Source organism: Zootoca vivipara, chromosome 10, assembly GCF_965207765.1.
Source record: "Zootoca vivipara chromosome 10, rZooViv2.hap1.1, whole genome shotgun sequence".
NCBI lineage: Eukaryota > Metazoa > Chordata > Lepidosauria > Squamata > Lacertidae > Zootoca > Zootoca vivipara.
The window spans coordinates 8,479,962-8,623,545 of NC_142593.1; the positions used below are offsets into that span (position 1 = coordinate 8,479,962).

The following is a 143,584-nucleotide window of genomic DNA, read 5'->3' on the forward strand; positions in this document are numbered from 1 at the left end:
ACACTGGTGAATTATAACATTAAAATGTATTATAAAAATGTGACACCGGAGAGTGCTGTAGAGCAGCGATCTGTGGCCAATGGGAAATTGCACTGGAAGCTATATTTTTAAATAGCGTTTTCCAGATCAGTGTAGATCCGGCTGTAGTCTCCCTTCCATATATTATAACAGAGACCTTACTTACCATTAGCTGACTGCAACTGAACCTAGGAATTGTTTCTTATTTCACCTTCACCACATAGCCAATGTCAATGTCAAGCATTGGTATATACCAGGTTTTACAGCAAACTAGAGTCTATGAAATACTGAGTATACCTCAGGGACCAAGCCTTGGAGGAATCCCTAGTCTGTTGCAGCAAAAGCAAGTCTTGTGGCATATAAAGATTAACAAATTTATTGTGGTATCTGTTTTTTCAGATCAGAGAATCAGATGACTGAAGGTTTTTCTTAGTAGGCAGATAAATAGGCATAGTGGGGAGAAACTGTAAGCCAGGGGTCCCCAGACTTACCGTGCGGCGGGCCGGAGGGTAGGGGAGTGCGCGCGCAGCGGGCCGGAGGGCGGGGGAGTGCGTGCCCGTGCGCATGCGCACACGCACACGGGCGGGGGGAAAATCGCCGAAAATCGCTTGTGCGCATGCGTATGGGCCTCCCCCGACCCGGAAGTGCACCAGAAATGACCTCTTCCGGGTCGGGAGAGGCCCATACGCATGCGCACAAAGGATTTTCGGTGATTTTTTGCCGATTCTTTAGATCGTCGCTGCGCGAGCGGGCGGCGGGGGTCGTCGCGGGCCGGATTGGAAGGCCGATTGGGCCGCATCCGGCCCGGGGGCCGTAGTTTGGGGACCCTGCTGTAAGCCATGAAGCCCTATGTCTATGAAATGCAAGAGCTACAGTTTGTGATATTCAATGTAAAAGTGTATATAAGTTAACACAGTGTCTATTTACAATGGCGTTCATTTATGATATAATTTTTCATAGCTTTTTAATGTTAATTTAACAGCTGAAATGGATGGGAAGCAATTATCATGAGCCAGGGCTAAACAAATATAATTGAAAGTTACTGATAAACTCTAGTCCAGCAATTTTTCATTAGAGACTTCCTTTGAGGTGGTTATACCAAGTGTTTATACTAACTTAAATAGTATAGAAGTGCTAGGATTGGGAACTCCCATGTTCAAAGCCCCACTCAGGCATGAGGGGCTGAGCCGTAGCTCAACAGCAGAGCACAAGTTTTGTGTGTGAAAGGTTCCAGGTACAATCCCTGTCATTTACAAGTAGGCTTGAGGAAAGACTCCAGCATGACACCACAGAGAGCTGCTGTCAGGAGTGTAGAGTACAACACCAAGATAAATGAATGGTATTTATAGTATTTTCCTATTCACAATGGTCTTCAGTCTTCAGGGAAATCAACTACAGTAATCAACTTAGTTATAATTTGCTACACTAGCACTTTAAATCCAAGCTGTCTCCTACGGTTGTACTGAAAAATATTGTATAGACCACATGGAGGATTTCTGATAGATTTTTATCCATCAACTCTAGTGGAGCCATTCTAGTTCATTTGCTCATGTACAGAAATTAACAGTTACTGAAACATCCCCCGGTGTAGTCCTATCGATGACATTAAAAAAACAACCCGGCCCTCACTGCTTTTGCTTCAAAGCCGGGCACGTGACGCCACAGACGCTCTCCGTCATAAGCCAGCGGCGTGGGAAATTGTGCGAGCGGAGGGAGGGATTCCGCCTTTTCATTGGTCTGCTGGGGAGGGCACGAGCTCCCTGATTGGCCGGTGGCTCTGAATGTCGTCGAGGTGCATTATTGGGTAGGACCATGAGGCACGGAGGGCGCGGATTGGTCGGCGGCCAGCGCCTCAGGGGCCGACGCCGGCGCGCCGATTGGGCAGTACAGTCGGACTGGGCGGGCGAGCGGCCATGGCGTGGTTACTTGGGCCGCGCTGAGCCCGGCTCGCTTCTTTCTGTCGCATTCGGGGAAGGGGCGGCCGTCGGTGCCGCCGCCGCTACGGCAATGATGAAGGGCGCGCTGGCCAGCCCCGTGGCCCACGCCACAGCCATGCAGGAGACTTTCGGCTGCGCCGTCGCCAACCGCTTCCATCAGCTGCTCGACGACGAGTCCGACCCTTTCGACATCCTCCGCGAGGCGGAGCGGCGCAAACAGCAGAGCAAGAAGCGCGAAGAGGCGGCCGCCGCCCCCCCGGCCGGCAGGAAGCCCGGCCCGGGAGGAGCCGCCGCTGCCGCCGCCGCCGCCGCCAAAAGGGAATCCCAGAAGGAGCGCAAAGGCGCCTCTTTCCTGCAGCCGGAGAGCCCCCCAGCAGTGCCCGGTAGGGAAGGGACCAGGAGCGGGGACGGGGAGGGCGCCGCGTGCGCGCCTCCCTAGCGAGGGGTGGGGAAGCCTTGGGGAACGAGCCTCTTCCACCTCCCCCCGAGGAAGCGCGCCTAGGCTCGGGCTTTGGGTCGGCTGTCCTGCCCGCGACGCCCTTTAAACGAGGGAGCCCTTTGGGTTGAATGGGCCGGGGCGGGATAAGGAGAATCCGGATTCGCGACTGCAAATGACATTGGGACGGGATGGGGGGGCGTTGGAGCAGAGCAGGTGCGGTTCGAATTAATGGAGGCGCAGCAGCTGCCGCCCCGGCGATCGCCGCTTGGACCGACGCGGCACACCTGCCCTCCTCTCGCCCGAGGCGAGCGCGAGCGGCGCTCCCTTCCGCACAGGAGGGCTGCGCCGGCGCTCACCTCGTGGTCGGCTTCCGACTCCTCCCTGCGCGGGCCGTGGGCGACTCTGCCGGCTGCGGAAGGGCAGGGCCGCCGCCTGCGTACAAGGCGGGCGATTGTGGCGTCGGGCGGCGCTTGGGATGAGGGCGAAAAGTTGCGGCCGCGTCTGGGCTCCGCCTTCCCGTTCTCGTTCCGCGGGCTGGCCGGCGCCAAGAGCCTGCGAGTCTCCCCGCCCGGCATTGTCCCCAATTAATTCCGTCGGGGGGAAGTCGCTTGACGCCGAGCTGTCAAAAAGGGCTCGCTCGGCTGCCTTCAGGGCTCCTTAATTCCTTGGGGCTGAAGCCGATCTCCAAAGCCCTGAGCTCAGCAGTACCCGAAACGAGGGGTGCTCCTGCTAGAGAGCTTTCTTTGCTGCTCTTGAGCTGAAGGTTTGGAAACCGGCTTTGAAAACGCAGGTCCAATCAAGTTTTTGTCCCCTTGCTCTTTGCATGCCAAACTGCACTTGTGGCAGGAGTGCCAACTTGAATGAAAAATGGTGGGGGAGGGGGCAGATAATCGATCACACACACAATTTGAATGGTAATGCCCATCCAACTTGGGATGATGATCCCCCTCCAATATTGTATTGGAGGGGCCGAAGGGACCTCTGCCCCTAGGAGTTTGCTTCTGTGACTTGTGAACAACTCGGTTTGTGCAAGAGCCAGGATACAAATGTATGAGGCAGTAGGGGCAGTTGTATCCAACCCATGTGCCACTAGGAAGCCTGGATTGTGCTGAGAACCTAAGCTAAAACATTGGACACCTGACGATTCCCAGAGCAGGGCTGCCCCATGAAACATTGATGTGTTTTCCACCCTCACTTGCCAATTTATGAATACAGTAATGGCATTATTCGAAGGGAAGGATGCAAAGGAGTTCCCCAGGCAGGGTGCCACCTCAGATAACATGCTATCGTGTGTTGCCACAAAGGCTGTAGCCATTGGTGGAGCCATGCAGAGGGCCTTTCCCATAGATTTCAAGACCCAGGCAAGCAAATGTAGGTGCTCCCTCCCTCAAGTACTGCTGATGAACAAATACATGTATTTCTGTGAATCTGTCTCCAATTTTAATCCAGAACAAAAATGTGTGCCTTGTTAATCACTTGAAAAACATTGCAGCTTGGGATAACTAGTGTAGTAAAACCTAATACGCATATGCACTGCACACAGCTTAATATAAAATTTCATGATGTAAAGATTTAAGTAAAAAAAATGCACTGCAGAATGGTTTAGCAGGTCACTGAAATGTAAAAACTGGGTGTTAGACATTCATTCATACTTCAGAATATGTCTTGTACATATTGGATCAAATTATGTACACAATATGTATTTTTGCTGGGTGTCCCCAGTCTCTCACTTTCTATATCTTGACTCTTAACCAGTTTGTACTTGGGACTGGAGGAGCTGCCCAAAATCTTCATATGTCCTGTTTCTCCCTACAGACACACATATGCAGAGAGATGGGATATCCATGGACTACGGCAATTGTTTCATCACAGCAGCACAGTTTATCTGTCACACAATAACATGAGTTGGTGCAGCTGCCTGTGGTCGTGTGTTGATTGTAAATGGTCACACATCACATTCTCTGTGGAAATCTGAACCCGGCAGATCAGATGGAGAACATTTTATCATGTCTGTAGTGTCCTTGCTTCCTTCTCCATTAAATTTACTGTTCCACAGAAGAACAAAGGGGAAAGTATACAGACTCCTCTTTAGAGATGTGAATGCCTAAACTGTCTAGGGTGTAAACTAGAGGCGTGGAACACTTTATTTGGCCTAAGGATCACTTGGGGGGGGTGTCCTGGAGGCTGGTAGTGAGCAGCTGATGCCACTCTTAATATTTGTTCAGTGAGTTACAACCCCCCAACCCACAAGTGAAGGGCTTCCAGCCAAGCAATAGGTATTATCAGACGGCAAGGACACATTTTAGCCACGCAAAAAACTGCATAAGTTGCTTATGAGGTAATGTGGCTCTGTGGAGTTTTCAAAGGGCTAGAGAGAGATGCCTGGAGGGCCACATTCAGCCGCTGAGCCTGAGGCTTCTCACCCTTGGCCTAACCGGTAACATTGTCCAAAATCTGCAGGATTATGATCTGTTCTTCCCCTTTCCACAATGTATGACCCTATTGCTAATTGTGTCATATACATGCTAATGTTGGCTATGGAGCTGCCTAGCACAGTTGACTCTGATCGGCAGCTGCTGTTGAGAATCCCTGGCAGAGCTTGTTTCTGAGACTTGCTACACAAGACTGTTGAACTGAATATTTATTTATTTGTTGCACTTATAGCACACCCCGCCCCGCCCCGCCCCGCCCCCCACTGAGCGCCCAAGGTGACATACCCTTCCTCATTTTATCCCCACAACAGCCTGGTGAGGTGGGTTAGGCCAAGAGGCCCAAGTTCACACAGTGAGTTTCTCAACCCAAGTGGGAATTAAAACCGTGGTCTCCTAGGTCCTAGTTGGACACTCAGTAACCATGACACCACAGCAGAATGAACCTTGGAAGCAGATCTCCATGCAAATCACATTCCACTAAGCTTTGCTTTAGGTTAGGTTGATATCTCTTGAAGTCACACTATGTTCATTTTTGCCCCTCTCGAAATGGTGAAAAGGGGCTTTGAATAGTTATTAACTAAAAAGCAGTAGGGATTTAGTCATTTTAGAACTTTGTCCATTCTCCGTCAGTGCTGCTTTATTAATAAGTTTCCTTATATCTTCTCCCATCATATCAACAGGATGAGTGTTAGTCTTTGGTAGCTGTTAGCTTGTTTTCACATTTAATTTGTTAACTTTTTGTATGTTTCTCTGGGTCATTTTTCTCCCTGGGAATTGGCAGCTCTGTGCTCTTTTGATCCTTTCAGATGATAGCGTCTAAGCCAGGGGGCCCCAAACTTACCTCGCCGAGGGCTGGTGCCGCCAGTGCTGATTGCACTGTGGGCCGGAGCGCGCAGGAGCACGTGCCCATACGCGTGTGCACATGCCATTTCCGGCACACTTCCCGGTCGCTGGAACACGGGAAATAGCTTGTGCGCATGGGCCTTCTCCAGCCTGGAAGTGTGCTGGAAATGACACTTGCGCATGCGCACAAGCTATTTCTGATGCTCCAGCGACCCGGAAGTGGGCAGCCGTGCTGCGCCGGTAAGAATAGGCGGCGGTGGCGGGGGTCGCATAAATGAGCCCCGCGGGCCATAGTTTGGGGAAGTCTGATCTAAGCTATCCATTTCTGCTATCAATACATTTACATACAGGCTTGAAGAATCAAGCAACTCATAGTGTAACAAGACTTTTATACTGGTTTACTGGGATAGAATCCTCTTCTTAGAAATGACTGGTTCTGTTGTAAGAACAGATGAGCCCCCAACATTCTTGGGATTCAAATGTCTGGTCAAGGCATTTGAATGTCTTGCATTTAATGTCTTGCTGTGGTGTACTGCTGCTATAGTTTTCAGATTTCATGATTTAAACTTGAGTGGCATTGGTTTTTTTTAAAGTTGATGTTGGGGTTTTGTTTTGTGAACTACCGTGTAATCTATTGGGTGAAGAAGAATTGTCTAAAAACTCAACAGATAAATGATAAGTTTGGGCCCTAGCCCGAACAGTGGTCTGAAAGAGATTTGGGAGAACTTTGCTTCAATGAAATCTCTGAACATAATGGAAAATTCATGGGGGTCTTTTCTTTGGGAATGCCATTTACCTGGTCACATGCAACTTTAATCCAGGCATCATTGCTGATTTCTCCTCCCCCCCCCCCCCTTGTTCTTGCTACTTTGCGTGCTCCGTGTGGAGGGTGGTAAACGTTTGAAATCTAGGACTGCTTAGGTTTCTTTTTTTGCCAGTACAGTAGTTGAGATGCAAACTTAAATTAATGATAAAAACTGCAATCCTTTTTCAGGGTTGTAGAATTCGTTATACATTCAATTTCAGCTGTGTAGTCATAAGCACAGGCTTATTTTACTTGTAAAAATTACAGCCTTTAAAACGTATCTCTGTAATTATCTTAGGGTGTGTGTACACAAGCATTTTAATATGTATGAGATTCAGCTAACTCAAATAGGAAACCATATAATTATAAAAGTAAACCTCTTGGGTTGTAGAATAGCCCTTTGCTCGCTAAAGAGCTCTTAGTTCATTAAAACTTTTATCCTTTATGGCTTAAAATGCAGCTTCCTACATGATTATATAATGTAATATTATAGTGGGTATAATACATACTGAAGACGTCGAATGAATTGTTTGCCAGGGCATATTTATATAGTAAACATATGCATGCTATGTCCTTAATTTCTTAGACAATTTGTAGGTCTTAGCAGGGCTAGCCCAAGGCATTTTGGCACCTCAGGTGGACCCCAAAATGCCCCTCTCCTTGCTAGGGCAGGAACAGGAACAAGGGGGAAGAAAAACCGCTTGGCTCTGCTTGGTCATCAGTTGTTGATTCTGTGAAATGGCACTTTAGATGTCTTCATTCCAGAAAATTGCTGGGATACAGAAAATGCTAGCCCTGTGGAACAAGCCTTTATACATGCTGCTGCTTGGATTGTGGTCATTGGTAGCATGACAACACGGGCAGGATTCCTTTATGAAACATCTCTGGAAAAACAAGTTTTTCTTCCTCACATTGAAGGCTTGTAGGTAGTCACAGAAGATGAGAGATGAGATCTAACAAATTATGCAGAGAGGCCAAGGTGATGTAATGTCTCCCAACAGCCATTCCCCTTATTTTTCCCATATATTGAAAGCTCCAAGTTCACTGGGAACAGATCTCTTTCAGCGTGGTATCTCACTATGTCCTTCCAGTTGTTTTATGACTCTAACTATCTAGCAAATAAATAAGGAGGGTGTGATACTTAGCTGGTTGAGTGGTGGTGCCGTAACTTCTGATGCATGATCAATAAAAAATAAATCATAGCTGTTGCTGTTGTTTTCTTTATACCCTTCCCATCTGGCTGGGTTTCATCAGCCACTCTGGGCAGCTTCCAGAACATAAAAACATAACGAAACATCAGACATTAAGAAGTTTCTGATACGGGGCTCCCTTCAGATGTCTTCTAAAAGTTGTGTAGTTCTTTATGGGAGGGCGTTCCACAGGGCGGGTGCCCCTGCCGAGAAGACCCTCTGCCTGGTTCCCTGTAACCTCACTTCTCACAATGAGGGAACCGCCAGAAGGCTCTAGCCAAGGCCATTTAGGGCTTTAAAGGTCAGCACCGATGTTGAATTGTGCTCTGAAACATACTGGGAGCTAGTGAAGACCCTTTAGCGCCTGTTTAACCATTCTTGGCTTGCCCATTAAAAATTATGCAGATTTATTTCCTGCATCTAGCACATCTTCCTTGCAATCTGCAAACTCTCCTCATCTTCTTGCATAGATTTTTGCTGTGCACCAATACTTGTATTTTCTAAAAGGTGTTTAATATATAAATTGCACAAGAACTGCCCACTTGGATAGCTGAGCTTTCTTGCTGAGTTGCTTGTATTGAATTTGTAAAGCCCAATCAACAATAGTGAATGTTTGTTTGCTGTCAGTGGTATCTTTGAGCCAGATTTGGGCTTGAACATATTTTTTCTTTTTCTTTTTTGATTATCAGTTGCATACTGTCAAGCTTTATGCTGTACACTGAAAGTTGTAACACTTAACAATGGGCTGTGAAATTAAGCTGAACAATCACTTTTTAATCTACTTTGCTTAGATTTGGTGCACATAACATTTTGAAGTTTTGTTTAACTTACCGGTAGTTTATAGTTTGTACTTTGCATTTTGACCGAAGGTTTTCAAGGTGGCTTACAAAATAAAAATAGAAGTCATACTCAAGAGTGGACCCATTTACAACAGCGGACTTAAGTTACTTATGAGTAACTTCACCAATTTCAGTGGGCTTACTCTGTGCAGGACTAAATTGGAACCACTCATACCGTAGAATACATCTAGAGAAATACACTTCTAAACAAATAAAAAGTACATCAAGAAATTCAAGTGAGCAGCATAAATAGAAAGAAAGATAAAAATAGCTGGGCACTTATTTATTTTGTACAACTTGATAGTTTAAAAATAAACCCACCTCAATGTGGTTTACAAAAAGAATGAAACAAAATTATTGGTAATAGCAATATAAAATGGTTATTTAAAATAATTAAAAATTATTTATTTAAATTAGCACTAAACTAAAAATGCATTAAAACAAATCAATATTCTACATAACTTATTTATTTCCCTTCGTAAAGTATTAAGTATTAGATGTTAACATACGGTAGAAAAACAAACTGGCAGACACAGTTCAAACTACTGTACATTAGTTTGAACGACATCCTTCACTAACCTGATGCCTTCCCATTGTGTTGGAGTCCAGCCTCCATGCTGACTGGAGCTGATAGGGTTTGTGATCCAGGATATTGGAGGGCACTAGGATGATGAAGTGGGATGCAGGTGGCGCTGTGGGTTAAACCACAGAGCCTAGGGCTTGCTGATCAGAAGGTCGGCGGTTCGAATCCCCGCGACGGGGTGAGCTCCCGTTGCTCGGTCCCTGCTCCTGCCAACCTAGTGTTTCTGTGCGCTGCTCTGGTTCACCAGAAGCGGCTATGTCATGCTGTACGCCGGCTCCCTCTGCCAATAACGCAAGATGAGCGCCGCAACCCCAGAGTCGGTCATGACTGGACCCTTTACCTTTACCTTTAGGATGATGAAGACTGCTTTCAATCTGATTGGAATCTAGGTGTCTCAGTTAACAGCCGATAGCATTGTGTGATTCTCATAGTTCATCTGCCTAATAAAATCATGTTTGTTCTATACCCCACAGGCCAGAAGCGAGCTCCAAAAAGGGGAGAACAGCAGGGATGGAATGAAAACCGAGGCACAGAGGTAAAGCAAGATAAAGCTGAATGGAGACCTTCTTTCAGGGAGTACCGTCCTCATGAAATGGAGAGACAAGCGGAGTTAACACTAGAAAGGTATGCGCTGTTGAAGGAGGTATCAAATGGTACCCGAAAGAACTTTCAGAGCTCATTTTTCAAGCTACCAGTTGGCTAGATCTGTGACTGCTGGTTCCTAGAGATGTTCAACCACAAAACCAAGTCTTTATTTTCATTCTTTTCTTGGTTGGGTTATCCCCATGTGCCTGAGTCTTAGAATTCTAGACTGCATTACTCCTATTCGAGCTTCAAACTTGCTTTGAGCTAAATTGATTGCTTACATGACCTGGACTCGCATCGTATTGTAAATGTGACTCTGGTTTACAGTACGTATCTGGAGCAGATCGTTCTCTTCAAAAGACAATTCAGGCGGTTGTTTTATCACAGCAGTATGTAAAAAATAAAGAGAAAGCTCTTGAATTTCTGAATTGTTCTATCATACTTTGTGGTGTTGGGACTGCACCTAGATTTGTGGGTTGGTATAGTCATGGATTTTTATTTCTGTTTAAAGCACACCTTACAGTGTGTTGAACTCTAGTGGGAGGGGAGTGAAATGTTTTGCAACCTCTATCAAACTTTGGCTGCTCATTAGAAAAGAATTCAAACAGCAGCTCAGAAGCAGAGATGTCTTGTGTGAGGACTTCTACTTTTGTGCAGCAGCATACATGAAGTCCTCCCAATTTACATACCCCTGCAGGCCTCCATGCCCACATCGCATTCTGTTCCAGAGGGTTCCTTAACCTTTGAGAGCAGACAACAGGGGGTTTGTTGTTGTTGTTTAGTCATGTCCGACTCTTCGTCACCCCATGGACCATAGCACGCCAGGCACTCCTGTCTTCCACTGCCTCCCGCAGTTTGGTTAAACTCATGTTCGTAGCTTTGAGAACACTGTCCAACCATCTCGTCCTCTGTCGTCCCCTTCTCCTTGTGCCCTCCATCTTTCCTAACATCAGGGTCTTTTCTAGGGAGTCTTCTCTTCTCATGAGGTGGCCAAAGTATTGGAGCCTCAGCTTCACGATCTGTCCTTCCAGTGAGCACTCAGGGCTGATTTCTTTAAGAATGGATAGAATCATAGAGTTGGAAGAGACTACAAGGGCCATCCAGTCCAACCCCCTGCCAAGTAGGAAACACCATCAAAGCATTCCTGACATATGGCTGTCAAGCCTCTGCTTAAAGACCTCCAAAGAAGGAGACTCCACCACACTCCTTGGCAGGAAATTCCACTGCCGAACAGCTCTTACTGTCAGGAAGTTCTTCCTAATGTTTAGGTGGAATCTTCTTTCTTGTAGTTTGAACCCATTGCTCCGTGTCCACTTCTCTGGAGCAGCAGAAAACAACCTTTCTCCCTCTTCTATATGACATCTTTTTACATATTTGAACATGGCTATCATATCGCCCCTTAACCTTCTCTTCTCCAGGCTAAACATACCCAGCTCCCTAAGCTGTTCCTCATAAGGCATCGTTTCCAGGCCTTTGACTATTTTGGTTGCCCTCCTCTAGACACGTTCCAGCTTGCCAGTATCCTTCTTGAACTGTGGTGCCCAGAACTGGACACAGTACTCCAGGTGAGGTCGATAGGTTTGATCTTCTTGCAGTCCATGGGACTCTCAAGAGTCTCCTCCAGCACCATAATTCAAAAGCATCAATTCTTCGGTGATCAGCCTTCTTTATGGTCCAGCTCTCACTTCCATACATCACTACTGGGGAAACCCGCCGCTGCCAAGCCAAAGTTCCTCTGCTTCTCTCGCCACCTGGCACAAAGCCGGCTTCGCTTCCCTCAGTAGCCGGCGCCTGGCTTCAGGCGGCGGCTGCCGAGGGAAGCAGCTGTGTGCCAGGCTGCGGCGGGAGAAGCAGAGGAACCGCTTCTGCCACCGCCCGGCACTAAGCTGGCTTCCCTCTGTGCTGGGCGGCGGCGGGAGAAGCGGTTCCTCTGCTTCTCCCGCTGCCGCCTGGCACAAAGCCGACATCGGACGGGGCTTCAGAGAGGCCCAGCGCTTCTCCGAAGCCCCATCTTATGCTCCCGGGTGTCCGTGGCGTGGCGGGGGGGGGAGAAGTGGGGGAACGGATCCATTACTCCACTTCCCTCCCCTCTTCCCGCGCTACAGCCCTTTGTGTTCCACTGGTCTCTGCCGGTTGCCCCTCACCGGCAGAGACCAGCGGAACACAAAGGGGAACCAGCTGCAGCGCTGGAAGAAGGCAAAGGGAGATCAGCTCAAAAGCACTGACAGCTGTCAGCGCCTCTCAGCTGATGTTCCTTTGCCTTCTTCCCTTGCTACAGCTGGTTCCCCTTTTGCTAGACGAATGCCCCTTTTGCTAGGTTTTGTGATCGGAGGTTTTTATGGGCACGCTTCGCAAGACGAAGCGGCGGCCATAGAAAACCTCGTCGTCTTGCGAGGCAACCTCCAATCGCAAAACCTATTCCTATAGCGGAAAATTCGTCTTACAGGGCATTCGTCTAGTGAGGCACCACTGTACAGTCAAACCTTGGTTCTTGAACGGCTCTGTTTTTGAACGTTTTGGCTCCTGAATGCTGAAAACCCGGAAGTAAATGCTCCAGTTTTCAAACGTTCCTCGGAACTCAATAATAATAATAATAATAATAATAATAATAATAATAATAATAATTAATACCTTTATTGTAATTGTACAACCTGTGTACAATGAAATTAAACAAGCATCCGACGTGGCTTCTGATTGAGTGCAAGAAGCTCTTGTAACCAATCGGAAGCCGTGCCTCGGTAGCTGAACGTTTCGGAAGTCAAACGGTCTTCCGGAATGGATTACGTTCGACAACTGAGGTTTGACTGTATTATCAGGCCCTATCTGCTTTTTCAGTCTACGCCGTGTGTAATTTTAACGCGATTAAATGTATTGCATGTAACGCTTTGCTTTTCTATTGCATCTCAACGGTGTTAACCTATTGAAGATACGTTGGGTCAAGCTAAGGTGAATTATATTTCAGACCAATAGACCGATTTGATCGGGAAAGGCCAATGAGAGGTCGCGGGGGAGGAAGAGGTGGAATGAGAGGAAGAGGAAGAGGTGGTGGAATGAACAGGACTTTCAACGGCTTTGATCAAAGAGGGAAGCGGGAATTTGACCGACAGAGTGGGAGCGACAAAACGTAAGTGTGGTGGTCTAGTAGCTTAACAGCATCTTAGTGATACTTGGGGGTGGGTGTGAATTTGCATCTGTAACCAATCTTTTGGACAACTGTTTTATACAAATACCATATTTTTAATTTCCAAAAATGGGGACTAAAAAGACAATGGTTTATGTCTCTAGAGGAGTCAGAGCAGAAGACAAAAGGGGTGGAAGTGGACCTCGCAACTGGGGAGCAGTTAAGGATGATATGAGGTATGCCAGTGTTTTAGTAGTTATATCCTGGATTGTAGTCTTGTTGGAACATAGTTTCCAAGCTGTATGGTCATAATCTATCGTTTACGAACACCGCCTCCTAGCTTTCAGATCTTGCATCTAAGAAATTGGCAAAAATTCCAGAATCTTGTTGCTACCGTCTGTTTGCTGAGTGTGTGGATTCTGTTTAATGTTCCTAAAATTTCTGCTAAAAGTATTGTGATATTTCTGTCATCAAGTTACTGGCACACAATGCAATGTGCTAGTTTCCAAGACTGCTCTTGTTTGAGCATGCCCCCATCTCTCCAGTGAGACACGAAGGTGTAGTTATTCTGAACAGCCTGTATGAGTACACTACAGAGTATAGTTTTTGGTTACCGACGAGTTCACTTGGTGCTCTTAATGTTTCTACAGTGAGCTGGAACAGACTGCTCCTATGGAAGAGACCGCAGAAACAGAAGAGAATCCAGGAGCACCTGAAGGAGAATCTCCAACCAAGTATGGGCTGGTTTTGAACATCTTGCTCTTGTTGTTAAGTCATTATTGGAAAGCATGGCCCATTGTCTAGCACAGGGGTCAGCAACCTCTTTCAGCTGTGGGCCGGTCCACCGTCCCTCAGACCATGTGTGGTGGGCCAGACTATATTTTGAAAAAATAAATAAATGAATGAATTCCTGTGCCCCACAAATAACCCAGAGATGCATTTTAAATAATAGGACACATTCTACTCATGTAAAAACACCAGGCAGGCCCCACAAATAACCCAGAGATGCATTTTAAATAAAAGCACACATTCTACCCATGTAAAAACAGCAGGCAGGCCCCACGAATAACCCAGAGATGCATTTTAAATCAAAGGACACATTCTACTCATGTAAAAACACGTTGATTCCCGGACTGTCCGCGGGCTGGATTTAGAAGGTGATCATCCGCATCCGGCCCACGGGCCTTAGGTTGCCTACCCCTGGTTTAGCATCATGCAAGTGGTGCAGATAAAATTTGGGCAAGCTGCACCTTGCATAGAGTGTCAATGCAACATTCTACAACAGGCTTGCCCAAGTTGTGACCCACACTGGGTGACTTCATCAAAAAAATAATAGTGGCAGGCTATGTGATAAGTACCTGGCAATGTTACATTTGTAGCTGATCTTATTTCTGTTTGGACCCCTTGAAATTAATGGATATGAGTAATGTAGGTTCATTAATTCTAATGGACCTGCTAGAGTGTGACTTAAGTTAGATACAAACCTTGGTGCATATAACTCCTTGTGCAAATTCTGACTTTATAAGACTTGCATTTCTTTCCTTGGCAGCTAAACCTAATTTCCTGTTTTAAAGCTTTTCTGATAACTGAGGTCTCATGAAACAGTTAAGGCAGATAATGCACCATCAATCAATCAATCAGTCAATCAGTCAATCAATACGCCCCAGCAACTCTTCTCTGGTTGGTGAAGATTGCATTTAGTGTTACATTTGACAAGACTCCTTTCCCAGTTAGCTATTTCCATTGTGTAACTGGCAGCTGAATTATTGCCACAGCCATAACATCCATGTTCTGTTCCATCCAAGTACTCTTATCAAATACCTATATTGTTCTGCGAAATATACCCATCCAATGGGCTATGTCGGGCTAACTCCCTGCAGGGAATAAGAACTATTATCTGTTTCTCTTTCCTGTGGCAAATGCTTGACATAGGTATATATGAGCATGCAAGCTCTGTGGGTTAGATGGATATCTCAGATGTTTCTTGGCTGTACTAGGCATACAGCTAGTAAACCTAATGTACTTATAATGGTTTTGATCTTGGACTTGCTGTAGCAATACTGAACAGCAAATGTCAGTGTTTTAGAAACTGGTGAAACGAGTTTGCAATATTGAAACAGTAAGGTTCAGGTGTATCTTTGACTCGTATAGTAGGTTAAAAATAGTGGTGGAATCCTGTAGACCAGGAGTGACTAACCTTTTGGGGGGGGGCTGAGGGCCATTTTTGCTGTTGGCCAACTTTCTGAGGGCCTCATGGCAGCAGTGGGCAGAAGCAATAGTGGGCATGGTCAAAAGTTTGTGGATATGAATGCTCACACAAATAGGCAGGCACATGTGGCTAGAGTACCAGTGGGTAGACACCCAGAGAGTTAGAGGCAGGCAGATGCATCCTGAGGAGCAGGAAGTGTGCTTTTCCTTCCCATTGCGGTGGTGGGCAATAGGTTCCTCTCCTTCCAGCACAGCCCTGAGATGATGAGCTAGAGGGAATCTCTGAAGAGCAAAGCGCATGGTTTCCCTTTCCAGTGTAGAACTGTAATGGGGAGGAAAGCCTTCTGTTTACCTTGCAAAGGTCCAGCTCCTTCCTTTTGCACACCATTAAACAATAAGGAGTTGGCTTATACAGAATTTTACTCCATTGGTCCGTCTAGCTCATTATTGTCTACGCTGGTTGGTAGAGGCTCTCCAGGATCTCAGATGACATGTTCCAAGCTCTGCCTGTAGACACCAGAGATTGAACCTGAGACCTTCCATTTGCAAGGCTATGCTCTGCCAATGAGTGATAGCCCTCCCCCTGATTGCTATAAGATCCTAGCTCCTTCCTGTTTCTCTGCTGGCATGCAAGTGGAAGGAGAGGCATATTTGCAAGGTTTGGGAAAGGGTTTTCCTGCACTGTGTTGGAGAGAATTGCAGCCAGCTCTTCAGAGATTGCTCTCTGAACAGCAGACAGCACACTTTATATCCTCATTGCAGGGATCTGCTGGTAAGAAAAGTTCTTTCCCCAGCTCAGTGCTTTGATGGGGAGGAAAATGATGACCTGCTGATCAGCCCTGGGCTTACTACTTTCCCCAGGAGTTGGTGGGCTACTTGGCTTGGTGGACTTCAGGCCATTGGATTCTTCCCTCAACCCTGCTATAGAGGTCTGCACAGTGGCACCTTGGTTCTCAAACTTTTAATCCGTTCCGGAAGTCCGTTCCAAAACCAAAGTGCTCCAAAACCAAGGCACGCTTTCCCATAGAAAGAAATGCAAAGATGGATTAATCTGTTCCAGACTTTTAAAAAAACAAACCCTGAAACAGCAGCTTAACATGAATTTTATGATCTAACGAGACCATTGATCCATAAAATGAAAGCAATAATCAATGTACTGCAGTCAGACAATCAGTAGCTGAACTGGGTTCCCACACAGTCACAGAAACAAGAGAGCTGCAAAAACAAAAACGCAAAATAAATAGCAAAAACAAACAGTCCTCAGCATAACACTCAAAGCGGAAGCATGGCACTCAAAACAGAAGCGTAACACTCAAAACGGAGCACATTCGGCTTCCAAAAAAAGTTTGCAAACTGGAACACTTCCAGGTTTGCTGTGTTTGGGTTCCAAGTTGTTTGAGTACCAAGGCGTTAGAGAACCAAGGTACCACAGTATTGGAAATCATATTTTGAGTTCCAGAAGTTTGAACACATGGGGGAAGTATTGACATGCTCAGGGGAACCTCAAGGTCTGCATGCAGGAGTTGAAAAGAAAAATCTTCAGGACTCCATTTCAGTTACCCCATTAGTTCTCTGTATACTCAATGGAGTGCAGTCTGTTGTGGTGGAATGGAGTAGCCTGGAAGGGGGAATGGCTGGATGGAACAGCAGCATTCCATACTGCAATAGTTTGTAGCAGCTTCCTCTCACTGGTACAAGCTCTGCTTACCGTTGCTTATAAAGGAAAGCTTCACTTTCAGTGCTCTGCGCCTTCAATTGTACTCTGCCTTTCCCTTTGTGCCTTCTTAGAGGCTAATGGTTTTTACTTTACAACTATAACCCCTTAGAGTTGCTGAAGGGGAGCCTGTGGAAGAAGTAGTTCAAGAGATGACGTTGGATGAGTGGAAAAATCTTCAGGAGCAAAGTCGACCAAAGCCTGAATTCAACATCCGGAAGCCTGAAACCACTGTTCCTTCTAAAGCAGTGGTGATTCACAAGTCAAAATACAGAGATGATGTAAGCAAAAACTTAGATTTTAAAGGGTTCTTCCTTTCAATCCTATGTTGTTGTTTTTAAATGGCTTTATTATGCTGAAACATACAGAGACAGTCTGAACAGATGAAACATCATTAGATTATCTTGCACGTATTGGGAATTGCTCAGGTTTTTTAAAATTCCAGCAGTGTTTTTCTGTTCTTGATGGCTCAGTCATATTGCCCAGACAAGCTTTTTTCCTTTGTCTTGTTTGCTACTTTGAAGACTTGTGATGCAGAGTTTGAAATCAAAACTGAAATATGTGGGTTTTCTGAAACTTTTTTGAGTGCCAGGTGTCTTTATGATTTGTATTGTGGTGTGACTGCCAAAAATTATGATACGCACACCCCATACATACTTCATGAGGGCTTTTCTTGCATTGTTCCCTATATTTTAGGTTTTAAATAAAATACAGTGGTACCTCTGGTTAAGAACTTCGTTCTGGAGGTCCATTCTTAACCTGAAACTGTTTTTAACGAGGTACCACTTTAGCTAATGGGGCCTCCTGCTGCAACCGCATGATTTCTGTTCTCATCCTGAGGTAAAGTTCTTAACCCGAGGTACCACTGTAGTGTCATTGCAAATAAAATGGTTGTAATTCTTCATAGTTGCATTGAGGATTAGATGATAGGCAGATTCTTCTCAAAAGCACCAATATTTAAGCTTATAAGACCCAGGCAACTTCCTCTGCAACACCTAATAAACCACAACGCTTTGATTTAAGGGGGCTATTCCTTGTGCTTTTATTGAGCTTAGAGCCCAAGAAAAAGCGTCATGTGAATTGCCAATGATTATTAATAAAATGTAGATTTTTATTTAAAAAACTGATCATTTCTGTGATGTACAAACCATGGTTAAAAGTATTTACAGTGTAGCATCTCCGGCAGAGCACATTGCAAAGGACAAAAAGTTGGCTATTAAAATGCCAAGGTAATAGGAGCGTCCTGCAGCCAATTGGAAGCTGTGCCGGATGTTTGGCTTCTGAAAATCGTTCAAAAACCGGAACACTCACTTCCGGGTTTTGATAGTTTGGGAGCCATTTTGTTCGGGAGCCAAAGCGTTTAGCTTCCAAGGTACGACTGTAAAATGTTTAACAGTGTTAGTACACTTTTGAGAGCAACTTGTCATTAGCGCCAATTTAAATAAAAGAGCTGTCTCCTCTCACAGCAGGCATAGGGAAATTCGGCCCTCCAGATGTTTTGGGACTTCAACTCCCATCATCCCTGACCACTGGTCGTGTTAGCTAGGGATGATGGGAGTTGTAGTCCGAAAACATCTGGAGGACTAAGTTTCCCCAGGCCTACTCTAAATACCCTTATAGGTCTCCACTGGGTCAAAAGGTGTGGTGAGAACATTGTAGCAATTTTTGGGTTGTTTTGTTTTTAAGCTGCAACCGTTTCCTTTTCATGTCCCCCTTTCATAGCTCCTAGGAAGCGTCTGGTGGGTGCTCCTTTTTGGGGGGAAAGAATTCAGGTTGTGTGTTTATAATCTAGATAAATTCTGTTCTAGGTGCTGAAGGAGGATTTTGAGGACGATGCTCACTTTTTCCGGAAAGCAGCAAATGACATCACTTCTCAGCTGGACATTAATTTTGGGAACCTGCCTCGTCCGGGGCGTGGAGCTAGAGGAGCCCGGGGAGGTCGCGGGCGTGTCCGGAGAGTTGAGGACTCAGGAGGACACAGGCCAGAAGTGATGGTAATGCTTCTTATTAGTGTGTTGTGTTAAGCCCTCCTTCCCAGGTCTAGCAAATGCAGACTGAGCACTTCACCACAGTTTAGACCAGGGGTCAGCAAGGTTTACCTCGCCTGGGCCAGTTCACTCCAACAGAGATCCCTCTGGGCTGGATTGCGCATGCCCGCAATTTCCAGCGTCTGCGCAGATGTGATTTCCAGCGTCTGGGTCTATGTAGACGTGATTTCCGGCACCGCGGAAGCGAGTCCTTGCGCTGTGCTGGTTCAGTACAGCATGTGGGGACTCGCTGAGCGGGCAACTCTGTTTGGGGGTGGCTCATGGAACAGTTAAACGACCCCTGTGGGCTGCTTGTGGCCCATGGGCCTTAGGTTGCTGACCCCTGGTTTAGACAAATCACTCAAACTCAATTATGTAGATTTGTCAAATTCTCAGGAACTTTTTTTAAAAAACCCATTGGGAATAAAATGGGTTAGGAATTCATCTGAGTTCTCTAGTAGTTTGGGGGAAATAGAGTGTTTGAGACCTGTCTGTAGTCTCGAGAGGCAAGGAAATCTAAATTTATGAGCCCACTGCTGATTCAGGACCACGGCTAACTGATGGGCTGACCTGTCTGGGTGGAAATTAGGAGTTTTGTTTGTGAGGATGCCATAGCAGGCACTGTTGGTGGGGGAAAGAGCAATAAAGTAAGGAGGCAGAATTTAGAATACCGTAAAACAAAGGAATAATTCCACTTCTATCCTGCCATTGCAAGTTTGGCCATAGATCTCTCCCTTCCCCTTTTATTCTCACAGCTCTTGAGGTAGGTAGGCCAAGAGTGATTGACCTAAGGACGCCCAGTTGAACTTCTTGTGGTTGAATTGTGGTCCCTTTTAATTCTAATTCAAATGGAAATGCTATAGTTGTGAATTTTCAGACTCTTCAGAATTTAAGAACTTGGCCTTTACAAATTATTTTTTAAAAATAATAATAATCTGAGCATGCAGGAGAAATCCTATATACCTAATGTACACAGACCCTGCCCATCCATTGTTTAATAGAGGCTTACAGTAAATAATACTTGGGTTTGAAGGTTGCAGTGCCATAATGGAAACTGAGATGTACAATTTGACTGAGATGTCAAATTTTATGAGCATCTCAGGATCTAGATAACACCGCCAGTTATTATCTAACTAGCAGAAAGGTTTTGAGATGTGCTCTTCTTCCTTTTAGATGCACACCACTGCTCCAAACCCCGATGACCCCGAGGATTTCCCTGCTTTAGCTTGAAAGAACTGAATAATGGCGCCTCAAAAGTAGCTGTGACGATAACAGCTCTATGTTGCTGTGGAAGAATATCATCCAAGCCTACAGAGAGAGATGACTTATGTGTGTGAATTTTGCACTTCTATTGTGTTAAGCGCCTAGACCTATCCTGTGGGCTAGGAGGCAAGGTTGAGCACCACTGTTTGGGGATTAGCTTTGTGAAGGCTTATGGTATCATACGTGAGGGCTTTCAAATAAAGGTTCAAGGTGATGGTGTCAAAACAAGTACAGAGGGATGTCTCTTTGTCCATGGTGTCACAAATGTACGCTATACCAGATTGGGTGGTTTTTGGGTTGTTGAAAAGAAGATTGTTTTGAGACTTGATGGCAAAACCCCATAGGCACTTGGCAGCTGTTTTTCTGACCTGAGTGAAACGTACCGGTACCTTCGCCTATGCAAGCAATTGCACAATTTTGAGAGGTTAGCAAATAAAACAAAAGCCTGCTCATTGATTGGGGTGTGAGGTGGTAATTTTTCACAGCAATAACTTTTCTGACTCCATAACACTTGGAAGCTGCAAGCTTGTTCCGTTTCCAGTTTGGAGAGTGGATTTTTTCCTGTGGGTGTCTTGGGAGTGAAGGTGACCAGAGAAATAATTGGAAAGCCGTGTGGGTGGGCTGGATCACTGCAGACTGCTGGAGGGGTCCTGCAATGCGGGAATGTTCCCTCCATCAATAAACATTCATACATACAGAAACTTGATGAGTCCAGGTTAGAACTCTTGTTCTCTTTGGAGGGTGGGGTTTTTTGTTTTTTGTTTTGGTATGGCAGTGTGTTCCTTCCTATGAAACCACACTTGAAGCTACCTGGCCTTAGACAACTTTAAACCACTTCCATGAGGCTACTGACATATGAAAGTTTTATACAGGATTAATCTCCTTGATCAATCCATCACTACTCATTGGCATTTCATCTACAATCGTAACAGCCTTCATGTGCTTTCTTGAGCCTTCTGAAATTGCACTGGGGTGTGTTCATCCAGTTTGGGACTAGGCCTTGCCAGCTTCCTTGCCTAATTAATGAAAAAATAGTTTTTAAAAGCCTACCTTATTTTGCAGGAGTTACACTAATCACTGTTGATAATTTAGGTGTGGGTACTTGTGATTGTTGTACTTGGGCATTCACTTTGAAATAATCACTCAAGTAGCCCCAGGTAAGTGTTATTCTGTAATGCATGTGAATTTAATTATGGCTCCCTTGCAGCTAATACAAATTCCTTCAGAGAGACAGTCTACCAAGAAATTGTTTTCCCATGTATGGAAAGGACCAGTGTTTTTTTTTTTTTATACCAACACTACACATTGCAGAGCCTGATATAAGCAATATATTTTATTTGTATACAATTCTCTTATATGTCAATATTTATATAATCAAATTACACTGGTTTAATAAGAAACACACACTATCAATCAAATTTCCAAGATAGCATTAATTTACCCTTAAAATACCTTTAGCAAAATAAACTTCCTTTCTTGATTTCTTTAAAAAATATTATTTTTTGCTTTAAAAAAAGATGAGCATACACCACGTTTGGAACAAATGATCTGTACAAGAGTTTCCAAGGCAATACATATAAAAACTGTAGGGCAACATAACTGGGAACTACAAGTGGCAACTTGGTGGGTGGGGGGAGGCTATGTTTTTGTCCAGTTTTGAAACAGCACAGCTGTTGTCTTAGCAGGTGAATGTTTGAGAATGACCTTGCCCTAAGTTGGCAAGTTTTAAAATTGTGCCGCAGTTGTGATAAACCAGTACTAAGTTGGAATAATTTCATTTTGGGGTGGTGCGTACGTATAAGGCTAAAATGGCATTCATTTAATAGCTCTATAAAAGCCCAAACTAAGCAAATGATGCAAAAGAATTGTGAACCCTCTTTGGTTTACAAGCCTGGAAAATGCAACAAGCCCCACTATAGGCACAATAAAGGATTGAGAAACACAATAATATATTTTCCAGCTGACTTGCCAGACTGTGTTCCTCAAAGATGGTTTGAAATGTGTAAGACCTGGAACGAGAGTTCAGCAAAAACTACCAAACTTAACATGAAGCAAGAGGTGCCTTAAATTGGAGCATTGATTTTCAAGTGGCTGCTGTTGGCAATGGCACTCCAATCATTTCTATTTGTGTTATGAAGGAACAGGATAATTGTGTGTGAGAGAAGTGTGTACAGTATAGCAAAATGTTCAGGGCTTAAGAGGAGTCAGCTCTCCAAAGTTTGGTGGCTAATAGCAAATGCAATTCCGTACACACAGGGCAGTAAATACCACTGAAAACAGTGGGGCTCCTAAGCAAACATGCCCAGGCTTGGGCTGTTAATGATTGAGCTCCTCCATGCAACTTAAAGGTCTTCTAATCTTTATAGGCCAACATTTAAGGTTTTGAGTGTGTGGAGTGGAAGTGTGGCTGAAGAAAATCTGGAGAGAAGCCAGCTAGTGAAACAGTAAGTTGTGTGGACTAACAACAGTTGTGGACTGTTAAGTAATCTTTCCTTCTATCAAGCCCTTGCTGCCAAGCTCAAGCATACCTTGCAATTCAGTCTTGATTGTCAACCTCCCAGGATCCATCTGTCTTCTCCCATGGGGCATCTTAAGCATTTCCTCTTAAGTTAAAGCAAAAGGCTGGCATGGACTCTGCCTACCCTACACTGCAAGAAGCTACCAAATAGCACCTACGTTCAGGCCTCAGATAACTGAAATATTGACGCTTGTCTGTTTTTAGTAGTTGTATTTTCTACATTGGCTAACCAGTAAATTAGTGCAATATTTTCAAAGGCAAGAGGAGGAGCTCTTTCTTCTAAGGTTATGTTGTAAAGAGGAATTGCACTCCCAAACTTCAAGGAAACATTTGAGTCACTGAAGGAGAAACCCCACTAAGTAAAATGGGGGATTGATGATCTTTTAAAAATGAATATCATCCCTAAGATCTGAATTTGCCCAAAACTGATTAGTAGACAATAGTTTCTTTTTTCCCAGCAACTTGGAGAATTGACAAGCCAAGGCTATATATCTAGTAGGCTGTGATCTCAGCTAAACTTCATCCCCTGCCTAATAGGATTCTATAGGCTTACATTTTGGAACTCAAAGGTAATTAACATGGAATCATGTTGGAAGGGACCTCAAGCCTCATCTAGTCCATAACTACTGACCATAACTGGTAGCAACGCCCATTGTAAGGAAAGGCCAGAGTTGCTGTTCTAAAAGAAATTATATTCTCATGAAGCAACTGGGCTTAGTTTTATATATATATATATAATAAGTTATGGTTCCATATAAACTACCTTTTCACATCCTAAAATTAAGGCCCTTTGGTATACAAGTGGACTGATACTCAAGATTAGGGGTCGGCAAACTTTTTCAGCAGGGGCCTGGTCCACTGTCCCTAAGACCTTGATTTTTTTGGGGGGGGGATGAATTCCTATGCCCCACAAATTACCCAGAGATGCATTTTAAATAAAAGGACACATTCTACTCATGTAAAAACACACTGATTCCCAGACCGTCCATGGGCTAGATTTAGAAGGCGATTGGGCCACATCCGGCCCCCAGGCCTTAGTTTGCCTACCCATGCTCAAGATTAACGCGGCACATTTTCTCATTATTTTTAGCAGACTGTATTTGGATCCTCTCATTCGCCTAGCTCTACTGGACAAGATAAATACCCAATATGAAATGAGTAGCAGCAGGAGGCTAGGCCCTGAGAGGCTTCCCAGTTGTAGATCCGTTGGGCAGAAGGTGGCTTGGTCCAATGACCAAATAGCTGGGGATGATGAGAGTTGTAACCCAAGCATTCCAAAAGTCCAAAGTCCTTACATTCCAAAGTCCTTACTCAGAAATCACTTTTGCAGAGTAAGAGGGGTGGGGACTGGAGCTCACCTTTTGGTAAGTCTAGTATTTGGTACCATGTACACAGGCTGTGAAACCAAATATTGGCTCTGTCAGTCCAGCATGATTTAGAAACATCACATTATTTCAAATCATCTCCACACATGAAGCCTGCAAATTCTTAAATGAAAGCTGCTACACCATGGAGAAATTTTATAGTAACATGAAGCAGCACGGTGATTAGAATGCTGGAAGTTACAGGCCATGAATAAGGGAACCAATTTTACTGAATGTGTTAGTTGTGGCAGTGAGAATTCAATCAAAACATATTCATGAAACTCCAGTTCACCTCTTGGCAACTGTTAGCAGCAACTTCTTCATTGAAACTGATGGTTAGCAGCTTGCTCGATGTCAATGGCTAGCAGTCTCTTAGTTTTAGGTCTCTTTTGCTAGCCCCACAAGAGCCAGGTCAGATACTCCCCCACCCCCCAAAAAAGCCAAATCCTAAGGCACAAAACCACCGCCCTACTTAAAAAGTAGTAGCAAGATAGCTTAGGATGCTCCAGGTACACTTTCCTCCAGAGCTGCTACTGCTTCTCCATTAAAAAGGTAATGAATCATTTAAAGCTGCAGTGTGTCAGACAAGGGGAGCAAAGAGGCTATTTTCAACTCCAGTCAGAGCTCAGTGCTAGAGCCCAGGCATTTCTATTCAGAAGGTCCAGGTTCAATCTCTGGCTTCTCCAGGTAGGGCTGGCATAGAGACTCCTGTCTGAATCCCTAGGTAATGCTGTAGGCCAGGCATGGCCCAACTTGGCCCTCCAGCTGTTTTGGGACTACAACTCCCATCATTCCTAGCTAGCAGGACCAGTGGTCAGGGATTATGGGAATTGTAGTCCCAAAACAGCTGGAGGGCCATGTTTGGCCACAGGCCTGCTGTAGGCTTTTATAGACATGAGATGGTGTGCGTAAATATCTGCAAAGAAAGAAAAGTTACTAGGAAGCTCTCCTTGCTTCCTGCATTTTGGCCCAAGCCAGTAGTGTTAGGATGATTTTTTCTCTCTCTACCTGCACAGGAGAGCAACCTTCCAGAGTGGCTCTAAAATACGGCACATACAGTCTTTACATGTAAATTAGAAGCAGTAAGCAACACAACAGGCAGTGGTGTAACTTGAAGAGAGAAAAAAAGAAAACCCAGAAAACAAAACCATGAAAATAAATCACACTTTGTTACCACTTGATAAAAATCCTACTAAAATTAGGATAGTCATACTTGTATGGAGCTATTTATGAGGGGGCGGGTATCACTTCTCTCCACCTAGGAAGAGAAATTACATTGATAACTTACACCTGTCATTCCAAATAGCTAAAATGCCACAGTCGTCTTGGTGGTTGACAGAAGCTAGATGATTGCCATCACATTTTATACATGAGCGCTGTACAGAAAAGAAAGCTCTTTTGATAACAAGAGTTATTCAGACCGAAGGCTAAAATTTACACGCCGCTTTTTATATTTGAGAATAATTTCCTAGCATTAAAAGTAAAAATGGTACAGTTTACAGTAATTTAGGGTCCTCACACAAAAGTTCTCTTCACAAAACTAAAACTTCTTCAAACTAAATACAAAAAATAGACCACTGCTTCTTTTTTTTGTTTTACAAAAAATTTCTTCTAATTGTTTTAATTAGCAGCAATGTCCTTTTGTTTCCCTTGCATCCTCTTCCACTCTGATTGCTTTTAACGCAACACAGTCCTGGTTCTTGGGTTGGGAGCACTGCTGAAATGATAAAAATGAGGTGTGCAAGATGTCAGATACAGGTGGCAAAACACAAACCAGTAATTTAAGCATCGCTAGCCAATATAAAACTAAGCAAGCAAACAAAAAAAGGGGCTCGGGGAGGGAAAGAACCACTCACAGACAGCATTTTTGAAAATGATGCAACATCTGTAGTAAACGAAAGCACAGGCCAAGCAATTCAGATTATAAACAGTGAAGCAGGGAAAGGGGGGGGGGGAAGAGTTCAGGTCTATAAAGGGAATAGCAGTGGGCTCAAAGTACCATAAGCGCATTTGGTGTAAAACATCCCTTTTTCTCCTTTCCCTCTGAGGCATCAGACTGTAGGAAAAGTAGAGAAAGAAAAGGTAAAGGGAAAACAATTCTTTCAAGACCAACCAGAGTTTAATGCATGAACTACTGTCGCCTTAGTCAGCTTTCAGTTTAAACAAGACCAAATGCAACTAATGATATTAAAAGCAGATGGAGATCTTTTAAAACAAAGTTGTGTCCGTCCGTCCCTCCACAGTTTTTCATGGTTAAATGGTTAAACTATCCCTGAAAGAAATTAAAAGTATTTCTTACTATTTAATTAATAGTGTAGGACTTACGGCGTATTTGATCCTATTCTTCAAGTGCCTTTTAAAATCCATTCTCTCTCCGCTCATCGTGTCAACATAATATCTTGCTCCCTAAACTGCTATCTGTAGCAACATGGGACGACTCTTTCATTTGTAGCAAAGGTTTCCAGCCATTTTCAAGAGAAAGAGGGGAGGGAGTTACTTAAGCACTCTTGAAAACTGCGTAGGAGCTTAAGATCCAGGTTATTATTATTTTTTGAACTGGCTGAGGCAATCAGATGCAGCCATTCCATATAAGTGCTTGTGAACAACCCCGATATAGAAGCAGTTCTACATATATGTAAAGTACTTTTCTAACAATGGTTGTTTCCCCTACAATTATAATTTCTATGCTGTCACCACCCACAAAATGTTTGGTGGTAGCATAGGGCTTTCTCTGTAGGGCATTGAGGGACCTTACACAGAGCACCTGCTAAGGCTGATAAATGTGGCCTAAGCCTACCGTATTTTTCGGACCATAACACGCACTTAGTTTTTAGAGGAGGAAAACCAGGAAAAAAATATTCTGAACGAAACAGTGGGTGTATTGTTTTTGTGGTTCATGCTGTGGCCACAGACATGATATGTGATTTGACGGTGAATTTGGGGTGACCCAATGCAAAAATCCTGAGGATCCATGTGGATTTGTGCTTTGTAACCACATTTGTGCACCATTGCAGCCCCACAAAACTGTGAATGTGTGATTTTATTGGTGCTGGCTATAGCCATGGACATGCTATGTGATCTGATGGTGAATCTGGGGGTGATCCAATGCAAAAATCCTGAGGATTCATGTGCTTTTACCTTCCCCCCTCCCAGGCAACCTCCTTTATTGCAAGCGTCCCTTATCTGGCTTGACAATCAGCTGCTCAACTTCATTTTAACACCCTCTCTCCCTCTTGTTTGCCTTCCTTAGCTGGAGCAGTCCCCCCCCCTTTTCTTCTAATTGCTCTCCTCATTGCTTGCTTTAGTACTCTCCTTGCAAGTTCCCTGTCTTAACCTCCCAGCTCCTAGGCAGCCCCCTTTACTGTCAAGTGTCCCTTATCTGGCTTGCTGATCAGCTTAGCTATCAGCTGCTGAGCGGCTTGTTTTCAACACTCCTCTCACTGTTTCTAAATGGCTCTGGTGGAGGGACCCCGCTGCTGGAGCCATGGCATTCGCTCCATAACATGCACAGAGATTTCTCCTTACTCTTGAGGAGGAAAAAACGGTGTGTTGTGGAGCGAAAAATACGTTACCTTGCAAGATCTGTCACACAAGTGTGTCTTGCGTATGTACAACAGATCAGTGTCCTTAGAAGTTCAATCTACTGACCAGACCAAGGAGTGTGTGTGTGTGTGTGTGTGTGTGTGTGTGTGTGTTTGGGTGTGTGCTAAGCAAAAATCATAATGTGGGAAAAACCATGAAGCCAGCCAATGCTCTCAATTCCTGCAGCCCCTGTTAACTCTGCCCGCTCAGCTCAGCCCTGCTTCCTGCAGGGGGCAGTGAATCACAAGAGCAGGTGCCAGCAAAAATTACAATGCGGGAGAAAAAGCCAGCCAATGCCTCTACATAGCCCCATCCTTATTTCAGACATTGTGATTTATCAGTATATCGCAATGTTTAGCCGGTGATATATCACAATGGTGGAAACCAGATATTGCCCAGCCCTACTGTGTAATATTTAAATCACAATGATCCAATACCTAAAATATCAAATTCATGCAACTATTTAGCCTGTGGGCCCATAACCTACAGACCCAAGGTATCTCCTAAGGAAAGGGCCCGTTCAGATGCAACACAGCTTGAGCCTTGTGCCTGCATGTTCTGTTCTTGCACCACTTTTTCTCTCCTTGGCACATCACGATTGGAGACTTTCTTGGTTAACCAAACCTATAGGGCAGAATCCGTGTTGCACGAGCAGAAATCTGCTCATGTAAGTAAGACTTCACCTTCTCTTCTCCCCCTGCAGCCTCCCTATTTTCTTCAAAGGGTCCTCAGAGAGAAAGGAGAAGGGAAGGGGTGGCACATTTGTGTATATGGTTTGTGCATATCTTGTCTTAATAAGGCAAGATGTAATATCTGACTCTGGTCAAGTAAAAAGTGTGGAGATTGAAGATCTATTAGAGTGCAATGGAAATAAAATGTTAGGAATATTTGAAGACGAGGAAGTTCAAATAAAGGCATACCAAAGATAATAGTAAGACTAGGCAGAAAGGAGGAGGAAAGACAGCCAGCGAAATCAGCAGGTTTTGAGAAACTGGTTCATGGTTCATTCTGCTTCAACAAGCTGAGTTAATAGTGGACTGTGAAAGTAGTGGAAATAAAATAACTTTGAAACAAGCAAATATTAAAAGTAAAAGCAGGAATTATTTCTGCTGAAGGCTTTTAGAAAAATAAGTATCGTCCAGATAAAATTTCATTGACATTGTAAGGATGGGTGGCTGTTACTGTCATAAGGGGTTTCATTCACTACTCTTCTTAAAAATGTAAGAGTAAGACCATGTGCCTTGATAACACAAAACAATAGTGCTACAGCAAGTGGATTCAGGTGAAGGGCTAGTAGAAAACAGAAGAAAAGAACAGCTGGACAAGGGGCATGAAATGCTGGATAGAGGTGATAAAGCTTCTCAACAAAAGGACTCTCACCAAATACTTCCAAGGAGGAAGGAAACTCTTTGCCAAGCCAGGACAACCCTGCTGCCTTAGAACTAGATCATGTGGTTGGGGGGGGAGGGGGAGCATAGAAACCCAGACTAGTATCTCTACTGCAAGAATACATTTCAAAATGCACCATCAACAACCAAATTTACACCCCCCAAAAATAACATGCGTTTTTTCAAACTTTGATGTAATACAATTTTTATTTCCTTCTGTTAAACTAATGGTCAGTCGAATATCTCTTTCAAGTGCTTTGTTCTAAAATAAACAACGGCATAGCTACTTGAGTGTAGTGTTTTGTTTTTGATGGTGTGCGCTTTTGCACCAGCAGCCATCATCTTACAAGAAACGTATTCCCCTTCCTCTCTCACACAGGACACAATACCAAAATAGTGCTTGCCATCTACAGCTCTTTTCCCCCCTTTTATATAAAAAAGTAGCACCTGTATGTTTTTCAAATTGGTGACTGATTAAACATGGGTATCTTTCAGTCATGCAAAATATATCTTAAATACATTAATTAAGCAACAAAATCTTGCAATCCTGTATGTCGACACCCCCCTGATTGTTTTCTATAAATACCATGCCTCCTGCTCAGTTCTTTAAGGTCTTTGCATCTAAGTAGAGGAGGCATTTGTGTAATTTTCATATTCTTATATCTAAGAGACTCTCTCACCCACACAGAAGTCTTTTAAACTTGTTTTACAAGGGGAGGCTGATGGTATAAAAACATATTTTACTGATTTACTTCAGCTTACATTCAACCTTCATACGTGGCTTCTGAGGTTGTCACCCATCCAGGCAGTGGCCAGAGCTGGACCTGCTTAGCTTCACAAAGATGGGAGGCCTCATGTGCCTTCATGATACATGTTATTCAAAACATCCACATTTAACTCAAGTAGTTCTGTCTTGCATACAGTTCTCCAATACATTAGCAAAGGATACTTGGACCCAGGCGGGATGCAGCACCAAACCATATTTTAGCTTTGTGTGTGCGAGCAGCCATGGAATCCTGGTCTCACATGCTCCCCGCTTCCTCTCTCCTCTTACGAGTCATGCCCGTAAGGAGAGCATCATCGGCATCCACTTCTACTTTTAAACTAACTGGCAAGAGCTCTAATTAGTTTAAACTAAAGTTTTAAGTATGCCAGGATCACAAACCACAATTTGACGTGGGCTTATTTGAAAAGGGGACATCCCCTCCCAAAAGCTAAACGTAGTTCCTCCCACCCCTCAAATTTAGATACAAAAATAAACAGGTTAGTTCAAAACGTAAAGAGGGTGTTTCTGACCTCATAGCTGTGCTGAAGGAGGGAAGGGGGAATCTGTGAACTCAAAGATCACTGCTACTTGCACTAAAACTACGGTTCAGTGTTTGTCTGAAAGCAGCATTTAATTCAAGCAGCAGAAGCCTGAATTTTATTTAAAGTTCAGCCTTCATTAATTGACAGTGTCTGCAGGGCAGCGCAGTAGTTCTCACCTTTTAAAACTGCCTTTTCTTGCGGTAGACCTCGTTGTTCTTTTAGAATGGCCTGAAGTGTCAGAATTGCTAGATTCAGGCTGTTTACTTTTCTGAACACTGGACTGCAGAATTACCCTGGAAGGAGTAGGAGAAAGAAATTACGTAAAAGTAAACGGAAATGTACATAATGTACAAAGATAAATATGGCATATAGTTTTATACAAAGATGCCTAAAAGACAGGATTTTGCGGACAACTGTTTTCAATCTTTCCTCATTCAGTCTGTGGTAGTATTCATATATCTGCTCTGTTTTAAACCCATTTCAACTTTTCATTCAGACTATTAATACAGCCAACCATTTTGGGCTCAAGTTTTTACTTCCAATACAGAGATGCAAAGGGCTTTCTTTCTTTCTTTCTTTCTTTCTTTCTTTCTTTCTTTCTTTCTTTCTTTCTTTCTTTTTCTTTCTAGTGCAACAAAAGTGCCTTTATGGAGGACCAAGATCCTGGCATACAAACATCTCTGCATTACTCCTGAATGTCTTAGACAAGGCACGGGTGACCACACAATCCAACATATGAACTGATACTATGAAATATCTAAATATAAAAAGGAGAAGTGATTGCCTAAGCTTGACCACTGGAGTTTCTAACCAAAGAAATTGGTTTTTATATACACTGAAAAACCATTTGTGAATCCCTACACTGGGGCTCCTGCTTATTTAACTTGTATGCAGAATTCATCATGCGAAAGGCTGGACTAGATGAATCCCAAGCCGGAATTAAGATTGCCGGAAGAAATATCAACAACCTCAGATATGCAGATGACACAACCTTGATGGCAGAAAGCGAGGAGGAATTAAAGAACCTTTTAATGAGGGTGAAAGAGGAGAGCGCAAAATATGGTCTGAAGCTCAACATCAAAAAAACCAAGATCATGGCCACTGGTCCCATCACCTCCTGGCAAATAGAAGGGGAAGAAATGGAGGCAGTGAGAGATTTTACCTTCTTGGGCTCCTTGATCACTGCAGATGGTGACAGCAGTCACGAAATTAAAAGACGCCTGCTTCTTGGGAGGAAAGCAATGACAAACCTAGACAGCATCTTAAAAAGCAGAGACATCACCTTGCCGACAAAGGTCCGTATAGTTAAAGCTATGGTTTTCCCAGTAGTGATGTATGGAAGTGAGAGCTGGACCATAAAGAAGGCTGATCGCCGAAGAATTGATGCTTTTGAATTATGGTGCTGGAGGAGACTGTTGAGAGTCCCATGGACTGCAAGAAGATCAAACCTATCCATTCTGAAGGAAATCAGCCCTGAGTGCTCCCTGGAAGGACAGATCGTGAAGCTGAGGCTCCAATACTTTGGCCACCTCATGAGAAGAGAAGAATCCTTGGAAAAGACCCTGATGTTGGGAAAGATTGAGGGCACTAGGAGAAGGGGACGTCAGAGGACAAGATGGTTGGACAGTGTTCTCGAAGCTACGAACATGAGTTTGACCAAACTGCGGGAGGCAGTGCAAGACAGGAGTGCCTGGCGTGCTATGGTCCATGGGGTCACGAAGAGTCGGACACGACTAAACGACTAAACAACAACACTGGGGCTCAGGTTTTGCAAATGAACTCTTTAGCTTTCAAAAAGTTATGTGAACTAACACTCTTTTAAAACAAGGTACTTTCTGCTTTGCTGCTATCCTGTTCTCCTAGTGTCCTTGTTTTGTTTACATGCTTTCCGTAGGCAGTGAAGCAGGAACAAACTTCTCCTTAAATTCCTCCACTTCACTACCCAGTTATTACTGGAAAGGGGAGAGATTTCATCAGCATACATTACCCAACTGCATCCTTTCCGCTCCTAGCTGGTGCATGCTCACAGAGGGTGATACTTGGGGAGTGCTCTTTTGCCCTGTGGAGCCTTCAATGTAGAGTTCCTCAAGGTTCAGTTTTATCCTCTATGCTATTTAACATCTACATGAAACCGCTGAGTGAGGTTATTATTCAGAGTTTTAGAGTACGTTGTCAGCAATGTGCTGATGACCCACAACACTATCTCTCCTTTACATCTGCAGGTGAGGCAGTGGATGCACAGGACCATTGTCGTGCCTTGGTCATGGACTGAAGCTCAATCCAGATAAGACCAAGGCATGGTCAGTGGGCGGCTCCCTAGACCAAATGCCTGCTCTTGATGGAATTACAGTGGTACCTCCGGTTGTGAATTAATCCTTTCTGGAGGTCTGTTTGTAACTGGAAACTGCTTGTAACATGAGACGCGCTTTCATTAATGGTGCCTTCCATTGCTGCCATGCCGCTGGAGCACAATTTCCGCTCACATCCTGGGACAAAGTTCGCAACAGGGGGCATCTACTTCTGGGTTATTGGAGTGCGTAACCCTAAGAATTCGTAAGGGGGACAGTTTGCAACCCGAGGTACACTCCCTCTGAAAGAGCGGGTGCATAGCTTCGGGGTACTTCTGGATCCTTTGCTTTCGCTGGGGGCTCAGGCGGCCTCAGTGGTGCGGAATGCCTTCCATCAGTTTTGGCTGTTGACCCAGCTGCACCTCCATCTGAACAGGGATGACCTAACTTCCATTTTCTATGTTCTGGTAATCTCTAGGTTGGATTATTACTGCAATGTGTTATATGTAGGGCTGCCTCTGAGGATGGTTTGGAAACTTCAGCTGGTGCAGAATTTGGTGTCCAGGCTGCTCACTGGGGCAAGACGGTTTGAGCACATTAGGCCAATCCTGGCCTGACAGCACTGGCTGCCAATTAGTTTCCAGGACTGATTCAAAGTACTGGTTTTGACCTACAAAGCCTTAAATGACTCAGGACCGCAATGCCTCAAGGACCACCTCTATTTGAACCACCCTGGACCCTGCAATCATCATCTGAGGCCATTCTTTGTGTGCCTCCTCCACGAGAGGTCCAAGGAGGGTAGCAACATCAGAATAGGCCTTTTTTGCAGTGGCTCCCAGTTTGTGGAATGCTCTCCCCAGGGAGGCTTGTCTGGCACCTTCATTATACCTCTAAGGGCACCAGGTGTTCTCTTCTACCAAGCCTTTGGCCTATTAACAATTCTATGTCCTTTTAAATGTGCTTTTGGGAGGGGGGGTTATTGGTTTGCTCTTTTTTTGTTCTTGTTTTCATTATGTATTTTGTGTTTTCATTTGGTATTTTTTTATGCTATGAGCCACCCTGAGATCTTCAAATGAAGGGTGGTATACAAATTTAAACAAATAAAACCCATATCTTCATGAAGCAAGATTCAGCTCTGATACCAAAGAAGAATTTGCCCCCGTCTGTTCCGGAAAGCAATTAAGTGGGCTGCAATAATATTTCTGTTCAGTGAAACTTTCCAGGAGGTGACTATGGATTTCTTACTTTTTTTAAAAAAATAGTGCTTATATTATTGATATGCTTTCAGTTTATTTCTATTTATTCTATTCTTAGCCACTTTAGATATATAAAAAGGCATTCCTGAAAACTTTAAAAGGACAGTAAAAAATTAGGTCAGCTATTAAAAAATATTTTCCTACACAAAGGGTATGAACCAGTCATTGAGAGGACAATTAACAGAGCAATCCCAACTTACCTTTACACCACAATTGGGGAAGAGGGGAAGAGTGATCAGCTGATACAATGAGAACCAGATCCACTGCTCAGCCATTTCACAGTAGCCAGAGCAGGAGGTGGGGGGACAACAGATTTCATCCCCCTACCAGGGGCTGCTATAGGAGGGAATTAACTACGGCCACCCCATGGCAGGCATTCAGTTTCAGTGATTCTGTGGGCATGCGAGGGAATCAAAGGGTCGATGGTTCTGGTGTATCCATAGCCAGCCCTGATAAGCCCCCTTCTTACCTCCTCCACCTAACATCACTGGTGGAAGGTCTATGCCAGTGGAGATCTAAGTGTCTTCTCACTGGTAACACCTCCATGTCCAGCATAGCAGCACTCCCAGGGACAAAAGATTGCTCCATTGAGATGCTAAATCCCTCTTCTACAGCAGTGATCCCTCCCTCCCCCCCCCCCACATTTTGTAAGCGGATGCATTTCATATAAGTGACAGGTTCTGCAAGATTGCAACTGTAGTGGCAACTGCAAAGGGAAGAGACAGTTTAATTCCTCACTGTAATTGCCTCTTTCGCTTTGTGACATGTAGCTGCACCCACCAATTCATTTCACTGGTTGCAATGCATAGCTCATCGCTTCTGCTGTGAGACAAGAAATGTGTCTCAAGTCTCCAGGAGTTAATAAAATGCAAGCTATTCTAAGCACATTAAGGCTGATGTTTATACAGTGAATTACTGCATTTTAAAAAATAAAAAGGCAGAATATGCTACTTTCCAGAAATAACACAGAGGAAGACAATGGTCTGCAGCTATAAAGCATCTGTATGAAACTGCTAGGAGCTGCTATCAAGGGTTTTGGAGCAAGGTTCCAGCAATATGTGAATGACATCCAGCTCTTTCTCTTTATTCCCTGCATTGCAGGGGGTTGGGCTTGATTGCCCTGGGAATCACTTCCAGCTGTACAATTCTATGATTCTATATTTATCAAGTTAAGGAAATCATCTATGCCTCATTTCTGTACAGTACGTTTAAATTGGAGCATATAACCTATTAAGATAGTAAGGGTGAGCAGAGTTAAGGACTGAAAGCTGTAATGAAGCACAAGCCGCTCAACACAAGACCTTCTTGTTATACAGGAAAATGTGAAATATTCCAAGGTATCACTAGGGGGCATAAGGCCTCGTTCCTTAAATCGGACTAGTACAATCCAAGACACAACAAAATTTCCTTTTTCATAAACTATTTTACATTTCCATCCTAAATCAGACAGAAAGGTGGGATTTAAAACTTTTATATGCGAAAAAATCTAGAATACCTGCAATCCAGAAAATAGTTTTGTCCTGTTATATTCCTTCACTTACAGCACAATCCTATGCAGCTTTGTTCACAGGGAAGCACACATAGGATTGCAAGTTTCAGTGTCCGACTTGTACTGCACTTACAAAGCACTGTCCGTATCTTTTTAAATCCATAATCTGAGAATCAAAATCCAGCACAGATTACTGAGGCAAGGTAGCTATTCAAACTAGTGCAGAAACTAGGAGATGAAGAAACCACAAACAACCTTTCACATGCCGATACAAGGGAACACCAGACAAGAAAAGAACACCATCCTGCAAACGCCTGGCAGTTTTCGAAGGGCAATTCTAAAGCACACAAATCATTACCAGTTTTTCTTGTAAAAGCAAGTAGCCCAAGTTCCATGATGCCTTACCAAAAAAAGGGGGGGCGGGAAAAAGAAGAAGGCTGTAAAAGCTTGGTGCATGCATTTATGAAAGAGGCGAGCAGGTAAACTTCTGTAAAGAATGTAATAGGGACACACTTACACTATGACTCTGTCAAGGGAGGTCCTGCTGGACCTAGGTTCTTAACCCATCTAGACAGAATAGGAGGTTGGGAAGAAGGGAGCCACACACAATCCACCAGATGGCAATGCTACTCAGGACAGAGACCAGCATAGCTAGGAGACATCTAAAAAGGGGTGAGGGTGGGGAGGAAGAGATGGATATGAAATCAAAGGGAAAAATCAAGAACTCTTTTTTTTAGAAATGAGTGGTACATTTCAGCCAGTTGCAGTTGAAAAAAGGAAAAAAGCTCTATCTGTGTTCTTTGGTGCTGTGGGGTGGGGGGACGGAAATCCCTTCCCTGTTCAAAGGCCATGCTGTATTTTTAGGGAGATTATTTTAACCTTTGTTTGATTTACAGGGTAAATCTAGGAAGGATTCTGCAAATCCCTTTTCACCTAACCCTCCCCCCCCAAAAAACTCTCTGCCTTAGCTGGAAATCAACTGATAGGTTGTCCAAATGCCATTTAAGAATACAATTTAAGAGCCTGCTGGATCAGGCCAATGGTCCATCTAGTCTAGCATCCTGTTCTCACAGTGGCACCCGGGTACTTATGGGAAGCTAAAAAGCAGGACCTGAATGCAATCTCCGCCCTTAAAAACACACAGACACAAAACCTTGTTCATAATATAGCGTGCCAATATTAAATGCGCTCTGTGGGAGGATCCATCAATTAGGCTACATCTGCTTCACTAATAACTGGTCTGCCTGATCTAACAGCAACACCAGCATCAAAACATACATACTGTACACACTTCATACAAAACATAGCAGACAGAGAGATGTGCTGCTTTTCTACATTAAAATTATATTTTTAAAGTATTGCATACTTTTTTACCCGATATGCTTTTTTTCCTAAACATAATACACATGCAAAGCAATTTATTTTGTCCAAAAGCCTTCACTCTCTCACACACAAACACAGGGACCTGCTCCAACAGCAGTTTCCCTAAAAGCAGAAAGCAAGAAACTTCTAAGTTATGGGTAGGAAAACCAATCTTGGAAGGGCCTTGTTTTGTAGCAGTTTTGTTTCAAAAAATACCCTGCAACAAAGAAGCTTTCAGGCATTGATGTAATGTCGATTTAGTAAGTGTTTTGTGATTTAGCCAATGAGCCTGATATGTTAGGAGATGTGAACCTCACAGTGGCAGAGAGGAGAATTTACTGATGATAAGGAAATGAGAAGACTTGGACATCAAGGTGACACCTAGTGGCAATGAATTAATTGTGTGCAACTTTTAGAGTACTGAAAACATATCGAAGAAGTCAGTCTTTAAGAAAGAGGCTTTTGCATTTACAGATGCAAAATAAAATTAACTTACGTTAGTGGAACTGAGTTTCCTTTTGACTGCCGTTTACTTTTCAGGGCACGAAGCTTATCTCCTTGCGTAACTGAGTGCATTTCTTCTTCATCATCACTGTACTGTAAATAAATGGTAAGTCATTGGAATAATTCATAGTATACTTCAAAGTCTTGGTGCTGAAGCATAAAACTTGATGCATACCAGACCACTAGTGAACTAATGAACTTTTCACCTGAAGTAGCAACAGATTTCATAAAAACAACCCTTTAGCATTTTGGTACGTTATCTGTTTATTTTCTTGTTAAAAAGGTAAAGGGAACCCTGACCATTAGGTCCAGTCGTGACCGACTCTGGGGTTGCGGCGCTCATCTCGCGTTATTGGCCAAGGGAGCCGGCATACAGCTTCCAGGTCATGTGGCCAGTATGACAAAGCCACTTCTGGCGAACCAGAGCAGCACACGGAAACACCGTTTACCTTCCCGCTGTAGTGGCACCTATTTATCTACTTGCACTTTGACGTGCTATCGAACTGCTAGGTGGGCAGGAGCTGAGACCGAGTAACGGGAGCTCACCCCATCGTGGGGATTCGAACTGCTGACCTTCTGATCGGCAAGCCCTAGGCTCAGTAAACCCACAGCGCCACCTGCGTTAATACCCACAGGAGGAACCCCCTCTCCACAGCAACAGAAACTTGTGTGTGTATCTCTCTTCTGCTACTCAGAAAAGAATATCTAAATTCAAGTATTATGCCAATACCTCACCTGTAGAATGTCCTTTCAATCTTGCTCATTTGTCACACATTTTCCCCTATTCTTAGGATGCTTTTTAGGAATAGGAATACAGAAGAGTATACAAAAAGAATCCAACCACTTTTGCTTTATTATACCCACATTTAGCAATGCCCTAAGATTTACAACAGCACAACGTTCGGGTGATTACCGGTTCAGAATCTTTACTGCTGCCAATCTGACTTTTGGAATCATTAATTGAAATATCATCTACTCCTGAAAGAATTTTTGTAACGGTGTATTTTGCCGTCTTTCTTAGCTTTGCACGGAGAATATCACCTTCCAACCAAAGTTCTGACTGTTTCCTGTTACAGAGAGAAAATACAGTAGAAATTACCAATTTCAATTTTTGATTACATGTATAAATCCAAATTCATAGGTCAAACAGAGTCCAGTAGCAGGTGTGCCATCCTCTAATGTGGTACAAAATGGTCTTAATATAGTCATGTAAAATATTTATTGCATTGCCTTCAACTATGCCCTTCCATTTGCATTGTTTTGACCTAGCAGTAGTTTCCAGTAATTGGAAAATGAGATTATTTTTACCAATTCCTCCTCCTCTTCTCTGCAACACCCCCCCCACAAAAAAAAGCAATCTGCTCTGGAGGGTTGGTGGAATCTTTGGAACAGCATGGGAAGTAGTGTGGAGGGATGCAGGGGGAATCATTAAAAAATGTCTCCCTTACATTAGAGTAGTGGATCTCAGCTTAAATAAAAGCCCTTTTGTGAACAGATGGATGCAAACCAGAGTTATTTTTATTTTTTTTAACAGAAACAAAAACTATAATTTTATTCCCACCTTGAAAGTTTTACTGAAAGGCAGGAGACAAACATTTCAGAGAGCTATTGCTGTTGTTTGTTTAAAACAATTAGATGTATTAGTAGATGAGAGGGTTGCTTTCAGTCTGCTGGCAGGCTTAATGAGTGCCGACTGAAGTCTTGCAGCATACTTGTCATACCAATCAGATACTAAGACATCAATCAATATTGATATTTTAATCACTGCATTTTAGACATTTCATTGCTATATCATGTGCATGTTCTTCACCTTAAAAAACAGTAATGTTTCATTTCATTTTTGTATACACTTCAGTAGTAATTCATATATATTGAGGTTTCTACCCAATTCTGTGCCATAGTCTATGATTCTGAGGTTGAGTTTTCTGTTTTCCTTTCCTATTTTTTAAGGCTTAGTGAATGACAGTCCAGGCAGAATGTGTGCGCAACTGCACAGGCTCTGCGATTTCAGCTTCAGTCAGTAATGCATTCAGCTGCTGAATTCTACTGCATACCCCACAAGTGTCTCAGGGGGGAAAAGGGGACATCTAATTTTTTCTCATGATAGAACAGTAGCCATTTGGGTTGCTGCGATGTTGTGCAATTTTATGGTGCAATTTTCCCCTGAAAAAGGCACTTTGGGGTGGGGGAGGGGCTGCAATCTCGCATGGTGCCCTAAAACATGGGATTTTTGGGTTCTGTGCCTGAAGAAAGCGTGATTTTTTTTGGGGGGGGGAGCTGCAGCACAAAATTACTTAAGATCACAGCAACCAGATTGGATGGTGTGCTCTCACAATAAAAAATGGGAAGATGGTGTCTGAGAAGACGGCATCCCTGATTTGGGCTTCATAGTGTTGGAAGGTATGCTACTGATGGGAATGCAAGTCAAAGACACACAGCTCTAACCAGATGCCGGTGATTGTAGGCAGCTTATACTGCAGTTTCCATTTCATGTGTAAAGCAGCAAGCAGCAGACCAAGCCAGCAGTCAGAATTACCAGTGTCTTTAGAAGGCACATAGCCAATCGCTGCTCCCTATGGGGGTAAAGGGACCCCTGACCATTAGCTCCAGTCACCCCAGACTCTGGGGTTGCAGCACTCATCTCGCTTTACTGTCCAAGGGAGCTGACCTACAGCTTCCGGGTCATGTGGCCAGCATGACTAAGCCGCTTCTGGCAAACCAGAGCAGCACACGGAAACGCCGTTTACCTTCCCGCCGGAGCAGTACCTATTTATCTACTTGCACTTTTGGGTGTGCTTTCGAACTGCTAGGTTGGCAGGAGCAGGGACCGAGCAACGGGAGCTCACCCTGTCGCGGGGATTTGAACCGCCGACCTTCTGATCGGCAAGCCCTAGGGCTCTGTGGTTTAGACCACAGCGCCACCCACGCCCCCTCCTATGTGGGTAACTGCTGTTTTATGATCCTAACCTCCTTTAACCTATATTCAATATATCAGAAGGCAGAATGGTCATTACCAATTTGTGTGAGGCCAGGTCCCGGACACAGCATGCAAATAATTAAATAGTTTCAGCACTGATTCAATCTTTTGGGGGTGGTGGTGGGTGGGTTTAAAGGCTTACTTACTTTAACAGGAAGTGCTGCTGCGCTCCAATCACAGAGCCAGGTCTGCAGATTCTAATCCAGGCAATAGCTTCAGCAGCAGTCATCCTGTAATGCTTCATAATGTAACAGGCTATAAGTGTGCCAGTTCTGCCAAGTCCAGCTGCGTGGGACACAAATAAGCTTGTTCTTTTTTTCTGGCTTTTGCAAGCAGATCCTCATTCAGGCTTCATCATGCTCTTATGCTCCCTCTGCAAACCACAATTGCTTGGGCCCTACATTTCATAGGCCAGGCCTTCACAAAAAGGAACCCCAAGCACACCAGGCCATGTATTTGGTATGTGTGTGGGGGACACACTATATAGCTCAGTCATACATCACTTGCATGCAAAAGTTCCCAGGTTAAATCCCCAGCATTTCCAGTTAACAGGCTCCATCGGGATGCAGATGATAAGGTTGCCCTTTTTCTGCCTCTGGAGAGCCATTGCCAGTCAGAGCAGACAGCCCTGGACTAGATGCACCAACAGTCAGGCCTGCTATGAGGCAGTTACCTATGTTCCTATTCTGGCTTGAGATAATACCTTTTTCTGTAACTGACAGTATCCTCTGTGGTCAGCTCAGAGTGCCCTGTTGATGTATTTTATAAACAAATTTAAACAGCAAATGCTTGAGCAGATCCAAGCTTGAATGAAGCTCCTCAGCTTTCATCAATCTCTTGGAATGGTTAGGGGATGCTCCTGAGCTGAGCCACCTGTGGCCCTCTGGGGAAAGGGGGGGGATACCCAATTTTCAAAAACTCTGCTCCCTCCTAACCCCAAGTTGCTCCCAGCTCACCCCATTCAGGATGTGCTCCCCAACCTGTTTGGATTCAACACACTGTATTTGTAATCAAAACTTTCTAAACTGCACCAAATGCATACCTGGACATAAGGTGGCAGTCAAAAGTTTGTTCTGGAAGGGATCTTTCAAAGTTTTTGATACCCACATTTGTAATATACAAAAAAGCAAACTGAAATATATCCATATGTTATTCTGTAAGGATGTTCACCTTTATTATTACTTCTAAAGGTTTGAGCTGCAGATTGTCATTTTTCTCCCCCCAAAAAACTTTCGCAAGTTATCACTACCTCCTGGGTTTAGACCACACCGCCACCCACGTCCCTACAATGGCTGAACTAAGTGATGGTTAATAATGCATGCTGTGAATGCTATTCCAAAAACTTAGTGTCCATTACTTTAACTCATGATTCCTGTACCTTTGCAATGAACTGCTATAGCACCTTCGGCATTTTCACAAATACTTAGGAATGATCTGACGATGGCATCATTAGGTATACTCCCATCAGCAAAGAAAAGCTCATGGTGCTCAAACCCTGCATCTTTAAACCTCCTTGCATCATACACTCTCTTGTTTAGACGGATTACAGTGGTAACATTATGTCTTCTGAAGTAGGGAAAATAGGCCTCGGGGGCATGGTGTGGGTAACCTGGAAGAAAGGAGCCAATGGACATTTACGGCACTGTAGAACAAAATATCAAGCAAGCCACCAAAAATACCCCACCAAAACCTATCAACCCAGCCTGTTTTCAAATACTGATTTCTATACAGCCATCCCTCGGGTTAAGTACGCTGCGGGTTACGTACTTTCAGGATAATAACGCAGCGGACCCGGAAGTGTTTACTTCCGGGTTCCACTGCGTGTGCATGCGCGGAAGCACTGTATTGGCGCTTTGCACATGCGCGAAAGCGCCACTCTAGATATGTGCTTTTCGGGGTGCAAATGGCACCCCAGAACGGATCAGGTACGTATCTAGAGGTACCACTGTAGTTCAGTGGTGTCCAACCAGTCGACAGGTAGATCCCAGGAAGATTGCGGTCGGTCGCGGGATCCTTATCGATTACGGGATTTAAAGCAATGTATAATGAAGGTTTGCGGCCCCCGCCCCGTCTCTACGTAGCTTCAAAAGGGCAATCGTTTCTAGTCTGCTGCCAACATTAGTTGGCTTTATTGTTTTGTGTGCTTATTAGTGTTGTAGTTAATGGTCAACCCTTCCCCCCCCCAAAAAAGCTCAACAACTCTGGCCTTTCCTCCCTCCAATGACAATGGGTAGATCACTGCTAGTTGTTGTTTTTTTTATACTGAGCGTAGATCACAGTCTCTTGGGAGTTGGACATGCCTGCTACAGTTGATAACGCAATAACAAAGTAATGTATTGTTTCCGCCGCAAGTGCCTCTATCTTTTAAACATACCATTTTCAATTTTACTTCTTGAGTGTGGTCCACCAAAGGCAATGAATTTTTTTGGTATTATCCAGTTAAAGTCTCCATTTTCAGCCCTCTGTTAAGAAAACAGATGAATTGTTTACTTCATCCCTAAAATATCCCTGAGATTAGTCACATTTGCTTTGGTATACATAGTGAGGATGACGAGGAATGCTGATGTAAGGTTTTGAAGAATAAGAATGTGTAATTCCAATTTCATCTGGGATTATAGACCACATGCTCTCACACTGTCATGCGACAGCCTTAAGTGTATTGAAACATCTTTTTGTTATTTACCTTACTTTCCTTGACTCCACATACTTAGATATAGACTATCTTGAAAACAGAAAAAATCAAGAGCTATAAGTAATGCATGCCAATTTTAAGCAAAGACAGTCTCAGCAGTAATTATAAGTAGACATCAGTAAACAGAATGATGCTTACCTCATAGTGCTCATATTCATCTACATCAAATGAATTGAAATCAAGGAAGCCATACCGCAAAGCCTAAAATTTGTAAAGAGTAGCTTTAAAAACAACATAAGCCTTGTAGAATGGACCATAATTGATTACTTTTAGTCTGCCTCTTTTACCATTCCATATTATCTACATTGCCTGGACTAAAACTTTACTTATGTACGAAATTATATATGTGAAGCACTCAGAAATTGCTATGTGTTATTATGACTACTACCCATGCATTCACTTCTGCTCACACAATGGAACTTTTCCAACACTATCTTCCTCCTCCTCCTCCTCCTCCTCCTCCTCCTCCTCCTTCTTCTTCCCCTCCTCCTCATCCTCCTCATTACAGCCTCCCCCAAATCCAGTCACTTCAGTCCAATTTACTTCTTTAAAACCATGGGTCACCACAAAGCTAATAAAAATAGACAACAGCTGGCTTACTGACCAGTGAAAGCCCACTCCTGAGGGCCAGAGGACCCTCTAGAACAGGCATCCCCAAACTTCGGCCCTCCAGATGTTTTGGACTACAATTCCCATCTTCCCCGACCACTGGTCCTGTTAGCTAGGGATCATGGGAGTTGTAGGCCAAAACATCTGGAGGGCCGCAGTTTGGGGATGCCTGCTCTAGAATGATGCATTGTTTGGCATGAGAGGCTGCAAGAAGAGGGGGATATATAGAATTTGGGTGGGTGGGAGGCATCTTGCAAACACGGAAGTGCAATCTGATCTCACTATGGATCCAAACCATAATTGTGGTTTGGCTTATTTCCCCCTCTTCTTAATTATCCAAACTTTCGGAAGAGTAATATTTCAGATTTCAAACTGTCCAGAATCCCATAAGGTTCTGATCAAAGTACAGGGTTCCAGATCACACATGGAATTTACTTTACTAACCTTATTTATCGCCTGAAAACAGTCGAGCAGCGTTAGATGAAAACTGCAGGTACCAAACGCAGCATCCCTGCAAGGCACACAGGTGTGAACTCAACGTTGGCCAACTTTCCTAAGGAATTCTTTTTAGGCTTCTTGACTTGGCTACAACACACTCTAGCTAGTGATTTCTATTAGTTGACAGCAAGCAGATAAATGTCAAAAGGACATTTGAACTGTTCCCTAGTTTTGTGGCACACAATTACTGCTCTTCCAGCAAAAGCCAAATGGTCTCTGAGTATGGGCACTGCTTCCCTAAGCCACACCAGTGGAGCAGTGATGTGGCAAGGAAGGACCTTGTTCTGGCTGGTTGCCTTGCTCTCTTGGGTCGACAGCAAATGCGAGAGAAATGGCAGAGAGGTCAGACTGGCTCACTCCGCTAGCTGGAGTCTGCCCATCCTTGCTTCCCACGGCCAACCTGCCCCTTTCTTGAGAGCTCTCCAGCCATCAGATGCCACATGCTTCACTGAGGCTCATGCTGACCACCATGATGAGATGAGAGGAGTACTCAGGTCAATGCGGGGAGCATCCTGTGCCAAGCTAAGTCCCAACTGCTCGATTCGTTTTCTGGAATGATCTGCCCTGCATGTGTGTTGAATTCTCAGCTCTGTATTCCTCTGCTATGCTAGGCACTAGTCAGCCACAGGTGGAAAAATAAATTGCTGCACTTGGAAGCTGTGTTGTCATGGGGGGCAAAATCCACTAGCCACTTAAGTAGCTAGCTTGGCCCCCTATCAACCTTTGAGCCTGTGGCTGCAATCCAATAAACACTTATCCGGGGGGTGGGGAGCCTTGCTGAACTCAGTGCAGCTTGCTTGACATGAATAGGATTGCACTGTGTGTGTCTACATGTAGAGCACTCCAATCTATCCTACGAGAAGTGTTCAGCTGGTGTAAACACAAAACTGTATTTTACGGATCAGTAACTAAACAGCAGTGTTAAAAAATTGTTTCCTTGACACATTTTGCCATAGCAAATTGCATGGGGCTCCCCTATCTGGTTTATTTTTGTTTAAGGATAGCAAGTCTTGAGCACACATATAAAAAAGATCTAGAAAAGTCTTCACCAATCAGGTGCTCTCCAGAGGTTTTGGGGTGTAGCTCCCATCCTCCCTAACCACTGACCGTATTCTTTGGGGCTGATGGGAGTTGGATTCTAACAGCATCTGGAAAGCACTAGGTTTGTGAAGGCTGAGGCAGGAATTCCAAATGGGCAGGGGATCAGCTTCTCCCCCTGCCCTGCCCCACCGGCCAAGAAAGGGTAAAATGAATATTTTTAAAGGATGGGTGGTTTCAATACATGCTTTCATTTACCTGAAAGGAAGATATGTCACATTTTCAGACACTAAATGCCTGTATATGTTTTCTGGAGATTCCCTCAGATATATTATCTATTTTGGAAAGAGAGAGGAGAAAAAAGGGAAAAAACATTCATATGGTACTTTAAAAGTTACCTATAAGGTAATATTCTCTGCAATTCCCCCACCCACCTAAGCAAGGCCTACAGTAGAACAAAGGATAGCATGCATATAGTGATACAGTGGACTGGCTATAAAGTAAAATGGCGGTCAGTACAATACCAGGAAAAATGGAACCAAGAACCATTCTGCATACATTAATACTATTCAAGCTCCAGAAAGTGTTATTGCAGTAGAACTGCAGATCAGAGTTAGATTCCAGTTCATAATGTTGCAACGTTTTCTTCATGAGCCATTAGCACATCCCAATAAATTTTCAGAACCATCAAATGGGTCAGTTTTTAAACTAACAGGATTGGCTACAGAAGGCTTTGCATTGCACAGCAGTCTGGCATGTAAGCAACCAAGTCCAGGATTATGGTTACTACTGGTGCAACCATGTTGGGTACTCAATTCACACAAACTGCTTTTATCAAGAAGCACAGCACCCACATGATTTGACAACTCTGGTGGAATCCACACATCAGCCACAATATATCAGCTAGGCCTGACTCTCACAACCAGCCTACGCCTGCTTGCAAGGGTGAGACTCCTATCTGTATTACTTACTTTTATAGTGTGGCAAATGAATAACCTCTGGCATTGTACAACTAACTTTGTCAAAGTCATACAAGAAACAATCATTTTAAGTCACCATCAGCACAAGTCATGAAGTGTGACTATTCTCATTCCGCCTACTGAATCATAATTTTAAATGCTAAACAGTTTGCAATGAAAATTTACAGGAATACACTCCATTAGAAATGAAAATATAAAATAGAGCACAGGCAAAGTTTAGCAACTGTGCAAACTTCTATCAAGTTTCACCCTCCCCAGTTTTTAAACCTTAAAATATAATGCTAGGTAATACAATTTTGCAATCAGCCTTCCTAAACAACTGTGCTCTCCTAATACACAAAACAAAGGATAAAATTATAGGCAAAAGATAATTCAGCAGCTGCAATTCTTGATTATCCAATTAGCATTCCCAATACAATATGGCTGTACACAAAGCAATTATCCATTGCACGGACTGAAGAGACACACCATGTTTCAATAACATTCAAGTCCTGTTTAGATGAACAGAGGCTACAGAAAATAGCACAGCTACGGTAGGTAGCTTTAGTCTCTGGAGTTACTGGTCTTATGAGGGGACCCCTGTTTACATGGCAATCTGTATTCAGTTACTTCAAAATGTGGGGGAAATGAGCATTGTTGCACTTGGGGGCCCTCCTGCACATTCTGATTAGTGGGGCGCTGGAATCATGTCACAATACCCTGAATGACTGTATGTTCAACAGCACAAGCTATTACTGTTAATCTTGAAGGAGAGTTTTGCTAGATATAGGCACTGATGGAGTCAAGGTATAACAGAACACCCCCCCCCCATGGGCTTGGAAATCAGAAGCATTGCACTTGGAAAGGTAAAGGTAAAGGGACCCCTGACTGTTGGGGTCCAGTCACTGATGACTCCGGGGTTGCAGTGCTCATCTCATTTTACTGGCTGTGGGAGCCAGCGTACAGCATCCAGGTCATGTGGCCAGCATGACTAAGCTGCTTCTGGCAAACCAGAGCAGCGCACGGAAACGCCGTTTACCTTCCCGCCAAAGCGGTACCTATTTATCTACTTACACATTGTGCTTTTGAACCGCTAGGTTGGCAGGAGCAGGGACCGAGCAATGGGAGCTCACCTCGTCACGGGGATTCAAACCGCCAACCTGATTGGTAAGCCCTAGGCTCTGTGGTTTAACCTACAGTGCCACGCACTTGGAAAGCTACCTTGCTTAAATTTCTTCTTAAGAAATGCAGCTTCAATTTGCTTTGAACACAATGCTGTCCTACAAACAAGTAAAATACTATTGCAGAAATGTGTGGGTTGTTCGGGAGTTGCTTCTACGTAAAAGCTGAAGTGGGATGGAACATCTGCTGTAAAACCTCCCAGTCTCAATTAATGTACATCTGCATCTGCTGGGTGAGAGCTCTAGACAGTAAGGCTGGAAGTTCTGGTATACTTCGTAAGTGATAACCTATTAAAATCATGTCCTAACAAAGACCATCTCTTCAGTAAGGATGTTGCAATGGTATCATAAGGTGAGGGTGGGGGTGGGGGAATCAGTGGAAGAAAGCACTTTTCTAATGGGGGACATCAATTGTTAAGGTCACCACTTTCACCATGATTTATCTGCCAGAGCTGCCTCCTCACCTTGCTCTAAGACAGGGGTGAGGAATCTCCAGCCCATTGATCCATCTTGGCCTGCCAGGTCATTTCCCTTCACAAGCCACACCACCTATCCATCAGCTGACAACACTAGGTGGTGTCCGCAGGTGTTGTGGGGCCAATCCTGCTGGGTTGTTGCTTTCCCACTGCCTTCTTTGCAGGGAATGTGCTGGTGAAGCAGACCTCTCTACCCACTACAGTGGGCCAACTGAACCAATGGATTCAAGTTACAAGAAAGGAGATTATGGCAAAACATCAGGAGGAACTTCCTGACAGTAAAGAGCTGTTTGACAGTGGAACAGACTCCCTTGGGCGGTGGTGGACTCTAGTTTTTTAGAAGAGGTTGGATGGCCATCTGTCATGAATCCTTTAGATGATATTCCTGTATTGCAGCGGGTTGGACTAGATGACCCTCGGGGTCCCTTCTAACTCTACAATTCTATGATAATACGATTCTATGAGAAGTCTAATAACAACCTCCCTACCAGGCACTGAGTCCACAACTACATATTTTCAACAGTACTTCAGCAAAACAATCTCCCAGATCATTCTATGGCCCACTGACATGAGCCTATTTAGCATTATTACTTTCCCCAGTTAGGCACAAGCATGTAAAAACATTACAAAACTTCAGAACAGGTTATGTTTTTGTTTTAAATGGTTTTGGATACAAGTGCGCGCATGCTTGTGAATGTATCATCAACCAATAGCTTTATTTTCTTCAAAACTCAGCCCAAGGTACCGTGCAGAAAACACTAGCTGGCTGTAACCCTGGTTAAAGGATTAAGAGTGGGTAATCAGACTTCACAATCCCTGCCCCAATTCTTCCCTGCTTTGGTGTGTATTCCTTCTGCATACTAAATCATTGGTACAGATACCAAATCATTGCATAGCTAGGAACAGAGATTCAAGTGCAAGAGGGAAGGTCCATTCCAGAATCCTTAACCAAGGTTAAGAAATGTGTAGCAGTTCATCTGCACCTGTTGCAGGAAGTATAACTGAATTGGCATTTCTATACCCTATCAGTCATGCAATATTCTGGGGAAATATAAATATACAACTGGTCTGAGTTAAAGTTAAAACAGTTGACATGGTCAAGAGCGCGCGCGAGAGAGAAACCTGTGGAAGTTAAGTGCATATTTTTATTTTTAGATAAAGTAGAACTTTAAGCCCTTGTATTCTATATATTTTGTTTTGTTTTTTACATAGCAACTCTTCATCAGCTTTACAAAAGAGTAGGAAAGAAAGCATCACAGAAAGACAGAAAACAAATAAATAGAGCAGAAATGACTTTCCTAAGCCAAGGCACAAACGTAACTCATAAACTGTTTACAGTAATAACACTGTGTAAAAACAGACTACAGAAGCAACTTGCCCAGTCGGCAGAACCGGTACCCTGGCTTTCTGGCAGTGGGTTACTATTGCTTTCTAGGAGGGTTTATGCGGTTGGGAGGTCAGCGCAGTGCAAATCCACTGGTAGAACCAATCTGGCACTCCTGCCAGTGTGTTTGCACTGCTGCGCCGACCTCTCAGCTTCCTAATGCCTCTTGGTAGAGAACAGCAACCCACCTGCCAGGAAGCTAGAGTAGCAGCTTCACAAGAGACAGCTTCTGTAAATAAGTATAAAAATGAAAAGGCACAGAAGAAGGCAAACATTGAGACCTTGCAGAAATCAAAGAAGAAGAAGAATGCATATTATTCATTGGGAAAATAAGATACAACCACACTGGTGAAATATCTACCCTTAGAGGGAGAGAAAACATTGTAAGGAAAAAAAAACCCTGCACAACCCACTACAGGTTTTAGAAAAGAGACAGGACACAAATACACACCCACCCGTTTGCTTAAATGTAGAGAAGGCTATGAAAGCCAACACAAGATACACAAGAAACCCTGCTGGTATCAAATCCCCATGCATTAATGTAGAAATTTTTAATTTAATTTCAGGTACTACTGGAAGTACTAATGGAAAGGTTAGATATTTGAATGTTACATCAGCAGTGGTGATCCTGCTTCAGCAGCTCCATCTAAAATAAGGTTACATCTAGAAAAATTGGCAAACTGAACCTAGGAAGGATTAAGAAGAAGAAGAAGAAGAAAACCCAAAGAACACAAGAGCTGAAGGAAACTGCTTACCCTGAAGGAAGAAGATGAGAAAATAAAGTACACAGAGATGAGTCCTGGAGATGACCTGAATTACAGCAATTCTTGAGGGTAGGACCCAAGAAGGGTAGCCCTCCAAAAGGACATAATTAGTGCCAAGCCTGAGAAAAAGAAACACTGTTACTAAGTTAATGCAGGATTTGGATACAGAGCTGAGATGGAGGCAGGAGACAAAGGAGGAGGAGAGGACACACAAGAGCTACAATATTTCTGAGTTAAAACAGACAAAGAGAGTCAGAAGAAAGGATATTAACCCGTGAAATAATACAGGAGATCAAAACCACCCACTTCAGAAGTAAGCTCAAAGTATATTTCTACCTGCTGACAAAGAACTATAAACCTCTCTAGCTAATGCAGTTCTGCCTTTTAAGTATGAACAGGCTGGTATTTTAACTGAGCAAAGCTAAAGCTATGACGCCTATTAGTTTCATACAGCTGCGGTCATAGACATCAATAATACCATAGGAAGACAGTAAAACTTGCCATTTTAAGAACTGTCAAATTCTCTGTGCATAAAGGACACCACACAATGTCTAGAAGAACAGCCACAGTGACTAGACAATTAGCACAACAGATTTACTACTGTCTAGTTAAAATCCCAGTCCTACTGAAAATGTTCAAGTTTTCTACAAACATCAAGCAAAAGTTTAAATCCAAACAGTGGAAACAGCTTAGTAATACAAAGCTCCACTAGGTAGCAATGATTCAGCACTAAAACGACACATTTCTTACATTAAATACAAATGCTACTCCTTCTTGAATTTGTTATAATTACCCCCGTAAAATGGAAACACTGAGAACGCTTCCATATGACAGGGCAAGCCACGAAAGCACTGGCTCTTGTATTGTCTGTGTTATTATTTTTTAAGAACAGTGAGCTAATTTTCAGTAGCTGATAAAGAATCTCTCCCTTTAAGTGTCGGGGTAAGTTTTGGCAGCAACAAGAACTGCTGCTTTAAGAAGTACAAAAAAGCATTACTGCTGTCACTTAATTTAAAAGACAGCACTTTATTGATAAATGTATGTAGTGTAATACATATTTTCATATGAATTAGGGGAGTTGTTCAACATGTGATCGTTCCAACAGGGCAAGCAATTCAGTTTGCCAGGCTGAATGGCCCCCCTCTCCTCCCCCTACACACTGTTCTGGGGGTTCTTCTGAGCTCCCTGAGCCAATTTTGGGGGACATGGGAGAGGAGGAGAAAGAGGAAAGGCTTCCACTGACACGACTCATAAATTGAATCCTGCCCAAAGAAAACAACATTTTTGTTTTGATTTGTTTTGTCTTAGATAGTGTATGTATGTGTTGCAGCAGGAATCACCAAAGGAGTCAAGAAGGAATACCTCTTTTTTAATTACACCTGCTATTTGAAGCTTTTATATTAATTAACATTAAAAAAGTGTTGCGACTAATTGAAGGCACATTTTTAATTAGTCAAAATGTGTTTAGCAAATAATCTAACCAATTGACCAAACATTTAAGAAATCTAAAGGCAAATAATATCAAAGAATCACATGGGGAAACTATGTTCAAGAATACAATATAGCAGGCATCCCCAAACTCGGCCCTCCAGATATTTTGGGACTACAATTCTCATCATCCCTAACCACTGGTCCTGTTAGCTAGGGATGATGGGAGTTGTAGTCCAAAACATCTGGAGGGCAGAGTTTGGGGCATAGCTGCCAAGTTTTCCCTTTTCTCGCGAGGAAGCCTATTCAGCATAAGGGAATTTCCCTTCAAAAAAGGGAGAACTTGGCAGCTATGGCTTGGGGATGCCTGCAATATAGCAGTTGCAAGGATAGCTCTGGAAGGAGAGGACCACACATACAGTTGCATTCAAATCCCCTTCTAGCTCTAACTTTTCCTGCTTTGTGACAACTGCATAATGCACCAGTGTAGGCAGGGTTTGTTGCTGTAAGTTAGACAGGACAAAACAAGAACTATCATAGCTGTCAAGTTCTCCCTTTTTTTAAGGGAAATTCCCTTATGCTGAATAGGCTTCCTTGCGAGAAAAGGGAAAACTTGACAGCTATGAGAACCATATCCATGCCAGCGTGTGATCATTGCTTAACAGGGGATGAATAGTGTAGCTCTTTGAAGGGAAATCCTGTGCATGCTGAACTTCCACTCTGCTGGAGAAGAATTCTGGACACACCATGCGACTTTCAGAAACAGTTAGCAAACCAAGCCACACTGTACAGAGCAGCTAATATCCCTTTGAAGACTGGAGAAAGAAGGATCCAAACCTATTGTATACAAAAGGTATCTTCGGTATGAAAAAAAGTAGTGTTACAATTCAAGAAGCTTTTAAAGCAATTTAAGCTTTGTGCAGCCTGGACATATCAGAAGGAGCATTATTGTTGAGAAAAATTATTTTCCAACTTTCTACCTTCAGCACAGAACTCTTTTCAGATTGGCATGCCCATTTAAGCAGTTCGGCACACTGCAAGGGATTATAGAGTACGCTGTAGAGAAGGAAGTTGTCCCCAACCTGGTGCCTCCTCCTTATGTTTTGGACTAAAAGTACTCCCCACACAAATAACTTGCCCTCTACCCCAGGGGTGGCGAACATTCTTCAGCCTAACAGCTGGAGTCCCTTTTTGGAGAATCTTTTGTGATGGGCAGGGTCAGAGGTAAAAGTGTGGTCCATTCCATCCATGCAAAACTCAGTGTGTTCAACCCTAATTTCTGCTCCCTTCATCCAAGCAAGCAAGAGGCATGGTTACACAGTTCAAGTTCATATTCATACTTCAAGTTCAAGTTCATACTTGAGGAGTATGCACAGCAGTGCCAATAATGGATGTGGTCTGGGGAAGAGGGAGAGAGCATGGCTCCAAGGGCCAGAGAGGCATAGAGGGCCACATTTAGTCCCAGGTCTGAAGCTTCCCATGCCTGCTGTACCCATTGCTGGGACTCTGTGGTTACTTGAATGAAATGTACTTTCCACATACAAATCTTAACTGAATCATATACTCGAAATTACACTAAGGCTGCAATTCTCAGCACATTTACTTGAAGGTTAACACCATGCCGATCAGCAAGACTTACTTCAAAGAAAGTATGTTTAGGATGGGAGTGTTAATGTGAAATGTATCATTCTTTTCAAAAAATATGATCTGTGAGAGAAAGCTCACCCTTCACCCTATGAATGCGCGTTGCCCCTTCTGTGCCACTGCACCCATGTGCCAGGAGGTAATCAAGAACAAGATGCTCTTCAGGAATGCATGTCCACCATTACTGATTGTCTCACTGATGTGCCCCTTCATGTCCAAGGAAACACAGGATTTCCTTGAACAGAGTTTGGTTTATTACATGGTTCCCATTCTTTCCCCTCCATTAATACTGATGCATATGGGATTACGCCTCCAGTTGTACAGGGTTCATTCTAGAAGGATGCTCTGGTCTGGTGCCATGGATATGTGTCAAAGCTATTCTGCCTTCCCAAGTCTACACCTGTGCGCTTTATGGCTTGTGTTTTTCATTATGCTCACTTTTACTTTTTTGAATTTGAAATGTGCCAACAAAGATAAATTAAAAGTAAAAACACAACTATTCCTCACCGGCATGGTTTTTCCTCTATTGTATTTTAACACTGGTCCCTCCAACTAGCCCCACTCAATTCCCAGCTGTCCCAATTCAATTGCTGTTTTTAAAAAGTCTTTCTTCTTCTTTGAAACTTCAAAACCCTGGGCTGTTTATAAAAGGGTATAACTAGATCTACCAGTGGGCCTGATCAGTGTATTTTTCCCCCCGAAGGTGCTCAAATGTACACAGTACTGGCAGCATTTTTTCTAAAAGAAAAGCACTGGGCCTGATCCTCATCTTCCTCACAACCCAGCTTGTCAGGTTTGTCAGGTTGATGTCCTGGACTCATCTGTCAATTACCTGCCATCACAATGACCATCAGGTGACTAGTTTTTGCACTGATCTGTGCATGGAAGCCAGGACAGATCAGCTGAGCACTGGGGCTCGCAAAGAACTGCACTTGAGGCTTTGTAGGTCCAGTGACATTTTCACCTGTCTCACACTGTATCATATATGACATCTGGTTTAGCAAGGCAGGTGAGCTTGCCAAAATGGACTGGCAATAAATAAATAAATCCATATATCTAGTAATACCAGTAACAGCAGCAACAAGTGAGGCGGGGAAATGGGGAAAGAAAATGGGCTTAGGGATAAAACTGTAAAGCAGTTTTATCCTATGAATGCATTCCTTTTCCTAAACTGGGGGCAAAAGCACATGAACCACAAGTTACTTTATCACTAGACATGAGGGGGCAGGGAGGACACAGGCTTGTTGGTCTTTGACAGTTTAAAGTTAAACATTAGAATACTTACTGCGTAACAGCCTATGAGGAAGGCTGCGTTGACTTGCTTTTTCTGATCAAAGCCAGTATAATGAACAATCTTCTTTCTTAACATGGTAAAGGACTGTACGAAGGAAATAAACAATGGAGTTATAATCCAACTCCGTGCATTATATAAAAAAGTTGTATTTGAGTCATTTTTAAGTAGTAATTCCCCCATAGGGGACACACACATGTGCTGCACACATAGAAAACAGCATCATTTGGCAACGCGTAGTTACATTGCTACATTTTATTTAAGGCATAATTCAAAGAATTACTTCTTTGTCAATGTCTTTCTACAACAAAGAGGGACATTGGGACCCAGCATGCATAGTAATGAAGGTTGAAATGGTAAGAAGAAGAAAATTAAATGAGCTAGAAGATCAAATATCCAAAGCAAAAATATAATTTAATGAAACGATTCTGAAGTCCACAATATACAAGTGTTTGAGTCAGGAACAAAAGAACTTTTGTAAACATGAAGTTACTCTGAGAAGCAATTTCCTCAACTTTGCTGTTTTAAAGGGCCTTTTCTAATTGTACCAGACAAAGTGCAAATTATTAAATTATTTACACACCTCAGAGATTCATTTATAGAAGAGCAATAAAAAATACACACCCAACATAAATTTGAACCTATAGTGCTGTCCTCCTCAAGACATGCTCTTATAAACCTCTAGCTCCTGCTTCCCTGTTCACTGAAAAATAATTACTACAAGGCCACATTCACACTATACTTTTAAAGCACTGTGAGACCACTTTAAACTATCATGGCTTCCTCCAAACCTGGGATCTGTAGTTGGTTAATGGTGCAATAACTGTTAAAAGTGTTTTCACAGTACTTTAAATGTATGGTGTTAATGTGACCCAAGCAGAGTAATTGGAATGTGAAGACCTAAGACAAGAGTAATCCCATAACCAGCTCCTCCACATAGTACTTCAAATTCCAAACTTACAATTTATCAGATCTGCACAGCAAACATCACTTTAAGTCTTGGAGCTGTGTGTAACTGCTGAGTCACAAACTTCAGTTTTCACTGTTTAACTTGGCAACAGCATTTCAAAGGCTGAATGAAAGCATATTTGCAGCTTCTGTTTTTTTATTCTGCAATGTCTTCCCAATAGGCATTTTTTCCCATCTACTATCAGATATTCTTGCAGTAAATAACATGAAAAAATGTGGGAAAGCCTGGAAAAGTATGACTTCTTTGACTAGATGAGCCATTTCTGCAGCATGCTAGCTGTTCCAAGATCCCTCACACTACTACATAGTACAGTTTTAAGGCTTAATTGCCATTATATACTACTACAGTTCTATAAAAGACCAGAGGTTATTATTTTTGTAAAAACTTGAAAATAACAGATTGTCTTGTCAACTGTTACATCTGATCATAAAGAAAAAGGAAAACAGTTTACTAGCTTGTGGTGTCCTACTGATCTGTAGCAGGGAATAACTGATAAGAACAAGCAGGCACAGCAACTAGATGTATTTAACCTTCACAGAATCCATGAGGAACAAAACTAGTTTTATTCCTTCTAGTTATCTGTTCCAACATTAGAGCAGAGGTTGAATTTGGGGAGGTGGTTTCCTAATGATTTTAAAGGGGAGACCAGCCTACCTTTGGGGGGTCTTAGGGAGGTAATCCAAAAAGTGCTTCTGATATGACAGGCGCGTCCAACCGGTAGATCGTGATCTACCAGTAGATCCCTGGACATCTGTGGTAGATCACTGGCTCCCCTTAAAGAAGCTAAACAACTTTGGCTCCCCTAAAAAAAGCCCTACACCCCCCAAAAGTGGGGCTTTCCTCCTCCCTGGAAAAGCTCAACAACTTTGACTTGAAAAGGGGGGTAGATCACTGCTAGTTTTTAACTCTGTGAGTGGATCGCTGACCACCCCTGTGCTAGGACTTTTGGAAGTGCAACATAATTTCCCCTCCCCCCTCCTCTCCTCATGCACCTCCTAAATTTGCTATGAGTCCCCCCGCCCCAACTCTCTGAAACATATTTGGGGAGGGAGAGCACAGGATGCACAGGGAGAGTAGAGTGTGGGGAAATTCCATTACGTAAGTAATTTTCAATTTTATTTTGATCAAAAGATTAAATATCATGCCACTGAATAAACTAGGGCAGAGTGCCTCAGAGCTTTTGTCATATGTTTTTATTTGGCTTGCCTCTTGCACAGGCTGCATAATGCTGAATGTTGGTCCACAAGGAGCTACAATCTGATGCCTTGTGTGGGTGTCGCACGTCATCTACGGGGGGCCTATATTTCAGTTAGGTTAGAATCCCACCCATTTCGTTACAGTATAAGATACATTTTCCTTAAAATATTAAAAACAACAGGGTATGTTCATTATAAAGAATCAGTTATTTTAATCATCAAGAGCTATTGGCAAGCATTATTATTATTATTATTTAAATGAAAAAGATAAAACCCACTGAAATACATATTAAAGAAATATGTGCTTCTGTGTCCTACAGCTCGTCAGACACTGGCAGGTTGCCAGAAACAAGGATTCCCTTGGGGGGAGTTGGCACTTCCACTCCAAATAGTGTTTCCTAGTAAGTTTATTTTGACTGTGGCACAATGAGGACTTTTAAGTTCCATGGTTTTCAGCTTCTTGCCTTCTGCCTTCATCCATTAACCACAGAATGAATTCCCTGTTATTTGTACTTCAAAATAAAAGCAGGCAAGTTCTACCACATTATACTTCCCCACCCTTTTGCCAAACACACACACACACACACACACACACCATTCTCTGGACTACCAATATGAACACCAACCTAAATCCCTATCACTTTAAATATTTTCTGCCAGTGAATATAAAGTAGTAAAAACAGTGCACACATGAACTTCCAAGTGAACAATGTTCATTCCCGGCAACATTTTAAAAAGCAGCACAATAATATACAAACCATTGAGTACAAAGTCATTTTTACCTTCAACTTTTTATTTAGCTTGCAACAGTATCTGTAAATCATTGCCAGATTGAGTGGGCCAAAATCTGCATAGAAACTTGGGGAAAGGGGGCGGGTGGGTAAGAGAGGGGTGAAGAAGAAGAAGAAACGTTTGCTTAAATTGAAATACTTCGGTTGAAATGGCTGTTCAAAAGAACCACATCCCTCCTCAACTCTGCCAGCACTGCCCACATAAGCAGGCATTATAGCTGACATACCACTTATTCAGATTCACTTCTAGATTACTGTTCGAATACGTTGTAATTATCGGTAGAAAAACAATTATGTAACCCTCATACATAGTGTAAAACAGCTCTGCGGTGTCTACTGGATTACAATGTCAATGTGTGTTGAAACAATTTGGGGATTTTCTGTAAAATAATTTGCAGACTTTGTTTTTGGAAAAGTCAGTCGGAAAGGTAACAATGCAGAAATTACAAAAGGTTTTTGGCACCCTGTTAAAACCCTTCAGTTGCAAATTAAAATATATACCGAAGGTGACAAGAACTCATAATTTTCACACTGTGTGCCTGGACACACCACAAAGAATAAACCCACTGTGGAAGTTGCCCACTGGATCTCTGAATGATTCTTTATTCTGCCCTTGCCTCCTACCAATCAGCCTCTGCTGTGGGTGTTTAATTCAGGAATATCTACCAAAGGCAATCTACAAAGGATGCTGCCTATTTCTTGCTGAACAAGTCTGATCTGAGCCTGTCTTCTTTCAGAAAACAGTATGCTTGCAAGGATGCTTTGCTGATACAGCATCTTGATTAAGCAGTTTATACTGGCTACACACAGTTTTTCCTCCAACTATGGCCTATTCAGGCATAGCTGCCAAGTTTTCCCTTTTCTCACGAGGAAGCCTATTCAGCATGAGGGAATTTCCCTTAAAAAAAGAGAGAACTTGGCAGCTATGCTATTCAGGTGATCCACAGAAAGGCTGATGAACAATTGAGACCATCTGTTCTTGTGTCTGCATGACTACTTTTCTTTTTTTTAGCGAGGGAAACTGAAATTATTTTGATCAAGACCATATTTTAAAAAGCAAGCTGACAAGGCCCTGACTTATGGTTCATGGACAACAAATTTCACAATATGGCACTGGCATCCTCTACAATTGTTTTCTGAAATGTACCCGTTAAAGGCTATTAAAAATATATGCTTTGAGAGCCTGTTTGGTGTAGTGGCTAGGATGCTGGACTAGGACCTGGAAACCAGGGTTCAAATCTCTACTCAGCCAGTAAGTTTACTGGGACCCCCAGTCTAATCTGCTTCACAGAGTTGCTATGAGGAGAAACTGAGAACTATGTAAATATATATAATATATATTAGGTGGTCCCTAAAGAACCTTGCTAATTTTTAGGTGGGCATATGCAATTTGCTGCTATAAGACCTTGTGATGGCTACTTTCTTGATAAAATATATCAATGGTTACTATTCATGGTGGAGACAACAGAGGCTCAGAAGCAGTATGGCTCCACAGCAGTATACCACTGCTGGGGACCAGGCATCCCCAAACTGTGGCCCTCCAGATGTTTTGGCCTACAACTCCCATGATCCCTAGCTAAGAGGACCAGTGGTCAGGGATGATGGGAATTGTAGTCCAAAACATCTGGAGGGCCGAAGTTCGGGGATGCCTGGACTAGACAGTCCTTTGGTTTGGTCCAGCAGAGATGTTGTTACATTGTTTGGTTACCTTCAACCATCTTACTTGATCCTATGAGCCAGATTCAACTAATGAGTCCTGCTAGCAGAAGGAAGCATGCACAAGGAATTCTGCTAGTACAAGGGGGCTTTTCTTTTGTCTCTTCCCCTGTGCCTCCCCGAACTGGCTCAGGGAGTGGGTGGGAGAACACCCAGAACAGTGCATGGGGGGAGAAGAGGGGAAATGGTTTGTCTGGCAAGCTGAAACACTTGCACTGACTGAATGATTGCCACAGTGCTTTGCTGAATTTCTCCCATTATATTTTCCCTTCAGGGACAGGGATATAATAAAGATTCCTATTACATTCTCATGCTGCTTTATTTCACTGTGTTGAAGAACAAGGGAATAATATTATACTTACTTCTCATATACATATTCATCATCTACGCAGAAATAATGTGTGCTTGAGCTACCACCCTTTGGTTTATGGAAGAGAATGGCAAAATAAACGCGATCTGAAATTGAAAAACAGACATGAAACTAGTAGTTGTCATGAAAGCCAATATATCTGCATACAAATATGTTGATACTATTTGAACTGAGTTAAAACTGCAGGTATATAAAAACAACAACCAGGTATGCTCTTGTGCCAGGCAACATAAAACATTAACAACTGGTCATGGTGGTGAAGTAAGTGACAAAAATGCTGTGTTTGGATGCAGGAAGCCCAGGCTAAAAACCCACTCAATGGGTGGTTTCAGGCAAAGGTCTTCCAATCTACTTCATAGGGTGGTTGAGAGACAAGAACACCATTTAGTTTGACAGTGAGAAGGAATTCATACATTACTAAAGCCCCCCCCCCTCACGTATGTGTTTTATTAAGGGGAATAATGTGTAGAACGGGGCTGTGTGCTTGTGCAATGCCACTGGCTCCACTCCAGCATCCATGCATTATAGGAATGGACATATGCAATAAAAAGCCTATGTTTTTCCTCCCTCTATGCCTCGATATCACTATATGCAGAGACTTTCCCTGGCAGATAGCCACACCTAATAGGGGGACATTGTGGTGGGTCTAGAAACCCTACCCTTAGTCTAGCAATTTCCCCTTCACATCATTTACATGTAATCAAACTTGCTTAAACTGTGTGCTTTGGGCTTTGTTTGTTTTTGGCAAAGAGGAGGGGAAAACAAAGAAAATATTTTTATTATGCACTTAAAAGTCTGCTTAGGTCAGAGCACAGGTCAAAATAGTGGCTTTGATCATACCCTTACAGCTATCTCTAAATTACTGGAAGAAGCATGAAATGCAACTGCGATGGAAGAATGAGAATTTTTTTTTTAAAAAAAAATCTCTTTTGAATGAAAAGCAATCACTTCACAAAAACCTCTTGATTTAAAAAAAGCAGCACTCTAAAACATTTCCAAACCAAACAGATGAGCGTGCCAGCCTGTAGGATCCCACTGGATTCTTTGCCACATTTATTTAAATCAACTAATCTTTGCCCCACTAGGAAGCCCTAGCGATTTCCAAGGGGACTTTACTTCCAAGTAAATACCTGTAAGGCCATGGTGCAACACAGCAATTAACAGGTTTTACTTGGAAGAGTCACAGGCCTTGAATTATACATCCTAACCTTAGAACAGGGAAGAAAACCCTCCTGAAGTCAAGGGAGCTTACATAGCTAGGGTTGGGTTGTATTCTCAGATTCATCCGTTTTGTTCTCTTGAGGTTTCTGTTTTATTTCCACTGCAATGGGGTATTGCACCATCAGATTTGCTTGCTCGCGTGTCACAGTATTTACAAACGCAGTCTACCCACCCACCCCCATGCGCAGACAGACAGCTGCCGGCAGCCTGCAGTTTACTGTATATCCTTTTCCAAAGCAGCTAATAACCACACTGACAAACCACTTGCGTTGATGCCAAACAAAGACGCCAAGTTTAAACGGCTTATATAAAAGACGAAGCTCGGGGAAAGGAAAGTTCGGGGCTCCTTTATTATCCAATGCCACTTGCAGCGAGAGATTTATTGTATTTCATCCCCGCCAAACTTCTTGCAAACACACCAGAAACCCCGGGGCCTGATCCACGCCATTAGCAGCAGCCAGCAGCCGAGAGGTCGCCCTGCTTCCCGGCGTCCCGGGTTCACACGCTTGCCGGGAAACTTCTGCCTGCGCGCAGAGCGAGTCTTTAAAGGGTCAAAAAGTCGACCCAAAGAAACCCGCCCGCCGCCCTTTCCTCTCGGCTCCGTTTCCCAACCCTTGTTTTTCCTCCTCACCTTTCGCCACCTCCGCGCACAGGCGAAAGTCCTTCCCGGCGTTCATTGTTTACAGACATGAAGCAAAAGCGGTCGAGGTTGGGGAAGCCGAGGCAGAGCTCGCTGGAAATGGCTGCGGCCGCCCCTGCTGGCTGCGGGGCCGCGGAGACAGCGAAGGGCTCCTCCCCTCTCTCCGGAAAGTTTTCCTCAGAAACACGCGCCGCCGCCGCCGCCCACCACTCCCGCTGCAGCGGCCGAGAGCGCGCCCGGTCCTAACCCCGAGGGGTGGGGGGCTCGCCCGGCCGCGGAAAAGCGCAGGCGACTTGAGCGAAGCCACCCCTGTCGAGAAGCGGCTCTCGAGGCCTCTCCGCGGCTGCCATTGGCTGGCGAACGGAGGCAGCCGCAGCCGCCCTTCGCGTTCCGAGCGGGGCACGGCCCTTCTTCTCCCAGCCCAGCCGCCGCCGCCAGGGGAGCCGGCTCGGGATACGCAGGAGCCGGGCTCGCCCATTGACTTGGCAGGCCGAGCTCCCCTGGCTCTGCCTCGCCGCCTGAGACAACGCGCAGGCTTGCGAACCGCCGGCGCTCCGCCACAAGCGCGCCGGCCAAAAACCTCTCCCCTCCACGACAACATTTGAGGCGCCTCTCTTTCTTTCCCTTTCCCTTTCCCTCGCCCTCTTCTCTCCGCGACAATATGCGAGGAGGCAGCTTTCAAGGGGCCTTGGACGAAGCCACAAAACTCAAAACAGTCCACCGCCACCGCCTCTTTGCTTTCCTTGGCCTGTACTAAACTAACGCGAATTTCAATTAAGTTAGGCAGCCATTCTGGAAACTTCTGTCTTGCTATTGTACTGCTGGGATTTGTTGATTTGAATGTAAGCTGCTGTGTGTGAGTCTGTAATATTTTCATCGCAGCCTTGTAGCCATCTTGAGTCTCCTCAGAGAAATAGGTGGGATATCTAGACTAAAACAAGAGAGCAACAGATGGCTAAGGTTTCGCAAGTGGAAACCTTGGGTGTGTTTTAACAAAATAATGGTTTTTTTAAATAAATAAAAAACAGAAGAGTTCTCATATCTGTTGCAGGAATTTATGTATAGGTTGGGGGAGTTTCCCCCTCCAGCAGATTTCATGCACATGCACCCCACTACCAAAATCAGCACAATCATTTTGTGACTTCTGTGTTTTGTCCCCATAGAACACTTCATCACAGTCTCTTCCTATCTATTCAAAGGGCCTCTGCTGCACAATACCAAATGTAACAATTCACTGATAAATGTATCTATTTACTGGCTCACTGGGAAAACTTCAGAAATTCATATAGACATGTGAGCTCAGCTACACAGCAGCCCCTCTGCCTGAGTGACAATCCCTGGCATCCTGATGAAGACAAAAGGGTGTGATTAACTTGACTGGGAAACAGGGAAATGTAAATGTAAATATATCTTTGGTTTCACTTGATGGGTATTTGGTGGAGGACAGACCTCCCTTTTCATGATGTAACAATGATGTACAGTACTGTAGTGATGTAAGTTCGGGTTCTCTTTTGTATGGGGCTTCCATCTTGTTTCACCTGGTAGCAGGTGGGAGTCCTGTCGCAACAGTCTTCAATAAAGACCAAGCCTTCTGGCTGCTGTTTGCTCTGATATTCCTGGCTGGTGTCCTTGTTTTTTTGTCCAAGGGAGCCCTCAGATTTCTCCGTTAACATATTCCACCTTTATGCCTCAATATGAGGTGCTCAAGGCGGCTCCCAAAACATTTTAGGTGGAAGGAATTGTTTGAGAATACTCTCGCTTTCACATGCTACAGCATAGCTTTGGCAAAGGTTGCAATGCACAAGTACAGTTTAGATTTACTTCTGTGGAACCATGCACAGGATTGCACAATAAAAGGGGGGGGGCAGTGCAATTCCCTAGTATGGTTCCTTGGAAGCCACACAGTCTCTCTCACAACCTCGGCCCCTTCTGTAAAATGGAGGCAATAATCCTGATTTAATTTAGAGGCGTACAGGGGGGTTAGGGGAGGGGTGATGACTCCTTTTGGGGTAGGCACTGAAGCGGTTTGACTTCACCCCCAGAGGTACACTCCATTGTCTCTAGAGACAGATGTATGCCTACAACAAATTTACAGGTTTGCTGAAACAGTTACAATATGTCTAGTTACAGGTAGGTAGCCGTGTTGGTCTGAGTCGAAGCAAAATAAAAAAATTCCTTCAGTAGCACCTTAAAGACCAACTAAGTTTTTATTTTGGTATGAGCTTTCGTGTGCATGCACACTTCTTCAGATACACTTAGTTGGTCTTTAAGGTGCTACTGAAGGAATTTTTTTATAGTTACAATATGGTTAAACTTCTGAACATTTCATAGCACTGTATAAACACTAAGTATCATCTCTTTGGCACCTCAACATAAGCGAAGTGCTGTGCAAACCTTAAGAGTTTTATGGTATGGCTTGCTAACGTTTCCATTTTAACAAGAGCAAAAACATAGGGAGTAATTTGCTAAGCGCACCCAGATGTTTGAACTAGTGTCCTAGTCCAATTCTCTATCAAAGCTTCCACATGTGAGCTTGTTGTTGTTTAGTCGTTTAGTCGTGTCCGACTCTTCGTGACCCCATGGACCACAGCACGCCAGGCACTCCTGTCTTGCACTGCCTCCCGCAGTTTGGTCAAACTCATGTTCGTAGCCTCGAGAACACTGTCCAACCATCTTGTCCTCTGACGTCCCCTTCTCCTAGTGCCCTCAATCTTTCCCAAGATCAGGGTCTTTTCCAAGGATTCTTCTCTTCTCATGAGGTGGCCAAAGTATTGGAGCCTCAGCTTCACGATCTGTCCTTCCAGGGAGCACTCAGGGCTGATTTCCTTAAGAATGGATAGGTTTGATCTTCTTGCAGTCCATGGGACTCTCAAGAGTCTCCTCCAGCACCACAATTCAAAAGCATCAATTCTTCAGCGATCAGCCTTCTTTATGGTCCAGCTCTCACTTCCATACATCACTACTGGGAAAACCATAGCTTTAACTATACGGACCTTTGTCGGCAAGGTGATGTCTCTGCTTTTTAAGATGCTGTCTAGGTTTGTCATTGCTTTTCCCCCAAGAAGCAGGCGTCTTTTAATTTCGTGACTGCTGTCACCATCTGCAGTGATCAAGGAGCCCAAGAAAGTAAAATCTCTCACTGCCTCCATTTCTTCCCCTTCTATTTGCCAGGAGGTGATGGGACCAGTGGCCATGATCTTGGTTTTTTTGATGTTGAGCTTCAGACCATATTTTGCGCTCTCCTCTTTCACCCTCATTAAAAGGTTCTTTAATTCCTCCTCGCTTTCTGCCATCAAGGTTGTGTCATCTGCATATCTGAGGTTGTTGATATTTCTTCCGGCAATCTTAATTCCGGCTTGGGATTCATCTAGTCCAGCCTTTCGCATGATGAATTCTGCATATAAGTTAAATAAGCAGGGAGACAATATACAACCTTGTCGTACTCCTTTCCCAATTTTGAACCACTCAGTTGTTCCATATCCAGTTCTAACTGTAGCTTCTTGTCCCACATAGAGATTTCTCAGGAGACAGATGAGGTGATCAGGCACTCCCATTTCTTTAAGAACTTGCCATAGTTTGCTGTGGTCGACACAGTCAAAGGCTTTTGCATAGTCAATGAAGCAGAAGTAGACGTTTTTCTGGAACTCTCTAGCTTTCTCCATAATCCAGCGCATGTTTGCTATTTGGTCTCTGGTTCCTCTGCCCTTTCGAAATCCAGCTTGCACTTCTGGGAGTTCTCGGTCCACATACTGCTTAAGCCTGCCTTGTAGAATTTTAAGCATAACCTTGCTAGCGTGTGAAATGAGCGCAATTGTGCGGTAGTTGGAGCATTCTTTGGCACTGCCCTTCTTTGGAATTGGGATGTAGACTGATATTCTCCAATCCTCTGGCCATTGCTGAGTTTTCCAAACTTCCTGGCATATTGGGTGTAGCACCTTAACAGAATCATCTTTTAAAATTTTAAATAGTTCAGCTGGAATATCATCACTTCCACTGGCCTTGTTATTAGCAGTGCTTTCTAAGACCCATTTGACTTCACTCTCCAAGATGTCTGGCTCAAGGTCAGCAACCACACTACCTGGGGTGTACGAGACCTCCATATCTTTCTGCTTTCCCATAAATCAGACTACCATATGTGTATCTCCTTTACATGTAGAAAGGAGGGGAATTGATAATGCATGTTGAGATTTACAGTGCAGGAGTTCCCCTGAAAAAGAAAATGGCATGGGTGTGTGTGTGTGTGTGTGATTCCATAGCTAGGAAATCTAATAAATGAATTGGCTTTTTGTCAGCAACAGGGAAACTGGCTTGTGTGATGCTTTGTGTTTTATCTCAAGTGACTATCAAGTGTTTATATTGTGTTTTTACTATTCTGCTGGGAGCTGCCCAGAGTGGCTGGGAAAACCCAGATGTGTGTGGTACGGTATTATTATTATTATTATTAACAACAACAGCAACAACAACAACTTGTTGTGATTTCAGATTAAAGAATGATGCACACATCCTGAGAAAACATATAGAAGCATAATGCAGCAAGATATGGCAAATTATAACCTCAGAGGGGCACAGGGAAGCTTTCACACTATAGAACTTTACTGTGAGACTCAAAACAGATGAATGCAGTATTGTCAGGATCTGCACTTCCCCACAGCTCATGGTGAAGATCCCAGTTTCAATTCTCAGCATTTCCTGGCAGGGCTGGAAAATATTTCTGTCTGAAGCCTCGGAAGCTGCTGGTAGCCAGCATGGATAGTTCCAAGCTCAACTGGTCTTACTCAGAAACTTGCCTATGTTCCTAAACTTTTTATGGGGAGGGATATACCATTTGCGGACTAGGGAAGGAATGCATGTGAGAAGTCTCAGTTCTGAAAGCACAGCCTTTTCATAATGATATCTTTTCTTTACTTCTGCATGTTACACACACTTCCTCAGTTTGCTGCTCACCAAAGGGAAAATCCATGGGTAAAAAGAAAACAATGTGTGCTTATTTGTTTGTAAGCTGAGGATTTGCTTCTTCCCAAGCAAGTGGCAGAATATTGTGAAAGAAGTATTAGCAATTTTAAGAAGCTAATTGCAGGGTGTGGAGATGTTGTTTTCGGTTGCCAACTTTAAAGGTATGCTCATGGCAGAACATTTTTACAATTCCTTACCACGCCTATTACTATGAAAGAAACCAAATGTAGAAATAATAATGTTTAAACCCTTCCGTAATAGATGTGTCCACAGAGGACAGTTTCAAAGGGCGAGCCAAAAATGGACACTTTTCTTTCGGAGGGGGGGTCAATGTTTTACAGTTTATTCAGATATCAAATATTTTTTTAGCATGAACTGAAAAGTAGTGCAACTCACTCTATATATCACCATACCATAAACTAAAGGTTTGGCACAATCACAATCTCTTTCATCATTACAACCACCTTCTTAATGACTACTCCGAGTAACATCACTATTTCTATTTTAGTCATCCAAGATTACTTGAGAACAGAGACCTTGGGCAAGTTATGTCAAGAAATGTCACACCACTCAGGGATCCAGGATCCATACTAAAAAAGTAAGTGACTTTAATGCATTTACTGAAGTGCGGATGTAAGCTACAGTGTTTGTGATAACTATCACAACATTGATAAAATGGTATATGACCCTACCTTTACCCATTAAGATACATTTTACTTCCACAGTGCAACACATCTGAAGCCTAAGAAGAACAAAATAGTTACATTCCTTATTCCACTAGTCACTCCTTCATTTCACATCCATCCACAGCTAATTCTGAAAGTTCTTTAATTTCGTTACACATTTGGGAAGAGATCCAGCTCATTTTGTGCCTTTGAGACTTCAGCACTTCTGTAAAGCAGTTATCAATATTTACAGGGTAAGTGCTGCAGTTAAGAGAGTGACTAATGGGTGTCATGAGAAAGCCTTGTAATAATCAGAACAGACACATAAAGAGCAATATCCGGAACACTTTGTACTAAGTAAATACTCACAAATGGGAAATGTACTCTGACCCAAACCTGGGCACACTTAATTCAGCAATAAGCCTCACTCAGTATACCGGTATTGGATGTACTTCAGAGTAAAGGTACATAGGATCAGGCTCCATGTTTTTTGGGAAGGGCAAGACTGTCAATATTAAAAGACTTCTTAGCCCTCTTCTTCTTGGGGGAAGGAATATTTTGGTGCACTTGAGGTTTAGTTAGGATCTACACAGGTCATCTTCCTTCTCTTTCTGTATGTTACCTGTTCCATACCTATATGTTCAAACCCTTGGAAAAAGCCCCACCAGCTCCAATGCCCAGGTTTTTGGCAAGCCTCTACAATGTACATCCATTTTTAAAAGGTCAGTGGAAATTTGCCCATTGATTTCAGCAAAATGGTGCTTATTTTGCAACTCAGGTCACTTGCTGTAAGTAGATTTTATCAAATCGGGGTCTCCAGCATCCAGTGTCCACACCTTGTCCTCTGTGCTACCAGTTCTGGTTCTTCTGCAAACCAGGTACATTTGCCTCTGATGGTGAAAAGATGCCCTCTAGGCTGCAGCTCCAGCCTGGATGGCCTAGGACAGGGGTCAGCAAACTTTTTCAGAAGGGGGCCGGTCCACTGTCCCTCATACCTTGTGAGGGGCCAGACTACATTTCGGAAGGGAAAAAATGAACAAATTCCTATGCCCCACAAATAACCCAGAGATGCATTTTAAATAAAAGGACACATTCTACTCATGTTAAGACCCACTGATTCCTGGTCCGTCTGTGGGCCAGATTGAGAAGGCAATTGGGCCGCATCTGGCCCCTGGGCCTTAGGTTGCCTACCCCTGCCCTAGGATGATAATACCTGGCACATTCCTAGTCCACAGAAGCAGATTTCCGAGGAGATCTCTCTCTGCCTTTCCTGCCAGATGTGCTTGTGTACTTCAGGCAAAGCTCAGAATTGCATGCTTTGCTCATCTTCCTGTTATGGAAGTACGAGTCTTTGGCAGACAAAGAATTCTTACAGGGATAGAAGGTTGGAGCTGTGATTTTTTTTTTGTCACAGGGCTCTCTACCATGTAGTTACATTGAAACATAGTAAAGGTAAATTCTGACACACCCAGGATGATTCCCCTCATGTGGAGGAGCTTTATGAAGGCATGCTGGTTTGTGTGTGAAGCCCTTTCTCATGTGTTGAAGAAAAAGATGGTGAGAGGTAGAGGATAGCTGCTGGGTGCGTAGGTCGGGGGGGGGCCTAGCCCTTGGAGCCCCACAACCCCCTTACACATCCTCTGAATGCCTGAGGTCACATGAACATTCCCTTATAAACTGATGTGGAGCAATTAGTATCTTGCTGTGTGATCATTTCAAAAGCCTATCTTAACAGCTTACTTAAACGTATCAGGCAAGAGGCCAAGACAGAGGCAAACTCTGCAGTGAGCAAAACGCATTTGATCCAATATTTAAAAGGCCTTTAAGATAGTGCTCAGAGCAGCCTGCAGTCTGTGGTGCAGGGTAGCTGTCTGCAGTCTTTCAACAGGGTGGCTACCAATGGGCAGTGCAAGTCAAGATTCCTCTGGTACAAATCTGGTACAAATCTTGACACAGTTTACATCAGGCTCTCCAGATGTTTTGGAACTGCAACTCCCATGATCCCTGACCACTGGGCCCTGTTAGCTAGGGATCATGGGAGTTGTAGTTCCAAAACATCTGGAGATCCAAGGTTGCCTATGCCTGGTTTACATATTTAGGAAGGCCACTCTCAGCCTCCCCCCCCCATCAATAGTATAAGGATCATACTGGTCTTTCATACATTGTAGATGTGAAATAATTTGAGCAAAAGCTGCAGATCTTCTCCTTTAGAAATGCACTGGCTGGACCCTTTCTAGTCCCAAAATCAAAACAACAAACACTTAGAGCAGGCTTCCTTCACCTCGGCCCTCCAGATGTTTTGAGACTACAATTCCCATCATCCCTGACCACTAGTCCTGCTAGCTAGGGATCATGGGAGTTGTAGGCCAAAAACATCTGGAGGGCCGAGGCTGAGGAAGCCTGACTTGAGAGGAACAGGGGAGAATAGATGCAAGTGGGGGCATCTAGCTAAAGCGTATAGGAGGATATAGAAGCCGGCTTTCATTGTCTGCAGCAAAAGTAGCATGTTTTGATGCCAAGGGTTGCAGATTAACCTCTTAGAAGCACCCCCCTCGAAAAGCTAAACAATTGGGGTTGCTTTGTGCACCCAGTTACAGGAAAAACAATTGATTGATTGTCAGAGGGATCTTTTCAGAGAATGTCTGGGTTGCACATGACTGACATTTAATCACAAAGTTATAGGCAGAGCAGTTATTGAGACTTCCTTGGAGGTTTTTAAACAGAGGTTGGATGGCCATCTGTCTTGGATGCTTTAGCCGAGATTCCTGCATTGCAGGGGGTTGGATTAGATGACCCTTGGGTCTCTTCCAACTCAAAGATTCTATGATTCTAAGACTTCATTTAATAAACTCAGATGCCACAGGCAAGAACCCAGCTTTAGGGGTAAAATTGAACTTGGGGTTGAACTTAGAAGTTTTAAAATAAATGTGAAAAGGGAACCTTCATGCCCTGATTATTTATAGTCTATTAGCAAGATGCCCTTGCCCTCCAGCTGAAAGGGAAAAGGCTTGACTTTCCAAAAATAGCAAAGTAAGTATTGATAAATTTTAGGCAGTTGGGTACCATTTCATTTACAGAGCAAGATTCTTAGCCAAATTAAAGTTCTTCTTTTGCATCAGATTTGTTATTGGATTCTGGAATAACTTATGTCAGGAAGCATGCTGCTGAGTGACATGTATCTTGGAGATACACTTTAGGGCTTTCCCTGTACATCATTGCAAGCTTCTATTACCAGCTCAACACAAAGACAAATCCAAGACATATTCTCAGGACATGTGCAAAGTTCCAGCTGTACTGAGCTTTTTTGTCACATTTAGTCTGACACAGAAGCAATCAGAGTGAATTTAACTCTACACACATAAGAGAGTCATGCATTACTTAGGCTCTCCAAAGCTATGTACTGTGGCCTGCCAAAGGATGTGGCACAGTACAATCTTCCCCCCCCCCTTTTTGTGTGATGTGAAATAAGTAGCAAAATGGGCATACCGAGCCCAGGGCTGCTGTATGGCATGTTGATCACAACTTATATATAGACCTGTCACAGGATCAGGCTCACATAACAAATGACCTTTTTATTTGGACAGGACAAAGTCACTTTTAAGTGTCAGTATGCCCATTTGAGGGGAGTAGGCTGGGAGTTAAACCACAGAGCCTAGGGCATGGGTGTCAAACACAAGGCCCGGGGGCCTAATCCGGCCCGCCAGACCTCGTCATGTGGCCCACGTAGCCGCCGCCGACAGTATCAGCTCACAGTAGTTCTGGAACCTGCGATTGGCCGAGGGTCAAAACCGGGGGCGGGGCTGCAGGCGGAGGCCGGGGCGCTGGAGCCACGCTGACGGCCTTGGCCAGGGAATTTCAATTTCGAATGAGGCTGAGGGAGGCGGTGGCACAGCGGCCAGACGGGGAAGTGAGATGCAGGAGGAGGAGGAGGAAGCCCGCCGAGGAGGTAGGAAAGCCCTACAGGTGCCGCCAGCAAAGTTGGTGCCGGGACGGAGCAGCGCTGGATATTTTTTTGGCGGGCTTTGCTGTTGTCTCCGAGAGCGAGTGAGGCGGCACTGGGGAGCCGGCGCCCGCCGCTTTCCTTCCTCTCCTCGGCTGCATCCGGGAGGTGGGCGAACGAGTGGGTGAAAGGGATGCGGAGTGAGCCTGAGGGGGAAGTAGGCGAAGCGCAACAGTCGCTCTCTTGATGGAGCCGGGTTTCTCTTCCCTCTTCCCCTGTTTTCTCCTCATAGATACTCGGGAGAGTGCCTGGCTCTTACTCTGCCCCCCACCCCCGAGCCGCCCTTTGGCTTCTCAGTTCCGGTGGAGCTGCTCCCCGGGGGGCGGCCGGGAGGGAGGAGGCGGCGACGGCACGGGTTCCTGCTCTTCCCGCTCTGCCACCGCCGCCTCCTCTCAGCCCCTCGTGATGTAGGGCTCCAGATGGAGTTTGAGTAGGTGGGAGGGGAATTTTTTTGGGGGGGGGGGAGGTTTTCAAGCCTCCTCTGCCTGCAGTCCCGGTAGGGAGAGGCGGCGGCGAAGACGACAACAGCGCGGGTGGGGGGAAGAGCAGCTCTGAGGCGAAGATGCACGTCCGCTGGGGCTGCCGCCGCCTTCCTCCTCGGGAAATCCGTTGCCCTCCCTCAGCGCGAGGGGAAGGGACTCTGGTGCTGAGGAGGGAGGATGCAAAAGCAAAGCAGGGAGTTGGCGCTGCACCGCATGTTCCTGCCCCTCTCCAAAGCATGGGGTGGGTTGCAGCGTGTGGCATCCTGCCTAGCGGGGTTTGGGTGTGCGCAGGGCGGGAGAGGGAAGCCCTCTTTCCATCTGCAGGTTTTTAATCCCAGCAGTGGCTTTCTCCTTCCTGCCGAAGGTTTAGTTGAGCCCCCCCCCCCGGAAGCCGTCAATCCCCACCTTTTGTTCAAATTTCCCTCGTTTACATCCCCTCCCACACACGCGCCACGACGCAGGAATGTGATCCGCGTGGGGGCGGGAATGAGCTTACATTATTACAAAAAGCAGTAATAATTGAATGCAGTGACAATAATTTATGATAATAAAGAGTGGACACATAGTCCTACAGACACAACCGGCCCTTTGAGGGTGACCAAACTGCTGATGCGGCCCCCGATGAATTTGAGTTTGACACCCCTGGCCTAGGGCTTGCTGATCATAAGGTCGGCAGTTTTTACATGAGTAGAATGTGTCCTTTTATTTGAAGAGGGCCAACTAAAGATAAAAAGAAAAGAGAAAATAAAAGAATATCTTTATAGTTGGCTGGACTATTTCCAACTTAACGAAGTCTTTTAAAAAGATAGACAAATCGGTTTTGAGAGAGAACCTTCAAAATTTGAAAGAGAGTTACTTAAAAATAAAACTAAGAGAACATGCTTAAGATGGCCCACAGGTGGTACCTTACCCCTTCTAGACTATCAAAAATGTACAAGAACTTAGCAAATGTGTGTTGGAGATGTGGAGGAAACAGCAGAGACATGTTCCACATGTGGTGGACATGTGATAAGATAAAGAAATTCTGGAGGAGACATTTATGATGAATAAAAAAAAAAAGATAGGTATAACCTTTGCAAAAAAAAGAAGAACCTGAGGCTTTCTTATTGAGCATATTGGATAAAGACATTCCAGGAAATTTAAGAGAAATTTTCTTATATGCAACGGCTGCGGCCCGTATGCTTGTGGCTGAAGGATGGAAAGAAAAAGAACTTGCTAAAATAATGGATTGTCAAAGTAAGTTACAGGAGTTTGTTGAGATGGCACAATTGACAAGTAATCTTAGAGGAAATACAAAACAAAAATTTGTGCAGAAATGAGATATCTATAGAAAATATGTTTGAAAATATAGTAATAATAACTTAACCATGTTGGCTTTTGAGTGATCTAAAGGAAAATACTAAGTGGAATTCAAAACGAAGGCGATATAGCGGTAACAGAATGTATTGGATAAGGGATTGTATGAATGTTAAATGTGTTGAGTACGCTCAATCTGAAGAGAAAGTATATGCATCGGGCATTGACAGGAAGTCACAACAGATTTTATTTATTTATTTGGTTATTTATTTAGCTAGTTATTTATTTTTCCTTTCCTTTCCTTTTTTCTTTGATGGGAAAAAAGAGAAATGTAATAATGTAACAATAAGGGGAAATTTTATTTTGGTTTGTATTTAATATGTGGTATTTGTGGTTGTATGGTTTATGATGTATGGAAAAATGCAATAAAAATTAATAGTTAAAAAAGAGAGAATGTGTCCTTTTACTTAAAATGCATCTCTGGGTTATTTGTGGGGCATCGGGATTCGTTCATCCCCCCCCCAAAAAAATATAGTGCAGTCCACCATATGGTCTGAGGGACGGTGGACCGGCCCACAGCTGAAAAAGGTTGCTGACCCCTGCTCAAGAGCCTAGCAGTATAGTCCAGTTGCCCTACAGCCTACCCATTGCCACAAACATTTTTCCTTAGGCAAGCCTAGCCATACATACAGTTGTTGACATACATTGATCTCTTTTTAAAGCTAATCTTAATTGTTTTAAATGTTTCTAATTGTTTTAAGTATTTTTTCATTGATAGTTTTAATATCTCTTGCAAACCACCAAGAGGTTTTATTACAATCAAGTAGTATAAACATTTTTTAAAATAAAAAAATAAAGCACCAATGGGTTTGGGGGCTTCAAAAGCCCTACATGATTTAAAATATCTAGCTCTACATAACAGTAGGAACTAAGCAATATGCTAGAGTCTGCTATTCATAACTCTTGCAATATTTATATGGGCATTTACATGTACCATTGATTACATGCTGTTCATAAAAATCAAAACATTATTCATACCCTCTTTCAAAGAACAATAGAAGTGAAAGGATAAGAAAACACAAAGCTAGCTGTCTATAGGAAATTCAATTCAGCAGCTATAAGCAGTCCAAAATTAAGATAGAAAAAGGCTTTTAAGACTTTTGAGAAAATAAAAGCTACAACAGCTATTTAAGGGATATTTTAATGTCACCTTCTTAGTTATGTTGTATTCCTAATATTTTGTATTTCCCCCCTCATGTTTGATTTCCACATCCACAATACAATATTATAGTGAATTCAATCCTTCACGGCTTTCTTGGAAGAAGAAGATAAAACAAATAGGTGCATGTTGCTGATAAAGCACATTTCCTGGACTCAAAATGTCTTCAGTTTAACTGTGGTGAAAACTTGTCCAATCATTCATCATCCAGATGAAGCCTTTGCAATATAAGTGTTCTATTTTATACCCAGGACTCGGCTATACAGCTGCAAATAAAACTTTTAGGTGTGTGCATTATACAAATGTGACACTAGATGGCGATGGTGAGCTATGGCAAATTCAATATTTTTCCAAAAACATTTTTTTTCAAAAAGCATTTTCACAACATTTTTTTATATGTGTGTAGATTCCACCCAAGATGCAGAGACATGCTAAATTTAAATGATTTGTATGTTAGACGGGTTAAATCGAGTCAACTTAAATTGCAACATTGATTTAAAACTGCCAAGAAAAAAGTTTACATCCAATCACTGGTTTCAGCCTAATTTTCCAACTGATATTTTTCTTCAACAAGCCCACACAATAATTTGTTGAAATGAAAATCAAAGCAGTAGCCTTTTAATTACTGCCAACCTAGCAGTTCGAAAGCACGTCAAAGTGCAAGTAGATAAATAGATATCGCTACAGCGGGAAGGTAAACAACGTTTCTGTGTGCTGCTCTGGTTCACCAGAAGCGGCTTTGTCATGCTGGCCACATGACCTGGAAGCTGTACGCCGGCTCCCTCGGCCAATAACGCGAGATGAGCGCCGCAACCCGAGAGTCGGTCACGACTGGACCTAATGGTCAGGGGTCCCTTTCCCTTTCCCTATACTGTACTGTAATCTGAAATCTCTAGGTACATTAGTCTTCTGGGCTTTTGCACTGCAGAATTTATATTTGCTTAGAGACAGAGGAACAATGGTGAAATTGGCTCTCTTTGCACCCATATAGGTGCAAGGAAGATCACTACTTGAAGAATAAGACCCAAACTACATTTGCTATTTAAAGTGCTTTCCTGATCACTTGGGAATCTTGCCACATAGGTCATGGCTTCAGTTTTCAGATGTCGTGGGCTGGATCCAGATAATTCTGCACACAGAACAGGACTTTCCCACCTCTTTCTTACTTCAGCTCCCTGCTGCTCCTAAGGGTTGGGGGAACCTATCCAGAATGGCATGGGATCAGGTTCTAAGAGGGGAAACCTGCAGAAATCAAGGCAATCCCCTGTGTGTGGGGAAACTGCCATTGATTCATGCAAACAGACCTTTGGGTCTCTTCTCAACTTTCACACATGTGTATTACTTTCAGAGTTTCGCTGAAATGACTGTAATTGAAGGCTCAATGCAGCTGAATGTGTGTTAACATCCAATTTAAACTAAAATTAGCTTCTTTATTTTGATTTTTAAAAATCCGCTCCATTTTGTGCAGATAAATTATGTATGCATCGGATCAGGACAATACACAGCATTTCCAGGAAAAAGAAAGCAGATCAATCAAATAAAGCAGAGATGCTGTTCAGTAGTAGTGTGTTGGCGGCTTAGATGATTGCCCATCTATCCAGCATGACAGGCTGAGACAGAAGAGCAACCATGTGAGTGAAAAGAACCTTGAGTGTTATTCAACTCCAGAACCCCGCCTGAGCTTTTGTCTCCTTAAAATGCGTTTTGTTACAATGATCAGAATGTAGATTAATATTATTTTTATCATGAGCTTTCTATACGTACTACTCTTCAGCCAAAATGGCCATAGGGTGGTTTACAAAAACAAGGTAGTATGAAAACAATAAAGCCTAAGAAATAGAAACAAAAATAGAAATAGAAACAAATAATAATAATAATAGTTACATAATTTACAGCATTATGAAAAGGGGACTTCCAATGTATCAGCCTCTAAAAGCTCAGCAAAAAGGTGTTTGTTTACCTGGCTTCTGAAATAACATAAGGGAGGGCATTCTACAGATTATATTTTTTGTGGTGTACTGTATGTATAATTTTATGTACAAACATATATACACACAATATAATGTTGAAATCTAAACCATGCAGATGGAGAATCATGTTGTGATTCATAAGGTTAAGGCATCTCCTAACTAGAAAAGAGGAATTGCAACCTAGTATTGTTTAGAATGTTCACGCTGATGTGATAGCCTGTGTAAGTGTCATATTGTGATATATCTATATGTCTACAAGTGGAAATGTTTACCTGGATACTGCCCCAGCCAACAACCAGTGCAGGGACTTTTAGCTATGAAATGCAACTTCCTGATCCTTTTCTCTCCTCTCTCCATGCAACCCCCAAATCTGTTCTGGGTGTCCCGTCCCCCCCCCCCACCTTCAACCCACCAGACTTATAGGGGTCACTAAAAAGTCTTTGTGCTAGTGGAACTGTTGGGTTGGATACTGTTCCTGGGTTTGCATCTCTGCTCAGCCATGAAACTCCCTGGGTGATGTTGGGCAAGTCAATTGTTTCAGACTAACCTACCTGACAGGGTTGTTGAGAAGATGAAATGAGGAGTAGGCAGAACTATGTATATACTGTACTGAGAAGCTTAGAACTACTGCATTACTCAGAAGAGTGCTACAGAGTACTTCCCACCATAATGATCACCAAGGTGAACAAGGGTCTGGAAACCAAGCCTTATGAGGAATGGTTGAAGGAGCTGGGTATGTTTAGCCTGGAAAAGAGACGACTCAGAGGAGATATACTAGCCATATCCAAATATCTAAAGAGCTGCCACATGGAAGATGGAGCAAGCTTGTTTTATCCTGCTCCGGAGGCTAGGACTCGAACCAATGGCTGCAAATTACAAGAAAGGAGATTCTGACTAAATGTGGCCAGTTGTCATGGATGCTTTAGCTAAGATTCCGGCATTGCAGGGGATGGACTAGATGACCCGAGGGGGTCTCTTCCAACTCTACAGTTCTATAAAGCAGGGAGCTAGTCCTTTTGCCCATGATTTGCATCATCAGGACAGTTTTGAGTCATGTTAAGCTTCCTGTACAAAAGGTAGAGTGGAAAACAAGCATCCATTGAACAGGCAACAATAAAGAAGTATTGTTTATCCCACACAGGCATACAGACTCTGGGGAGGCAGCAATTTCCCACAAGGGCTCATAACTAGCAGGAGGGTAAAATAACATTCTATCTCTATACAAAAGACAATGCACAGAATTCTAAGATTTGATCAGAAATCAGGATAACACATGAACGCAACACCAGGGGTGGTGGAGGAGGATAACGCCTGACCTATTTGCATTAGGAGGCAACAACAACAACAACACCGCGATTATTGAGAGGGTGGCCCGATGGGGATTAGGCGCTTCTCGTGCACCCGATTTTCAATCCCAAGCGGTCGTGGGCAGCCCGCAACGTTTGGAAACGCGAACGAACCCCGGGCATTGTGGATCCCGCACCTCGGCGACGCGCGCGCGGACGCAAACGGCAGCTGCGAAAGCTGCACATCTGGGCGAGAAAGCTGCGCCACGAAGTAACTCGGCTGCAACGCGGAAGGCTCCTTTCCAAGCGAGGGAGGCTGGGCGGAGGAACTTGGTGGCGGCTCCTCCGCCCCCTTGTCGGCGCGGATCTGCGAGTTCCCCACCGGTGCAATCGCTCGCTCCCCCACGGGGTATGGGAAAACAGCCGCCCCATACGAACTCACGCCCCCCTCTCCGCTCTGTGGGCGCCGGTCCGCGCGCCCCCCCCCCTCACCTGTGATCTGCAGGTAGAGCTCTCGCCGGAGGGGCCGCGCCGGTTGCTCGTCCCCCTCGAGCACCGCGGGCAGCGTGGCCGAGCTGCGTGTCTTCTTGACTGCCGGCGGCGGCGTGTCCGGCAGGGTGGCCGGGGCCGAGTTTCGCCGGCCCCCCGCCGCCGAGGTCTTCCGCTTCATGGCGGCGGCGGCGGCAGCGGAGGAGGAGGAGGCGGCAGGGCACCGGAGCTCATCCCCGCCGCTTACCCCCCTCGCGGGGCTCACGCAGCCTAGCGGGAGCAGGAGGCAGCAAACGGCGGGACGCGGCGGCGGCCGTCTCGGCCAGAGGCGCCGCCCCGCTCTGCTCCCAACCGGCCGCGGGCCCCCGCTACTGCTGCTGCTGCCGCTCCCGCGCTCGGGCGCCGCTCCCTCCTCATTCGGGCGCTCCCTACGCCCGCCCGACGCTTATTGGCCCGGGCCGCGTGACGCCACAATCCCCCAGCCTCGGTCCCGGTGATGTCATAGTGAGAGACGCCTGAGCACCTGCGGCGCGGTTGGGGGGGGGGAGGCGAGGGCAGCGCAAGGCGACAAAGGCCTCGACATTCCTCTCTCTCTTTTTCTGTCCACGGATTCCTATAGAAATCTATTGGCTGGCGTCCTGGCAACCCCAAAAAATCATATATAATGGTCGAGTTGGAAGGGTCCCCCCAAGGGTCATCCAGTCCAACCCCCTGCAATGCAGGAATCTCAGCTAAATGGAAGAGACCGAAATGGGTCTAGTGCAGGCATAGGCAACCTTGGCTCTCCAGATGTTTTGGAACTACAACTCCCATGATCCCTGACCACTGGCCCTGTTAGCTAGGGATCATGGGAGCTGTAGTTCCAAAACATCTGGAGAGCCAAGGTTGCCTATGCCTGGTCTAGTGGGACATTGTTGACTCAACCACTTTGTTGGCTGCCAGTTTCTAAGCTGCATGGCACCTTTCTTCATTCGGAGTCTTCATAAATCATAAACAGACATACTTTAAATGCCCTTCTCATACATTACCTTATTTTAATCACAACTTCTTTACCCTTTTAATACATCACAATTTATTAACGGTCCCACCTCTCATGGATTGAAAGTATATTTATCATCAGTCCTCAGGATGAACTCCACAAGGCCTACGCAGTCAGTGGCAGGACCATCAAGCCAAATGCAATAGAGGTAAAGGACCCCTGACAGTTAAGTCCAGTTGCAGACGTGGTACTCATCTTGCTTTACAGCCCAAGGGAGCTAATGTTTGTCTGCAGTTTTTCCGGGTCATGTGGCCAGCATGACTAAGCCGCTTCTGGCGCAACGGAACACCAAAAGCAGAGCAGCGCACGGAAACGCCATTTACCTTCCCACCGGAGTGGTGCCTTTTTATCTACTTGCACTTTTGGGCATGCTTTCGAACTGCTAGGTTGGCAGAAGCTGGGACAGAGTAATGGGGTCCCCCTCATGGGGATTCAAACTGCCGACCTTCTGATCAGCAAGCCCAAGAGGCTCAGTGGTTTAGACCACAGTGCCACCCGCATCCTAAAAGATGCAATAGAAAAGGGACACAATTAACCTATTTTTGCTGCCTGCCTGGGACAGCAAAATCAGGGAGGTGGTTAAGCATATGGTAGGCCACAATCCAAGGCTGGCGACTTACATTTATTGGTAAGTCACACTTTGCGTAGGCAGGAGTTACATGCAGTCTTTATGGACATTTGTTTAACTGTACACAAAAAATGACTTCATGCAGAGACTGTGGGGTTGGTAAGTGGATTCAGTGAATTTGTTAAGTTCTGTGGCTGTGACCAGATAGGATGCTTTAGCCCAGGGGTCAGCAAACTTTTTCAGCAGGGGGCTGGTCCACTGTCCCTCAGACCTTGTGGGGGGGCAGACTATATTTGGGGGGCGGGTGATGCAAGAGCATCATGAGCCCCAGTGGCAGCTTACCTGTGTCTTGCGAGCGACAGGGGCTGGCGGCGACAGCAGAGGGACTGTGAGCAGCACACAAAAGGGCCCCGGAGAGGGGCTGCTTTAAATGACGGCTGCTCGAGTGCTGCTGCTGCTGGCACCAACAAAGCCCAGCCCCCTTCCTCCTCTAGGCAGGGCGGGGAGAAGCCAGGAGGGAGGGAGGGAGGAGGCGCCACCGCCACCGCTCTGTGAGGGAGAGGGAGGGAGAGGGAAGGAAAGTGCACGCTGGCAATCCACATGGCAATTCCCAGGCCTGATCTGGCCCGCAGCCCTTAGTTTGCCTACCCATGCTTTTAGAAGGCAATCGCCTTCTAAATCCGGCCCATGGAAGGTCCAAAAACAGTGTGTTTTTACATGTGTAGAATGTGTCATTTTACTTAAGATGCATCTCTGGGTTATTTGTGGGGTATAAGAATTTGTTCACCCCCCCAAAAAAAATAGTCTGACCCCCCCACAAGGTCTGAGGGACAGTGGACCGGCCCCCTGCTGAAAAGGTTTCCTGACCCCTGATTTAGCCATTTCATGACTAGTTTCATAATATGCTCTAGCATTTTTGGATTTTTTTTTGGTTGCTGTACATTTTGGAACTTCTCGGAATACGTAAGAGGTGTACCTTAACTCACTATTGAATGTGATTAACAATAATAAAAAAATAGTAACAAGGTGCTGCATAAATAAACCAAACCCCCAAAATGCTTGCATTGGTGAATGCCTCTTGAAAACGAGCACAAGCCATTGAAAAATTATGCTCTGCAAACAATAGCAGGGTGAAATGGGAATAACCCCAGAGCAGTAGTTTCTATTGTATACATGCTATGATTCTATGATTTAGGGCTCTTTCATTTTTGTGAGTAAGCAGGGACACATTAGAGGTGCGTAAGATTATGCGTGGTGTGAGGAAAGTGGAGAGGGACATGTTTCTCTGCTTCTCACATAATCTTAGCACTTGTGGATCTTCAATGAAGTTGAATGTTGCAAGATTCGGGACAGATGAAAGCTCTTCTTCACATAAGATGTAGAGATGATGGCCATTAACTTGAATGGCTTCAAAAGAGGATGGACAAATTCATGGAGGATATGGCTGTCAGTGGCTGCTGGCCATGATGTTGGAGATAGCAAGCCCCTGAATACCAGTTACTAGGAATTACACGTGAGGAGTGTGCTGTTGCCTTCACACTCTGGTTGTGCGTTTCCCATAGGCATCTGGTTGGCCACTGTGAGAATAGGATGCTGGACCACTTGGGTCTTTGACCTGATCCAGTAGGCTCTTATGTGCCTGGAAGTATGCCTCATAATTTCCATGGAGTTCATGTTCACAAACAAGGCATCAGTCTGAATTGTTCGCAGCTCGCCCTCCATTCCTCCCCTTCATATCATGCTTACTCTCTATGCTTCCTTTTAGGATATGTCTGCCATCTGCTGGATATTAAAATGCTATGTTTTCATCTCATTTTCAAGCATCAGAGTTTAAAAATGTAAGCATAAATGCTGCAAGGATAACTACGTATGCTTGTTACAGCAAAAATGAAAATGAAAAGCAGTCTTGTGGCATATTTAAGGAGCAGAGCAAACTTCATCAGATGCATAAAAGGCCCTCATGGGTACACAGAAAGCAATGAAGACGTAAAAAGTGGGGCCAACTAGTCTTAATGTGGAGTCGCTAATACTCTGGAATTTCTATGCAAAATTCAGGCAATGCGTTTTTGTGACCATCCACAACCAGCTGCATCTGGTGATTCCACAATCGCCCTAGCTTTGCCAGGAAGAAAGTATTGTACCAATTATGTTGCTTTAGGCACTGTTATCGGTGCCACATTACCCCGTGGTTTTTGCTGCAATGGACTTAACAAAGCAGCACCTCTTGAACAGAGGAAGCAGCCTTAGACCAAGTGAGGCTGTTGGTCCATATACTGGTAGCTCTGCTGCATTGACAGTGACCAGCAGTAGCTCTATGGGAGTTCAGATAGGAATCTTTTTTTCCAGCCCTACTTGATGCATGGATTGAACCTGGGGGCTTTATCATACAAACATGTGCTCTGCCACTGTGCTCTATCCTGTGCATATCTGTAAACATTTAAGTTTGCAGAGAAATGGCAGAAATTTAACCCTATTGCTTACGTTTTTTATCTGCAGCAATGTATGTGGTGTTTGTGATACACATCAATATGCGCACACAATACATTCATGATGGCGTTTGTGTGTTGTTTCTCTCTCTCTCTCTCTCTCACACACACACACACACACACAATCTCATCTGGCATCTACAAGTTGGTTGCACTGTTAGATGACCTGCTCCAGGAGGAAACATAACCCTGACAATTAGACCTGGACCTATCAGGGGCTTTTGATGTCATTGACCATGGTGTATTTCTGGATCAGAAATATATGTCTGCAGACAATTTGCTCCAGTGGATCAATTCCTGTTAGGCTGGATCTATGAGATGGTCCTGGGGTGGGTGGGTGAATTATCCAGATAAACCACTATCTGACTTTTAGAAGACATCTGAAGGCAGCCCTGTTCAGGGAAGTTTTTAATGTTTGATGTTGTATTCCATGGGTAGGCAAACTAAGTCCAGGGGCCGGATCCGGCCCTATCACCTTCTCAATCCAGCCTGCGGACGGTCCAGGAATCAGCGTGTTTTTACATGAGTAGAATGTGTCTTTTTATTTAAAATGCATCTCTGGGGTATTTGTGGGGCCTGCCTGGTGTTTTTACATGAGTAGAATGTGTGCTTTTATTTAAAATGCGTTTTGGGGTTATTTGTGGGCATAGGAATTCGTTCATCCCCTCCCAATATAGTCCCCCCCAAGGTCTGTGGGACAGTGGACCGGCCCCCTGCTGAAAAAGTTTGCTGACTCCTGTGTATATTGTATTTAAATTTATTGGAAGCTGCCCAGAGTGGCTGGGGGAACCCAGTCAGATGGGTGGCATATAAATAATAAATATTATTATTATTATTAATTATTATTATTATCCTTTTCTACAGGCAGCAACATTCACTTTACTGTATTGCTGTGTGGGTGCTCCATCTTCACTTCATGTAAAGTAGTGAGACAGGGCACTGCCTTATTGTTGCACGCTAATGATAGCAATGTAAATAGAAGGGGAAATGCTATTTAATATGTAGTGAAAAATCAGGCCTCAGGTCTCAACCAGCACCCCTCTCAAGTAAAAACTGAATAATAAGATTTATTCCGCACATGGCATGCATATTTTGTGCTATCCTTCCTTATATTTTCCAAGGTGAATCCATACATTATTTTGTATTGAACCCTCTGGGGACCAAATTGGGCAAAAGGTATTAAAGTTCATAGCCCTAAATGCTTACATGGAGTATGATGTTACAGGTTTTCCTACCCCCCCATGCAGAAGTTTTAACTCAAGGTTTGGAAGTAATTCCCTACATAGTTCTGGGGGACAGGACACAAAATTACTTTTCTTTGCATGTTTCAGTTCCTCACAGGTCTTGAAAGACCTACATTGGCTCCCAGTACGTTTCCGAGCACAATTCAAAGTGTTGGTGCTGACCTTTAAAGCCCTAAATGGCCTTGGTCCAGTATGCCTGAAGGAGCGTCTCCACCTCCATCGTTCTACCGGGACACTGAGGTCCAGTGCCGAAGGCCTTCTGGCGGTTCCCTCGCTGTGAGAAGCCAAGTTACAGGGAACCAGGCAGAGGGCCTTCTCAGTAGTGGCACCCACCCTGTGGAATGCCCTCCCACAAGATGTCAAAGAGAAAAACAACTACCAGACTTTTAGAGGACATCTGAAGGCAGCCCTGTTTAGGGAAGCTTTTAATGTTTAATAAATTATCCCTGTTTCTCATATTTTAAGACATACCCATAAAATAAGCCATAGCAGGATTTTAAAGCATTCAAGGAATATAAGCCATACCCTGAAAATAAGACATAGTGATAGGCACAGCAGCAATGCTGGCTGCGGCAGGAGGAGGGGGAAAAAAAAATAAGACATCCCTTGAAAATAAGCCATAGTGTGTGTTTTTTGAGGAAAAAATAAATATAAGACATGTCTTATAATATGAGAAACACGGTACTTCTGTTGGAACCCGCCCAGAGTTGTTGTTGTTGTTGTTGTTGTTGTTGTTGTTGTTGTTGTTGTTGTTATTATTATTATTATTATTATTATTATTATCATCATCATCATCACAACCTATCAGGTGGTATTCAATTAAGTTTTATTCAGAGCAGATAAATTAATTCATTTCTTAGAATTTACTCTGAATAAAACTTAATTGTCTACCACCAACTGAGTCCATGTCAATATTCTTGAAGAGGACTGCAGAGTCGCCACCACTGGGTCCATTATCATAACCATTTTGTTTTGACTCATCAAAGAAGCTGTTTAATAGACAGTAGAAATTTACATTTTTATTTAACCTGTAGAAAAATGTGTCCTTTTATTAAGTCATTGTGAGACAGGGGTTAAGAAGACAGAACTCACTAATAATAATAAAGGCTGTGAATGGAATAAAACTGTGTATGCCAAGTATATTTTTCATGCAAGTTTAAACATCTTTTTTGTGTGTGTTAAACACATCACAACTTAACTCTGTGTTCAATGAAACAATAAAGTGTGAAGTCCATTTTTACCCACCGCAAACCGATCTATTCAGCAGCTAGGGATCTTCCAATGTTACAGTAACCTCATCTAAAGTTATTTGCTGGACACACTGTTGCCATGTATCATTTAACTCGCCCCTTGGATTTTCTTCTTCTTTCGACAAAGTCACACATCAATAATTGGAGATCTGTTGGTGAAGTTTACTGCTTGAACTCCAGCAAGTTGCAAAACAGTGTTAATGGGAACATGGTCCAACCTGTTCTTGTCAAGGTGCACATGGTGGAATTCATTCCCTGGGGGAGGGGGGAAGTAAGCCTGTTACTACCTATCTACAAAATATTGCTATCAATATTCACAATCACCTATTTTTTCAGCCAATGTGGTCTGGTGCCTTGGGTGTCAGATATGGGAGCTGGTTGCTCATATTCTATATCAGCGCTGTGTGTGTGTGTGTGTGTGTGTGTATTGGGGAGGGAGTGCTTTCCAGGTGACAAAATGCCCCATTTACTGATTACTATACAGTGGAACCTCGGTTTACGAACACCTCGGTTTACGAATTTTCGGTTTACGAACGCCGCGGACCCATCTGGAACGGATTAATTCACTTTCCATTACTTTCAATGGGAAAGTTCGCTTCAGTTTATGAATGCTTCAGTTTATGAACAGACTTCCGGAACCAATTGTGTTCATAAACCGAGGTACCACTGTACTCCGATTATGTTGCAGGGCAAAGAAATTGGGATGAACTGTTGCTACATCAGCACAATGACCATCGTATATGTGCTCAAACTAGGAGGGGAGGGGAGGGGGGAAACCAGAAAATTCCCAAACAGCACAAAACATGCCCCCCAAAACCACAGAAACACCACCAAAGTCCACCAATCAAGGACTGTGCTGTTGATGACAGCCACATGCAACCCACTCACAACAATGAACTTGCAGCAATGTAGGCATGACCCCAGCACAACTCCCTGCACCACAAAACAGGAGGTTTTCTCCCACTGCTGGAAGTTCAAATCTTCCCCCAGCTGGAGAGCTCAGTTGGTTGGAGCGTAGTGCTGATAATGCCAAGGTTGCAGGTTTGATCCACGCAAGGGATAGCTGTATATTCCTGCACTGCGGGGGGTTGGACTTCCAACTATCTAGCATCATTTCCTGAGCACAGCACATTAAGGGAAGGAAGGAGAGGCCACACGACAAGGCAACCACATAGCACCAGGGTCCAAGTCAGAAGGAAGACCCATTAAGATCATAGTTACAGGTAGGTAGCCGTGTTGGTCTGACACAGTCAAAACAAAATAAAAAAATCCTTCCAGTAGCACCTTAGAGACCAACTAAGTTTGTCATAGGTATGCGCTTTCGTGTGCATGCACACTTCTTCAGATACACTGAAACAGAAGTCACCAGACTAAAGAAAATTTCAGAAACAGACTGGAAAGAGAAGTTGCTGAATTGCAGCTCATTACCAAGCTTAAAACCATGGAGACACCTGGTCTGAATAGGAACACTACATTCTTATCTCATTATACATGATAAAGCTTTCTTTAGTACCTCAGCCCTTGCTTTTCCCTGCAAGACCAATTACAGTCGTTAACAGTCATCTACAGGTTCACCACTCCTATCAGCCAATCACCCATTCCCTCCACCCTTCTGAGTAATACCCCCACCCCCACCCTCTGACTATACATAAGGGTCTGGTGACTTCTGTTTCAGTGTATCTGAAGAAGTGAGCATGCACACGAAAGCTCATACCTATGACAAACTTAGTTGGTCTCTAAGGTGCTACTGGAAGGATTTTTTTTTAAAAAAAATTGCATTAAGATCATGATAGTTGTGAAGTGGGGAAGGCACAGATTGGCTGCTGTCCCTCCACCCATTAAAAGCTGCTCACTCTGGTGGTATCATGCTTACCTGCTAAGTTCCTTAAGTGTGGGCATGTGTGAAATCTCAATGGTATGAAGAAAGGGAGGCAGGGGCTTTGCCACTTTTCACCAGTATATCCAGGAGAACAAATGCAGCATGTAAGCATAACCAAGGCAAAGGTTAATTTTAACAAAATAAAAAAATTCCTTCCAGTAGCACCTTAGAGACCAACTAAGTTTGTCCTTGGTATGAGCTTTCGTGTGCATGCACACTTCTTCAGATACATGTGCATGCACACGAAAGCTCATACCAAGGACAAACTTAGTTGGTCTCTAAGGTGCAACTGGAAGGAATTTTTTAAAATTCTGTTTCGACTACAGCAGACCAACACGGCTACCTACCTGTTAATTTTAACAAACAGCCTTACCTGGACCTAAAATCAAAGTGCCCCCTTGCTGAGCTGGATCTCCTTGAAAATCAAATGCAGGGCTCGTCATTGCTCTCCACATGCTCTTAATGCTTCCTGACAGCAGGTTGGATTTCACATGAGGACTTTGCACTGAAATGGTATGATATAGTGTGATATAGAAGAGTAAGTGTACTTTGCATAGCTGCCAAGTTATCCCTTTTTTACAGGGATTTTCCCTTATGCTGAATAGGCTTCCTCGCGAGAAAAGCGAAAACTTGGAAGCTATGGTACTTTGCATGAGAAATTAAGTTTGCTCTGCAGATCTTGCAAGCATACCTGGCTACAAATCTATGCATGGTTTTGTGCAAGTCAGTCAACTGGAATGAATAGACCTGACGGCAACTAAATGTGCTTAGGAGAGAGCAGGCCATTGGAGTATCCAATAAGAAAAGGAAAGTGATTGGACTGAGGAGGAAAAGCAGAAATTTCTCTACTCATAAACCAACAACAACAACAATGGACTTTTCCTTCTAAAGCCAGCTGCCTTCCCACTCAAGCCTAACAATGCAAACCTGTGTTTGTGTTTACAGGTGTTAGGGGACTTGCTTCCTACTAAGTGTTTAGGATTGCAGCCTTCCTCTCTTGTTCAATTTTCAAGTAGGATGACTTATGCGGGAACAGGAATCTAACTCAGACTGTTAGAAAAAGTATTATGTAAATTGTTTCTCTGTAAATCCTACAGTCCCGATGATTCATAGGGGAGCGGATCCAGATGCAAGATGATCACAAAGCACTGCAGCTATGAAGGGTCATTCTGCATATATTTAAGCTCTAATTGGATTGCAACAGACTGTTTCCCCCCCCCCCCATTCAGTTGTCATTTAAGTCCAAGCTTAAAACACACCCACACCCTTTACGTGTTGTTATATACAGTAATCCACTAACAGAGGATCACACAGCTGCTGTGCTATCCCCACTGAAGTCTCCCTTACTTGGGTTGTGCAGCAGCACCTACGAGGTGGCAGCAAAAAGCAGGTTCTGGCAAGATCCACGAGATGTCACTGAAATCTCTTGTGAGATTTCAGTGAGCTCTCACGAGAAACCAGTGCTGCTGCTCCACGGGAGGCGGTCGGGCTGGTGGGGGGTCAGGGGGAGTCTGTCAGGGTGCTGCTTTCATGGGCTTCCACCATCTGAGGCAACTGCCTCAGCCCCTCATGGCTGTGTTGGCCCCACACCCACACCATATAGTTAAAGCACATTTATACTATTTAACAGAGTCCTGGGAACTGTTGTTTACCTACCACAGTTACAAATTCCCAGCACCCTTAACAAGCTACAGGATGTTGGGCATAATATACAGTTGGAGGAATGGGAAAGATAATGGAAAACAAATTTAAAGTTTACAGATTGTATATCATTAAGAGAAAATTATTTGAAAATGATATATAGATGGTATATCACACCAGAAAAAAATGCAAAAGTTGTATAAAACAGGATCTAAGATAGGTTTGAGATGTAAAGAGAAAGATGGTACTTTCTTTCATGTATGGTGGGAATGCAAGAAGGTTAAAGAATATGGGGAAATGATATATAATGAATTGAAAAAAATGTTGAAAACAACCTTTGTTTTAAAAAAACCAGAATCTTTGCTGCTCAGAATTTTAGATCATGATATAAGAGAGGGAAATACAGCAGCAAGAATTTTATTAGCATAAGTATGGAAAACAGAGAAAATGCCAACAAAGGAAGAATGGCAAGCCAAACTTGTGGACTACACGGAACTGGCTAAGCTGACGGAGAGGATACATGAGAGAGACAACATCAATTTCAAAAACGCATGGGAACCATTTATAAACTATATAAAAAAGGCAGTATAAAGATTTGGACCCATTGGCAGGTTTTGACTAAACTTTCACAACTATATAAGAGGTAAAATCAGCAGGGTATAGAATTTGTCAATATGGAAATACGGGGGAAGCCAAAGAGGAGGGAGGGAAAAATATGGATATATAAATTGTTCAATTAAGATTTGTGGAAAATTTGTTGCTATAATCTGAATAGTCAATAAAAACTATTTTAAAAAACAAAACAAACTACAGTTCCCAGGATTCTTTGGGGGAAACCATGTACTTTAGATATGATATCGTATGGTTATGCTCTCCCTAACACTGGGTATAATCCTTAGTTATTTATTGTCATAAGTGATAAACCAGTTGCATGTTAACCTTGCTATTGTGACACTAAACATGGAGCTTAAATAACCATTATGATTTTCTGTGAGTAGGGCCTATGGGGAGGAAATTGCTTGTGATCTATAGTTCTTTAAGTCACCATTTTTTTGTGCTGTGGCCTCTGCTTTTACAGGTTGGAGCCACAGCTTACCTGATGTAGTGGATGCTTCACCCCTTTTCATCCCAAGTGTCCTGAAGATTTCCCTTTCAGGGTCCACATACATTTCATGAGGATAACCTGTCAAAGTGCAAAACGGCTGCAAGAAACATATGTACCAGTAAATATCAAAATAATGCATTGGAAAGCTGCCCAAGTGGCTGGGGCAACCCAGTCAGATGGGTGGGGTATAATAATAAAAAAAATAAAATTTATTATTACTAACTACCAGGAAAATGAAGGTATTTGGGGGAGGGGGGGTCAGGCTCATTACATTCAGTGGGACTTTCTCTGGAGTCAACATGTTTAAGGTTATGTTGCATGGATGTAGCCCTAGGCATACATGTTTGGAAATAACTGTCACTAAAATGAGTGGGACTCATTTCCAGGTCAGTGTATTTAGGACCAGAGTGTAATTCAGATTTTGAAAACCTTCAAGTTCCACACTTAAAATGCAGCTATCCCTGTGGGCTTAGATGTGTGTATTCAAGTAACGGTTCCTCTTTGGTGGGACTCTACAGTGTTTCCCCTCAAGGACATTTAAAAATAAGTCCACTGGAAACCAGTTGTCCTTATTCACATATATTTTATTAATAATATATTAGACAAACAGAAGTGGTAACACCCATGCTATACATTTAAAGCACACTTGTGCCAACAGTCTTGGTTTCCTCCCAAAGGTTCCTGGGAACTGTAATTTGTTAAGGGTACTGGGGGTTGTTAGAACACCTCAAAAAACTATTATTCCCAGCACCCTTAACGAACTGCAGTTCCCAGGATCCTTTGGAGGAAGTCGTGACTGTTGAAGTGGCATAGAGTACTTTTAAATGTGAACATGGTTCATATAACTTTTCTTTTTTTATTTAGTTAAGTGCAAACCTATAGATCAGGGGTGGCCAACTCCCAAGAGACTGTGATCTACTCACAGAGTTAAAAACTGGCAGTGATCTACCCCCTTTTTGGAGGTTCAGGTCAAAATTGTTGAGCTTTTTTTAGGAAGGAGAAAGGCCCATTTTTTAGGGGTTCAGGTCAAAGTTGTAGGGCTTTTTTAGGGAGAAGGAAAGCCCAGTTTATTTGGGGTGCAGGGCAAAAATGTTGAGCTTTTTTTTAGGGGAGTCAAAGTTGTTGAGCTTCTTTAGGGGGAGCCAGTGCTCTACCAGTGATCTACCACAGACGTCCAGTGATCTACCAGTAGATCTCGATCTACCTGTTGGACGTGCCTGCTATAGATAGTTACTTTTTAGTAGATATGCATGGGACTGCACTATTATTTATAAACTTTAAATCCCACCTCATTGCCCAATACTTGAAGGCAGTTTTAAATTACATTTTTTTTAAAAACAACAACAACGTACTAGTAAGAGTTCCTCACTTTTGGTGCCACCCGAAAAAACACACAACACTTCTCTGTGGTACCCTCCAAAGATGTGGGCACCTGGAGAAGGGCTTCTGATGCAGACCTTATTTCGATCTGCTCCCAAAACTCCATTTACCAGTTTGCTTCACTGTGCCTGCTCAGAGGTGAAGTGATCAGAGCTCAGAATATGCCAATAGAATAATTCCAGCTTACACAGACCTACCTTAATGTGATGGTGCGATGATTGTCCAATGACCACAAGTCTGACATTTGCATCCTAAATGGGGAAGGTGTTGGGGGAAACACACAAAAGTATATATAAATCTTTAAACTGCAGCTGGTACTTACAACACGATCATTGTGGCAAGATAATAAACGCTTACGGTGGACTTCACAACAACTATGCAATCAGGGACTCTCGAAATGGGATGATACGATGGCAATTTACAGTGATGATACAACGGTGCAAGAATCAAATAGGATGGCAGAAATGTTCTTTGGATTGTGCAGCCAATTCTGGAATGTTATTAATTAGTGATTAGTTTTCTAGACTAGTTATTTGAACGTAACCTTTTTAGTGCTGATTGGCACTATTTCTCTGTAACCCTGTACAGTGGAGCCCCCTGAAGGATTCCCGAAGCATAGCCCTTTTCAGCTTTTTAAGGAATTGCCTCTTTACAGAGGAGGTTGGGGGCGGATGATGGTCTACATTCAGGCATCCCCAAACTGCGGCCCTCCAGATGTTATGGCCTACAACTCCCATGATAACACCTGGAGGGCCGAAGTTTGGGGATGCCTGGTCTACATATGTATCACAGGACTTTCTTCACCTTTGTCTGTCTGTCTGATTTATTCTGTTATTATTAATATAACAAATTAGTGCATATGTATTCTTGCAAACCAAGAAGAAACTACTGATTCTTTGATACTGATTCTTTGGCTTCCAGAGTGATACTGAATATTTTAAAAGAATGACAGAAAGCATGAAGGAGAACAAATTCATCACTGCATGCATTATAAAGTAATTGAAGATATATGTAAATACAGTAAAATTGCCCTGTATTGGACAATATTTATTTGAATATATATATATATATATAATTTAACTTACTTGTAAAAATGTCTTGGGAATTTTGCCCAGATCCTCCACATATTCCTTACAGGCATAACACAAGAAATGCTGAAAAGAAACGATATTACAATTTTATTACAATTCTAATAAAAAGTGTCGAGGTCTCAAAATGGGTGGGGGGTGGGGGATAGGTAAGTACACTGACTCGGAGGCTTAAATAGCATCGATCAGAAAGCCATCTATAGCAGAGTTGGCAGCTGGAGGTCTGGATGCACCACACTGCTTTTAATAATGGCTTCATACCTGTTCACTCAAAGGTCAGAGCATCGAAAAACTAAAAGGAAGAAAACTCTTCTTTTGAGGGGAGGGCTAAGAGCTAAAGATAATCGTGTGTTTTCTGGGAGTTTTGTACACAGCCCATTATGTTTCCTTTTCCAGAACATAATCAGCAAGTCATTTATTTACTAGGTGGAATGGCAGAAAATCTCAGGTGAGCGAATCAAAATTCCTTTAAACAGCCCTGTTTAAAAGAGAAGTCCCACCCCTTCCTTAGAATTATTGTTTCAGTCCTGCACAAACGTGTTGCGTTTGGATCCATTACAACTCGGGAAGTGTGGTTAAGATAAGATTTCTTTCCTCTTGGGGCAACCTTTCGTTATCAGCCAGTCTATTGAAGGACTGTATTAAGAGCGCAGCGCTATGGAAGAGCGATCCTTGCAATGTGTCTAAGGGGGGGGGGGAGCCCTACTGAATCGGACAGCCCGGTTTCCTCCAAGGCCTCGGCTGCAATCCGGACTGCGATCGCAGCTTCCGATTTCCTGTTTGCAAGAGGAAACGAAAGTCTTACAGAAGCGAAATACTTTTTAAAGTTCCCTTTAAAACGAAGCACTTTTTTGGGGGGGGGTCCTCCCAGGGGGGGGGTCCTCCCACCCCACCTCACCCGCACAAACACCACGATCGCCTTCCGCTCCCGGTACAGGGATCCGAAGGGAACCGCTTTCCCGGCCGCGTCCACCACCAGGCGCCGGGCGGCGTCTCGCAGCTCCACGGGCGCCTCGGCGAGTGGGCGAACCCGGCCGCCCACTTGGAGTGTGACCGGTGGCGGGCCCCCCGGGGCGCCATGACCCGCCATGCTGGGACCCCAGGAGGGAGGCGGAGGGGGAGGCCGGCCGGGGCGGAGAGCCTGAACTCCTTCGCTTGTTTTGGGCTGGGGAACTCCGCCCAGAGGAAGGAAGGCATCGGGGCGCTTCGCCGTGTTCTCATCCGCTCCAAAACAAGCGCGCTGGCTCGTTCTCCTGGCGGAAGAAATGGCGAGCCGTTACGTTAGGATCCCTTCGGCGTTCCCCTTCTCAGTTTCCTCTGCGCGGCGAATGTGTGACTTTTGCTCCTTGCCATGGGAAGTTTCCTGTGGGATTCAGTCTTGTCGCTCCATGAAGCCGCCGAGAGCGGATTTGTAGTGAGGTGTCACCACCAGTATGCAGATGACACTCGGCTCTATTTCTCTGTTCCATTGTTTCCACTTACTGGGAGTCCAGAAAGGCTGGATCATGGTTCCCGTGTATGGGGTTTGGCAGAATCAATGGGGTTGCAGTTGGCCCCGGTGAATATTTGACGTTTTCTCCCCATGGTTTGATCTACGGCTACCACTAAAACGAGGCTGCATTTTAAACTGCATTCTAACTTAAATTTTAATCAACTGTTTGTTTGGGTTTTTTGTTTGTTTGTTTTGTTTTAAATGTTTTTACTGTATTTATATTCCGTGTTCGCTGCCCTGAGCCCGGTCTTGGCCCGGGAGGGGGGAATACTGTATAATATATTATTATTATTATTATTATTATTATTATTTCCCTCAAAGGAGCAAGTGGGTAGTTTACGGCATGCTTCTGGAATCAGCTTTGTCACTCAAGTCAAGGCTGACCTCTGTGGATATGAGCACCTATGTCCAGCTTTGGCTGGTGTGCCAACTGCAGCCATATTGTGGTAGGGATAGCCTGGCCAGAGTTGCTCATGCTCTAGTAACCTCCAATCTGGATTGCTCTAATGTTCTCTACATGGTGGATGTCCGTGACGGGACTTGGGCGGCCCCGGCGCTGTGGTCTAAACCCTGGAGCCTCTTGGGCTTGCCGATTGGAAGGTCGACGGTTCGAATCCCTGCGACGGGGTGAGCTCCCATTGCTCTGTCCTAGCAGTTCGAAAGCACGCCAATGCAAGTAGATAAATAGGTACTGCTCTGGCAGGAAGGTAAACAGCGTTTCCGTGCACTCTGGTTTCCATCACGGTGTCCCGTTGTGCCAGAAGCGTTTTAGTCATGCTGGCCACATGACCTGAAAAGCTGTTTGTGGACAAACATTCTCGCCCATAAGAGAGATGAGCACTGCAATCCCATGGTCGCCTTTGACTGGGCTTAACCATCCAGGGGTCCTTTACCTTTAAATTTTTTTTTTTTTTACCAATAAGGGTGTAAAGCCATCCTGCATACAGATCACCATATACAGATGGAGCAACTTGCGCACAATGGTGACTCCTATGCCAGTTTGGATTCCACCCCATCGTAGTGTACAGTACACTGCATGAATGCCTTTGGTCCACGTGGTTCAGTATTGCCTACACTGACTGGCAGCAGCTCCCCAGGATTTCAGGCAGGGGGCATTTCAAGCCCCACCTGAACATGGCAGGGATTGAACCTGGAACATTATGTATACAAAGCAGATTCTCACATTTCTCCCGAGATTTATGGCCCTAAGACCTCCCAGGTCAAGGAGTTTGGCTGAACACCCCAATAACTTCATACTAAATACTAGGGGCTGCCACCCCTGCTCACATAGATCACCAACAACATCCACCCACCCCAGTTGCCACTCCACCTCCCTTTACACCTTGCCCAAGGCCCCCCCACCCCAGTTCACCCAAGCATCCCCACCTTTCACAGCTCAGGTGGAATCTAAAAAGGTAAAGGTAAATGGACCTCTGACCATTAGGTCCAGTCGCGGACGACTCTGGGGTTGCGGCGCTCATCTCACATTATTGGCCGAGGGAGCCGGCGTACAGCTTCCAGGTCATGTAGTCAGCATGACAAAGCCGCTGCTGGCGAACCAGAGCAGCACACAGAAATGCCGTTTACCTTCCCGCCAGAGTGGTCCCTATTTATCTACTTGCACTTTGATGTGTTTCGAACTGCTAGGCTGACAGGAGCTGGGACCAAGCAACGGGAGCTCACCCCGTTGCAGGGATTCGAACCGCCAACCTTCTGATCAGCAAGCCCTAGGCTCTGTGTTTTAACCCACAGCACCACCTGTGTCCCTTCAGGTGGAATCTAGGCACATATAAAAACGCCGTGAAAATGATTTTTTATAAAAAAAAAAGTTTTGAAAAATATATTGAATTTGCCATAAGCTCACCATCGCCATCTAGTGTCATGTTTGTATAATGCACTTAAAACACACATGTATAACCAGTTAAAAAGGCAGTGGTGAGGTGATGGCAACAACTAGGGGTGAGGGGAGACTTGCCTGGGTTGCCCACCTGTTATGCTCAGGCATGCACACTCAGCCACCAGCGTGATTATGAATGAGCGCAAATACAGTGTAGAGAAAAATCCTCTTGCCAGTGATGAAGTAAGATTCAATGCTCATTTTGGCCAGTTTCTTTAGGGAGGGAGAAATAACATTTTTTCTTCTTCACCCCAGAAGGAAAATTTCTCTGTTTGGGCCTTGCTGGATCTGCAATCTCATCCGACTCTAAGAGTTACTCTGAAACATGACCTCCATGACCAGAAGAATATTATCTAGAAATGGGCATTCCCACCCTGAAACTGCTGCATTTTATTATCCTGCTTTCCTCCCCTGTCGTCAAGGAGACTTGCAGTCCTGCTTGCTATGTGCAGCATACACATTCCTGAATCTGTTTAGTAAGACCTGGATTGGCCCTCTTGAGATCTTATCCAATACTCCTGTTTAAAAGGGTGCTGCAGAATGATAATGTCAAAAAGATATGGGGCAATTTAGTGTAAACTTTATCAGTGAAGGGGACTCTCTGAGCTTTGTAGGGAACACTGATGAGGGCAACTACAGCCAAATGAAGGCGAAATATTGTGCTTTAAAAACAGTGCTACTCCAGACCATGTGAATAAAATTAACTTAAATAAAACAAAAGAGGACAATAATTAAGCTCAACTGACTGGGACGAATGTTTGGCTGTATCTGCATGCCTCAAACAAATTGCATTAGAGATAAGATTATTTGTTTAGAGGGAAATCCATTTAAATGATCCATATTTGAAGCATCCACTTGGAATGCACAAAATCCCACTATATCTTGCCCTTTCTAATTGGCTTCAGGAATTAAACCTACACAAACACACCAGCAAACATGGCTCAGTCACTTCTTACAAGGGGCTTGTGCAGTGTTGGAACAATTTCCTAACCCCTCTAGTTTACTTTAAAGTATCGTTAACTATTCTGTGATATCTTAACATGTGTGAAGCTAGGAAACTTTCTTCTCAACTGATGAGTATTTGAACTGATAAAGATTTTTGTCAAGGTCAGAACATAAATTAACTGTCTACTTTGGGCCAAAACGTATGAGATATGATAAGATGTGATGGTGTAGTTCACAATCTATATACACAAACTCTGTGTGTGTGTGTGTGTGTGTGTGTGTGTGTGTGTGTGTGTGTGTGGTGATGAGCTGCAGATACAAATCTATGTGTGAATTTCAAAGAATCGGGGATTTTAACAGCTTCATCTAGAAGTTTGAGGACGTGGAGTCTTTTTTGTTTTTGCTATTAAAAAAAAACTATTGAGAGTCAAAAATCTTTGCAATGTACATCAAGCCCCTTGTACTATGCAAGTGAAATTCTCTTAATTATTCTAGCCCATCTAGTTTGCTGAATGCACATAACCCACAACTTTGTAGCATGCATACAGTGACATAGATGAGTGTGCATCATAGCTGCCAAGTTATCCCTTTTTTAAAGGGATTTTCCCTTATGCTGAATAGGCTTCCTCGCGAGAAAAGGGAAAACTTGGCAGCTATGGTGTGCATGCACATGTTGAACTATGAACAATTTTCGCAGTTCTTCCTACACATACAGATTTCTTGTGTGCAGAAAACTGATTATTTATTCTTTCATTATAATATTTCCTACCTGCACTCCATGGGATGCGGGTGGCACTGTGGTCTAACCCACAGAGCCTAGGGCTTGCTGATCAGAAGGTCGGTTGTTCGAATCCCTGCGACGGGGGTGAGCTCCCGTTGTTCGGTCCCAGCTCCTGCCCACCTAGCAGTTCAAAAGCACATCAAGTGCAAGTAGATAAATAGGTACCACTTCGGTGGGAAAGGTAAATGGTGTTTCCGTGCGCTGTTCTGGTTCGCCAGAAGCGGCTCAGTCATGCTGGCCACATGACCCGGAAGCTGTCTGCGGACAAACGCCGGCTCCCTCGGCCTATAGAGCGAGATGAACGCCACAACCCCAGAGTCATCCGTGACTGGACCTAATGGTCAGGGGTACCTTTACCTGTACTTCACCATAAGATTCCTGGGCAGGTTGCAATGATATACTAGTAATATACAGTTCTGAAATGGATAATACAGTGGAAGTCTGGATCTTCAAAACCTGAGAAGTTGTAAATCTAAAATTAATGGATCTCGCCAGAGTAAGAGAAGGGAGGCAGCCTTAAAATTGCTTTGTGGGAAAGCCGAGTATGTATTAGTGCAATACATATATAGAAAAATGCAAAATTATACATACTTTTAGAGATGTCATAAGTCATTTCAGTAGCTGTATCCTGTTCAGATAAATAAACAGCATTGTTGGAAAATACTTGTTATTCTCAGAATCACTTTTGTTTACATCATTCATTATATCATTCATGTATCTCTTCTTTGTTATTGTAATTACATTTCCACTGGTTTGTATTTTGATTGATAATAATAATAAAAAACTATGGTAAGAAAACACGTTACAATTTTATATTTCTCTGTGTGTAAACTGATCCAGCAAGAACAGAAAAGTATAAATTCAGCGATCAGGTGGATCCCGCAGAACAAAATGCCTTAACTGTTACTGGGTAGGCTAAAGAGTTGCATTTTTGCTATATGACAAAAGCTATACAAAAAAAAGGTTAAGAGTTGCACAATCTAAAGGCTGCTACAGAGAAAGCCTCCTTCCAGCTCACCTTTACTCACACTTCTCAGTCCCCTCTGCTTATCTTAACACCTGAGAGGGATCATAGCGATGGAGGCAGTCTTTCGGATTTTGGGGACCTAAATCGTTTAGAGCTTTAAATACAGGAGAATGTTTGAAGTTCTCCTGAAGCTCAATAGGGGATAACTTTTTCCTAGTGTGTTCCAACATCTCACTGGATCCCCCCCCCCAATTATCCCCTCTCTCCTTGGTTCTATTTTTTTTAAAAAAATGTTTATCTGCTGCAAATTCTCAGCATGAGCTTGACTAAAACCTAACCAATTAGTAAAACATGATTAGAAAGTCTCTCTCTCTCCCTCCCTCCCTCCCTCCCTCCCTCCCTCCCTCCCCCTCTCTCTCTCATATACTGGTAGATGCATAGTCTAATATCAGAAGTAAACTAAACTGAATTCACTAGGGCTTACTCCCAGGTAAATGCGTTCGCAGCTCTTAATTCCTGGAGGCACAGGCTGCAATTGTCATAAAAATGATGGGCACTTTCATAATGCGACCAGATTTTGTGCCAATTATTTTCGACGAATGGCTAGAGGGCATGCAAAACATTCTGTGTGCAAATGCAACTTTACAGATTGACCACTTGGTGTCAGAGATGTATTACACATTTGCTGCTCATGTGCTATGACACAGGGCTTCTAAAATCAGACATGCTGTCTGTTGTAACAACTGCTCTCCCATTTATTTGTGAGATTGTTCTTGCCAGCACAGTGCCTTATCCTTTTTATTCTGATTTCCATCCTCTCTGACATGCTCTGCATGCCTCATCAGTTTCTATTTCTCCCTCACCTTCCATTTTTATTATTATTATCTGTATATCCCTGAATGCTAACACAATACTAACTACGCAGCTGGCTGAAAGGTATCTGACACAAAATGTTAATAAAAGATGTACTTGCTTCCCCTGAGGATGTTCTGTGTTCTCATAATTAGGCCTGTTTTGAGGGAAAACATTCATCAAAAAAGCTTTCAAATGGAAAATGTGGTTTCTGCTGAAATGGTAAATCCCGTCATGGAAAGATTGCTTTTGACTTCATGTCCCATTTGGCAAAATTAAAACTTCTGGTCAGCAAACTGAAGGGAAACTTTTTTTTAAAAAAAAGTTTCCATTTCTTCACTAAGAAGAATAGTTTTTCAGATTTTGATGGAAACTTGGTTTTAAAATGGATCTTGATCTGGAGTGCTCAAAAGCTTGCATGCCAATTTGTGACATTTTCATTAACCTAATAAAGACATTGCTCCAACATGGATTTCAGAATGTTTTAATTGTATTTTTAAAATAAACTTTTAAATTGTTTTATACTATATTTAATACAATGTTTAGTGCTATGTTAACCTTTTTAACTTTTGATTGTTTTTAATTGTTCTAGCTGTTTTACCTTTTTTGCGTTTTTTTTGTAGTTTATTTATTGATTCATTGAATTTATATACCACCCTATATCTAGGGGTCTCCTCCTCCTCCTCCTCCTCCTCCTCCTCCTCCTCTTCTTCTTCTTCTTCTTCTTCTTCTTCTTCTTCTTCTTCTTCTTCTTCTTCTTCTTCTTCTTCTTCTTCTTCTTCTTCTTCTTCTTCTTCTTCTTCTTCTTCTTCTTCTTCTTCTTCTTCTTCTTCTTCTTCTTCTTCTTCGACACTATGCCTGTAGGTCTCAGGGTGGTTCACAGAATAAAATCAAAATATAAAATAAAAGGAGCAACAATCCAATAACTCCCTCAAAAAAACCCACATTTTAAAAGGGCATAGGATGTCAATCAGATAAACCAAAGGCCTGGTTAAAAAGGAATGTTTTTGTCTGGCACCTAAAGGTGTATAATGAAGGCGCCAGGCAAACTTCCTTGGGGAGAGCATTCCACGGATGGGGAGCCACTGCAGAGAAGGCCCCATTCTTGTGTTGCCACCCTCGGGACCTCTCAAGGAGGCGGCACACGAAGGAGGACCTCAGAAGATGATCTCAGGGTCTGGGTAGGTTCATATGGGAAGAGGTAGTTGTAGTTGTTTGCTTTTATTGAGGATGGGGAGATGCGATTGGGATGAGAGGAGTTGGGGAGAGCAGGAGAGGCCCCGGTCGACAGTGGTTCAGGGTAGGGGGAGTGATGTTGCGGGAGGTGGGCCAAGCTGGGTAAGGGGCACAGGACACAGGCAGTTAGTGACTGTGCCTTGTGCCAGCCCCTCCTCCAACCTGGCACAAGTTGCCTTAATCCCCAGCCTTGGGGTCTGTGGCCGCTGTTGCTGAATGCCAGGTTGGCTCTGACCTCCATCATCCATGATCTGATTATGGATGATGAAGCTGATCTGGTTTGTATCCCTGAGACCTGGATGGGTGAGCAGGGCAGAGTTGATCTCAACCAGCTGTGTCCACTAAGGTATTCAGTGCAGCATCAGGGCAGACTTGAGGGCTGTGGAAGGGAATTTGTCGTGGTCTCTCTCTCTCTCTCTCTCTCTCTCTCTCTCTCTCTCTCTCTCTCTCTCTCTCTCTCTCTCTCTCTCTCTCTCTCTCCAGGCTGTCTGTCCAGTTGGGGGCATCTAGAGCATGTGTTCCTGGCATTAGGCTATCAGGAAAGAGGAGGGATTCTGTTGGTTTTCCTCCCACCTCATTGCCCTGCAATCTTCCTGCTTGAGCTGACAGAGCTGATCTCAGAGGTGGTGGTGAGAACTCCCAGACTGCTGGTTTTGTGGGACTTTGACATCCATGCTTTGGGGTGGCTCAGAACTTCACAGGTGCTGAAGTGTAGGTGGGTTCCCACGAGGTAAGACACAGCGATAACAGCCAGAACCTTTATTGAACTACATAACTGGGAAACAGGGGCAAACCAACTGCTTATATACCTTCCTGAAAGCCTGGGCCACTCCCACTCCCAAATGCGATTGGTTGTCTACACTTCCAAACTGCGAATCATTCAAGGGCCAGTGGCAGAGGCTCAAATCCTGAAATGTTCTGTGATTGGCATAGCTGCCAAGTTATCCCTTTTTTTAAGGGATTTTCCCTTATGCTGAATAGGCTTCCTCGCGAGAAAAGGGAAAACTTGGCAGCTATGGTGATTGGGCATCAAAGTATTGAATCAGAACACTCAGAATCCTTAGTCCAGACTCAAGCTCAGGCAAACACAGACCACTGAATACAAAACAGGTGCTATGATGGCCATGGGGCTGTCCCAACATGCCACTAACTCAGCTCATGGCAAGCCACACTCTGGACTGTTTGGCTCCCTGGTACACTCCAGAGCATAGAGCAGGGCAGTGAAATTTTCATACCAAGTGGCCCAACTACAGTACGCTGATTTGTGGACAGAGATACCCTAAGTTATGTCCTATGCTCTGGTAACATCTAGGTTGGATCACTGCAATGTCTCTTGGCCTTGTTCCACTCACCTGCTTCTGCCTTTGCCTCTGATTCTGGACTTATTTCTGCCACAGAGTCTCCCAGCTTACTGAGCCCGGTTACCCCTTTAGCTTCCAACACTTCCTCTTCCCAGTCTTCTCCCTCTTCTCCCTGTGACCACTCCTCATTGTTGCCACCACCACACACCGGGCTCTGCGTCTTCTTCCTTTGGTGGTTCCTCCCACCATTCCTCTGGGTCCAACCAATCCATGACATCTAGTGAGCTTCACAACTGAATGGGGTTTTGAATCCAGGCCTTGACCAGCACTCTAACCACTATACCACACTGCCTTTCTTATGTGCACTCCTTTGTAATTATGGGCTTTGCAGGGCTGCATCCTTGCAGACGCGCTAAATTTGTCAAATATTCTCTAGGTTGTACCCTGGCAATTGCTGCGTCCTGTGATCAGAAAAGTCACGCCTCTAATCTGTTTACTGTGGCACAATTTTCCGAAATGGCAAAGCACGGCTGTGTCTGATGCTAGACTCGATGAAACTGGTATCACTGGGTATTATATTATTTCTTCCCTGATGAATTTTCTGTCACATTTGTTTGATTTATACTGGATGCCCCCCTCCCTGCAGGGCTGTTCATGTTTACTCATCTTAGTATATTAAAATCATGTTATTCCTCCGTCTTCCACCAGGACTCGTAAATGATTCTGCAATTACAATGTAAACTATAAACGCTCAGGGACGCTCCCACCTTTCCCTCCCTGCATACAAAATGAAATGATACCATAAAAAACTAAGGAAAAAGATGACGTGTTTGTTTTATAATTTTCAAAATTTGAAAGGCAAATCAATTTTTCAGGTAAACAGATGAAACATTTGATTCACAAAACTGCCGTCCATTTTAGCAGTTCAGTGTTCCTGAGTTAGCGATCTATCTAATTTTAGTTCGTCGTACTATCAAATGTGTTCATTTTAAAGTCCATCCTATCATATCCCCTCATTCCTCGCTGACAGTTGCATGGTGGTCTGATGGCTGCCTTTAAAAACATATTTTTATACTACTACTACTACTACTACTAATAATAATAATAATAATTTTTTAATAATAATTTTTTAAAAAAATTAAACTTTTTTTTATTTATACCCCACCCTCCCCGACCAGGGCTGGGCTCAGGGCGGCTAACACCAAATATAAATTACAATAAAACGTAATAGAGAGTCAAGAAAGATGTAAACCAGGCTTCCCCCATCTCGGCCCTTCAGATGTTTTTGGCTTACAACTCCCATGATCCCTAGCTAGCAGGACCAGTGGTCAAGGATGATGGGAATTGTAGTCTCAAGACATCTGGAGGGCCGAGGTTGAGGAAGCCTGATGTAAACACACACCACAATGCAACATCTCTCTGGAGCATTCAAGGGAGTTTTTGCATTATAGTGTGTTTCACATCACTCTTGGCTGTCTTCAAAACTTGTGGGTATCAGCTGAGGTATCCCAATAAAACTTCACAGGCACACATAGCAGAATTACCTGTTCAGACACTACCTTGACCCATTGCACCCATTTAATAGGGTCTGGGGAGAAGAAAATATGCAAAATACATTGCAATGTCATTATAAGGCCACTGTATTTCATTGGAAGAATACGTTGTCCAAAATCAACCCAGCTTCAAAACTGCAGAGACCCTGTTAGATTAAACTAGAGATAAGCAGGGAGGGAAGAATATGTCTATTCTGCCAACAGCGTCTATTAGTTCTATTGTAAACTGCCCTGTGATCCTCAGATGATGGGTGGTCCAGATATTTAATAAATGAAATAAATAAATAAATAAATTGTGAAACTATTGCCTGTGCATCCTGGGCTTTTGGTTGTAGAAGTCAGTGCTTTAATGCTCCATGCCTGAGCATTTTTATTTTTTTGTTTTGCCTTGAGCTTTCCTCCTGAAAACATGCTCTTTAGCGCTCAATCAGAGCAAATGTCAATTTGGGTTTTCTGTGGATGGATGTTTGCTCTGATTGAGCTTCAGAGAGTGGGGTTTTTTTTTTTCAGGGAAAGCTCTGGAGCACAAAAAAGTGCTCGGACATGGAGCTTTAAATTGCAGCCTGATTGGAGGAAAGAGAGAGGAATGGTCAGTATGCATAAGCCCTTGCTCTTAGTGGTGCAGCAATAAAACTGCTAGCAGATTTGCAAAGCTAAGCAGGGTCTGGTATGGTTTCAGATTGGATGAGGAACCATATGCTGAGTTTCCTGCTTTGCCAGGGGTTGGACTAGTCTCTTCCAGTTCCACAATTCTATGATTCTCTGACCATAGTTACATCACTTAAAGCTTTCATATTATAAATGAACGACAAAATATGTGTGCAGCTCTTGCAATATGAAAAACCCACTAGATGGTGCTCTTTGTTAACAAGATGTTTTCTTCTACACAGCCGGGCAAGTTTAAGTTCTCCCACCAGTTTTGCTGGTGGAGAGTATATGGGAGTAATTCATCACAAAGCCATTAATTCAATCAGTCCTGATTATGTTGCAAAATGAATATTTTATATGATCATATTTTATATTAACAGATATGCACTCATAGAATGGGTGATTTTGCAAAATTGCTTTTTAAACTTTATGGATCTTAGCAGTATTAACAGGGATCATCCTCGTATTAGAGCAACCATATCTGGACTATGGGGAAAGGGCAACTGTAATCATTAATTAAAAGGGGATAGCAGCTATATAAAAACAATCAACTAAACAATTATGCTTTACAGCTTAAGCACCAGGAAATTAGCAGTGAAAAGAAACACAGAAAAAGGGAACAAACGTGTCAAAGGGGGCAACAGATAGCACAAACCAGGATGTGCGAGAGCTCAGGAGTCATGTGATGCAGGACAGTCAATCCCACTGCACATCGCAAGAACAAATTAAGATCCCCACTGGATCAGGACTATCTAATCAAAGGCTTATCTAATACACAGTATCCAGCCTCCCACAGTGGACCCCCCAGATGCCCCTGGGAAGTCCACATAAGAAGGGCCTGAAGGCAGTAGTGCAGTGATGGGCAACCTTTTGAGCCTGGTGTGTCAAAATTCGCCAAAAAACTGAGCATAACTCGGGTGGTGTGTCACTTCGAGGAAAAAAACCATAATTTTGTGATATTTATAGTTCAAATAACAAAAATGTATAATTGTAATATATAACTGTATTTAATAAACCAAAAGCTAATTATTTAACCAAACCAAACCAAAAAACCCTTATTTATCACAAAGTGCCCAGAGTTGTTGAGCTTTTGGGGGGGAGCTGCTGACCAAAGTTTTGGAGGCTTTTTTGGGGGGTGCAAAAGTTGCTTTGCTTTTGGGGGGATGCCCCAAAGCTGCTGTGCTTTTTTGGGGGGGGGGGGGGAAGAGAACAGAAATAAATGAGGAAAAATACCTTTCCTGGAACTAACATGCAGCACCGACATAGTCTGCCAAAGCGCCAAAACAACCAGCACAGATCAGGTTAAAAAAACGAACGCTGTTACACCCAATCATAGTCTGTCAAAGCGCCAGAAAAAACTAGCACAGAAAGGGTTAAAAAACCAATCTCTGGGTACCACCACCACCAGCAGCAGCAGCAGCAGCAACAACAACAACAACAACAGAAAGGATCGGGTTTTAACAGCTGAAACAAGCTGTAGCGGAGACAAGCTGTAGGAGGAGCGAGAGAACAAATGGGGGAAAACAACAACAACAACAGTGTGAATGGGCCGATGGGGCGCATGCCAGCAGTGAGGACTCTGCGTGTCATGTCTGACACACGTGTCATAGGTTCGCCATCACTGCAGTAGTGCCTTCTTCTTTCTCTGGCGATCACTCTTAGCCAAGTAAGATTGTCTTCCATAAACACGGTTTTAACAATGAGTCCATAAGTGACTGTGGAGGCCGGTTCTGGATCCACGCGTCCTTCCACAGTGGGGACACTGGTTTCCGGGCAGTAGTTGATAATGGTGTGGATTTGCCAAGCATGCCTTCCTCTTAGCTCCTTTCTCCCTTACGTCCTGAGTTCGAGTGTCTTGAAAGCCCACGGCACCTTTGGTAAAGGCTCTTCTCCAATTGGAGCGCTCACAGGCCAGTGTTTCCCATTTTTTGGTGTTTATACCACTTTTTAAAAAATTTGCCTTAAGACAGTCTTTAAACCTCTTTTGTTGACCACCAGACTTACGCTTTCCATTTTTAAGTTCGGAATAGAGTGGTTGCTTTGGAAGACGATAGTCAGGCATCTGCAAAACATGACCAGTCCAACGAAGTTGATGTTGAAGAATCATTGCTTCAACACTGGTGATCTTTGCTTCTTCCAGTACACTGATATTAGTTCGCCTGTCTTTCCAAGTGATGTGTAAAAATTTTCAGAGACACCGTTGATGAAATTTCGAGGAGTTGGAGATGGCGTTTATAAGTGCTCCGTGTTTCACAAGCATACAGTAAGGTTGGTAGTGTACAATAGCTTTGTAAACAACATAGCTTTGTAAACAAAGTAGTGCCTTACCCCAGGGATGAGTGTCCAGTGTCATATTGCCTCTGATCTTGGAATTAGTATGCAGCTGTTATGACTCATAGCCATTGATAGCTGAATATCATCCAAAATCCTGTGATGTAGCTCAGCCTTGCCATTATTTGCAATAATGCTAATCTTTCTATGATCATATGAAATGGTCAAGATGAAGATGAGGCCCTTTTCACTCTTGCATCATACTTCCTTTTGAGGTGAGAGGTATTTGACCTGTATACAAATAATTATTTGAAGTGAGGACTTAACCAGAGGGCTGCTATTTTCCAGGGATAGTCCCAGATTTACAGAAGCAGTCCTGGTTTCCGATTTGATCCCGGAATGTCCCACTTCTCCTTAGGACGTCCCTATTTTCATCAGAGAAATGTTGGGTGATATGGAGTTATGCGACCCCTGAGCCAAAGAGATAAGTAACTATACACAACCTTTAGAAGACATCTGAAGGCAGCTCTGTATGGGGAAGTTTTTTAAAATGTTTAATAGTTTATTATGTTTTTACATATATGTTAGAAGCCGCCCAGAGTGGTTGGGGCAACGCAGTCAGATCGCCGGTATATTAAGCCATACCACAGTTAAATAATAAAAAAAATAGAAATCCTTCCCACCTGAGCCCCTATATTGCACCTGGCTCTACCTGGTGAATCTTGGAGGTGTGGTGAAAAGCAGCAAAGCAGATAACACAAGCAGAAGTTGGCCCGCCCCTTCTCTACACGGATTGCACAGGTGTCAGGTGAAAAGTGAATCTCGAGAAGGAAGGCTAAGAAAAATAACACAAAATGATCAGAAAGCGAGGATGCTAAGTTTGCAGGGCTGCGCTGACGTTGCCTTGAGAAGAGCACTGGCTGCGCTGTGAACGGCTTCATATCAGTCCTTTTCAGCTGACACATTTGTAAAATATACTTTTCTTTTTTAAGAACAGTACCTAAACTATCCTGCCGTTTCATCTTCAATGGATACCAACTTCGCTCTCTCTGAAACTGTTTTTTTGTGATACTGGTAGCATGTTGCAAAAAAAAAAAGATTGATAGGGATTCTTTGAAGGTTTTCAAAGAATTAAGCAGCCTAGTTGCAAATATTTGATACCTCAAATACAATGGAGAGGAGAGAACTCAATCAAACAAACATCCTTATGGTCTATAATATTCCCCAAAAGGTGTTCTGTGCTCTCACTGTTCCCACACAAGCACGCAATATTGCGGACTGTCAATACAGAGATGTGCTGTTGGTTTTCTGCCTTACGCACTAGTCAGAATGAAAATAGGCAGCGCGCCAACACGTCAACAAAAAGCAAAAGCCCTCATTTACAATCGAAAATGTTGCCGCTTCAAAAGCGCAGGCAGCATATGTTGCGGAGCATATGAATAAATCAAATGCCATCCACAGCTAATGAAACACGCTTCAATATGCTTAACTCCAAATTACTTTTGATTAAAAAGCTTACTGGGGAGACAAATGTAAACCACTGCTAGGTGTGCTCTCCTCAGAATTATGTCCTGAATCTAATTTGAAATGGATAAGAACCAGCAATTCATTTCCTGTGCATTTATATATATATATTATAAATAGCAATTGCAAGTGTGTCATTCAAACTGCTGGAAATGCCTGTATGTTTAGCAGAGTCATCATGCAAATGAAGTTCAAGTGATTTAATATGCTCACCACCTCAGGTAGATAACTTGATCAATGATGTGTTTTCAGCGATTGAACAAATGGGCTACGTCGGTGAAGTGTTTCAAGCTATTCAGATTCTCTCCGCAAAGCGTTGAATGCAGGACATACCTTTAGCACAACAAACAATCAGCGAAGAGTGATTAATGGACAGATTTTGGCAACAATGCTCATAAGAGTAGCTGCAAGGCTAGAACACACTGACAGACATGAGAGAAAATTTACACTGCAATCTGTATAAATGCACAGCTTAGGTTTGGGTACCAGATGGAGCTGATAAACAGCTGCCCTGGATACAGAATTAACCTGCGCCTCCATGGACAGCTGTGAGTCCAAAATGACTCCCAGGCTGCGCACCTGGTCCTTCAGGGGCACAGTTACCCCATTCAGGACCAGGGAGTCCCCCACACCTGCCCGCCTCCTGTCCCCCACAAACAGTACTTCTGTCTTGTCAGGATTCAACCTCAATCTGTTAGCCGCCATCCAACCTCCAACCGCAAAGGATAATGGGAACTGTATTATGTTAAGGGTGCTGACTTCTCAAAGTTACAATTCCCAGTGCCCTCCCCCATGGTTGTTAAAGTGATATAAGAGTGGTTTCCATCTTTGGTGAGGATAAGAATTGAGCTGGCTCAGATAGACTTGATTAGCACAAGACACATTACGGTAAGTCCCTTGGCCTTTTCCCACTTGGTGGGCAAAGTCACACTTTCTTGCTATGGGGTGGCAACTGCTGTACACTCCAGAAGTTTAGGGTGACCCCACGAAAGGTGCTTTTTACATGGGGAGCAGTCATACTTTGGTCTGGCCCAAATTGTACACATATACCCAACTTAGTTGGGGAGGAATACATGGGGAATTTGCTCACCACAACCCTGTGGGATACTTTTGATTTTAAAAGCTGACTGGGAAAAAACGTAAACCACTGCTTTTCAGAGTACAGGTAATGTGCTGAATCTAATTTGAAATAGATAAAAACTAACAATTCATTTCCTGTGCATTTTATGTTTTTATGCGGTATCTTGAAATGCTGCTGGTCTGGAAATATTTGCACATTAATCCAGCTGTAATGAAACTGACTAGTTTGGTTATTTCAGAAATTCATGGCTAGAGCATCAGACCCGGATCTCCTGCTTTTTACCCTTTCAGGTTGAACAAAATCACTTTGCATCATTCAGTAAATGTATGGAAAAAGCAAGAGAAGCTAGGACTTACTACTCATACAAGAAATGTAGCCCAGGAACATCAGAGAAGCAAATTAGTGAATGGGAAAGCTGGTTTGGAACTGGCTCCAACAATATATTTGCATTAAAAGGTAACAGTAGAATGCACTTTGAAAATATCAAATTTCATACATGGTTATATGAAATATTTTTCCTTGTAGGTGTCTCAAAGGAAGCTGGTCACCACTACAAACGTTTTCAGCTCTGTTTAACTCTCATGGCTTGCAATGAACCAAGCAATTTTGGAATAGTGTATATCAGGCATGTCCAACTCCCAAGAGACTGCGATCTACTTCCACTATAAAAAAACTGGCAGTGACCAAAATTGTTGAGCTTTTTGTGAGGAGGAAGACCCAAAGTTGTTGTGCTTTTTAGGGGGAGGAAGACCCAAAGTTGTTGAGCTTTTTCTGTTTCTTTTTCACACGATTGACTAGGATCGACCAGGGACGCCACCCACAATGGCAGAGGAAGAGGAGTGCGGGGGGAGCACACTACCCCCGGCAGCATGATCCTGCAGGCGGCGTGCCACGCCCCCAGGATACATGCCATTACATGCCATGCCTGCTCTATGCCCCCTTGGTGCCATAGCACGAAGTTCCGCCACTGGCCACGCTGTTTATTGAGCATTCATTCTGCTTTGTTTGTGGGGAAGTTATATGATGTCAAATCAATTAGTTGTTACCCCACACCAGGGGTCAGCAAACTTTTTCAGCATGGGGCCACTATCCCTCAGACCTTGTTGGGGGGCCGGACCTTAGCTGCCAAGTACCCCATTTTTCGCAGGAAACCCCCGGATTTTAATCCATTTCCCGCTGTTCTCCTGAATGGAGAAAAATCCCGGAAATCCTACCTGCCAGGGAGCCTCCATTTTGGGTGCAGCTCTTCCCATGTGTGGGCACCGGAAATCGGGCAGAGCGGCACCGGAAGTCGCTTCTACGCATGCCCGGCGGCCATCTTGGTGGTGACCACATGGCGGAGGGCATCTTGGTGGTGGCCGCATGGTGGTGGCCATCTTGGTCGTGGCTGCATGGTGGTGGCCGTCACCAAGATGACAGCCACCACCAAGATGGCCACCAGGAATGCGTAGAAGCGACTTCTGGTGCTTCTCTGCCTGATTTCCAGTGCCCACACATGGGAAGAGCGGCCCCGGAAGTTGCTTCTACCCAACTTCCAGTGCCGTGCTGCTGCTGATCCCACATTTTTCAGTGGGAGACTTGGCAGGTATGAGGCCAGACTATATTTTGAAAAAAATAATAATTAACGAATTCCTATGCCCCACAAATAACCCAGAGATGCATTTTAAATAAAAGGACACATTCTACTCATGTAAAAACACACTGATTCCTGGACCGTCTGCAGGCCGGATTTAGAAGGCAATTGGGCCGCATCCGGCCCCTGGGCCTTAGGTTGCCTACCCATGCCCCACATTTTCCATGCCCCTCCTCATTTTTCATACAGCAAAAAGTCCACTTTTAAAAAATAAAGGGGTGTGTTGCACAAGAATGCAAAATCCACTTCAGTTGTGCAGTATGAACTTGCTAGTATGCACTTGAATTCTGCCTGCAAAATATAGTAGTGAAAGCCTGGAAGTGGCTTCTGTAATCTTTGTGTTACTTACTAGCAGAAGTTAGAGGCGTTCCTATGGATTCCTGAGCGCAGCTGATACAACTATTCCCCACTCAAAGGCTGCACCCCCCCCCCCCATTTTTTCTAACTGCAGCTAATTCTCTTCTCTCTCTCTCTCTTCTCCATATTCAAGCTGTATTCATTAAGATTGCTGGGAACCTTTTCCATGTGTTTCTCCAGTAAATTATCCAAAATGAATGGGTAACTTTGCCTTTAAATCTCTCAGCCCTCTACTACCCCCAAACCTAAATGTAAAATGTTGCTCTGTATATACACATCTTCATGTGAACCCTGGGGCTTTGGGATAGGCAAGACACACACTTGAATCAGTATTCAGGGAGAGTAAACAAGAAGAGCAGTGTCTGGATTGCATGCAGCTCCCCAAGGCATAGAAAGACTGAGATTGTCTCATGTCCTTTTCATAACACAAATGGAAATAGCACTGTGAGGATGCAAGGAAAGTAGAAACATGGCTACATATACTTTAAAGCAGGGAGAGCTCAATGGCCTGGGCGTGAGGGATCCTTCCCAAGCCAAGCTTTCGGGAGGCTAGAGGCATCCCCATTGCTGGATTTAGGTTTGATGAGGCCCTAAGCTACTGAAGGTAATGGGGCCCTTTATATGTCCAGCTGTCCTTTGTCAACAACAAATTGTCACTGTTTTTGTGTGTGTTGAATATATGCTATATGGTAATTTATGGACCTAATACCGGTAGGCATCTAAAGCCATTTGCTCACAACAAAATATGTATTTTATCAAAGTAATTGTTGAACTGAAATACAATTAAGAAGAAGTATATTAATATGGGACGTGGGTGGCGCTGTGGGTTAAACCACTGAGTCTAGAGCTTGCCGATCAGAAGGTCGGTGGTTCGAATCCCCGCGATGGGGTGAGCTCCCGTTGCTTGGTCCCAGCTCCTGCCAACCTAGCAGTTCGAAAGTATGTCAAAGTGCAAGTAGATAAATACAGTAGGTACTGCTACAGGGGAAGGTAAACGGCATTTCTGTGTGCTGCTCTGGTTCGCCAGAAGCAGCTTTGTCATGCTGGCCACATGACCTGGAAGCTGTATGCCGGCTCCCTCGGCCAATAACGCGAGATGAGCGCCGCAACCCCAGAGTCGGTCATGACTGGACCTAATGGTCAGGGGTCCCTTTACCTTTTATATTAATAGTTAAAGGTAACAGGACCCCTGACCATTAGGTCCAGAAGTGGACGACTCCGGGGTTGCAGCGCTCATCTTGCTTTACTGGCCAAGGGAGCCGGCGTAGAGCTTCCGGGTCATGTGGCCAGCATGACTAAGCCGCTTCTGGCGAACCAGAGCAGAGCAGAGAACGGAAACACACTGCAAATAACAAGGCCAGTAGAAGTGATGATATTCCAGCTGAACTATTTAAAATTTTAAAAGATGATGCTGTCAAGGTGCTACACTCAATATGCCAGCAAGTTTGGAAAACTCAGCAGTGGCCAGAGGATTGGAGAAGATCAGTCTACATCCCAATCTCAAAGAAGAGCAGTGCCAAAGAATGCTCCAACTAGCGTACAATTACGCTCATTTCACACGCTAGCAAGGTTATGCTTAAAATTCTACAAGGCAGGCTTAAGTAGTATGTGGACCGAGAACTCCCAGAAGTGCAAGCTGGATTTTGAAGGGGCAGAGGAACCAGAGACTAAATTGCAAACATACACTGGATTATGGAGAAAGCTAGAGAGTTCCAGAAAAACATCTACTTCTGCTTCATTGACTACGCAAAAGCATTTGACTGTGTCAACCACAGCAAACTATGGCAAGCTCTTAAAGAAATGGGAGTGCCTGATCACCTCATCTGTCTCCTGAGAAATCTCTATGTGGGACAAGAAGCTACAGTTAGAACTGATTGGTTCAAAATTGGGAAAGGAGTATGACAAGGCTGTATATTGTCTCCTTGCTTATTTAACTTATATGCAGAATTCATCATGTGAAAGGCTGGACTGGATGAATCCCAAGACGGAATTAAGATTGCCGGAAGGAATATCAACAACCTCAGATATGCTGATGACACAACCTTGATGGCAGAAAGTGAGGAGGAATTAAAGAACCTTTTAATGACGGTGAAAGAGGAGAGCGCAAAATATGGTCTGAAGCTCAACATCAAAAAACCCAAGATCATGGCCACTGGTCCCGTCACCTCCTGGCAAATAGAAGGGGAAGAAATGGAGGCAGTGAGAGATTTTACTTTCTTGGGTTCCATAATCACTGCAGATGGTGACAGCAGTCACGAAAATAAAAGACACCTGCTTGTTGGGAGAAAAGCAATGACAAACCTAGACAGCATCTTAAAAAGCAGAGACACCACCTTGCCGACAAAGGTCGGTATAGTTAAAGCTATGGTTTTCCCAGTAGTGATGTATGGAAGTGAGAGCTGGACCATAAAGAAGGCTGATCGCCGAAGAATTGATGCTTTTGAATTATGGTGCTGGAGGAGACTCTTGAGAGTCCCATGGACTGCGAGAAGATCAAACCTATCCATTCTGAAGGAAATCAGCCGAGTGCTCACTGGAAGGACAGATCCTGAAGCTGAGGCTCCAATACTTTGGCCACCTCATGAGAAGAGAAGCCTCCCTGGAAAAGACCCTGATGTTGGGAAAGATTGAGGGCACAAGGAGAAGGGGACGACAGAGGATGAGATGGTTGGACAGTGTTCTCGAAGCTATGAACATGAGTTTGACCAAACTGCGGGAGGCAGTGGAAGACAGGAGTGCCTGGCGTGCTCTGGTCCATGGGGTCACGAAGAGTCGGACACGACTAAACAGCTAAACAACAACATATATATCAATAATTTCAGAAATCATGAAAAGAAGAAGTGGGTAACATTATGCTATGAGACTCAGGCTATGAATATAAATTGTTGTTAGGACAAAACAATTGGGAGGATGCTATCATTTTACACAAACAAGTCATACATGGGGTGCTAAATTCACTGAATGGTGTGCACAATTAGCACCAAGGGTGCTTTCAGACTGTTGCTATTTTCACATAGCAGCAAATTCAGCTTGCACAATTCATAGATTTGGAGCTCTTGTGCAATTCATTGGCAGATGCACTTTTTTGTGGAGGGGGTATTTTAGAAGGGAAGCCAGTTCTTAAGGTATCCCCTACACTTGTTTTATACAAACACCCAGTTTTATTCTCCCAGAAGTAAAAGGCAACACACAAACTGCTTACATTGCCAGAATATCCCATTTTGTTTCCTCAAATTATAAGCCTCCCCCTTTTCTTATAGGCTCAACTTCAGGGCCAGCTTTATAATTATCCTGTACTCAGTATGAAATAACATAGTTTCAGCTCCTGGTAAGGTGGAGACTTCAATCATTTAAAATATGTCATGCCATCCTTATACTACTACCGTACTACTACTACTAATAGTTCACCCACCTTGTTTAACATAATTTTAGGTTAAGCTGTCTTAATAATGCACAAGAAAACCAATGTGCATTAGAGTATTCAGGAGCTGCATTAGGTTTTTTCATCAATGCACTTAAAGATATTTACATATTTCAATAGATCTGTTCTGAGTTTGACTTGGTTTAATACAACCTAAAGAAACTATTCCCTTGTATACATCCAAATAGAAAACAAAGCCATTATGTACTCTGGGGAAGCCCAAAGCTTCTCCACTTTGGTTTGGGGAATGGTGTATGTATGTGAATAACAAATAGAATTCAATACTATTTTTTTAGCAGAAGAAGGAAAAGGCATTTGTGAGGAATGAAAAGAGAGAGTAGATGTGTACTTAAAGAGATGGGGATGGCAGTCTGGAGCTACAATACATCACAATTAGTATTAGGATCACTTTCAAAACAAATTCATGAGCAGCAGCTAGGGAAAGCTATTTCTGTCCTCAAACACAATAATGAGGAGGAGGAGAAAAAGAACTGCATTCATTTCAGTTGTAACAAAATGCATTTCATCAGGGCCATTCTTTGTTGTTTGTAATCTTATATTTCCTGGACAAACCAATAAATTCAAGGTGGGTAATTTCTGATCCAAACCATGCAATACAGTTCATTCCTGTGTGCTGGTGAGGGATCAAGGCCGAGGCTTTGAGTCAACCTATCCCCCCTCTTTAATTCAAACTTTTAGTGTATTTCTTGTTAATACATAACATTTCTGTGCAATGTATTTTTCTTTTCTTTGAAAGAGTTTTGCTATGACATCAGGTCACGGAGTATAAAATCCAATGCAGTACAGTGGAACCTCGTGCTACGTACCGTCCTCCTTGCAAATGCTTCGGGTTATGAGCTCCGCTAACCCGGAAATAGATGCTCCCGGTTGCGAACTTTGCCCCGGGATGTGAGCGGAAGTCATGTGCCGGTGGTGCAGCAGCAGCGAGAGGCGCCATTACTGAAAGCGGGCCTCATGTTACGAGCAGTTTTGGCTTAAGAACGGACCTCTGGAAAGAATTAAGTTCGTAACTGGAGGTACCACTGTGGTATCCCCCCTGCCTGTAACATTACAAGATATGGTGTAAGCAGTGAAAAACAGGGCAAGGAAGGGTGGCAGCAATTGCCAAGGGATGCATGGCTCAAATGTCAAGAGGTGCGGGAGACTGGATGAGTCATCCAGGATCATATGTGCTCTGTAATAAAGAGGTCTCTTGAATTGTGACACAGATTTAAATTATTAGTATTTTGTTGGTGTGGCCTTTGCCCATTCTTTGGGAATAAGACTGTGCAGGCGGAGATAAAAGGGTTAACAAGCTGACCAATAGGAAGCCCAGAGGTGGAGCTTATTTGCTTTAAGACTCAGCCCAAGGGGGGGAGCTAGTAATTGGCAGTTGGGAGTTAGCAGCTGGTGGTTGGTAGTTGGTGGTTGGGAGCTGTGAGGGTGTGTGGATCTTAGTGGTGGGGAGGTACAGGAGTTAGAGTGAGTTAAAGACAGACTGAGAGGATAAAGTGTAACAGTGTACAGTATCGAATATCTAAAGCTTGTTGGTGTTTGAAATAAACTCTTAATATTCTCAGTGTTTTACCAGGGGGTCCTGGTAGTGGTGTATAGGTCAATAGTCTGTGAAACACCCGGGGGCTCTGTACGGCGGACCACAGTCAGCTTCTGCCTGTCTGTCTCGAGAGACAACATCGTGTGGGTCTGGGGGTGAAGCCAAACTATTGTGCCAGCAGCAGCATTCAAGTGCAAGCCTAGTCAGTATGTATAGAGGCTCTGGGTTGCCCATATGACAAGACTCCGCTCTTGGCCTCACTGATGTGGTCCAAAGGAAAGCAGAGCAATATGTTTGATACCAACTTGGCTGCAGGAGCTGCCAGAGGAGGTGTACAAGAGGCAATCCAACTGTCTTAGGAACTCCATTCCAGATTTGTGTTGGGTTTACCGTATTTTTCGCTCCATAACACACACTTTTTTCCTCCTAAAAAGTAAGAGGAGGTGTTTGTGCATGTTATGGAGCGAATGCATGGTCCCTGGAGCCGAATTGCCCAGGTACGAAAAGCAGATCGTGCTTTTTTCTTTTTAGAAAGAGCTAAAGGCTAACAAGAGGGAAAGAGGGTGTTTAAAGGAAACTGCTCAACAGCTGATTGCAAGAGATCAGGGAGGGAGATAAGGGAAGCTAGCTCTCTTCCCGGCCTGCCCCCTTGCCCCGCCCTCCATTGTTGAATGTTCTGCAGAGGGAGGCTATTTGTTTCCCCAGCACATGTGACTGGCTGATTAGATTATCTATCTGGAAACTGTAGAAATGGCTCCCTTTCCTTCCCTAAAGAAGCTGCACAACTTTGAGCTGATCCTCAAAAATGGTGCTTTCTTCCTTTGCAAAAGAAGCTGTACAACTGTGAGCTGATCCCCCCCAAAAGCGGGGCTTTCCCCCTTTCCCCCTCTAAAAATTAGGTGCGTGTTATGGTCCGGTGCGTGTTATGGTCCAAAAATACGGTACTCCTTAGCTTTTTCTTCTCTCAAAGATATCCCACAAGGCAGCAAAGATTTGGGATCAGAGTTTTCCTTCTCCTAGATGGGCTACCTTCCCATCTACCTTCAGACCAGGCACATTTTCAGTCTTGTCTAGAGATGCCAGGGTCTTCTCCGTGCAAGGCAGATGCTCTTCCACAGAGTAATGACCCTTTCCTATTTCATGGTGTGCTGTTTTGAGGCGCTTCATGGGGAAATTATGGCATATGTGGGTGGCGCTGTGGGTTAAACCACAGAGCCTAGGACTTGCCTATCAGAAGGTTGGCAGTTCGAATCCCCGCAACGGGGTGAACTCCAGTTGCTCGGTCCCAGCTCCTGCCAACCTAGCAGTTCGAAAGCATGTCAAAGTGCAAGTAGATAGAGAGGTACCACTACAGCGGGAAGGTAAACGGTGTTTCCATGCACTGCTCTGGTTTGCCAGAAGCAGCTTTGTCATGCTGGCCACATGACCTGTAAACTGTATGCTGGCTCCCTCAGCCAATAACGCGAGATGAGCGCCGCAACCCCAGAGTCGGTCATGACTGGACCTTTACCTTTAACTGCACAAAAGAAGGCACCCTTTTTTAAAAAAGCTTTTCTGAATGTGCTCCTTGGTATGCCCTTCAGATAATCTATTTCAGTGAAAGCACCTCACAATATTTTACCGTTGGCTGTATTTGCCTTGCTGAATCTGTCACTTGTAGCTGAACTGGCCCTACAGCTGTATGGTGTGTCGTAAACTTTATTTTTAGGGATCTAGTAAAGATTTTTGTCCTGTCTCAGGCCTTTGGGGAGGGATCATTGCTGGAGAGTCATAATCCCAAGTTAAACCATATAATTTCTCCCACCCCCTAAATTAGCACTCATGAAAACGCAAGGGAGATTCAGTTTCAAAAGCGGTGGGCTGTGCTTCCTGAAGTCCTGCTTGTCCTTGGTTCATCTCGCACACAGCAAATCTCCGACCGGGAAGGCTGTGGAAGTATTGAACTGTTGTCTGGAGTCATTGATGGGCAGGATGTAGGCAAACAAAGTGAAACTCAATCTGGACAAGGCAAAAGTGCTGGTCAGGAAATGACCCTATGATAAGGAGTCAGCTTGTTCTGGATCGGGTTTCTCTCCTCTTCGATAATGCAGCGTGGGACCACTCCTGAACCCAGCTTTGCTTCTGAATGTTCAGACAGATACTCTGGTTAAGAGCACCTTTGATGGTACCCGCTGCACTTGTTTCTGGAGAAAAATCACCCTGGACCCAATCAAATATGCCTTAGTGCAGACCCTCCAAGTGTCCCTATTTTCCAAGGTTGTCCCTAATTTAGAGAAGCCATCCCGGTTTCTGATTTGATCCTGGAATGTCCCATTTCCCCTTAGGACATCCCTATTTTCATTGGAGAAATGTTGGAGGGTATGGAGTTATCTGACCCCCAAGCTGTCTGAAGGCGATCCTGTATAGGAGAGGGTTTTTAAAAAATGTTTAATGTTTTATTATGTTCTTATCTATGTTGGAAGCTGTCCAGAGTGACTGGGGCAACCCAGTAAGATGTGTGAGGTTTAAATAGTAGAATTATCTTTATGGAATGGGACGTCCCTATTTTAATCAGAGAACTGTTGGAGGGTATGTTAGCTTAGTATAGCTTTGATAACTTCAGCTAACACAAAAGACTTCCATGAGAGCTCTGATTAGTGCCAAATGTGTTGTTTTGCATCGCATCAAACCATATTGTTTGTATTACTGCTGGGAGAACATGGTCCAGAATGGGAGCTCATTAACATTTTAAATAAGGGTAACCAATGCAGTGCCCTCAGATTTTCTGGACAACAACTCTGCCTTGACTGTTGGCTGTGGTGGATGAAGCTGATAGGAGTTAGCTGTCTATCTGGCTATATCTGACTTCATGCCTCTTTTCTCTGTCTTCCAGTCCATTTCTGCCCACTGTTTGAAGGCTGGTCATGACCTTTAAAGCCCTTAATGGGTTATGGCAAAGGTGGAGAATCATTATCAGACTGAGGAGGACATTCCCTTTGGGGGTGTGGCCTGAGGCAAAAGGGGGTGGAGTTATGGGTGTAAATCTTACCTTTAAACAGTAGGCTGGATTCTCTGGACATTCACACTCTTAGCTCTGTGCTTCATGCAGTTAAACAAGATGCATTATTTGAGTTCAAAGGCACTTCCAACCCAGGCAAGAAACATTTGGGGTGCAAATCTGTCTCCTCCTTTTGTCCTCTTTTTCTTTGGGTGCATGTCCTATTTCTTTTGCCGGCCTACTCTAATGGCTGCCTCTTCTAGGGAAAACCAACTTAAAGAGGGGAGTCTAGTGGCAAGGGGAGGGGATTAGTCACCTCCCCCCCTCCATCCCTTTTCCGCTGCAACTATCCCCAGCCACCTGTTCCTCTCACAGGCTTTGAAGTAGGTATATTTATGATTTGCAGATTTATAATCACCAGGAATTCTACTGGGCTCAAAGCACCTTGAGGTGCATATATTGCATTTGCAGGTAACATCAAATTTGGCTGACCTCAGTATGGAACATTTATTTGACTTTTTAAACACTTGGTCCATTTTGAGGAGCAGGTATGTGTGCAAAAGCGGTAGCATAAAGGTAAACAATAAAGATAATAGAATAGACGCAAAGATAATAGAATAGACCCAATAGAAATAATAGAATCTTAGAGTTGGAAGGGACCATGCGGGTTTTCTAGTCTAACCCACTGCAATACAGGAATCTTTTGCCCAACGTGGGGCTCAAACCCATGACCCTGAGATTAGAGTATTATGCCCTACTGTATCCCAGACTGAGGTATCCTCAGCCCTGGCGGGCGCTTCCATTAAGGCAAACTAGGCCACAGCCTAGGGCGCCAAAATGGAGGAGGCGCTGACCAGGCTGCCCGCCGGTGCTGCCTTAGGCCGCTATCTGGAGGCGCGCGAGGAGCACAGACCTGGGGCCGCCTCCTCTGAACAGCTGAAAGGCAGGCGAGGCGGCCCCAGGCTCCCGCTCCCAGTGAGAAGTTCCGGAGGTGCGCGGGGAGCGGCAGAGAAGCGGCAGCGGCAGAAGGGTGTGCGGGGCCCGCCAGCCAGCATGATCAGCAGGGTCTTGCAGGCTGCAGCGGAGCAGAGAGTGGGAGAAGGCAACCCCATCCCCAGGCTCGCGCTCCCAGTGATCCCTGCGCGTCTCCGGAGCTTCCCACTTCCCACGCAAAGCTCCGCAGGCGCGCCGGGGCGTGCGTGCGTCATGACGCATGCGCCGGGGGGGCGTCAGAAAGTGTTTTGCTTAGGGCGCAAAAAGCCCTAGCACCGCGCCTGGGTATCCTCAATGTGCTAATGTGCTGCCACGTGGAGGTTGTGTATCTACTGTATATCTACTGTCTTTTAAAACACTGGTGTCTGTAGTAAAGGTCCCATGAAAACAATGTATGCTAACTATCGGTGGGATCCCAAAGGGGTGTGCTAACTGTCGGGTTGTTTTCGATTATCATTCCCAGAACCCTTAAACTGCTCTTAACATTCTAGATGTTTACAAAGGAGCTCTGTCATTAGGTACAAAAGATTTTGAAAAGGGCAAATTGTGCTTGCTTTCCCATCTCTTCCCAATGTCTTCATTAAAAAAATATTTTGGCTAGATCTTAGACTGTTTCTTGAACACAAAGGACCTGAAAGGCTTGTCGGAGGTTACAACAAGAGCTCCTTTGAAGAGTAAGACTTCAGTGGAAAAAAATGTTGCCTGAACATCTGTCACATAATTGGTCTTCAGCTGGTGGGCCATTGCCACAGCACTGCTGCCAACGTTTTCTTTCCCTCCCCTCGTTATTTCTGCTTCTCTCAACTTTCTGCTGTCAGGGAAGAAGCAGGATGCAAATAAAAAAGACAACTTATGGTGTGTATATTTTGTGTGCGTATCATAAAATGGGTATCACCAGAAGTGGTCTCACATGGAAGGTTCAGGTTAATCCTGTTTCAGAAAAGTTGGAGACTATTCTCCTGTACAATGTATCATGTCATTTTCATTGGGAACAGATTTCACATCATTGAATGGCCCCCCACTGTTTCTCTCTGGTGCTGCCTAACATCAACCTACAAATGGCTGTCATTGAATCTGCTCCCCCGAGGAATAGCCCCACTGATCCCCTGCGACCAGTTCCAGTCAGGCTGGCAGACAGCAGTCCTGAACACCTTTCAGAAACTGGGTTTTGCCCCTCAAGCCCTTCTAAGTCTGGGGTTGAGCCCAGCAAAAGCTACGGTTAGGCAAAGAATCATAGACAACCGAGAGACAACAGGATTGCTCAAGGTGCCCCGACTATAAAACAGGAGAAATCGAGAGAGATGTAGCCGCACCAGCAGCATATATCTTCTTTCTATTATCCAAAAATGCAAGATGGTCTTTTACTCTTGCCAGAAGCTCAGCTTTGCCTTCGCCGGTCCTGGAAGGATCCTTTTAAAAAGTCCCATATGCTCAGAGAATTTGCGCCTGTTCATTGGGGGAGATAGGAAGCCCAGAGCACTTATTTTTTAGATGTCCCTCTTATGAAGAGGCACATAGTGAAACCATTGATCCCCTGCTGCTGAGGCTCGCCGACCTCCGGGGAAAGCAAAAATTAGATCTCCTGTTAGGCAAAGATCAAAAGATGACCCGGATAGTCGCCAGATTCTGTGTACAGATCTGTAGGCACAGACCATCCCCCGATCCAAACTAGTTTGTCAAGAAAATCCCCAAACTTGGTACCTCAGGTGATTCTGGGTCATGTCTCTGCGGTAGCTTATCTCAAAGTTTTTAGTGTCCATACGCTTATCGCATTTATAATTTTTAAATTTACTGTTGTTCAATGTTTTAAATGTTTGTGTTCATTTTGGGACTGTACCCCCAAGTGTGTTTTATATGCTTGTCTCCGACCGTAATAAATTATCTATCAGTCATCTATCTATCTCTCTGATGCAAAACAAACCTATTATTGACAGTTAATGCAGTAGAAAGCATTATTGCATTGTTTGGAGATATTTTTCTCTTTTTGGGGGGAGTTCAATTTATGAAACAAGAAGAATTTAATGTCCGTGATGAAGATGTATCACAAGTGTTAGAATATGAGGATACAAGGATTTTGACCACAGAACTACAGTAATAGACAAATAGAGAGGTGATGGGATTTTGGAATCATTATTATATCTTTATATCCTGCCTTTCCCCCAGAACCAGGACTGAATAAAACACTGGAAATGATATTATTAGTTCTGAAAATGGTTTTTAAGGATATATTTTTCCTAAACTGCTTGAGGTGGTGTTTTTTTAAAAAAAAACAATCAAATGGTATATACCTTTTAGAAAATGAATAATAACCAAACAATATTGTTGACACATTTTAAGAAAATAAGTGGCTTTCTTTTAGATTGGGTCATACTTGGCCCAAGATAGAAATCTTGAAAATCTATCATTTAAAATTTATGGTCAAAGCATTAAACTTTCTAAGCATGTTGGTTATACCCTCAAAACCTTTCTGAAGAACGTTCCAATCAATTGTCACCCCCCCCCCCGAAATACGTGCCCTAATTGGGTCATTAGTCTGGAAAATGCTGAATATCTGTCACAAGTGCAGCTGTCTATAAGCATAAATGGAACCTGAAGTGACTTAGTTCCACGTTTTTAGGTGTTTATTTGAGAGAATTGATGACAACTGTGGTGGCTGAGATCATTTAAGCTGTCTTGTATGCTTATTGTAGCCGTGGTTAATCACATTATTACAGATGGCTGCATTAATGGCCCATTTAGGTGCCACAGCGCTGACACAGCAGCGCACAGGGTCAGGTGGAAGAATCCCAATGCCTGCACACACAGACGGTTGTCCCCTTCCACAATCACTTGCCAGCCTTTCCCCGCTCCCATTTCCAAGAGTCTTGGTTGTGCCGCACTGTGGGGATGCGACAAAATAAAGGAATGGCTATGGAAGTGTTGCATCATTAGAGGCCGTCTTTGTCAAACAGGAAGCAGGGATGAATATATTTTAAACTAGCTGGCCCTGCCACGCGTTGCCATGGCTAATCCCTGTGACTGCCACCACCCTGTGTCGTTCCATGACGTCTCCCGCCCCCTCCTCCCCCACCCCTGAGTTTCCCCTGTGATTCCCCTAACCTGCCGTATCATGCCCCCTCTTCCCCCCACCCTGGGTCATCCCTGTGACTGGCCCCACCGTGTCCTGACCTATCCCGTCCCCCCCAACCCCACCCAGGAGAGTCAGTACCTCCATTCGGCCTAGTCTATAAAGGCTTCGGCCTAGTATGTAAACAGCAGCTGAGCTGAGGTGCTGTTGAGAGGGAAGGTTCTATAGCAGGCATCCCCAAACTTCGGCCCTCCAGATGTTTTGGACTACAATTCCCATCATGCCTGACCACTGGTCCTGTTCGCTAGGGATCATGGGAGTTGTAGGCCAAAACATCTGGAGGGCCGCAGTTTGGGGGTGCCTGTTCTATAGGTGTAGACCTACATTGGCTCCCAGTACGTTTCCGAGCACAATTCAAAGTGTTGGTGCTGACCTTTAAAGCCCTAAACGGCCTTGGTCCTGTATACCTGAAGGAGCGTCTCCACACCCATCATTCAGCCTGGACACTGAGATCCAGCACCGAGGGCCTTCTGGCGGTTCCCTCACTGCGAGAAGCAAAGCTACAGGGAACCAGGCAGAGGGCCTTCTCGGTAGTGGCACCCACCCTGTGGAACACCCTCCCATCAGAGGTCAGAGAGATAAACAACTACCTAACATTTAGAAAATACCTAAAGGCAGCCCTGTTTAGGGAGGTTTTTAATCTGTGATATTTGATGTATTTTAATGTTTGTTGGAAGCCGCCCAGAGTGGCAGGGGAAGCCCAGCCAGATGGGCGGGGTATAAATAATAAAAATTATTATTATTATTATTATTATTATTATTATTATTATTATTATTATTATTATAGTACAAGTGTAGACGCCGCTAGAGGGCGCTGGTTTGCAAACTGGTTCTTTTCCTATAATGCATTTTCTTCTGAGTGGTGTGTTTTGAAACACAGGGTTTTTGGTGTTTTACGTGGCACAGGTGTGACATCTGTCTTTGAAAACGGTATGGGCTTGCTCTCATATTCGCATGTGGCATTGTGTCAAAATTTGAGTGCAATCGGTCAAGCGGTTTTGGTGAAACTTGGGTACTAATGGACATGGCCAGGTTACATTTTTATATAGATAGATTGCACAGAACCTATGAACAGAGGAAGCTGCCTTACACTGAGTCAGAGCCATTGCTCAATCTAGCTCAGTATTGTCTGCACTGTCTGGTAGCAGCTCTCCAAGATTTCAGAAGGTGGTCGCTTTCAGCCCTGCCTGGACATCTGGGGGGATTGAGCCTGGGGTGTCCTGCATGCAAAGCATGCTACTGAGCTACTGCTCATAGTAAGCGGGGTTGTACGGCTGCTGTAGACAGACATTTCTATCTGTTGATCGGTAATCTCAGTTAACAGAATGCTGTTCCCTTCCTCCATCGGCTCCTGCAAGAAGCAGAGACCACACCCTCCAAAATTTCTCTGATGAAAATAGGGGTGACCTATTCCATAATGGTAATAATCATAAGAATTTTTTTATTTATACCCCGCCCATCTGACTGCGTTGCTACCGCCACTCTGGGCAGCTTCCAACATATATAAAAACATAATAAAACATTAAACATGTTTTAAAAAAACTTCCCAGTACAGGGCTGCCTTCAGATGTTTTCTACCGGTTGTATAGTTACTTATCTCCTTGGCTCCGGGGTCGCATAAACTCATCTCCTCCAAGATTTCTCTGATGAAAATAGGTGCGTCCTAAGGAAAAGTGGGACATTCCGGGATCAAATCAGAAACTGGGATGGTTTCTGTAAATCTAGGACTGTTCCTGGAAACTACGGACACTTGGAGGGTCTGACTGACATCCCCCAAACATGCTAAACTGGGATGTGTTGAGGTAGTGGCCACCCATTCAGAATTCAGTGTGCTGTAAATTATGAAATGGAGAGCCACCCTCTCTGCTGTTTATGTACTGGGGGAGAGAGGCATCATGTCTAATAAGCATGCCTTCCGAAATCTCTGGAGCTGCCTTTTGATTAGAAATGAGTGGCATTCAGGCCTTCACACTAGTTACAGGCATACAGCTGTCTGTAATGAATGCTATCAGGAACTTGATTAATAATGGAACATATTCTTTGTAGTTGCAAGAATAAATAACACTCACGAGACTCTTCAGTGTTCTTAACAGTAGGTTGTCTGTTTACAGCATAAGTAATTTCTCATATCTGTCAGCCAGCTCTGAAATCTAAATGGTAAAGTCAGCTCTTGGGGGACCAGTTGACTAGCGATTACTCTGGAGGGGTTCCAACTCCATCTGCAATCTGTGATCTGCATTCATCCATGCTACGTGAGCTTTCTTGCTAATCCTCACTTAATACAAAGGTGGCAAGAAACCTCTACAATTACTTTAAATAAGAAATTTTAAACATTGAAATAGACACAGGTGATTACTCACCTACATAGTTAGCTATGAAAAGCCTCTGTCAATAAAATTAATCAGTGTTAATCAATAAAATTATCTGTGCTACAGGCAGCAAGCTACTATGTCATCTGCTGTATCAATATGGATGTTACTCCTCTGCCTTGAAAAGTAGGTGTGTGTATACACTTCTTCTTCTTCTTCTTCTTCTTCTTCTTCTTCTTCTTCTTCTTCTTCTTCTTCTTCTTCTTCTTCTTCTTCTTCTTCTTCTTCTTCTTCTTCCACACTATGCTTGTAGGTCTCAGGGTTGTTCACAGAATAAAATCAAAATATAAAACCACAAAATACATGTTGAAAATAAAAGTAACAACAACCCAATAACTCCTCCTCAAAACCCCCCACATTTTAAAAGGACACAGGATGTCAATCAAATCAGCCAAAGGCCTGGTTAAAAAGGAACATTTTTTCCCTGGCGACTAAAGGTGTATAATGAAGGCGCCAGGCAAACATCCCTGGGGATAGCATTCCACAGACGGGGAGCCACCGCAGAGGAGGCTCGTTCTCGTGTTGCCACCCTCCAGACCTCTCGAGGAGGAGGCACATAAAGGAGGTCTTCAGAAGATGATCTCAGGGTCTGGGTAGGTTTATATGGAAAGAGGTGGTCCTTGAAGTATTGCGGTCCTGAGCCACTTAAGGGTTTATAGGTCAAAACCAGCATTTTAAATTGGGCCTGGAAACTAATTGGTAGCCAGGGCAGTCAGGCCAAGATCGGTGTAATATGCTCAAACCGTCTTGCTCTGGTGAGCAACCTGTTCGCTGACTTCTGCACTAGCTTACTAGTTTCCGAACCATCTTCAGAGGCAGCCCCCAAGCTACGAACTTGCTTCTTCAGAGGAAGTGTAACCCAATCAAGAGCAGGCGATCTCCCACCCATCAAGGGAACCACCCACTAATAATCTGATTCAATTGTAGTAGGTTGGTTCATTCATAGCCGCCGTAACTTGGGTGATATAGTGGTGAAATAAGTCCTGCCACCACTGTCAGGCAAGCTAAAACAATGCTATGACCAAATATTTTCCCACTACCATCAGTGGAATGATGACCATGCAGGAAGGGGGGGGGAATATTCCTGTTCGGTGGGGTGGGAAATAATAGTAAGGAGATGGGCTTCTCTTGTAAGCTAATGCTTTTTTTTTTTGCTCCTCCCATTCTGTGACTCTGCACACCTGCAGATTGATTTAATTTGAGCTGGTTTAACAACTGGCATGTTTCTCCCTTAAGAACAGCACAAACTGTTGTCAAATTAGAATGTTGAGAAATCTCCAGCAGATTCCTAACTTCAGAGTAAGCTCCTTGGATGAATCCCTGGTAGTAAAATATATATCTTCCTCCTCTCCTCTCCTCACCTCAATTTGCTTTCCAAATCTCCCCATACCTTCACGCTGCTTAACTTGAGAGTACCTGAGTTTGTCAAACGTAGAATGACTCTTTCCATCAAGGCTTACCTGATGATAATGTCTGACAAAAGAAGCTTTCTGCTTCTATTGATCCTATTGACAAAGTGTCCCATTTAAAAAATGTTAGTGCATTAATGTCATCCATAACTATTAGTAAGGAGAATGCCCTGGGTTCTGTATTAAAAAAGAAGAAGAAGAAGCAAACCCAAATGCTGTTCATAATCTTTTACTTGAGCAGGAGACAAACACATGTAAGCATAAATAAGTTCTTTATCATTACTATATTGAATATTTCAAAATGAGTTGCCCAGAAGAAGAAAAAAAGTCCTTCGGAATCGTATCTTTCATCAAGAGGCTTGACTGCAAATAACATTCTGCATAGCTTTCTGTAAATGTGCCATGCTAAAATTTCCCTGCTCAATTACACAGGCATTCTTTGTTTTAATTTTAATCTGTTCCACACCATAGGCAAATGGCTTTCCCCTCGCCACTAGGGAAGAACAGGAGAAGAAGAAGAAGAAGAAGAAGAAGAAGAAGAAGAAGAAGAAGAAGAAGAAGAAGAAGAAGAAGAGGAAGAGTAGTAGTAGTTTGGATTTGATAGCCCGCTTTATCACTACCCGAAGGAGTCTCAAAGCGGCTATCAATTTCCTTTTCCCTTCCTCCCCCACAACAAACACTCTGTGAGGTGAGTGGGGCTAAGAGACTTCAAAGAAGTGCGACTGGCCCAAGGTCACCCAGCAGCTGCATGTGGAGGAGCGGAGATGCGAACCCGGTTCCCCAGATTACGAGTCTACCGCTCTTAACCACTACACCACACTGGCTGAGTGAAGATCTACATCAGGAGCAAAGATGGAGTAAAGATTTACATCAGGATCTGCTGCCCCTCATGGGTAGGCAAGCCCTGGTGGCTTCAGGCATAATAATAATAATAATAATAATAATAATAATAATAATAATACCTCTATTGTCAATGTACAACCTGTGCACATTGAAATGAACCAAGCCACCCTCCCCCCACAAACACGCACTCTGTGTGCTTGTCGCACAACACACCAACCCCCAAAGTCAGTTGCACTATATTATTTTCAGTTCAGCAGCCTAACAGCCCACAGATAGAAACTTTTTTTTAGCCTGTTGGTACGACTGATTATATTTCTATATCTCCTGCCCGAGGGTAGAAGATCAAAGAGGTGCTGTGAATCGTCCCTCAGAATTTTTCTCGCTCTCCTAAGGCAACAATCCCTCGCGATGTCATCTAGTGGGCTCAGGGAAAGCCCATGATATCATGTGCTGTGTTCACCACCCTCTGTAAAGACTTTCTGTCTGTGGCTGTCAAGCCAACGTACCACACTGTGATACAATATGAGAGGACACTTTCTATTGTGGGCAGAAGGAGGTCATCAATTGTTCTATAATATTGTTCTTTTGCAAGACCCTGAGAAAATGGAGTCTCTGTTGGGTCTTTCTAACCACCTGAGTTATATTGTTTTTCCAAGTGAGGTCTTCGCTAAGGTAAACTCCCAGGAATTTAAAGGAAGAGACTCTCTCCACACAACACCCACCCCCCAATATACAACGGGGCTAGTTCCCCTCTCTTCCTCCTAAACTTGCTTCAACATTAACAATTCCAAACATTTGAAAAAACGTCAAAGAACTATATTGTCTGTCACATTTACAGTGGAATTCTATACATGCCTATTTAGAAGTGAGTTCTATTAACTTCCACAGGGCTGATTCCCAGGTAAATGGGGCTAGGATTTTAGGCTCAAGTGACATGCCCATTGATCATTATTAATCATTGTCAACCTCACTATTTTGTACTAGATAAATAACAGCTTTCGTTCCATATAGTGCTTGTCGCCTTATAAATGCAAGAAGCGATTAATACAATTCTATACGCACTGACCTAATGATACAGTTGAAAATAGATCGTAATGTTTTAACAGCGAATGTAAGTTATTTTGCTGTTATCTGGCCTTCACCAAATTTCTTACCAGCTCATTTACAGCATAAATGTCATTGGAGTTGTTGTTCAGATTTATCCAAGATCAAAATCAGGCCCAATCGGTGGGGCTAGCAAAATATACTCTCCTACGTTTCAGCAATAGCGTTAGGCTACTGTTTTTTGAATCTGCTGAACAGCTTCTATTGGCAATAGACTACTCTGAAGTTTCGGCTTTTCGCTGCTCTTCTGAAGCATCTTTAAGCGACCTTCCAGTCTCTGGGTCCATTCACGTCGGAGCCTGGGGACAAGGAACAGACGCTCTCATCAGTGAAATCCCTCGCCAGATTTTTCAGATGTCTAGCTCTTTTGCGTGGTATCAGTGCCGTCCCTTTTCTTTCATCACCAATGCACTTGTCTTGTGTTAATTTAGCATAGGTATCTCTCCAGCCTTCTGGCTGGGGACACAGAGAGAATACTAATGGCACAGCTCATCATCAGTGTGAAACCTGGTGACATTGCTAGATTACAGAGGAGTCAAATAACTGGGAAAATGCTGTCATTAGATATATGCCACCTTCTCCCCAGGGTATTCCCTTGATGAAGCCTAACTGCTGTCTCAATAGGAAAAAATCATATAATGCATGCATTGGAAGTGACATCAAGGAAATCTGTGAGCACAGACTGCTGTTTATGTTACTCCTAAGTCAAAACAAAAATCAATGAACTGTCTAAATAACATGCATGCCGTTTGAACCAACAATATGCAGTTTTAATGTTGCCTAGACATTTTCTATATTGCTGATTGAACTTTTAATACAGTATATGACCAGGTTGACAGAAAATGTCCCAGTGAAATATAAAGACTTCCACCCACTGCAGACATCTCTTAGGAAGGATATAGATTCCCTTGAAAAGGATTGAGGGTATTAAAATCTGGAGTAAAATTATTGTTATGCAATGGGACATCCCTATTTTCATCGGGGAAATGCTAGTCTCAATTAGTTCTCAATTAGTTCTGAGGGCTAGTGTGGATGGGAGCCCTCTACACCAGGGACCCCCAAACTGCGGCCCTCCAGATGTTTTGGCCTTCAACTCCCATGATCCTTAGCTAACAGGACCAGTGCTCAGGGATGATGGGAATTGTAGTCCAAAACATCTGGAGGGCCGGAGTTTGGGGATGCCTGCTCTACACAATCAGAACAGCATGGACCAGAACCTAGGAGCTCTTGAGCCCTGAAAACAGAGCCATCTGACTGTGTCCATGGTGAAATTGTACAGAAACAGCCACACCTATTATTGCAGAAAATTATGGAGTTTTGGCAAAATATGCTATAACACTTTTGACAATGATCAACACAAAATCTAGGTACTTTTTAAAACCACAAGTGTGAAAATGCAATAAGCTGAAGATCCTTTATGGTATAGCGCTAAGAGTGGAACCAGTTGATAATATAACTTGAGGCCATTGATGACAGCTTAACTTCTCAGCAATACTATGCACAGAAAGCATCCAATATTCTAGGCCAAGAATGAAATGTCACTTCTCAATATACCACTGAGTATTGCTGCCTGCCTCCTTTAATGTCTCAATAAGCCTTGCCTGGCCTTTTAAGGCTATGGCCATTTTCATTTTGTTTCCAATTTAGATTGCAAATTACTGTTTAATATATTTTTTTCAGTTTGATCTGCCCTGTAGTGAAAGTGGCATTCTCAAGAGGGCATAGCCAAGATCTTAAAAATCAGTCTAATCAGCAGGGAATATCTTTATTCAAAGCACAGTCTCTCTTTGGCCAAGTGCTACTTGTTAGCGACAAGAACCCAGGGAACATAAAGAGAATATTTGTCTTCAGTTCAGGCTGCTACTTGCTCATAATCACCAGCTGCCCTCGGGAGGTCGGTCAGTCTGTCTATCTATCTAGCCTGTTGAATTAAATGTACATTATTTGAATTATGATTTGTAAAAGTTACTTTGTGTGGAGCCTCTGTGCATTATTTGGTTATGGTGAAAATTTCTAATGAAGGACTGGGGAAACTTTGGAGGAGACTAGAGCATTCCTTCCTCTTCTTGGAGTACTCTGATCTGCTAGCAAGGACAGCAGGCAAAGGACAAGGTGAGAGGCACTTCATTCACTGTAGCCATTAATATCTCCAACCGTAGTCAAGGCCCAGCAGGCCTTCCAGGGGAAAAGACTTGGTGGGTCAGATGAGATGGGGTGGTGGTTCACCATCTGTTAAAGCATTCCTGAGAGATGCCCATCCTGACTCTTCTCGAAAACCTTCCATAAAAGGCATCTTCTTTCATTATTGAACTGCAGAGAGTGTGGTGTTCATTGGCACACTCTCAGACCCTCCATGTGTCCCTATTTTCCAAGGACGTCTCTGATTTAGAGAAGCCATCCCGGTTTCTGATTTGATCCTGGAATGTCCCACTTTCCCTTAGGATGTCCCTATTTTCATCGGAGAAATGTTGGAGGGTATGGAGTTATCGAACCCCTGAGCCATTTGAAGGCAATCGTGTATAGGGAATTTATAAAAAAATGCTTAATGTTTTATTATGTTTTATATGACCCAGGTGGCGCTGTGGGATAAACCACAGAGTCTAGGGCTTGCTGATCAGAAGGTCGGCGGTTCGAATCCCTGCAACGGGGTGAGCGCCTGTTGCTCAGTCCCAGCTCCTGCCCACCTAGCAGTTCGAAAGCACATCAAAGTGCAAGTAGATAAATAGGGACCGCTCTGGTGGGAAGGTAAACGGCGTTTCCGTGCGCTGCTCTGGTTCACCAGAAGCAGCTTTGTCATGCTGGCCACATGACCCGGAAGCTGTCTGCAGACAAACGCCAGCTCCCTCGGCCTATAGAGCGAGATGAGCGCCGCAACCCCAGAGTCGGACACGACTGGACCTGATGGTCAGGGGCCCCTTTACCTTTATGTTATATATTTATATATGTTGGAAGCTGCCCAGAGTGGCTGGGGCAACCCAGTAAGATGTGTGGGGTATAAATAGGAAAATCATTGTTATGGAATGGGACGACCCTATTTTCATCAGACAAATGCTGGAGGGTATGCACTCTAAAGGGCAAAACTATTGGAGATGCCCATTTTAGAGGACACCCTACAGTCTTTTGCCTGGCAGCTTCCATGCGAGTAAGAGAAAATCACTCACTTATTCAAAGCACTTCTGGTTAACTGGAAGTCTTCAACTTCTTTTTGCTTGGCCTGTGTTTCTTCAATGATTTCTTCCCAAAAGTTCTTCAAGCCATGGGCATCATGGACTGCCACGCTGCGCCGTTTGGAACCAAGATGTTGATTCATTTTTCTGAAAAGCAAAGCAAAGATATGAAGACCTTCTCAGTAGTAATTTAGGAAATAATACATGTGCTAAAAAACTGCCCCCCCCTCTCTCCATTAGAATTTTCATATACCTCTGTGAAAATTTTCCCATTCCCCTGCCAAGTGGCAGACATTCTGCATGTACTAAGTACATTTAGTCTTCATTAGGAAGGTTTATGGGGGTCAAGCTTTTTTGTAGTTCTGCAAAGCTTTGAATTCCCTTGTGTGTGCTAAGACATGTTCTTGTTTCTCAGAGTCCCTGTTTTGGCTACAATGCTGTCAGCACTCACCACCTGACTTTGCTATTAGAGGGAGTCGTATAACTTGATATGCAATATACTAGAGTGCCATTTTTCACCTTGCATGCCCTCCTTTCTGGACTTTCATGCTTCTTTCCACAAATTTGTTGATAGCTTGTCGTTATTGTCTTAAGGAACGTGTCTTCGGAATCGTACACTGATCTACAGTGGTTAAAGATTGTTCCATATTTTAAGAAGCATCTTCATAAATACACATGACAACAATCATGCGGCCCTATCTGCCAACAGAGATTAGTTTTCATAGCAAGGGTGGAGAATCTTTTGCCAGCTTCGTTCCTGCATGGCTATGTGCCAGTGGAGGGTGGCGCAAGAGGCAAAAGTGGATCAATGGATATGATTATTACCTTTGATGGTGACCTGAAAACTACAGCTAACGCAGAATGCGGCAGCTAGACTGGTGACTGGGAGTGGCCGCCGAGACCATGTAACACTGGTCCTGGAAGACCTACATTGGCTCCCAGTATGTTTCTGAGCAAGGGACCCAGGTGGCGCTGTGGGTTAAACCACAGAGTCTAGGACTTGCTGATCAGAAGGTCGGCGGTTCGAATCCCTGCAACGGGGTGAGTTCCCGTTGCTCAGGCCCAGCTCCTGCCCACCTAGCAGTTTGAAAGCACATCAAAGTGCAAGTAGATAAATAGGGACCGCTCCGGCGGGAAGGTAAACGGCGTTTCTGTGCGCTGCTCTGGTTCGCCAGAAGCAGCTTTGTTATGCTGGCCACATAACCCGGAAGCTGTCTGTGGACAAACATCGGCTCCCTCGGCCTATAGAGTGAGATGAGCGCTGCAACCCCAGAGTCTGACATGACTGGACCTGATGGTCAGGGGCCCCTTTACCCTTTTTATGTTTCTGAGCACATTTCAATGTGTTGGGGCTGACCTTTAAAGCCTCGGCCCAGTAGACCTGAAGGAGCGTCTCCACCCCTGCCATTCAGCCCAGACACCGAGGTCCAGCTCTGAGGGCCTTCTGGCGGTTCCCTCCCTGCAAGAAGTGAGGTTACAGGGGGCCTTCTCGGTAGTGGCGCCCGCCCTGTGTAATGCCCTCCCATCAGATGTCAAGGAAATAAACTATCTGACTTTTAGAAGACATCTGAAGGCAGCCCTGTTTAGGGAAGTTTTGATGTTTTACCATGTTTTTAATATTCTGTTGGGAGCCGCCCAGAGTGGCTGGGGAGGCCCGGTCAGATGGGTGGGGTATTATTATTATTATTATTATTATTATTATTATTATTATTACCTTCATATTACAGCTGGGGTCGGCAAACGTTTCCACTGGCGGGCCGGAGCGCCCGCGTGGAGGAGCACGCACACCTGTGTGCATGCGCCCATGCTCACCGCTCCTTCCTCGCTGGCTTTTGGAGCCATGGGGGGGGGCGGCACCTGTGGCTTCCTATTGGCTGCAGGAGCTTCCTGCAGCCAATAGGAAGCCGTGGCTGCATCCCAGAAGTCAGTCAGACTGAGTGAGCAGGCAGTAAGGGCCGGGGGGAGGGGTGGTTTAACGACCCCCTTGGGCTGTATCTGGGCCGCGGACCGTAGTTTGCCGACCCCTGTATAATAGGCAATATTGCAGCTCTGCAAAAGTCAGAGGGCTCTACACCCACATCTCTCTGGAAGCAAGAGATATTGCTGTTGCAATTGCGTCTTGCATAGGAGCTTCCCTAAGGCAGATCACTGGTTATTGTTGAAAACACGATGCTGGACTAGGGCTAGCCCAGCCATTAAGGTGAGACAGGCAGCCACTTCAGGTTGTATATACTGGAACGTGGGGTTGTAGGTCACAGCTGTGCCATGATGTGGCCTACTCTACACCTTTCCTCAAACTAACCTGTTGCCCTCAGGTTCATCGGGAAATTGCCTTTCCGTCATCATTGCTGAACTTCCACGGCGTACATGCCGTACATTTAAAGCACTTGACTTCCTCCAAAGAATTCTGTTAGCTTTAATTTATTAAGGGCTGGGGGTTGTGGCATTGTGAGTGGATGGACTACATTTCCCAGGATCATAGCTGTCAACCCTCCCTTTTTTTTGCTGGAAATTCCCTTATTCTAGCACCGTTTCCCCGCTGCTATCCTGGATTGTTAGATATACCGTAGACTGTCCCTGGGACAGGTGAGGCTGCTGCTGATCCCTTATTTTCAAATCTGAAAGTTGACAGCTATGCCCAGGATTCCTTAGGGGAAGATAGGTGCTTTAAATTTATGGAGTGGTAGGGAAATAAGATTCAACAGTCAACTAAGTTGACTGTTGTACAGTGGAACCTCGGTTTATGAACACCTCGGTTTATGAATTTTCGGTTTACGAACGCCACGGGCCCATCTGGAACAGATTAATTCACTTTCCATTACTTTCAATGGTAAAGTTTGCTTCAGTTTATGAACGCTTCAGTTTATGAACAGACTTCCGGAACCAATTACGCCCATGCTTCAGGTTAAGTACGCTTCAGGTTGAGTACTCCGCGGACCCGTCTGGAACGGATTAATCCACTTTCCATTACTTTCAATGGTAAAGTTCGCTTCAGTTTATGAACGCTTCAGTTTATGAACAGACATCCGGAACCAATTACACCCATGCTTCAGGTTAAGTACGCTTCAGGTTGAGTACTCCGCGGACCCGTCTGGAACGGATTAATCCATTTTCCATTACTTTCAATGGGAAAGTTCGCTTCAGTTTATGAACGCTTCAGTTTATGAACAGACTTCCGGAACCAATTGTGTTCATAAACTGAGGTACCACTGTACATGGAATGGGGGTGGGGTGTGTGGGGGGGTGCAGGTACCATCTTGTGCCTCACTTCAGGCAATAAAATACTTTGGGTTCAATGAACATTTGGGAGGATCCAACATTTTATCTTCCTAGGGTTGCTATTTTGAGATATTCTCCAAGCTCTCCCAGCCTGGTTTCCTGTGTTGTTTCATGGGAGAAACAGCACCAAGGCCGAAACTGGAACCCACATTTGATACATAGCCCCAATTGCATTCTCCAATGCAGCCACCGAGTCGCCACCAAACGTAAAATCCATCAGTGTAACAGGAGGAAATGAGAAGGGGTGAGGGAGACATCCTTTTTTTATACAGTATTCACTTTTCTCTATAGCGAGCGCTCAGCATCACACTTTGACAGGCAAGCTTGTAAAATAGGAAACCCACAGACAATGTTAGGAAAATGCAGAGACAAGTTCAGTTTTGCATTTGTCTAATGCTGTGCTGAAAAATATAACTCTCTTCCTTTGCTGCTTTGAAAACGAGGGGTGCCATAGAACCGTCTGTTGAAGGCAATGGCGAAACTATTGAATGTAGTGGCGTTTGAACGCCTCTGAAACTCAGTACAGTCAAGCTGAGTTCAGTGTGAGACAAGTTATACTTCATGCGGACTTCTAGAATTTAATAGTTATTTTGCTTAGAGGTACTCTGCAAAGGTCTGGCTTCGCCTTCCTAGTCTTATGGGATAAATCAGTGAAATAATGTCATTGCTTTAGTGAAAAACAAAAATGGCCATGTAGGGGGCAAACTCTAATGCTGCCATTCTGCTTTTGATCCAGCAGAGGATTCTGGTAATTTGAGAGATGAGAATGTGATTTTCACCAGTTCCCCCCCTCCCACTGTAGTGCCCTCTGCAAATCTGTTTCAGGGGGCTGGTGACACTGCAGAACATTGTGAAAGGTGCCTGCAGATGAAAAGGGGGGTGGACAAAAATCGCATCTCTTCTTACATTTGTGGACATCTTCATGGGATCAAAAGCTTTTATACAAACAGAATAAGAGCACTGGACTTCACACTTCATGTTTAGATGAGGTACTTTAAGTGTGAATTCATGACAGTAAAGACTAGTCTCTATATACTTTAAATGCTTTTTTTAATTAAAAAAATCTAGTGGGAATTCAAATTAACTTTGGTAAGTGATCTCTCCTCCCCTTCTTTCTGTGACTTAAAACTGGAGAGCAGAGTTATTTGATTTCAAGGAACTTATGAGTTAATACTTCAGAAACTATTTATTTAAATATACCTTAAAATATACCTTTAGTTTTATATACATTTATATACCGTACATTTTAAAAGCCCCTCACTGGAGTCTTCTGAACAAATGGCACCTCTGGCTCTTCCAGCTTACTCACAGTAGTACTAAGTACTAGGTATTACAATGAGGCTTACTCACGGGTAAGGTGTACACAGGTTTGCAGCCTTTAAATGAAAACATTGTACATAGAATTATGATTAAAGCATGCTTTAAATCAAAAACTAAAACAAACAGCTTCCATATTGTTTTTAGTACAAGGATGTGAGGTGGAATGGAAATCTTATTAAACATGGCTTTTGAGGGGCATCTTCTCTGAGTGTTTTGATAGCCTTTGACATTTTACCTTAACAGCGATTTAAATACTAATGTAAAATACAAACATGAAAGAGCCTAGAGATCAGATAACTTGGGTGGGGCGATCTAACAGTACATTAAAAATCTGGTATCGTTATTAGCTGCATAAAAAAGATCAGAGAAAAACTGACTACTGTGTCACACCCTGCAAGATAATACAATAATAATCTGTCAAATAATTAAAGGCTTACTTTAATAAGACAGAAGCTGCTTCTTCCACCAGGCTTTTCTGGAGATAGCTGTGAGATGTGCTACATTTACCTTTAGGTCCCTCTCCTTTCACACAGCCTCACAGCGGACTGTGTAAACCTCAAATATCTTTCCTTCTGTCACTCATTTTTATTTGGGTTTGGTGACATGAGCTATTTTTGAACCATTTCAACAGGAGGCGAAGAAACTAATCTCCGTCTGTAGAGGTCTACAACACATGAAGTGGAATGGCCAGACAGCTACAAGGCATCAGCTTTGAATGCCGCATTTGATCTCTGCTATAACTTTCAGGCAAGTGTCACTGATGTCATAGCTTGGCTCAAGGGAAACAGTTATTCTTTGACAAGTGCACCTCTTAGGAACATGATGCCATGTGACTCGCAGGAACACAGCCCTGTCTCCTCCAAGACAACAGAGAGATCTAAACAGCTTACATTGTATAACATGTCTTGTTTCAGGACTGTGTTACTCAAACAAGTGACAGAGGGGTCAGCTGGGGGGAAATCTTCTTTGAACTGCTGGTTGGTAAGAACACCTGGCTGGGTGCATGGCAGTACTCTGGATTAGCTGTTAATGCTGTGCATAGCAAAGGGATCTGAACCCAACTCAAGGGCAGCCCCAAAGCTTTTAAGAATGTGCAACAAACATAGCACACCTACTGTGATGAATGAATAAGCAGAGGCTTTTCTCTGTCTCTGTGCTAGAGGTCAGGATTTATGCCCTATTCCTGAGTTTTTCTTCAATTACAGTCGTACCTTGGAAGTTGAACAGAATCAGTTCCGGAAGTCCGTTTGACTTCCAAAATGTCCGGAAACCAAAGTGCGGCTTCCAATTGGACGCAGGAAGCTCCTGCAGCCAATCGGAAGCCACACCGGATGTTCGGCTTCCGAAAATCGTTTGAAAACCGGAACACTCACTTCCAGGTTTCGATCGTTCGGGAGCCAATTTGTTCAGGAGTCAAGGCATTCGAGATCCACGGTACGACTATATAGGATGCTACTAGTCATGATCTAGAAACATACTCTATGTTTAATATTTGCTTCATCGGATTTCTATTTTAATTAGAGTTGAAGTCTAGCCTTGTCATGGGCAAAGCTAAGTAACAGAGGTGGCATTATATTATATTTCATTTATTTATTGCTGTTATTATTAGGAAATTGCATTATACTGAGTCAGACCGCTGATCCACCTAGCTGAGTATGGTCTACCTTGACTAGCAGGATATTTAGGATATCAGACAGAGGTCTCTCCCAGTCCTATGTGGAGATGTCAGGGATTGAACCTTGGACCTTCTGCATGCAAGAGAGGGTATGACCCTTATAAAATGTCCTGGGAGCTGTGCACATATTAATAACATGGCACGTTCTGCCTACAATCCAAAAGAAAATACACAAAAGGAAAACCGGATGGAGAGGGAAGAGGAAAACACACAGACTCTGCCACCATTTCCTAAAGTTACATAGACTGCAATCCTATACACATTTATCTGGAAATAAGTCCATTGATCTCAATAGGATCTCCTTCTGCATAGTGGATCTTATAATGACTAGGTGATATGGAGACAGTTCAGGAAGAGCAAGGGTTAAAAGGAAGGAGTAGGCCTTGTTGAATGCCACTGAAACAGATGTATTTTTATTTTGCATGGAACACAGGCAATGCCAAAAACAAACAATTGGATTTTGGCTTGTGAACAAGAAGAGCTCCATTATTTTCTGTTTTGCCTCTTGCACATGTTTCTTATTGATGGAATTTCTCCATTAGTGAGCAGTAACTTTTAAATGTCTTCCTTTGAAAATCAGTGTGGAACAGCAGCCCATTCTATTCTTGAACTTACCACTTATTTTGCTTGGGACTTGTATGATTATGCAACTGGGTATGAAAATGTGGGCTCATACATGACAAAATACCATTGGTGGGAAGAGAATGGCTCTATAAACACACCCAGTGTAGTTATTTTCTGCCCTCGCTGGAGGCAGTACAAGAATTATAATCCCTTCTGTGGTCGTGCTTATTTTATGCCAGGGTGGGAGCAAATTCATAGTGTTCCAGTGGCACGATTAGAGGAACGGGCTGGAGCTTAGCGGTAGAGTGCATACTTTGCATGCAAAGTCTTGGATTCAGTCATTAGAAGCTGTACTCAGGAAACCAGGATGGAAAATACTGCAGATCTGCATCAGATAATGGAGAGTTGTTGCCAGGCAGGTCAAGCCATAGCATTTTAATTTATATTTTACTTGCTCATCCACAAAAAGAGCTGCGTGACTGATGGGATGTGTTTGCATCTAGTGGAAAAATGCACACTGTTAGAATGTTGTGGTTTAGTATTTAGCTGCTGAATTTCAGCAACCTCTGGCAAACGGCTATCAGAAAAGAAGCTTGGAAAAAACAGAATTTTAACTTTCAAGATATTATTACTTGCATGATAATGCTTTGGTTAGTCATACTGTGTACACTTAACACCCTTCTGTTACATATTTTCTGAGGTGATGGAAAACACAATGAAGCAGTGAGTAAAAGGATCCTGTCCTTACTGATGCATCTTGAACTCTGCCCCCACAGCCCTCCACCTTCTTGGCAACAGGATGGCAAACCTGTTGACCTGCAGACGTAGTTGGACTAAAGGGCCCGTCATCCCCAACCATTGGCCATGATGGGGATGGAAGTCCTAGTCTTTCATGTGGGAGGTCTTCTGCAAAAGGCTGTAGCTCATTGGCAGAATACAGTGGTACCTCTTCTTATAAATAACTCTACTTACGAATGTTTCTACTTATGAATGGAGCTCCATCCACCATCTTGGATGCGGTTTAGATAGGATTTTTTCTACTTACGAATTTTTAGATAGGGTTGCTTCTACTTACGAATTTTTTCTTCCAATGCATTCCTATGGTATTCAACTTACAATTTTTTCCGACTTACAAATGTGTGTTCAGAATGCATTAAATTCGTAAGTAGAGGTACCACTGTATCCACTTTACATGGAGGAGGTCCTAGGTTTCAATCTCCGAGTAGGTCAAGGAGACAACCTTGCTTGAAATACCAGAGAGCCACTCAGTGTAGACAATACTGTACTGAGGTACCGGTAAATGGATCACTTTGATGCAACATCACTCTTCTTATGACTATTTCTCCACATCTTCAGAACTGAGACCCAGGAGTGTTGAAAGAGATTCTGGAGTTGGCTGGTTCATATTAAGCACCGATGGGAAAGGAAGGGGTGAGGAGAAAGGGGAAGTGGAAAGCTTGAAAAGTGAGGGAACGTGGAAGAAAAGATTGCATGAAAATGAGCTGAGGAGGAAAGGGGTTAGGGTCTACGAGTTGTGAAGAAAAGCTGTGGGTGGGTGGGTGTCATAGGATGGAGCAAGAGGGTGGAATTGTGGTGGGAAATGGAAGACTAGGCCTTGCTGTCAGTGGCACATAAAATAACAAGTTGTTTTCTGTCCTTTTCCCCCGTTGTGTCAGACAGGCCCAATTTGCTAGCAGTGACTGGTTGCCTACAAATAACATAGCAGCCCATTGCTAGCTACTGTCAAATTATATTTCCAATGACATGCTATTAATGCCTTTTTTTTGTAAGCTAACTTGTTTGGAATACCATCATTTGAGAGTGAGATATTTCAATCACATTGGGGACTTTTCTAAAAATAAAAAAGGCAATCCTGAACTGGCAAAGAAACAGATTAGATGACCTTCTAGGTCTTTCTCGTGTATAAGATTTATATGTCTTCTTCTTCTTCTTCTTTTTTAAACCAGTGCTCTATTTGCTTTTATTCTGCTTTTGATTTGATATGTAATGATCAGATTTTCACCGGATTATTTGCTTGAAGGGCTGTTCCTCTAGAACAATTGCCTTGCCTGTTATAAGTATTACTACGGGGCCGAATTTCCCCAGAATTTCTTAATGCCTTCTCAGAAATCAGATTGCTCATTGAAAAACAGAATAGGTGGCCTGAGGAGCTAATGTCTATAAATGTTGTTGAATGGATGACCTTTTCATAAGACAACATGTGATTTCAAACATCAAACTTTTTTTGTACACTGAATCAGATTATCTGTAGTCTAGTAATATTTATTCTGAGTACCACCAACAGCACTTATCCAGGTTTGGGTCCCTTTAAGGAGGTCATTGGAGACTTACGGCATTTTGTAATATTTGCATTTGTTTTCAATTGCACAGGTTGGGCATAATTGGAGGTTCCTTGCACAATTTAGAACCCTGATTGTATTTTTGTGAGGGTGAATGCTCAGATAGAGTTTGAGTATCAATTAAACCTATGGTTGAGAGCCCAAGACTGCCTGTCTTTCTGAAGCACCAAATGCCTTTTCTGAAAAGCCAGCAAGCGACAGAAAGCCAGTTCAGATGCACATTTCTGATATGAAAAAGCCACACTGAAGGGTGCCTCCAGACTGTTTTGCAGGAGGGATCCAAGAACTTTACATTGGCACAGCAAAAGTGGATTGAAATGCTCTGTTGCCTGGATAGAAATTCATAAAGAAATTTAAAAAGTAAAATACTTAGGAATATTGTTAGCGACAAGAAATTTAAATGTATATAAAGATAACTATGAAAAAAATATGGTGTGAGATAAAAAGAAATTTAGAAATTTGGAGTAGAATGAACCTTTCCCTACTAGGTAGAATTGCTGCTGTAAAAATGAATGTGTTGCCGAAAATGCTCTTCCTTTTTCAGACAATGGCAAAAGGATATTTCTAAGTTTAACTTGGGGGCGGGGGCGGGGAAAGGCCAAGGATTAAACATAAGATTTACAGATATAAAAGAAAGAGGAGGTTTCTCCCTTCCAGATCTTAAATTGTATTATGAGGCTGCATGTTTAGTTTGGATTGGGGACTGGATAAAATGGGAAAAGGAAGAAGCATTAGATTTGGAAGGTCATGACAACAGATATGGATGGCATGCATACTTATGGTACGGGAAAGGGAAAGTGCATAAAGGATTATATAATCATATAATTAGGAGATCACTAATAAGATTGTGGGAGAGGTATAAAGACTTAATAGAACAAAAGACACTATGGTGGCTATTACCAATTGAAGCTTCATTACTCAAACCGCTTGGCAAAAAGGGAATGTGGCCTACATATAGAGACTTACTGAGAGATCAAGAAGGAAAATGGAAATTAAAAGACTATGATGAAATTAAAGAGCATGTCCAGAGTTGGCTGCATTATAGACAATTCAATGAGATTCATAAGGAGGACAACAAATAAGGGTTTAGTTATACAATTTCTAGATTCCAGAAGGAGGTTATAGAAGAAGATGTGAAGCTATTGAAAAAAGCATAAAGTATTCTGCTAGAATGGGAAACTAAAGATGAGGAGGTCAAATTGGTTATGATTAAATGGGCACCAGATATAGGACACAACATACAATTTGAGGACTGGGAAAAATTGTGGAAAGTAGATCTGAAATTTACAGACTGTATTCTCTTGAAGGAAAATTACATGAAAATGATGTACAGATGGTATATTACACCCGTAAAAATGATAAAAATGTACAAAACAGGATCAAATGCATGTTGGAAATGTAAAGAAAAAGTAGGTACTTTTTATCATATGTGGTGGGAATGTAGAGAAGTTTAAAAAAAATTGGGAGATGATATATAATAAATTGAAAAAAAAATGTTTAAAATGACATTTGTAAAAAAACCCAAAAGCATTTTTGTTAGGGATTTTAGGACAAGACCTGCCAAGGAAAACAAAGAATTTATTTATGTATGCTACAACAGCAGCAGGAGTTTTGTTAGCACAAGGATGGAAGAATGAGGAAATCCCAACGAAAGAACAATGGCAAGAAAAATTGATGAACTATGCGAAACACAAAGTTAACATTTAAACTACGTGAGGGCAACTATAAGGAAGAATGGGAACTTTTTACAAACTATTTACAAAAGCAACAAAAGGACTTGGACTCATTTGAATAAACATTCACCAATTTATTAGTAGAACATGATGACAGATAATGTAATGGTATGGACAATTTTATAACATGCAGAGAATAATATGTAGAAATAAACCAGAGAGGGGAGCTGAGGGAAGTCTCCGGAGGGTGGGAAAGGGAGGGAGGGGATAAAAGGGGGGGTGTAATTGGTTATATGTATTTGCAATGTGTTTTGTTCGAAAAGGAATTTTCTTTAATAAAAATTTATTTACAAAAAAAAAGTGCTCTGTTGCCTTAGCACAACAAACCCACTTTAGAAAATAAACTTTTGCAAGAAACACACTGAAAAGTGTGATATGGACAAATGTTTCGTGGGAAGTTATGTAAACTCCCCATAGGCAAATTAGGATGAATACAGAATGCATTGTCATATAACCAAATTAGAAAGAATGCAGAATAGAGACTGGACAGTCCAGCCACCATGTAAAAGAAGTCAGTCTTCTGATCTCAAGTTTTGTGCAAGCAAATAATGACAAATCAGGTCTTCTGGAGGAGCCCAAAGTGATCCCTTCCCTCACTGCTTTGGGATGTGTGTGTGTGTGTGTGTCCATGTATGTTTGTTAGGTAAAAGGTAACACAAAAGTGATAAATACTCCAAACGTGTTACAAAGCTAGTTATTCTGTTTCATAGCATAGCTGGGAAATTAAGAGACTTGTACCAAGAGTACATTTGTTGCTTTTATTTGACATCTTCATTAGTTTAGATTGGAATGTATCCAGATTATTAAACTGCCCTGCCAGCAAAAATCACACGAAAAGGGCTTGTAGTATGTTGCAGATCAGAGCTGTTTCCCCTTTACACAACCTACTTTAAATGTACTAAATTGTCTTCTATAATCAAGCTATTAGAATGGCATTAAAATATAATCTTCATGAACAGCCTAGCAATTTGTCAAACATTGCATTAGCCTGCCTGACATTTTAATTTTCAAGTTCTTTATTAGTAGATTGGCCCCCTTGATCACAAATTACATGAAAGAGTCTTCATTCTTCATGTTTGAAATCAACAAAAAGAAGTCAGTCTTCTGACCTCATTTTAATCAGTGTAAAAATAGAATGGCTCTATTAAAGTCCATAGAAAGTTTATCCATATAAGCAGTAATGTAACCAAGATCTGTAGCATATTGTCATGATTTTGGGGTGTTGAGATGTAAGCCAGCCCCTGGATCAAGCAAGTATTAGAATTTACTCAAGGCTTCTAATTCTTGGAGTAGCAAGGCTACCCTCCTGGTGAGGTGATAGCCTGGGTGATGGGTCATTAGGGAGGATTAAGGGGCTGCAGCAAATGGATGGGGCCCCCTCCCTCAAAAGATAAAGCCAGAGTTTAGAGTAGAGAGTTTTAGTGGAGTTATGTGTGAGCTAGAAGGAATGCAGCAAGCTGGAGGGGGAGAGAGCAATGTTTGATTTCCGTTTGAATCCAAGGCTGCGGCTATGGGAGAAACAAGACCCCTTTGGGGTGGTAATGCTCTGAACCCCTCCATCACAGGCTGTGGTTCAATAAGTGTGTAAATAAACAATATATCATAAGGAGAGGGATGGGGGTGGCACTCTGGTCTAAACCACTGAGGCTCTTGGGCTTGCAGATCAGGAGGTCGGCGGTTCAAGTCTCCGTGACGGGGTGAGCTCCCGTTGCTCTGTCCCAGCTCCTGCCTACCTAGCAGTTTGATAGCACCCCAGTGCAAGTAGATAAATAGGTAGCGCTGCGGCGGGAAGGTAAACAGCATTTCCGTGCGCTCTGGTTTCTGTCACAGTGTGTTCCGTTGTGCCAGAAGCAGTTTAGTCATGCTGGCCACATGATCAGGAAAGCTGCCTGTGGACTAACGCCAGCTCCCTTGGCCTGAAAGCGAGATGAGCACTGCACCTCATAGTTGCCTTTGACCGGACTTAACCCTCTAGGGGTCCTTTACCTTTTCCTGTATCATAAGGACACCACAGTCTCCGCTGTCCCTCATTCCCAAAAGGAAACAGGAACCCCACATAAGTGCCTCACACGCCAGGCACTCCTGTCTTGCACTGCCTCCCGCAGTTTGGTCAGACTCATGTTGGTAGCTTCGAGAACACTGTCCAATCATCTCGTCCTCTGTCGTCCCCTTCTCCTAGTGCCCTCAATCTTTCCCAACATC

At 43.7% G+C, this 143,584-nt stretch overlaps 4 protein-coding genes across 18 annotated transcripts; 1 reads left to right on the plus strand and 3 right to left on the minus strand.

Moving 5' to 3' along the window:
- Positions 1–1,904: 1,904 nt before the first annotated feature.
- HABP4 (hyaluronan binding protein 4) lies at positions 1,905–20,460 on the plus strand. 2 transcript variants are annotated; one of them, XM_035099514.3, is made up of 8 exons: positions 1,905–2,338; positions 9,560–9,710; positions 12,634–12,795; positions 12,957–13,028; positions 13,443–13,526; positions 16,827–16,995; positions 18,523–18,708; positions 19,915–20,460. In XM_035099514.3, exons 1-8 carry the CDS (start codon positions 2,026–2,028, stop codon positions 19,969–19,971), a joined length of 1,194 nt encoding a protein of 397 aa, XP_034955405.3. In that variant the 5' UTR covers positions 1,905–2,025; the 3' UTR covers positions 19,972–20,460. The 2 variants fall into 2 exon arrangements, with proteins under 2 accessions (XP_034955405.3, XP_034955406.3); XM_035099515.3 differs by lacking the exon at positions 12,957–13,028.
- An 857-nt stretch (positions 20,461–21,317) lies between these two features.
- On the minus strand, positions 21,318–77,682 carry CDC14B (cell division cycle 14B). 12 transcript variants are annotated; one of them, XR_015946147.1, is made up of 17 exons: positions 77,272–77,681; positions 59,040–59,133; positions 56,953–57,028; positions 53,999–54,091; positions 45,136–45,212; positions 43,786–43,852; positions 42,871–42,933; positions 42,415–42,502; positions 41,419–41,649; positions 40,187–40,325; positions 37,977–38,130; positions 37,056–37,156; positions 35,715–35,859; positions 30,341–30,457; positions 26,212–26,325; positions 25,886–25,942; positions 25,315–25,603 (listed from the first exon to the last, which is right to left on the minus strand). XR_015946147.1 is itself a non-coding variant. In XM_035099508.3 (15 exons), the coding sequence occupies exons 1-15, from the start codon at positions 77,447–77,449 to the stop codon at positions 25,564–25,566; spliced, it is 1,575 nt and encodes a 524-aa protein (XP_034955399.1). In that variant the 5' UTR covers positions 77,450–77,682; the 3' UTR covers positions 25,315–25,563. The 12 variants fall into 12 exon arrangements, 6 of the variants coding, with proteins under 6 accessions (XP_060136093.1, XP_060136092.1, XP_088509121.1 ...); XR_009558310.2 differs by lacking the exon at positions 35,715–35,859; XR_015946146.1 differs by lacking the exon at positions 26,212–26,325.
- Positions 77,683–83,597: 5,915 nt separating this feature from the next.
- PRXL2C (peroxiredoxin like 2C) lies at positions 83,598–92,134 on the minus strand. 2 transcript variants are annotated; one of them, XM_035100183.3, is made up of 6 exons: positions 91,847–92,134; positions 90,946–91,014; positions 90,058–90,111; positions 88,472–88,577; positions 86,108–86,239; positions 83,598–84,110 (listed from the first exon to the last, which is right to left on the minus strand). In XM_035100183.3, exons 1-6 carry the CDS (start codon positions 92,036–92,038, stop codon positions 83,983–83,985), a joined length of 681 nt encoding a protein of 226 aa, XP_034956074.1. In that variant the 5' UTR covers positions 92,039–92,134; the 3' UTR covers positions 83,598–83,982. The 2 variants fall into 2 exon arrangements, with proteins under 2 accessions (XP_034956074.1, XP_034956075.1); XM_035100184.3 differs by lacking the exon at positions 86,108–86,239.
- A 33,418-nt stretch (positions 92,135–125,552) lies between these two features.
- LOC148684361 (protein FAM240B-like) lies at positions 125,553–135,730 on the minus strand. 2 transcript variants are annotated; one of them, XM_088652996.1, is made up of 4 exons: positions 135,488–135,730; positions 130,971–131,073; positions 130,446–130,598; positions 126,982–127,583 (listed from the first exon to the last, which is right to left on the minus strand). In XM_088652996.1, exons 2-4 carry the CDS (start codon positions 130,997–130,999, stop codon positions 127,451–127,453), a joined length of 315 nt encoding a protein of 104 aa, XP_088509122.1. In that variant the 5' UTR covers positions 131,000–131,073; positions 135,488–135,730; the 3' UTR covers positions 126,982–127,450. The 2 variants fall into 2 exon arrangements, with proteins under 2 accessions (XP_088509123.1, XP_088509122.1); XM_088652997.1 differs by lacking the exon at positions 130,971–131,073 and having other exon boundaries at positions 125,553–127,583; positions 135,488–135,581.
- Between the last annotated feature and the right edge of the window lie 7,854 nt (positions 135,731–143,584).

What these genes read in the sequence shown, in the direction of transcription:
- LOC148684361 (XM_088652996.1), bottom strand. Translation starts at nt 130,999, where the DNA reads ATGAAAGTCCAGAAAGGAGGGCATGCAAG. An exon ending in CAGAAAGGAGGGCATGCAAG is followed by an intron (nt 130,599 to 130,970) that starts GTGAAAAATGGC and finishes TTTGCTTTTCAG; the next exon opens with AAAAATGAATCAACATCTTG. An exon ending in ACCAGAAGTGCTTTGAATAA is followed by an intron (nt 127,584 to 130,445) that starts GTGAGTGATTTT and finishes CCTTGTCCCCAG; the next exon opens with GCTCCGACGTGAATGGACCC.
- HABP4 (XM_035099514.3), top strand. Translation starts at nt 2,026, where the DNA reads ATGATGAAGGGCGCGCTGGCCAGCCCCGTGGCCCACGCCACAGCCATG. An exon ending in GCAGTTAAGGATGATATGAG is followed by an intron (nt 13,029 to 13,442) that starts GTATGCCAGTGT and finishes ATGTTTCTACAG; the next exon opens with TGAGCTGGAACAGACTGCTC. An exon ending in AGTCAAAATACAGAGATGAT is followed by an intron (nt 16,996 to 18,522) that starts GTAAGCAAAAAC and finishes ATTCTGTTCTAG; the next exon opens with GTGCTGAAGGAGGATTTTGA.
- CDC14B (XM_035099508.3), bottom strand. Translation starts at nt 77,449, where the DNA reads ATGAAGCGGAAGACCTCGGCGGCGGGGGGCCGGCGAAACTCGGCCCCG. An exon ending in GTTTTCAGGCGATAAATAAG is followed by an intron (nt 42,934 to 43,785) that starts GTTAGTAAAGTA and finishes TACAAATTTTAG; the next exon opens with GCTTTGCGGTATGGCTTCCT. An exon ending in GCAGTAAAGATTCTGAACCG is followed by an intron (nt 37,157 to 37,976) that starts GTAATCACCCGA and finishes ATTTATTTACAG; the next exon opens with TACAGTGATGATGAAGAAGA.
- PRXL2C (XM_035100183.3), bottom strand. Translation starts at nt 92,038, where the DNA reads ATGGCGGGTCATGGCGCCCCGGGGGGCCCGCCACCGGTCACACTCCAA. An exon ending in CGATCGTGGTGTTTGTGCGG is followed by an intron (nt 91,015 to 91,846) that starts GTGAGGTGGGGT and finishes GTTTCTTTTCAG; the next exon opens with CATTTCTTGTGTTATGCCTG. An exon ending in TTCCCAAGACATTTTTACAA is followed by an intron (nt 90,112 to 90,945) that starts GTAAGTTAAATT and finishes TTCCCCATTTAG; the next exon opens with GATGCAAATGTCAGACTTGT.